A 144,179-nucleotide genomic window follows, 5' to 3' on the forward strand; every position below is an offset into this window, starting at 1 on the left:
AGAGCAATACAAATGTTAATAATGCATGAAGAATAATCCCTGTCCTTTCCTTTCCCTTTTCATTTTGGTGTAGGAGGCATTAAATTGGCTTCTTAGTCTCAGCAAAGCTGCAAAGCAGTCTCAAACATATCATTCACACTTAAGCATACTCTTCTCACTCTTATCCATTGCAACCACAATATTACTAACAATCTTAAATCTATGCCCTATTGTATGCAAGTTCTCTTCTAAGTCCAGCGAAATCCCACCATTTTCTTAGCCAGGAACTACTACCCACAAGATAGCTAAAGGGTCAATCTACACCAGGTAAATATCAATAAAATTGTATTATTATTAAATGTATCCAGAGCGGTGCCATCATCATACAAAACAGTGCCTAAAAGGGTTTATGGATAGACACCAAACCAACGTTTACTAACGGTTTTGAATGCCAGCTTGTATTTAGAGGAATTTTGTATTTTGAATGAAAGCATGTATCAGAGTTAAAGAGGAAAATATCTATAATTAATTAGACATATTTTTATGTGTGTGACTTTATCTTCATAAATCTGGAAATCTACTATTTCCATGAAAGTGAGTAAAAGCAGAGGTGAATTGTGCTATTTTTCTAACAGGGTGAGAGTAAATTACAGGTTCCAAGCATGAACGGATTGACATGCAATATTTTTAATAGATACAAAGTGTTGACATGCAATATTTTTAATAGATACAAAGGGACGGGCAAGAATTCCAACAGTCTTTATCAATGCGAGAGTTCAAATTTGGGCTGGAAGTTTCTAAGAATGTTTTAGATATCCAACATTTAGAATATACAAAACAAGTTTCAGATAATGTAAAGAATATACAAAACAAGTTTAAGATAATGTAAACTGAGTCTGAAGACACTCATAATGTTTCAGATATTGGACAAAATGAGCTGGAAGATGCCAAAAATGTTTATTTTGATGAGAGAAAAAATGGTGGGGTGGGAGAGTTTGACCATGAATTATTTTCATTCCATTCCTCTCGAAGATTTTTATTCATTAACCATCAACCATAGTTTTGAAGTTTTGGGCGGAACCGAGACCAGAGAGGCGGTGGAATGAGGCTAGTAAAGCAAGAAGAGTCTTTGGCATAAATAAGATTGTATCAATCTATGTTGTTTGGTGTGTTCTTAGTTCCACATAAGTATATAAAGAGCGAGATCCAAATAACTTTAGTAGACGTAACCTCGATTAAACACTGCATTCTTATCCAATTTATCGAGTGTTTTATAACAGTCTGTAAAATTTAAAGTTGAGGGTTTCAATTTACCAATAATTTCAAATATAAATCGCTGAATGTTCGAATCTGGATTAATTTATTAATCAAATGCAATTACATATATACAAGAAGCATTGTCTCAAAATAGGGAGACTATTTTCCACACACAATCTATTGGTTAACGAAATCTCTCAACCACACACCAAACTAGGAAGTATATGCTAACTACTAGGAGTAATCATTACTTGTTTCGATATCAGTTTGCAAAGTCTACATCTAGTCCAATCCGGTAATCACACCTTGTACCTTGTTCAATCATTGTAGGTGTCCATATAAAGGAACAACCATCTACCAGAATGCATGAGTTCCCAACCGCTGCAACCACCAGTCTACTAGGAAGTCCTTTACATAGATGGTTCATCCACCTCATAATGAACTTTCTTTGACTTGGTCCATTACACTATGAGATATGTTACATCTCTCAATTTGCCCATTAATCAAAGACTCAATTCTCCGCTTACATATCAAGCTTAGATACGAGTACACCTGCCACCCTCGTACCTACCTAGTGGTTGATTCCACAACTTGACGTCACTAGGGAACACATTACAAAGGGGTATGCATGCCTCTCCAGGTCTTACAATCATATGCCCTTTTAATATACTCCAAGATTAAGAAGATACTAGGTAGACAAAACTTTTTAGGTACCACAATTGTCCAAAAAAAAACAAAATATGAAATGTAAACTTGTTATTATTACAATGTGTGACGCACACTTTATCACAATCATGAGTCTATTTCACAAACTCAGACAAACTACTCAAGAAAATTTGAGTATCCATCATCATTTAATCTCTTATGCTAGATATACCACACCGTTCATATGTTGGACTGCTTTCTCGTTTGAATATTTCCATCATGGACTTTGTACTTTTGAGTCTTAGATATACTGGTCTTGGATCTCTATGTTTTACCTGTCATCAGTTAGAGTAGCGAATTCTAACAACATGATTGCATATTGAGGTCACTAATCTCAATATGTATACAAACTTCCAAGAAATATTCTCCTTCAAAATAATATGGAACAAAAGCACAAGCCATGATCTAAAATTGACTATGTATTAATACAAAATCACCAACACATAATATGAGTGAATAAAAATGGCTTTTCCTAATTTTTCCCGCAGAAGTATCATGCCTTTGAAACTAGATATCCTCTCTAATATAATTGCTGGACTGTATGCCAATCATACCTACGCTTGTTTCACAGAGGTAAGAACCACTAATCATAGGATCCAAACTGGAAACAATCAAACTCTAATGTTGACAGTGAACAACATTTTTCCATAGCATTCAACGCCATTGATGTTCATCTAAAAATATTTTCTGGCATAGGTATCACCATTTCGGAAGTGGTAGTATCAGAGTCCATGCTTAACACCCCACTTAAACTCAATAATAACAAAAGTCAAAACCAGAAGTTCATTTCCAGCTTTGGAGAAATATAAATTTCAAAATAGATGAAATCCAATACACTAACCTTTGCAAAAGTCAAAATAGATGAAATCCAATACACTGACCTTTGCAAAAGTCAAAATAGATGAAATCCAATGCACTAACCTTTACCTTTGCTTCAAAATATTTGGAAATCACAATTCAATTCTAATGGTATGGTCAGTCTTGAATGCATGACCAAACAGAAAATCAATATTCATCACCGTCATCTTCAGCATCAGTGTCCGTAGGATCAGCACCCACCTCTTCATAATCCTTTTCCAGAGCAGCTACATCCTCCTGCGCCTCAAAGAACTCAATTATACACAGAACGAATCAGCACCCACCTCTTCATAATCCTTCTCTAGAGCAGCTAGATGCTCCTGTGCCTCAAAGAACTCAATTATACATAGAAATAAATTCCACAGTCACCGAACTCACTCCACAATTTCACTTAGCAGATTAACTATATTTGAAGGCAGATAATCAATCGTGAAATTAAATTCGCTAATCAACTATGCAACAGGCACATGTTCCTGCTCATCATTTGCCAAATTCTAAAATTCCTTTTGTTATGAAACCAACTTACAAAAAGATAGAAAAGATAGATCAATTCCTTAGAATTCAACCTCTTCGAGGGTGCAACCTCCTTTACATTACACAAATGAATGATTCTTTGATGATTCAAATGACAAAACCTCCTTTCTATATATAGGAGTCTAAGGAGTCACAATATAACCCAACGGACCTAACAATAATAATATAAAGCCACAAAAATAGCAATAGATGGATTCTATGGGGCAGAGTAATAAAAATATGGGGACAAATAGGGGCACAACAATATTAATAAGGAATACAACTACAATAGTAATGGGGTAATGACTAGTATTATAGGGACCTAACATGCCCCTCTCTTGCAAAAAAGTGTTGTCCTCAATGCTTGAGTAGTTCTAGATGCTTCTGTATAAAATTCTCATCCTCCCATGTGGAATCTTCAGCGGATAAGTTCTTCCACTTGATGAGATACTCCGAAATTGATCGATTTTTTAGCTGTCGAGTTCTTGTTTCTATGACTGCTTCCAGTTCCAATATAATTTTTCCTTCCTCATCAAGTTCTGGCAATACTGTTTGAATAGGAATCTTGTCGCCTATAACCTTCTTTAAACATGAAACATGGAAAACTTGGTGCACTCGAGAAGCTGCAGGAAGCTCCAATTTGTATGCCATAGTACCAATATTTTGTAATGCCTTGTATGGACCATAATACTCTGGTGATAATTTATTGTCCTTCTTAGCTTGCTTGGGGGACATTTGTTTATATGGTTGTAGTCGTAGGAATACCCAATCACCTACATCAAAACTTCTTTCGCTGCGATGTTGATCTGCCTGTTGTTTCATTCTATTCTGTGCCAACACGAGGTTATCCTTTAAGAGTTGGAGGACTTGTTGTTGATGTTCGATGTGATCTTCCATTGCTTGAACCTTATAATTTTCTCTTAAATATGATGTGTTGGATGGTGGCTGATATCCATAAAGTGCGATAAATTGGTTCATTTTTGTTGCTGTATGGAAGGAAGTGTTATACCACTATTCAGCCAGAGGCAACCATTTGACCCATTGTGTCTATTTATCAGATACAAAGCAACGAAGATATCCTTCCAAACATTTGTTTACTATCTCAGTTTTCCCATCAGATTGAGGATGATAAGATGAGCTATGAGCTAACTGAGTACCAAGACAAGAAAATAATTATGTCCAAAAATTTCCAGTGAAAATGGGATCTCTTTCACTTACAATAATCTTTGGGTTTCCATGTAGCTTTTGAATTGTTTCCATAAATGCAGTAGAAACTGTACTGGCTTTAAATGGATGTGATAATGCACAAAAGTGTGCATACTTGGTAAGTCTGTCAACTACCACCATGATGACACTCTTTCCCTCAGACTTGGGTAAACCTGTGATAAAATCCATTGAAACCTCCTCCCAACATTAGCTTGGAATGGATAAAGGTTGTAATAAACCCGGGGTCTTAATTGTTTCAACTTTATTTTGTTAGCAAACCAAACATTCCGCCACAAACTTTTGAATATCCGATTTAAGGCCATCCCAAAAAAATTCCTTCTTAACCCTGTGGTAATTTTTTAAAAATCCTGAGTGCCCTCCTAAGGGAGAAGTGTGCAATTCCATAAGAATCTTTTGTTTGATTTAGGAATTCTTACAGAGGTATAAGAGATCTTTGTACCATAACCAATCATTTTGCCAGCTAAATGTATCAAATGTACTGGAATCTTGTTGTAACTTTCGAATAAGTGCCCACACTTCTTCATCATTTTTCCATTCCTCCCTTGCTTCATTTATCCAATTTGGTTGGATAATAGAAATGGCACACAACAATGCTTCGACATCCTCATCCTTTCTTAAGAGTGCATCTGCCACCACATTTTTCTTCCCTTTTTTGTAGATGATTTCAAAGTCATAACCCAACAACTTTGTGACCCACTTTTGTTGCTCTTCAGAGGATAATCTTTGTTCTAAAAAGTATTTAAGGCTATCATGATCCGTTTTTACCTTGAATTGTCTTCCCATTAGGTAGGGTTGCCATTTCTTAAGCGCGTGTAGTATTGCCAACATTTCCTTCTCATAAATAGCTTTGTGTAAAAACTTTCCCTTGATTGGACGACTTTCAAAAGCAATGGGTCTTTCATCTTGCATTAAAACAACACCAATTCCATTTCCTGAAGCATCACATTCCACAATAAAGGTTTTTGTGAAGTTTGGTGTAGCTAAGACCAGTGCATGTCACATTACCTCTTTAAGATGTTCAAAGGCCTTTGTTGCTTCTGGAGTCCATGAAAATGCATCTTTCTTCAATAATGTTGTTAGAGGTGCTATTATTCTCCCATAATCCTTAACAAACTTGCGATAATACCTTGTCAAACTGAGAAATCCTCGCAGATGCTTTATGGATGTGGGGATTTTCCATTCCTTAATGGCTTTAATTTTGCTAGGGTCTACCTTAACTCCTTCATGAGATACAATATGACCCAGATATTCCACCTCTTGTACTCCAAAGAAACATTTGGATCTTTTTGCATATAATTGTTTCTCAACATGATCCTTCCAAGACTTGTTGTAGATTAGTATATCATAAAAAAATACTAACACAAATTTTCTAAGGAAGGGTTTGAAAAAGGAATTCATCAAACCTTGAAAGGTAGAAGGTGCATTGGTAAGGCCAAAAGGCATGACCAAAAATTCATAATGACCCTCATGAGTTCTAAATGTTGTTTTAGGAATGTCTTCAGTCTTCATTCTTATTTGATGATATCCTGAATGAAGATCCAACTTGGTGAAGTAAATTGATCCATGCAATTTATCCAGTAATTCATCAATGACAGGAATGGGAAACTTATCTTTAATAGTGAGCTTGTTGAGCTCCCTATAATCCAGACACATGCATCATGATCCATCCTTCTTGTGCACCAATACTACTGGAGGAGAGAAAGAACTTTGACTAGGTTGAATTATACCAGCCTCTAGCATTTCTGCAACCATACGTTCAATTTCACTCTTTTGGGCATAGGGATATATGTACGGCCTGATGTTTGGAGAAACACTTCTTGGAATTAGATGAATAGCATGATCATGATCATGAATAGGTGGAATACCTTTGGGAGTCTCGAATACCTTGGAATGATTGTCCAAGACTTTTTGGAGATCTGGAGAAATAGATGATTGTGATGTGGAAATATCTAGCGAACATAATTGTGCAATTACACCTCTTTGTTCCTTTTTTAGAAGCTTTGTCATATCGTTAGAGCTGATTATCTTTCCCGGTTTCCCTGCAATACCCCTTAATTCAAATTCCTTTCCTTCCGTAGAAAATTTCATGAAAAGTTCTTGAAAATTAAAAGTTATTGTACCCAAGGATTGTAGCCATTGGACTCCTAGTACAACATCAACACCTCCCATTGGAATGGAAAGCATTGGGCTAGTCAATACATATTCTCCCATGGATAGCTTGATATTATGGAACTTTCCAGAGCAATTTATTGTTCCTCCATTTGCAACCATCACTTGACACTCTGGTGCTGGATATAGGAAGCAATTCAATTCTTTTGCTACCTTACAATGAATAAAATTGTGAGTACTTCCTGAATCAATCAACACTATTACCTTTTTCTTGTTGATTTTTCCTTCTATCTTGATGGTTTGAAGAGTGGTAATTCCAGCCAATGCATTACAAGATATGGTCGGATTCATTTCTTCTTTATCTAGGCTTTGTTCCTGGAGTATATCCTCTTCTTTTGACCTTTCTTGCTCCTTTTCTTCTTCCTCTTCACAATCTATGTAGAATAATTTCTTATCAGCACACTTATGACCTTTAGTGTATTTGCTATCACAACTATAACAAAGCCCTTTTGCTCTTTTTTCTTCCAATTTTTGTGGTGTCAACCTTATAGGTTGTGGAAGACTAGGGGCAACAACACTTCCATCTTTATAGTTGTGAGTGGTATCCTTCCTGGTTGCCATAATTTTGCTTTCCATTTTTCTTGCTAACCGGAATGCCTTCTCTAATGAATCAGGTTCCCAAAGGCGAACATCATGTTGGATATTATCCTTTAAAGTCCCTATGAACACATCAATCCTATGCTCCTCTGGAATATTTTTTACCCTTATGTTCAATTTTTGGAACTCCTCAATGTGCTCCATTATTGAACCCTTTTGTTTGAGACTTATCAATTGGCTAAAAAAAGTGTTGCTTTTTGTATCCTCATAATGTGTTGTTAATTCTTTCGTAAAAATTGCCCAAGTGATAATTTGTTTACGGGAGAAAAGCCATTGATACCATAAAAACTGATTTGGTTCCAAATATAAAGTTGCAATATGTACCTTTTGTGTGTTTTGCACATTATTAAGATCGAAAAATTGCTCCATCTGTAATATCCATGTTGCGGGATCCTTGCCATCAAATTTCCTCTCGATTTTTGGAATATGGTGGGTCTTCGATCCAACATTAGAGTCTATGAAATCATGATTAACATTTCTTTTCTTCACATCATGTGTTTCCTTTACTACCATTTCACCATTAGTGAGTATTTCTTGTAGAAAAATTGTCAAATTTGTCTTCAAATCTGCCATGTCTGTCCTCAAATTTGTCTTCAAATCTATCTTCAAATTGTCCATCTGAGCTTCCACGCCATTCATCTTAGCTTCCATGCCCTTTATCTTAGATTCCACACCATTTATCTTAGCTTTTGTTAGCTTTTATGAGAGTGACATTTGTTGCACTTGGTCTTGTAATTTTGATATATCAAGTAGCATTTCTTCCTCTTTTTCATGAGTCATGCTAGAGCTTTCAGGTTGCTTACTAGGTGTTTGCATTTTCTTTCCTCGGGGCATCAGTTACTGATAATAGTGCTCTATTATGCCCTTTGAATTCCTTCAAAATAATTTTTCGAACCAATCTTAAGCAAAAATTTAAAAAAAATCTACACACCTTTTTTCACTTTGTAGGAGCTCGATATTTCCTCTGATGTATCTCTGTAAATTCGGATCATGCAGTTCTGAAATTTCAATCTACGGTATCCCTCTGTGTCCTCTTTCCAATGCCACTAGTCTTATCCAAATTGGATTCTCCAAGGAAGAGTTATGCCAAATCTCCCACAGTGACCTGATTATAGACTAGTTCAGTAGAGCAAACTTGTATGACGTGCCACGTGTCCCTGTTTTGACCTTTGGCTCTGAAAAATATATACAAGAAACTACAGTCCGTCCTCTTTCTGTACCTTCTTACGAAATTTCAATCTGATGCTCAGAGAGAAAGTTATGACGATTTTCCCCAGGTCACCTATTTGGAATGTAATTCAGGAGTCTGTAAAAAGATCAACTTCCTGAGATCATATCTCCACAAATATAGCGAAAAAAAACTATGAAATTTGGACCTGAGGTTTAGTGAGATTTCATCTCAAATGGTTTTTTTTCCGCTTCTGAAACATTGCAGAAAAGAAGTTATAGCGAAAATGCCACGATGACCTATTTGGAGCAGCGAAACCCTAGAATCAAAGCTCTGATACCAAATGTTATTAAACCAGCTTACAAAAAGATAGAAAAGATAGATCGACACCTTAGAACTCAGCCTCTTCGAGGGGGAAACCTCCTTTACATTAGACAAATTAATGATTATTTGATGATTCAAATGACAAAACCTCCTTTCTATATATAGGAGTCTAAGGAGTCACAATATAACCCAACCGACCTAACAATAATAATATAAAACCACAAAAATAGCAATAGAGGGATTTTATGGGGCACACGTAATAACAATATGGGGACAAATAGGGGAACAACAATATTAATAAGGGATACAACTACAATAGTAATGGGGTAATCACTAGTATTATAGGAACCTAACACCCTTTCATCACAACTCGAGTTAAAGGAAGACCCGAATGCTGAATTGAACACACAATATGGATCCACAACATTACTATGTTTCTAGCACAGTCATCTCTTTACACACTGCTCCATGTTGCTCACCTCGACATGCTACTCTTGGCTCAGACACCAGTGATGTTTTCCACGAAGGGCCACCACTCCAAAAACACAACAACAACGTCCACGGATTGGGCAACAGAGATTCTTTGTCCACGTGCAGACCACAAAAAATAGCCACAGTTTTCGATGACTGATGGACACATAAAAAAAACTAAAACAAAAATATACTTCTCAATTATTTCCCTCAGCCCAAGACGACTAAGCCCACGAGGGGCCAAGCCGTTAGGGCTTTGATACCATGATAAAAACTAAGAATCTAGATTAATTTTTTAATCAAATGCAATTACATATATAGAAGAAGTGTTGTCTCAATATAAGGAGACTATTTTGGACACACAATCTATTAGTTGAGGAAATCTCTCAACCACACACCAAACTAGGAAATATATCCTAACTACTAGAAACAGACTCATTTACTTAGTACGAATCACAACTAGAGACAAGTAGGAATTAGATATTCCAAAAGTCTGTAAAATTTAAAGTTGAGGGTTTCAATTTACCAATAATTTCAAATATAAATCTATGAATGTCCAAAAAATTAGGCTTTGGGTCTTTCTTTACCGCTAATTTTACTGTTATTTTCATTATCTAGTTTTGTATAAATTCACTACATAAGGAATTGAGGGAATTAGAAATGAGAACATGGACACGCTCTGGCCTGAAACAAGATCTTTGTCCACCAAGAAAAACAGTTGAGGCGCCTAAAACAGGATCTTTGTCTGCCAAGAAAAACAACAATGTGACTTGATCCTTGTCATTGTTAGTCTGGATGGCTTCAAAGGTGGTGGAGAAATTTTTAGGAGTTGCATCAATATGATTAAAATCCATGGTTTCTGCCCTATGTACAAATTTCCCACCCAAACATTTCTGGAGGTTTCTATTAGCATGTCGTATTACTTACTCTTATTGATGCGCTAATGATTTGGTTATTTGGTTTATATGGTTTATAACAATGCTTCTAGTAGCTTTATCTAATCTTTTGAAAGGTGGTCATTCATTGTTTAAGCAGGTGATTTTAATAGTTTTACTAATTTGTTTGAAAGGTGGTTTTCCATGCAACAAGGAATGTGGCTTGCATCCAAGCCCATATGTCATCCAAATGTTTCTTGCTTGGGCATATATTTATTGTTTGAAAGGTGGTTTTTCATGAGGGAACGTGTCTTGCATCCAAGCCCACGTGTCATTCAAATGTTTTGGCCATATATTTATTGTTTTAGACAAATAAATTATCTATATAACAATTAAAAATTAAAAAAACAATGCATAGCCAATCTTGATGTTTTATATTTCTACATTGTAACAATGGCTATTATTCATTATGGAGATCTTCTACCTTTGGCATTTTTTCTAAGCATTTCACTTATTTCTTTGTCTTTGCCGGAATCCATCTATACCCAGAGGTAACAAGTTACACAGTAATATCAAAAGAAAATGTCTTGTACCTATATCTGTTTACATGTTCTTTGCATCATTTCCATATCTGTTTACATGTTTCCATCCTTTCTTTTAAATTTAGCACAACCAAGTGAAGTCGTATTTATATTTGTTTACAAGTTGTTTGCATTATTTCTTTTAAATTTAGTGCCAGCAAGTCAACATAAATTGGTGGAAAATTGAGGCACCTATATTTTTGGTTTACCATTTTAGGCTTTTGTTTGCCTCTGAAGCCGAGCTGGACATTTCGGTGGCAAAATATAAAATTTACCACTTCAACAAGCAAGCAAGCTTGCTCTGTTAATAAAGATTCAATATCACTATATCATATTAAATACCAATATCTTTCATTTGACTGATCAGATAAAATCATCATAATATACATACCGATACACTCATGGAATTTAATGCTCATCAGATCCTTTATAAGCTGGATATTATGACATTGGAGATTTAGATTTAACGGTGGTGTTCCAATAACACTAGCAATATGTCTCTCTGATGGTCATATATACAACAATATGTCTCTCTGGCAAGGACTAGCTGCTTCGCAACGGTTCTTGTTTAAATGTCTTTTTAAAGCATTGAAGGAATAGGTTGGTTATTTCAATAGTGGAAATTGTTCATGACTAATTGTATATAAACGCTTAAATGTTTTATTAAGCATTATTAGTTAATCAACAAAAAAAATTATATTTTATGTAAATGTTTGTAAGTATATTATTTGATTAATTATTTTAAGTATATTTTTAATTAATTATTTTATTTTTTTGATTTAGTTTTTAAGTAATATTTTTTCATTTTTACATTTCACTATACAATTAAATCTTATAAAAATCTTTTAATAAGAATAGAAAATATCAACATGTTGATTGTGATAGAAAATATAATAAAGATGTTAATTGGGATGAAGATTATATTAAAAGTTACAATTTAAGTTTAGATAGTCGAGTTAAAAGTTATGAAAGATAAAAAAAGAAAAAGAAAAGAAAGATAACATTATATATTTAAATTAATGTTTTTGAAAACTTAAATATTGTAAACATTTTTCAATGACTATAAAATAAAAACACATAAGGTATGTGATATAAGTAAAAAGTTTTCATAAAAAGATATAAAAGAAACAAATAATTTATTAGTTTCATAAAATAAAAGATTATTTCATCCAAAACCTTTTAAAAAAAAATAATAATAATAACAATAAATCTCCTCAAACACAAAAATTGCATCCCTCACAAAAATCATTAATTCGTAGAACAAAACAAATAATTTGATAATTTGATAAAAAAAATATAGCAACATACAAAAACATTTTAAAAGGAAACCAATAAATAATAGTAATAATTAATCTACTGAAACACATAAATATGTTGTTTTTAATATAATAAAACTCTTTGTGGGTTAGTTAAAGGCCTTCCAAAATGGAACAAAGAAATCATTTTTTTTTACCAAAACGATGAATTTAAACCAGCCAAAATTTTACCACACATAACTATATATTTTAGATTTCTTTGAATTATATTTTAAAAAATTCCAAGGAATATGTTTATGAATAATTGATTTATTTATGATTTTTCTTTATTAATGAAAAAAATTATAAAGTAATAACATAAATTTCTTTAATTTATCAAAACTAATGAAGTTAAATCTATGAAAAACTTGCAAACATGTGAAATTAATTTGAAGATAAATTTCTAAAAACAATATAATTATAATTGTTTAAAAAGTTATTTAAGAAAAAAGATAGTTACATCAAAATTGCATTTTAAAGAAACCCCACAATGTATTATATAAAATGGAGAATAATTTAATATTCAAACTCTAATAGTGTGTAATGAATATAAAATAACATAGGATTCCATAGTTTTTCATGAAAATAAAACAATATAGGTTGTTATAGTTTTTTTCTACTAATGTATTTTGATTTTTTTTGCAAGTGAAAGGTTTCCATTAATTCCTAGAAATATTACAAATATTTGTCTAAAATTTGATATTCTTCTAGCTTCACTTAAATCAGATTTGTTTACCAGAAGAACAAAGCAACAACTAATTACAAAATTCTAAAAAAAATTCAACACTAAAAACTTGAAAGACCAAAATGCCCAAAATATTCCTAAGGTAATAACCCAACCCATAGACATCAAGGGATAGGAGGATGACTTTGACTGTCCAGTGTTCTAAGATGTCCAATTTCCATGCACATAAAATTCAATGTGATCCAACCACCACTCCAACTGCTCTCGTCATTCAAATAGTCTCCTTTGGCCTCGATGAAGTGATGCAAGTCGATCTTGCATATTCCATTGATCATGTTGTAGGTCATTCATGAAATCCATCATTTTGTTATAGTCATCATCCCTATTTTGGCTAAGTTGTTCCAGAAGAGTTCTAATTTGCATCAACTGAATTTTTGGAGTGTCTAAAGTGATAGGGAGAATGACATTACTAGGTGACTATTCAAGAATATGAGCCACCCCTTCACTAGTTATGCATCATGGAACCCTTCTCCCTCTATTGTTTCCACTTCCATTCCTTGTTCGACCTCATGCCCTCATGGACCATTCTCTCTTCTTGATTGACCTCTTTGTTGAAGAATCTTCCCTTCCACTTCAGACTACCAAACCTAGCTCCTAATTGTCATTAATGTACCATGAGTAAAAAAATTCACCACCTGTCGGCGAGAAACTGTAAAATTCCACATCTATGAATTTTGCACCACCTTTGTCAGTGACCACCACCTTCCAAGATCCTCTCAAGGCCTTATTAACTTACTAGGACCTAAAACCCCCCTTGATTGCCTTCTAACAATTGTTTCCCTCACTCCAATGGATTGGATCCCACACAAGGGCTTCACTAGGGGAGAAATACCATACCACATGCATTCATATTAAGGAAAAATGGTATAATATATTGAGCATATAATTAGGGAGAAAGGGTTTTTATATTGGAAAATATAAAAAATGGAGCTCAAAATTAATTGAAAAATATAAAAGGGTATAAAAAATGTTAATGAAAAAATGGATACCTAAAAATCTAGTGAAATTAGCGGCTTTTTAAATTATAAAGGTGTATTGGGTTAAGTGTTGTAGCTCCTACAACCCCCCTTCAAAATTTTGTCCATGCTTTGATTTTGGAAATTGCCTTCTGTCTTCAGGATATTATCATTCAGTGTTGTCAAGTATTCATGCTATGTTAAAGACTTATCATTCCATGCAATGGTTGTGATGTATTGTTTTGATCCTCATATAACACAAGCCATCTCCTTTCTTGACCTTGCAGCATTGTCAATCTTCCCTCTTCAAACTATGCAATCCACTGTCTCTGGAAAGTGTGCTGAGCCTTAAGGATTTGAACTATGCAATCCTAGAAGGAAGACCATCCTTGAGTTTAGAAACTATGCAAAAGTTTCCCTTCCCTTCAAAAACTGCGCAATTCACTAAGGCAAGGAATTTCACAATCCCTTGAGGCTAGAAATTGCACAATCCCCTTTGCTAGTGTGAAAAAATAGTATCCTAAAAACGCAAAGTTAACATCCCTAAAAATAAGGAGTTGCCAAATTAATGTCTAGTGAAGTCCACTAAGCTCCTAATTATGACTTTAAGACAAGTGGCACATTTTCCTTGATTTTAGGCGTATGCGTTAGAAACTCTAACCCACATAGACCTATTTAATAGATTCCCCTAAAACTTATTTTCACACTCTATCTTCGAGCTATGACATTCCCAAGGACATTAAGGAACATTCAGCTAAGTTTGTGGCACTTTTTTAGGTAAGGTTTGCAAGTGTCACTTTTGTCATTTTTTCTTCTATAAGTGTTGTTTTTCTTGTTTCTTTTCATGGTAGCTGGAATTTTAACTTATATTAGCTTGTACAAGTGTTAGCTTGGTTCATCATTCACATTTTCCAAGTGTCCCATTTAGTTCTTACTTCTTTCCCACCAATAGTTGTCACTCCTAGGTCACTTTGTGCATGTTGATTTTTTCCTTTTGCATTCTTGTTTTTGACGCTTAGTTTCACTGATATATCCTTCCCTTAGGCAAATATACTTTCGTTCATACCCCAACAATCAAATATATTACTCTATTCTCTCTTTCAAGGGAATATCTACTCAATCTTGGTCAACATTTACCTTCTCCAACTACACATTTGACAAATCCAAGATATAAGCCTTGAGCTTGGCCAATGAGACTATGCAATGCAAAGTCACTATCTTCCAAACTATGCATTGTGAAGTCACAAGCTTGAACCCTCAGCTCTAGCCACTAGGACTGCAGAATGTGCAGTTACTTCCATCACTCTGCCTTGCTCGGACTATGCATTGCCCAAACTCAAGCCTCTAGCTACCTCATTGACTATTGGGACTCTGCAATGCTGTTACAGGGAAAAGTGCCTATGTAGAGCTGCTAATCCCACTAAGGCTTGTAGCTACCTTAGAAACAAACAAAGTAAAACTACTTTCATTTTCCTTTATGAGAGATATATGAGAGAAGAATAAAGGAGACCAACCTTTATCTTGTGCTTGGTTCCTTCCTCGATTCCTCTCTCTTCCGATAGTCCTTTGCTACTTGCTTTATTATATACCTAGCTTCACAGAGTACCTGTAGAATCAAAGAGGCATAACACTATACGAGAACATGGATCTATTATCATAAAAAATCTAGGGTCAGATGTAAATTGACCATACAAATGCATAAAACATAAATCACACAAGAGTATGGAGGAAAACTTGAATAGCTTTATTGATAATCAAGAAAGAGCCAAGAGAGTTACAACCAATTGTTCCGACCCAGCATCATCCTCTCAGCAAGAAGCCCTTCTTCACCTCATGAAAAGCTTAGATCACCCAACACTATGATAGCGCACCAATAAACTAACAACACTTCTTTACAAGATACAAAATTCCAGCCTCTGGATCTCTGGGATGAGGGATCCATATATAGATGTCTCCAAGGGAGATGGGTTAGATTTTGAGATTTGATTAGTGTCTCCCCTCTGATAGTTCTTGATTCCACTTGGAGATTGATGATCTCTTACTCATCCCTGGTCGAATTCAGAGAGGCAAGTGTCACAGGAGAAGTTTCTGAAAGATTCCATGCCTCTCCACCTTGCGGATTAACCTTGCCATTTGTCTCTTCTCGCCCATCGCACCCCATAGAAGGGCTTTTTGAAATGCAACGCACCTATTGTGTGTATTCAGGTGAGATGCAACGCACTTTGCCTATGGAGCAGGTGAAATGGTCCAGTTTTGACCAGTTCTGAGTAGTCTTTCATGGAGAACTTCTGGGAGTAGCTGTAATCAGTTGACCGTGTTCTTTTAGGGGTTGGAACAACACCTTTAGGGACTTAGGAGCCCTTGGTTTATGGATATTTATGCTTGGGGTTGTAGTACCCAAAAATGTCTATAACAGTTGCCCCCTAAAGCATGAGGTCGTTAATCTTTTTGATGTCGGGCGAAATGCTTTATCATGAGGATCCGAAGTTCTTTCAAGTTGGAAGGAGACCTACAATAAGATACAATACAATAAATTATATTCATAATATTTTCATGATCTAGCTGAGGCGGGCATTCCCATGCTCACCTTTATAGATTCATTTTTCATGTACATGAGACAGACAATCGTCTGAGTGTAGACTGATGATTCTGGTAGAGCCATCATCCCTTAGATTGGATGATTATCTGTGCAACAATGATGTACATTTGATTTCTTTATTTTCCTGAATATATATCGCATCCCGAATGGATGAAACTAGATCTGGGGTCTTCAATCTCGTTTGATCTTCACTCAAAGTACAAGTCGATCCATGTGAGAGATGTTCTGGAGTCGAACATGGAAAGACATCGCCTGATTACCAGCCAATGACGTAAGTCGTTAACAGGCGCGAGAGGAATCACCGATAATGATGATGACCCTCAAGGTACTACAGTACAATTCGTGTGGTGTGAATAAAGGGCTTGGCGTCGAACACCTCGCAAAATCTTTCGGTCGAAGGCCATTGATGTAAGCCTGTCGCCGGAAGTGAGAAACTTGCCATTGAGGCATGCAAGCTTCAAAGTATTGAAAGGGGTATTCCTAGATCGACTTCTTGGATAATGAGTTGATGTCGACAAGAAGTGATCCGTCATAGGAGGGCCTTAATGAATCCCACATCAATGACACGGAATGGAGCAAATGATTTTAATGGAGGTGAAAACGATCTGGTGATATAAGGTTCAGGGTGGCAGTCATGAAAGAATGGAGCATAAATGTATTGCAGCAGGTGAGACACAGGTGAATTCTCTGAGTGACTTCTCTTGAACATATCGGTGACACTGACATGATGGATTGGCAGCATTAACCCCAGATGTGGATGGTGTGATGGAACCATGGTGATGTGACCAGTGAATGGAACAACCCAACCCGACTTGGATGCGGAGTGAAAGTGTCATGTTCAAGAGCGACTTGCTACCAACAAAGTTTCTTCAAGTTTTCTTCCCAATTTTTCCCCAGTCATTGCTGACCAGTACCTCTTTATTTTTGTCAAGTTTGAGGAGGATAACATATGCTTGTTCTATAATTTTCCCTTTGGGCAAACCCATCGCTATGTTTTAACGAGCCTAGCGATAGTGAAACTCGTTCTTGTCTGTTATGGACAAGTTTGTCGCTATTAGGTTTTAACGAGTTTAACGACAAAGATAACTCAGTCCTTTTCAATTTTAGAGAGTCTGAAAAGGGAGGTAAAGGAAACTCCAAAATCTCTTTTTCATCATCTAATCCATTAAGTCCGAAAAAGTATAAGAAAATACAAAAGGGATGAATTTTCGGTACTTTTAACGAGCCGAACAAAACAAGCGCTCAATCGTTTTGTGTAATAATCCTTCAGGTCCAAAAAGATTAAAATCTACAAGAGGGATAGCACTTCTGGTCACTTTAACGAGCTGGAGAGGCCAATGGCTCGGCAATCTTTTCATATTTTACGATTCAGTTGAAAAGAGCTTAAAGGAGACTCGTCTTTGAGGAACGAGTGATAAATTTGGGTAGCAGCTGATTCCAGGTAAGGTTTGGAATTTTCCAATCACGGCAGTGTCACAAGGATGGCTAACAAGATCACTCTTCGCAGCTGTTCCTCGAAAGGGGTAAACAATCAAGTGGAAGTGAATGATTGGCCAATACAAAGTGGAGGTGATGATGGGAACACGACCAAGACTTCAAAGGCTGAAGTACTACATTCACGATGGTTATTTACCGGAAATTGGTTCATCTTTTAATGAGATTAAACGTTGGGGGAAACATTTGCTCATTGCTTATGTTTATCTTTTAACGAGCATGAAGTCCGTGTTAAAACTGCTCGATCCAGTCATATAATAAGAATGTCTCATCTAAAAATGTCATTATTTCAAAGCTTTGCCTTGCATCCTTTCTTTATGCAAGTTAGGAAACGACCAATCCTACGAGTTTAAAGGGTTAGAGGACCTACAAATTTGAAAAAATAAATGGTCGCTCTTCGCTTGCATGCCAAAAGGTTTGCATGCCCCCAGGTATAAAATAGAGTTTCGAGATTACCCCTCAATTTGCAGACAAAACATTTGTTTTATCAGGAAAGGCTTACCTCTTTTAGGTTACTAAAGATTGTTCTATCCGTGTCACAAACAAAACACTTCTTCGGCGATGTCTACTGAGATAGAAAAAGGTGAGTGGCGCAGATGCCTCCACCCACATAACTTTGACGAGGGAATCTTATTCCAGTCTAACCCCCTTTTCCAATTACGGACGGGAGTGTCAGACTAGTCATATATCTCTCGCGGAATCCCACCCTATACCTGAAGTTTTCCTGCCAAAGCAGACTAGGGTGCATGCCCCCTGGGTTTCAGTCATGTCCCCGAATCACTCGCGCTCATCAGGAGGACGGACTGGCGATTGATGAGACATTCCTTGTGTGAAAAGACCATTCAGGGCTGGTGTATGACTATTTTCTATGTGTGAACCAGGAAATGAGAGCTGGTCTATGAGCTTGACCACTCTTCCTTCGTGCGGAAAACACATTACTCTAAAGAGTGATGAGACAATGGCTCCCATGCAATAAATATAGTCTCGTCTAAGGAGTAGATTATAATCCAGGGGTCCTTGGACTACCATTACGTTCAGGTGATTGGTTTCCCCTCTCAATGTTATGGGCACATCGGGAAGGGTCCCTAACGGTCGACTGGTTCCTTTGTCAAAGCTTGTTAGGTTTCTCATCTCAGGCAAAAGTGATGGCGAACCAAGAACTTTCCAAGCAATCGAGGAAAGGATACTCACAGAAGCCCCTTCATCTATGATGGTACCGGCCATGACCATTCTATATATTTGAGTAATGATTCGAAACGCCACACTAGTCGGTAAACGGGGTCTACCTAGTTGATTCCAGTCGAAGGAAAGAACCAGGTTGCTTGGAGGTGGGACCGAATATACGGCCAGATATGACCCTGATGAACTTCCTTCCTGCGGTAAAGGAACGGGTAGACTGCCCCCATGTTCTTCGGAGTCTGTGCTTACGAAAAGAATTTGGACGGTGTCATCCTTGTTCTCTTCGATGAGTGTATCATCTGAAGATGGAACCTCTGAAGGCAAGATCGGGTCAACTACCACCTCGACCTTTTGACTTTCGTCTGGTGTGGATTCAGATGGTTTTTCTTCAATGATAGATACTTCGGCTAACCACAAGGGCATGTCAGCCGGATTTTCAACTAGTGACGGACTCAGCAAGAGTTTTTTATATCCAGGAGGAAGTCGTAACAGTGAAACCGGACGATCGTCCAAAACTCTTTCAGCCTCATCTAAGAAGGGACAACAGTGGACAGCATGATCGCCTTCACATCGTTTACAAGGAAATTTACATTTTCCTTTTTGTCCAGGGGCTTCAGTTTCACTAGTTGACGGTGTACTTTCAACATGATCCTCAGAGGTTGACGACACCAGATTGTGCAAACGAGGAGACCAGTCCCTTAATATTCGATGGATGCAACGACAATCTCGATGAAAGTGGTCTCCCTTGCAAATGACACATGGCGATTTAGGCCTGGTCGGTGCAGTGTGTGGATTTTCACTAGACGATGCTTGGTTGCCCCTTTTTGCCTTTGGCTCCTTCTTCTTCTTTTCTTTCTTCTTCGTTTCCTTCTTCTTCTCAGGTACTTGATTTTTGGCTTTACCAGCTTCATCAAGCGAAGAGGAAGGAGGAGAGGAAGAATTGGACGAAGTAGAGGGTTGGGGGGTGACTCTGGAATCGTTTAGTTGCTGACTTGATTGTTCAAGAATCGCGGTGTTCTGAACGACATAGGTCGAGAAGAGCCATACGGGCCAGCCGATTTTCAATCCTGGAAGTGACAATGTGGCCATATGGGGTGCACCAACATCTCCCCAAGAGGAGAAGGGACTAGGATTTCCTCCAAGGGAAACTCCTTGGTTAGTGGACTCCATTTTCTCAACCTAAGACCAACGTAGGAAAGGTGATAATTATTCCGTTTAAAATAAATTTTAGACGCTTTGACACAACTTGTTTTTTCAATTTTTAAGTCTACAAAAAAAAAAAGATGACTCTAGTTGCCTCTGATTTTTAATGAGCCTGAAGTGACAAGTGCTCAGATGGACCTTTTCCATTAAGGAGTCTGAAAAGGAACGAAAGGGACTGCTCTGGAAATCTAGACAGAGGGATTACCAAACCAATCACAAAACTGCAGAATACGTTTTATGGTACGGCAGTCAATCTTCCCTAATGCTGTGTTCAGTGCATTGCGATCGATAGGGCGGCAGACACGGCTTCCTATGGATAAAGGATAAAGCCTATTGTGGTCTCCCAAAATATACTCGACGGTACGTGGGAGCACAAGTCCGTACTGGCACTTATCGTCTCAAAGTGGAGGAATCACCCAACCAACAGTGAAAACAACAGTTACCAGGCTTTACGACATCGGAATACGTCTCTAGCCTAGACTTCTAGATGTTGTGAGTTAGGTTCCAAAGCGTTGTTAGATTCATTAAATTTATTTTATAGTTGATCTTGCTTAAGAAATTTGCCTTTCAGGTTCACCGCGTGATGTAGATGTACAATTCCTAAAATGCAATCTAAGATGATAAACAGTCATTTTATCTTCTTTGTGCAATGAAAATCCTAGCTACTAAGGAAAGAGAGACAATATTCTTTCAACAAAGAGCAAAGAGCACACACTATGTGCACTGTCCTAAATCAAACCACTCAAACAGTCTAAATGCAAATGCACATGCATGTATTTGTTTTCAGCCTTCTTAATATGTGAATGATAAAAAGGAAGTTAATGTGCAAATCTGAATTATTTTTCAAAGTGAAAATTACTAACAAGTTTCTTTTCAAAATCAAAATGAAGACAATGACAACACTTTGCGATTTGGAAATGAAAACTTGCTTTCGACACTAGAAAAACTACCAATTCAGATCAAATACAAGAGTAACAGGGTAATCGACTATCAAGAACAATCAAGTTCTCTTCTATGACTGAAAACGACACTTGCGACACTTTCAAATCAAGAAACGACATGACCATCACGCTACTTCTTTGTAAAGGAGAACTGAAAATGAATCAAAAAATACATAAAAACATTTACAGTTCTTTGCACAATGGAGGCGGAATAATAGCAAGGAAAGGGGTTTAAAACAGAGGTGTACTGACTACGGGCAACAAAACTCCTAAATAGATCTGAAAAGAGTGATCACAGAAACCAAAATTCAGGAACAAGGCCTTGTCTGATCAGCGCACCTATAACACAGTGAAACTTAAATGCAACGCACCTACTACACTTGGGAAGTGCGCTAAATTTGAGGTTCATAGAACAGAAAGTGTACTGGACCAGGGACGAGACTTTGGTTGGGTTCTGGGTCACAGTTTGCAGTTCAGTTCAGGGATTTTGGCCGAGCAAGTGGTAATCAGTCAATCAATCACAGGGGTAGATCTAAGGAGGTTACTAGAGCCACCACAAGGGCAATTAGAAAGCTTGTAAATCAATTGTTTAAATCATAAACAAAACCCGGAGATTGACTGAAGCAGCGTTGATCTACTTTGCACTTGCATAGCAAATTCAGTTCGAAGGCTAGCTGGCTTGACTTCAGGCTCCGTCTATAAGTTTATAAAGTAAACAAATGTAGATGAACAAACAATCTACTCGCTCCCCAGCGGAGTCACCATTTTGTTACAGGGAAAAGTGTCTATGCAGAGCTGCTAATCCCACTAAGGCTGGTAGCTACCTTAGAAACAAACAAAGTAAAACTACTTTTGTTTTCCTTTATGAGAGATAGATGAGAGAAGAATAAAGGAGACCAACCTCTATCTTGAGCTTGGTTCCTTGCTCAATTCCTCTCTCTTCCGATAGTCCTTTGTTACTTGCTTTCTTGTATACCCAGCTTCACAGAGTACCTGTAGAATCAAAGCAGCATAACACTATACGAGAACATGGATCTATTATCATAAACAATCTAGGATCAGATGTAAATTGACCATACAAATGCATAAAACATAAATCACACAAGAGTATGGAGGAAAACTTGAATAGCTTTATTGATAATCAAGAAAGAGCCAAGAGAGTTACAACCAATTGTTCCGACGCAGCATCATCCTCTCAGCAAGAAGCCCTTCTTCACCTCATGAAAAGCTTAGATCACCCAACACTATGATAGTGCACCAACAAACCATCAACACTTCCTTACAAGATACAAAATTCCAGCCTCTGGATCTCTGGGATGAGGGATCCATATATAGATGTCTGCAAGGGAGATGAGTCAGCTTTTGAGATTTGATTAGTGTCTCCCCTCTGATAGTTCCTGATTCCACTTGGAGATTGATGATCTCTTACTCATCCTTGGTCGAATTCAGAGAGGCAAGTGTCACAGGAGAAGTTTCTGGAAGATTCCATGCCTCTCCACCTTGCGGATTGACACTGCCATTTGTCTCTTCTCGCCCATCGCACCCCATAGAAGTGCTTTTTGAAATGCAACGCACCTACTGTGTGTATTCAGGTGAGATGCAACACACTTTGCCTATGGAGCAGGTGAGATGGTCCAGTTTTGACCAGTTCTGAGTAGTCTTTCATGGAGAACTTCTGGGAGAAGCTGTAATCAGTTGAACTTGTTCTTTTAGGGGTTGGAACAACACCTTTAGGGACTTAGGAGCCCTGCGTTTATGGACATTTATGCTTGGGGTTGCAGTGCCCAAAAATGTCTATAACAAATGCACAGTTCATGAGGTCATTCTCCCACCTCCAGCCCAACAATCATGTAATCATTTCTCTTAGTGTGTGAGTTTCTACCTTGATCTTGGTGAATAGACAAATTTTCTTGAGCTAATTTGTGTTTTCCATGAGTACATTTTCTCACATAGGTATTGCAACTTTTGAGGTTATGTTTCTCCATTAATTATTATCATCATGGAACCTAAGAGATCTGCCTCAAAGGACACCACATAAGGCAACACCGGTGAGATATTTGAGATTTTTCTTGCCACTATGCTAGTGCTTTCAAATACTAAACTATTCATTGAAATTGACTCAAACATTATGTAACAACCTCAATTAAAAAGCCATGTAAAAAAAATATAAGACCAAGCTCATGGGACATGTATTCAAGGTTGAATAATGGGAAAACACCCAGTGGGTGTTCGTTTTTGTTTATTATGGTTAAGGGAAATTGGTAAAGGTGAAATGGCATTAATTGACATTTTATTTATGAAAATAAAGGAAACTAGGAGAAAAGGAAGGTCAGAGGTCACAGGTTGCATGTGAGGATGAAATGAAGGAAAATAATATCAATTGAAGATAATAGAGGCCTCATTCATAAAAATTCTTATGAGGATCATTTCATAGGATTTTTTTAGTTTTATCTTGGAGCTCTCTCTCTCCTCTACTCTCTCTCTTACTCTTGGACACCTAGAGTTTTCTTGGAGCACTCTTGGAGGAGACTGGCATACTTGGGATTTGGATCAAGAAGGGAAAAGGAGGAAAATATCAATCAAGGAAGAGTAGGATCAACGACTACAATGAAATTTCTTTGCAGGTATCAAGTTTGATGTATAGTTTCCTTGCTAGTTTTCGTATGGATGATACATGCATGTGGTTTCTTGGTTATGATCTGTCATTGGCATAACAGATTTCTTGGATTGAGAATGATTTTGTCTAGCTTTTCCATTTCCTAGATAGCCATGGTGTTTTGTGTTTGTTTCCTTTTATTTCTAGTTAGTTCTCACATTCCTTATGGTTGTGGGTTGAGTTACTAGTTCCTTGAGCCTTGGTTGGACAAATGTTGTAGAAGCCCAATAACAACTGTGTTGAGTTACTAGTCCTGGAAGCCTTGGTTGGAAAAATGATTTGGAAGCCCTTGGTGGTCTGAGTTACTAGTCCTAGAAGCCTTGGTTGGATAAATGCTCTTGAATCTCGACAAAATTTGTGGGTTGATTTACTAGTTCTGAAAGCCCTAGTTGGAACAAACGCTCTAGAGCCCTGGACAAATTGGGTAGAGATTGATCTCATGATGGTTAGTGATGTTTGACCATAAGTTGGAATCACTGGTTGAGGGTTGAGGTGGTTTGGCCTCTGGAACCCTTAGTTTGGTTTTTTCTGATTTCTTTCATGAGATCCCATATTCATGCTTGGAATATGGCATGGGGGTGACTGGCTAAAAGAAAGATTTGGTTGAGCCTACTCTATGGTCAGGTAGTATGTGGAAGTCCGTGACTTGGTTAGAACTTTCATATATTAATAAGAGGTATTTTCTATTATGGTCTATGAGCATATGTATTGATTATGATGGTGACATTATGGTTGCGTTTCCATGCTTTATATGTTGGTTATTGCTATTTAATATGTTGATTATATGCTAGTTATATGATGTATATTATTTATCGCTCTTGACATGTTTGATGAATATGTGATTGGTTATTGAATGCATGACCTAATAGATGTTATTACAACTAATATGAGAGGTCGTTAGACCTTCTTGATGATTCTCATATAAGCCTGATACCCATATGTTCATATGTGTATTTATGACCTGTAGATTTCATGCTCATGATATGTTTGATGGAATGTGTGTCATGGATATGACTTGTTAGGTCAAGTTCTTGCCTAATACTTGTATGGAAGGATTTTTCCATATGTCATTCGTGGTTCTAGAAAGTGTCATTAATTTCTCGGTAAAGGTCTAGATCCTAGCCTTAAAAAGTGTCTTCAATCAGGCGATCGTAGGCACGTAACTGGGTGAAAAAGGCTATAGTCACTTGTTTGTAGGCATCATGCATGTGACTGGAGGGTTTCCGTCGAAATCAAGCAGTGTTGTGCAAATTTTTGGGATATTAGGGCACTGAGAAAAGAGGTTAAATTCAAGGTCTAGGCACCTTGAAGGGTGGGTTATCTTTTGGGGGTCTTATAGCACCTAATAGGGAAGTCATCAAGATTTTTGGTTTGTCAATCCCACTTCCTTAAGGTGATCTAGGTGGTTGAATTAGATCATAGTAACTCTTCATCACATTTTTACCCTCATAAGACAGTAACTTGGGTAAATGTGGTAGGAGGGTGTTGCACATTACATGGCACATAGTGTAAGATGTTTATGCAGCATGAAGTTTCAAAGAATATATTGAACATAAGCAAGTTTAAATCAATGTACAAAGGTGAGGATTACACAAGGTTGCACGTAGGTATCCAACCTTTCCATGCACATACATTATCAAATGTATTTTTTGAGATATGGATAGAAAGACCATGATTCTCAACTGTGCCAATAGATGAAGGCTTGCCTCTTTTATGGCACATGATTTTCAAAGCATGTATCATTTTCCATCACCAGAAGCCTGCATGGAATCTCACTTCTATGTAGTCACCAGTTACCTAAGCACAAAATATGTCATCAAAGGTTGGGTGAAAGAGCCATCCAAATTCTGTAAGAGACCCAACAACACTTATAAGACCAAATCTCTCAGGAAGGAATTTCAGTACTTGATAGTTCTATCTTGTCAGATATGTGGTCAAAAGAATACTGAGACCTTTCTCGAAGGCTAGGCATTTTTACTGCATCAAATTGTGACAGAAGGAAAAACATTTAACTGGTCAGACTTGTTGGCTCAATAATTGAGGGCTCTTGTGACTTATGCCAAGAATCCTAGATGTCTGCTTACTCGCTAGATGCAATTTGTGCTCGTAAATCGCTTCATAGCATGAGTTGTACATGGTCACCAAAGGAACCTATTGTGGATATTTATTGTAAGCTCATTTAAGATTGTAGCTATAAAGGATTCATAGAGAAGATGACATATCACTTCCTCATTCCATTTTACAAGATGATCTTTGAGGAAGAGCCACCTTGCATCTCACACGAGGTAACGGAAGCAGTGTCATAATTGAAGGATTGGTTTTCCTCGCTGAATGACACTTACCTAAGAGTGTTTGGTGGTCATAAGTCTCCACATGTGATAGATGCCACTCACAAGCTGGTCATGCAAGAAGTTCCGTATCATATTTCAACAAGGTTATCAATAGTGTTGCAATGGAAGAATAAATCACCTTGGCCCACTCTTCCTTTGAAAATTTAATTGTACAAGAACAATAATCTAAAGGTGGTTGACACCAAAGCTAAAGAGATAGATAAATTTCATTCGATCGAATAGATTAGAATGCATATGACCCCATGAACGTTTTAAGAGAACATTGTGCAAAGATACGTTTCAGTTGGCCAATAAGGACTTATTTTAGGCCTGAGGAGGAAAGGATAAATAATTGTTACAATAAATATAATTATCCCTGCCAACCAATCAACTTTGCAGGTACATGGCAGGTTACTCCTCAGCTAGAAGCAAATCCAGAAGGAGAACCATCATTGAGGTGCAACCCAGTGTTCGAAAAGGGGAAGCAGAATTTTGTGCACAATCCAGCAAAAGAACAAAGTCTCAAATGGAAAGTAAACCCAATCAGCTGAAAAATGGCCATAGCAATAGAAAGAAAGAGAAAATAGAGGAAGCGGGAGGAAAACTTCAAGCAAAAGGAAGAAAAATAACATAAGGAACAAGAAGAAAATCAAAGGCAAGAAGAAGAAGAAAGGAAAAAGAAAGACAATGAAGAATCATCAATAAATAAAGTTGAGGAATAGGAACAAACTTGACTACTTGAATAAGAGAGGAAGAAATTGTAGGATAAGGAACTTGCTTAAGAAATTTAAGATTTGATAGTAATTCAGGATATGGAGATGGAATCGGAGTAGCAAAACCAGGATGTTGATCTTATTTCAAGCACACAATAGATCATTACTCAGTTTCCCCCTCCTCCGACATTAGAGCAAGGTCCAAGAGAAGAAGAGGAATTTTCTCCTCTTAATGATGGTCTGTGAATGGATATGTAAAATCTAACTTATGATGACCATTAGAAGTATATTGTATAAGAAATAAAGAAACACTTTCTGGATGATCTCACATCTCCTATATTCATTAGAGAAAGGGTGATTGTGATGGATCCTAGGAGGAATCCAAAATCCATTTATGCAACCAACTTGGCCTTCACAGGTGCTACCAAGTCAAAGACAGAGTATCTCATGAACAAGAATAGGTAGATGTCAAAGAACTTACAGCCTGCAACACAAAAAGTGGAACAACTTCATGCATAGGTCTAGAGACAATCTCCCATATAGGTGTATCTATAAGAACTTAAGGTAGCCATACTTGGTAAAGTATCGACATTGGGAGAGACCATGAGAATCCTCTACGAGGAGCTTGTCACCATGAAAAAAGAAGTTGTATTCTTGCACGACATAAAACAAAAGTGAAAAGATAATTCAAAATCTCTCAAAGTTGTTCAGATAGACCTCACTACCATGCATGAGTGGGAAATGCAATACAAAGGTGCACCTCCTGAGTTGCTGAAGAAAACAAGGGAACATGTTGATTTGGAGACAGAAGGGGTTCAGATGCTTACCTAGAGTAACAAACATCTCAGCTCATTCATTGTTAGCATTCAAGCCTCGCACGCATGGTTGTACAACATTGTGTATTTCATGGTGAAGTCACACAAGATCCCTTTAGTTTTCTCACTCATCGAAGAGAAAGGCTGGATTAAAATTAGATAGGAGGTTGAAGAATACTTGGACCAACTCAGGAAGATCACTACCAAGGAAGATATAGAGGTAAACATGAATAATATGCAAAAGTACATTAGCGGCCATGTCCAAATCAATACCATGTTTCTCCTGCTGAAGAAGGAAATCCTAACTAATTCCAAGGCAGTGTACCTAGATGTAATGAAGGCTAGATTTGCTTCTAGCTTGATCCCATCACAAAGTTTGGGGAATTCATTGCACAATACAAATCTTAGTACCACTATGTGACTCAACTGGAGTTTCCCCAAACTCAAGCTTGACTTGTTTTTATCTTATTAGGCTTGTCTAGTTGACTCTACCCAATTTTGTCTTATATGAGTATGAGCAATATTGCAATATTCTTTTGTAATTAGTTATAACTGAAATTTCGAGTGTCAATTGTGGAATGTGAAAAGTTATTTTGTAATGAAATCCAAAGGTCATGGTTGAAAGAAGTGAAAGAGTCATGAGGGAAGTCCAAAAGTTTCAAAGGGGAGATGATTAGTCATCTCATTTGTTATAAATATACCCTCATAACTCATGTAGAGGGATTTTGGCCATAATTTTGGCTTAGGATCAAAAGCTTGGGAGTTTCGTTGAGAGGCTTGGCTTCTTCATGGAATAGAGGGAGTATTTTTCTTTGGAGGAGCATGTGTTGGCTTCATTTTACACTATTGGGACTAGTGGTTTGGCGATTGTATATGTATTTTTGGGACTTTCACTTTAATAAAATCTCAGAGCCGACACATTTTCATGCATATGTTGTGAATATAGTAGGACTATTCTTGTTATGTTTGCAATATATGTTATTTCATTTTTGCTAATGCTTATGAACTATTTCATTTGCATTAGTATGAATCATGTTGAATACATGTTGTTGTGTATTTCAATCATAGTTATCTTGTTATTTTTTAACTTATGATATGCTCGTGTGCTTTCAAATTGTGCTATGATTCTGAACATGTTACCTTTCATGCATTGCATCATATCAAGGATCATGAATGTTTATCTTGGTATGGATAAATAATGTGATTTTATAGGTATTTTCCAATATGAAGTCAAATTAAGGGTATTGTTTAGTATGCCATGAATGCACATGATATGTCAAAGTTTCATAAGTGAAGTCCCCATGGCATCTTGCCGCATAAGTGGGGTTCGTGGGACCCTAAAGACACCACCCCATCGCCTACAAATTATAACCAGAAAATAGGAATTTGAACACCAAACCAAGCCATTATGCACCAATTCCCACTAGAGGAATTTTCAGCCTAAAAGTACCTATGAAATTTTCACGTAACTTACATGTCATAATATGTAAACCAATCAAGATCATTTAAATTTAAGAAGAGGTACATGTCCTAAATAATTTTAAATTGTTTAATTTGGGTATCCATGAATTATTTTATTATTAATTTAGATATCAGTGAAATATTTTATTATTATTTGGGTATTCATGAAATACTTTATTAATGTTATTTAACTACCTTCCTCACTTGAATTAGAATATCGAAAAAGTTGTTAATGCAATGTAAATCTTGATATTATTGAAAATATAAAATAAAAAATGGGCCCATTTGACATTAATAACCATGCCCATAAAACACCAAGTTATAGTTAAATAGTTAAATATATAAAAAAACCTATAGTTAAATATAAAATAGCTAAAAAATATATTCCATAAATGACAAATTGACAGATTTTGGCCAAAAATATAGGATATATAGTTAAATATAATTAAATATAAAATAGTTAAAAAAAAGTTAAATATTGAAAAAAAAATGTATTCCAAAAAGTATTCTGGAAAGGACAAAAAGGACAAATTACTGGATTCTGACCAAAAAATATGTTTCGAGCAAAATTGTGGTTTTTTACTAGACAATGTCATTAAAAAAACACCAATACAATTAGTTAAATATAAAATATATACACAGAGTCAAATATAAAATATAAATATAGATAATTAAATTGAAATATAAAATATATATAGACAACTATTTTAATAAAAGTGGTTATATTAAGATATTTTGATAAAAGTTGTAAAGTAGAAATAATATATTAAAAAAGGTTATTAAATATCGTGCTAATAAATATTATAGAACATAGATAGAAAATAATATTAAAAATTATCTACTTGAAATTTTTTATTAATTTTCTCCCTAATTTTTCCTTGGGTGGCCACTTTTAAGCTGAAATTTACTCTAATACAAAAACAAAATATAAACACCCCTCAAAAAACAAAACCACCCTCTACCATTGAATTGAATAGAATACAGAGATGAAGCCAGTCTTGCCCTCCTCCCTCTTTAAATTTACTAACCTCAAAGACCAAATATACAAAATAAGTCCCCCAATGATTGTACAATATGCATGGCCTAAGTGAGAGGCCAGGGTACCCGTGGCTGGGAAAAGATAAAACCAGAGACTAACGCAATTACAATTACAAGAAGCCTCCCCCAAAGATAATGCAAAAACACACTTTTAAGGAAGAAATATCATTTAAGGAACTTACCAAGTTGATTGAAACCAAATACCAGATCTCCGATGATGATCCCAAAGGCCAATTAAGAGAATTCCACTCTTGGATCGCTCTAACCCCTTCACTGCTTAACCTCCAATTTATCTCCTCACGGGGTCATTGGAAACCTCCAACAGAGAAATGCTTGTTTACAGACACCAAACAATAACCCTGGAAGAGACAAACAAAGAGATTTCCATCGGTTGACGACCTGCGCAAATTCTTCATTCTCTATGTCGCTGTCACAAATGTCCATGCCCAAAATTACAAACAATAAGTGCTGGAATATCTTTCCGAGCATATAACCATAATGTCATTCATCACGAAAGTTCCATAAAGTGGCTACATGTATGGCACATGCCAAACGTATGTAGGGATCATCATGAATAGTTATTTGTAATTGGTTAACTTTTATGTTTGTTAGGTATAAAACATCTCTTTTACACTTCACTTTCACTTTAGTTACATATTATATATAATTTTTTTACTTTAATTATTATATGTTTTTCTCTATTTGCATTTGTAATTATGTATGCAAATATATTTGTAAATGGTTTTTGTTTTTTGTATGCAAATATATTTGTAAAAAGGTTGTTGTTTGGAGTTTGATGTTTTAGTGAAGAATGGACCGATTATAATTAGATTATTTTTTGTGCATGACTATTATCATTATTATGTATATATGATTAATAATGACATTAGTGATGTTACATAATAATATTTTTACATTATATATTTACATTACATCATATGAATTAATACTATTAGTAATTAAAAAAAAATCATAAATAATTTTGAATAGTTGAAAAATTTAATTTTTTATTTATTTGTAATTTTTAGCGATGTATATAAACTTTCTACCATTTATATAGGTATATATTTATTAGTGAAATGTTGGTAAAGGGTTGTAATGGTTTTTCAGTCTTAAGGTTTGAAGGATGGCTAGGAGCTCTGCAACTTCTCGATGGCTAGGGGTTATCGATCTGCCTATGAAACTTACTCCCTTTTAGGTCGCACATGACTTAGATGTAGCCACTATCGCCTCGTTTGGGCCTTTTCATTTCAATATGGCTACAAGATTTCGACGAACCTGAGCTTGATGTCACTGCCTCGTTTGGGCCTTTGCATTTCAGTATGGTTACAAGCTTTCGATGAACCTGTGCTTGATGCCACCGCTTTCACCTCATGTTTGTCATTGCTCGTGGTTGTCAAGTTTCAACGTTTTAGTAGGCTTTCTATTGTTGATCTATTGGATTACCACTAACATGTATCTCATGAAAAGTTTTTGAGGCATTTCAAATAGGTTTGATTTTGGTTGTATGGTTCAATGCATGCACAATGAGTGCCCTAAACAAATTTTTGAAGAAGGCAAAATGAATCTCATTCATGGATTTGGGGTTTTCTCTTTGAGTGAAAAAGAATGTGGCAACATTGAAAGACAAATGGTTATTGGGAAAGGTTACTAGCTTGTAGCCAAGTTATGAAATCATTAGACAATGGGTTTCTATCAATTGAGAGAATCATGAACCCTTAGACATTGCTATTATGGAAATGGGTATTACACATTTCATTTTGGAAACGAGAAAGATAGAGACCAAATCTACAAATCGTGTCCTCATTTCATGCGTAGCAGAGGTTTGTTTATCACTCACTGTACTTTGGGATCTAACCCAGTGATGGAAATATCTTCTGCACTTGTGTGGAACAGATTGTCTTATCTCCCACTTATTTGCTGGTGTCTCAAAATTATTAAGAATATAGGATATAAATTAGTTCTATTTATCACCTGTGATAAGGCTCAAGGAAAAATCTTTCATATGCCAGAATTTATGAGGAAGTACATTCTCAAAAGGCCTACCTGAGGCAATTCAACTAAATTTTGGATTGTTGGTCTCACCTTCAGGATTTTGATTATGAACAGGCTCCTTTCAAGTGTCATATGTGTCATGAGTATGGACACTTTGGTTTTTTTCCAAAAGCTACAGTTTCTCGAAACCCATCTCCTCCTCCTGAAAAGGGTCAAGATGAACATAAGCAAGGATTCACTTCATTGAAAAGGAAAGACAAGAAGCAAGGAAATAAGTAGCAATATATATTTATGGTTGAGTCTTAACATCAATCACTTTCCAACAACAATTTTGAAGTCTTGAATGCCCTTGAGGTAGAAGATGAGAATCTTCAAATCCAAAAAGATCTACCAGTGCCAAAAAAGGTCTCTTCAAATCTAGGAAATTAAGGAAACCAAGATCAACACTCTCCAAGGTTCCTTCTGAATGAAAAAAAGGAATAATCAGGTAAGGGGACCAAAAATATGTAGCCAACCTCCTCCTCTTCCCCTCCTTACTCATAAGTGATCGAAATTCAATGTTCTTCCCCCTCAGTAACAAGAAGTAGGAATGTTCACACGTTAAAAAGAAAAAAAAAAACTCCAATCATGAGGATTCTCTTGCACCTTCTGGAGCTTATGATGGGCTATCTATTAGAAATATTGAGAAATTATTTGTTTCCACATTTTCTTATGTAAGAAGTTTGTTACAATTTACTCCTGCTCCCATGAAACGATAGGAAGAAGAATCAGAAGAATTAGTTTTGTAGCTTTTCCCTCCCTTCTTTTATTGAGAATAATTTCATTTCTTAATATTTTTTCGTAAAAATGTCATTAGCCATAGCTACTCGAGAAAAGTTCACAAGAGAAAAAACATAATGTAACTTGTTTGCCAAGTAACTGTTTGTTGTAGTGGCTACAACCACCCTCAAAAATTTTGCTTTAGCTTCATTTTGGAGCCTCCCTACCAACCTTTCATAGCAGCATGTCTTGCTTCGTCTAGTACACAAGCTTCGGTGTTTTTCCTGCAGAAAGGCAGCCTCTCTATTAGAGATTGATGCATCCTCTTCACAGGTTGTTTATTCAGTCTTAGTCCAGTTGCAGACTGAGGATCTCCCTCAAGAAATTACACAATTCTGGACGGAAACCAGCCTGCCCTCCAAAAATTGTACAAGTTAGTCTGGAAGCCTGCTGGGCTCCAAAATTGCGCAATTCTACGAGTGATGCTTCATCCAAAAAATTGTGCAATTCCTCCCAGCAGGGCTGCTCGGCCCAAGAATTGTGCAATCTTGGGCAGCAGTCAGCTGCTATTCCCAAAAATTGTGCAAATCTCCTTGGCAGCCAGCCCAGCTCCCTTCCAGAAATGCACATTTTATCCCAGCAGTTAAGCGGCCTCTTGCATGTATAGTTGAGTTGACCGTTCCCTCAAGGATCGAGAAAAACTGATTTTCATGCATGGGATGTTTCTCCCAAGGCAGCATGCAAAGGCATCCCTTGATTTAGGGATCTACTTTTAGTAGCTGGAGTTTGCATGCAAGGATCATCTCAGAAACCTCCCACCAAGTGTCACTCTTCCTAGATTTGTGGCGTGCGTGTCACATCTTCAATTTTATCAAAACTCATGAATAGGACACTGCAAAACTCATTCCTAACATCAACCTTTCACCTCTGACATCCCACATCGTATCTAGGAGCCGTTGGCACATTCAGCTCAGTTTTTCTGGGGTAAGACGACTTCCCATGTCTTGTGTTGCATTTTTGGCGCTTTTTGTGTTTCTCTTTGTATGAATGTTGTCTGCTTGATTTCAGTGAGCACTTGCTATTGTTTTGATACATACTAGCTTGTACTATCATCATTTCAATTTTTGTTAACTTCTCACTACTATTGCATGCATGAAATTGTTTTCACAAATGGTCAACAACTCGGTGACTCGCCTCACCCACATGTGTATGGTTCCATTTTCTGAATTTGTCATTCACTATTTGCATGCACAATCATTCACTTATGGTTACACTTAGTATCGCCATGCATTTGCATTCACATTTGTTTTAAGTTGCCCATCAGCGAGTCTAGGAAGCGTTGGTCCGGACTCTGCCTCACCAAGACAGCATTGCGCAATCCTCAGAGGCAAGGCTTTGTCTTCCTCTCAAGGCATGCACATTTCTGCCGAGTGACTATACTCTAGTCTTGGATTGTGCAATTCTAAGGGACAATGATTGTTGGCCCAGAAAATTGCACAATGAAGTCACTTAGCTTGTAACCATTGCCAGCTGAGATTGCACATTGCGCAATTCTAGTAGTCAGTAGCCAGACTGGAATGTGAATTGCGTAGTTCTAGCAGTTAGTCTGCCTCTCGGCAGCCCAAGCTGTGCCTTATGCAGTCTTGGCAGTTAATCTCTAGACCTTCCGGCGGAAATTGTGCAACCTTCATGATCAATCACATAGGTATGTTGCAAGTCAGTTCTCAAGTTCATTTTGGTTTTATATTGACAGATTGCTTTGCATGAGTGTTGTCATGCCTCCACGTATCACATGTGTTCATCTGCCTCTCAGCAGTATAGTACAATGGTTTCCAAGAGAGTAGAGTCGAAGACACCGTTCAAAGCATACTTGGGAAGGGAGTTGATCAGGTGTCTATGGAATTGCCTAGCCAGGAAGTGATCCAAGTGGATATTGGTGGCCACCCTTCAATTCCACTTGGACCCCCACCATTGCTTCTTTCAGTTTTTTAGTTTCCTTAATTGTAGTACAATTTACTATTTTTAGCAGTTTTTTGGGTCCTAAACTTCCGGAGCCATTTTGAGGCCCTAAAAGACGTTTCTTTGGAAATCTAACGCCAACGATATTTGTTCAAATCATATTTTTTGTCGTAGTCCTCGGAGAGATATTTTTAATGGGCTATCGTGCGCATCAAATAGAGATAATATGACCAAGTCGAGACCCCAAGAAGTTGGTTGCCCAACTCACCCCAACGGGGCCCATAAGCTCTTGGTGTTACATCTCCTTGGGTTAGGGTTTTGGTTATTTAGGGTTTTCTCTTATTTTTCAATACTAAAAAGGCCCTTGAGCCTAATTGTAAGGCAATTCAAAGGCATGCAGCCACCACATCTCTTTTCAGAGATAAGCTACCATCGCCCTAGCTGGTTTATTTCCATTCCTATTTGTAAGCATATTTCAATATTTTACATTATTGAAATGAAGTATTATTTCCAATGCATCCCTGTGTTTATGGTTATCTCTATAATTTTTTGCGTTCCTTTTTAAATCTGGTTCAGTGGTATCAGAGCGGTTTTCTTTTTTTCTCTATTTTTCTTTTCATGTCCCCAACGAGGTCGGGATATAAGGAGTTAGGGCTTGAACTGGTTGAACCTTTGCAAGACCAGCCTCGCAAATCCCAACGACCTCCCATGGCAGATGAAAAGAAAGACGGGGGGGAAGGAAATCCTATCAAAATATTGCTCGAAGAAGCCCTCGAGCGACTAAGGAACACGATGATGGATGTCTTTGCCCAAATCCTTCAGCGGCTACCCAGGGGCGATGCATCAGCTTCCAACAGCTACTTTGGAAATGCCACACGATTTAAGGTACAAGTTAATTTTGAAATCCCCATATTCGAGGGTCAGATAGACACAGATGTTGTCGATAAATGGTTAAATATGCTAGAGGGTCATTTTTCTGTTCATGATTTTTCTAGTCAGGAAAAGATTATTTTCGCTCTTCTCAAAGCAGCCCCCCGCGTCAAGGATTGGTGGGAAACCTACTGTGAACAGAAGGATGAAAGTACAGGCTCACTATTTTCAACCACACCCACTTGGAATTCATTCCAAGATGCCATCAAGGAGCAGTACTACCCTATCGGAAACTATGAGGATCAATACATAAAGTGGACCACGCTACAACAGTGAAGGGACCAAGACGTTCTAGAGTTTACCAATATTTTCCATACCCTTCGCACAAAGTTGGGTATCAAGGACACGAAGTAGCATTTGGTACTCAAATACCACGGCTCCCTACACAAGTACATCTAGGAAGAAATAGAATTCCTAAACATCTCCTTTCTCAGCACGCCATACCGATATGCCGTCAAGGTCGAGTAAAATTTTAAACAAAAGAAGAAATAATTTGGATTTGCGAATCGAACGTAAGGGAAAGGTGGCCCCAAACCATAGAACAAAGGACAAAGCCAAGGCGGGGTGGCCCAAGACAACCCACCAAAGCTGTAAGCAAAGAAAAGGTCGTGAAGCTGAAAAAGGACACAAGAAAGTTGTGTGAGTTTCATAAAAGCTCCACTCACAACACAAGTGAGTGTCGAGCCAAGCAGTCACTGGTGACCGAGCTAAGGGTTTCACGATCAGATGCATTTTCCAACTCTGAGTTAGAACCCGACAAGGGGAATGACAAAGGGAAGAAGATTATTGATGTGGAACCCAACACCACCGTTGCCACCACAAAGATCTAGAAGGAGGAACCTGAAGATCCAGAGGAGGAGGAGCATATCTTCCATCCCCAGATGTGGGTAAAGGGCTCCCTGCTAGAGTTCATTATCGACAGTAGGAGACAAAATATCCTCCTTTTATAAGAGTTTATGAAGCGGCTGGGATTACCGACCGCAAAACATCCACAACCATACACCATCGAGTGGCTTCACCAATGACAGGATCTTCGCGTGAGCTAGCAGTGTCATCTTCCATACAACATCAAGCCCTTCACGGATGAGGTATTGTGTGACATTGCTCCCCTTGATGTTTGTGATGTATTATTAAGACAACCATACTTGTGGAAGCAACATGATGTGTATGAATCAAGGCCCCATGTTGTTATTGTTACTTTGGGAAATAAGTTGTACAAGATACCAGAGGTAGCACTGCCTACCGCCATCTCTTTGATTACTGCAAAACAATGCAGTAAGCTCATTTCCAAAACTGGGAAATTTGTTTTCCTGATAATACACCCTCAAGGAAAGAAGAAGATGGTGGCCACGACCTCCAGACAAGGCCCCTCCACGCAACAACTATAGATGGAAAAGGTCATGGAGGGGTACGAGGACATCTTCACCTCTCTCGCGGGGGTTCCTCTGCACTGTCAAGTCAAGCACTCCATCGATCTCATCCCAGGTGTGTTGCTGCCCAATGGACCAATCTATCGGTGCTTTGTTTTGGAGAACAATGAAATCAAGAGGCATATTTAGGAGCTGCTGCAAAAAGGTGACATCTGTCCAAGTTCATCTCCCTGTGGAAGCCCAATCATGTTGGTACAAAATAACGATGGGACTTGGAGACTCTATATTGACTATTGGGCACTGAACAAGATCATTGTCCGTAATAGGTACTCGATCCCATGGATTGATGACCTCCTGGACCAACTGAAGTGGGAAAAATATTTCAGCAAGATCAATTTAAATTCAGGATATCACCAGGTACCAATCGAACCCTCCGATGTGTGGAAGACTGCCTTCAAAGCCAAGGAGGGCCTTTTTGAATGGTTGGTTATGCCTTTTGGATTGACAAATGCTCCTGCAACCTTCATGAGGCTAATGGATGACATCTTGCGACCATTCACAAACTCATTTGTAGTGGTATACTTGGATGACATCGTGATCTTCAGCTACAGTTGGGAAGAGCACATCTACCACATCCGATAGGTTCTCCAAGCACTGCGGAAACACAAATTATGTGCCAATTTGGAGAAATGCACTTTTGGCATGACCCAGGTTCAGTATCTGGGATACATTATTGATGAATAGGGGGTGCATGCGGATCCAGCAAAGATCCAAGTCATTCAGGATTGGCCATCTCCTACCACTCTGATAGAGCTTCACAACATTCTAGGGCTTTCCAACTTCTACCGCAGGTTCATGTTGGGATTTTCTCATATCACTTGGTCTTTGAATCAAGTCACGAAGGTAGAAGCAAAAGAAAAATTCTTTTGGTCTGAATCTCAACAGAAGGCATTCGCAGAGTTGAAAGATCGCCTCTGCTTGGCACCAGTGTTCACATTACTAGACTTGCAACAACCATTTGAGTTCGAGATAGATGCCTTTGACTATTTATTGGGGCAGTCCTTACTCAACCCGTGCACCCAGTGGCATATCACAGTGAGACACTTTCATACACAGTCCAAAAGTATCCAACTTATGACAAAGGCATGTATTCCATTACATTTTGGGGAAGGAAACAGTCATCCACACAGACCACCGACCCCTGCAGTTCATATAGACCCAAGGGAAATTCCAAAATGATCATCATCATAGGTGGTCAACATACCTACAACAGTTCCATTTGAATATCAAGTATAAGAAATAGAGCACCAATAATGTTGCAAATTGCCTCAGTCGACCACCGATCATGGCCTTAACCATCGTGCTCAAGTCTTGTGGGCACGAGACTTCTGAGTGGCCACTTCTCTACAAAAGTGACCCAAAATTCAGCCAGACATACCAGACACTCTTGGAGGGTTAGCATGTTCCAAATTTTCACCTCTAGGATGCCCTATTATGACACCTGAGTCACCTTTGTGTTCCTTCTAAGGATGGAAATGACTGTGCTTTTGTGGTCGTCGACAGGTTCTCGAAGATGGCCATTATGGTGGCCTGCAAGAAGAATATCACAACAAAAGCCACTGCTAAAATCTTCTTTGAATGAGTGTGGGTACACTTTTGGATCCCACAGTCTATCATCTCATATCGAAATAGCAGGTTCCTCAGTACATTTTGGTCTAGTCTCTGGTCAATGCTGGACACCAAACTCACTAAGTCCAAAACCTTCCATATTCAAACTGATGGCCAGACAGAGATTGTCAACATGATGATCGTATGCATTTTGGGCATGTAAAACTCAAAGCATCGACGCACATGGGACGAGAGCCTCCCCTATGTTCAGCATAGCTACAATGAGGCTCTCTATAACTCGATTGGCCACATCCATTTTCAAGTGGACTTGGGATTCCAGCCACTATGTCCTATTGATGTGGCCATGCCATTTGCAACTACTCACGTAGATTCGACTCATGTCCAGTCCGAAACAGATAAGGAAAACAACTTCATTGAGCACATCCAACATATTCACCAGTGGGTCCATGACATTATGGAGAAATCAAATGCCAAGTACAGGCAGCAACATGATCAACATCAGGCACCACACAAGTTTTAGGTGGGCGACAAAATATGGTTGCATTTTCAAAAGGAACACCTTATCAGAGCTTATCGGAAACTCAAACCCCTCTGATATGGTCCTTACACCATTACCAAGGCTGTGGGAGACAATGCATTTAAGCTCAGCATTCCCTCATTCCTTGGCCTCCACCCAGTGTTCAATGTGGACCGCCTTTGGCCATACATTCCCCCTTTACTAAACACATCCGAGATTGCAAAACAGCTCACACCCATAGAGTTAAATCCATATTGCATGGAACAAGCTGAAACTGATCAGATCATGGACACATAGATCAAGCACACTCGCCAGTAGAATATCCAACTATATCAAGTAGTCAAAGTAGGCCAACTCCTTCACCAGGGCAAGTGGCTCACCAGCGACCAAGTTCAGCAGAAGTTCCCTCATCTCATGGAGGAACTCAAAGTAATGTGGACCACTGCTTCCTAAGGGGGGGAGAATGATGCAAGTGGATATTGGTGGGCACTCACCAATTCCACTAGGACCCCAACCATTGCTTCTTTTAGCTTTTCAGTTTCCTTAACTGTAGCACAGTTTACTATTTTTAGCAGCTTTTCAGGTCCTAAACTTCTGGAGCTATTTTGAGGCCCTAAACGACATTTTTTTTGGAAATCTACTGCCAACGGGTTTTTTTTGTAAAATTGTCTTCTTCGCCGTAGTCCTTAAAGAGATCTTTCCAACAGTCTATCATGCACATCAAATGGAGATAATATGACCAAGTCATGACCCTGGGAAGTTGGCTGTCCAACTCACCCCAACGGGGCCCATAAACTCTTGGAGTTACATCTCCTCGGGTTAGGGTTTTGGTTTTTTAGGTTTTTCTCTTATTATTCAATAATAAAAAGGCCCTTGAGCCTCGTTGTAAGGCAGTTCAGAGGCATGTAGACACCACATCTTTTCTCAAGGATAAGTTACCATTGCCCTAGCTGGTTTATTTCCATTCCTATTTGTAAGCATATTTCAATATTTTACATTAATGAAATGAAGTATTATTTCCACTGCATCTCTGTGTTTATGGCTATCTCTGTAATTTGTTGCGTTCCTATTTAAATTCATATCACGAAGACATCAAGTTTTTTGTAGATAAGGACATCAAGATATGACGGTAGAAACATCACAGCGAGCAACGTCATGAACAACAACTGAAGGCAACATACCAGATGTAATGGATGCAAGAGGAAGGTTGTTGACAACACAGAGGCAGAACAAAGTTGCAAGCTCAAGCAGATCCACTTGTGGTGAAAGAAACTTTGGAGACTCAAGCTATGACATGACAACGTGACATGAAGATCATGTGAAGGCAGGGAACAAAAGAGAGAAGGAGTTGCATGTGCTCAAGCAACAACTCAAGGAAGAACAGGAGCCGCATAGACAAGAGAATGAGTTTCAATAGGAACAGGTACAACAGCGGGTGCACCATGCACTCACGGATGAAACTACGCCCATACAAGTTAAAGATCCATCCCAACAACTGGCATGGAGGAGACATGGTGAGCAGTTTTGTTGATCACATGGGAGGGAATACAACAACACACATGTAATTATGTGCACGCATGTGATCCCACACATTTGGTACACTCACCAAGGAGAAAACAAGAAGCAAGTCCAACTCGAGTTGAACATGTAGTTGACAATTGATGTGCATGACCACTAACACACAACGGAATATCAACATAGACACTATGCATCAGTATGTTATCAGTTCGTCTGCACCCAAGAAGAGAATGCACATGCTAACAGATGAGTTGGATAGAGGAGCCATACCAATGCACCCATATGAAATAGAGGAAAGAGTTCTCTTCAGCAAGATGTCACCATGGAGCACATGGACACCATCATGGACAACCAATCTTGGCATCAACTCATCACCTTCACCATCACAAGCATGTCAAAGAGTTTGTCCCACCACAATGAACCGAGTGTCAGTGATGTCTTGTATGACTTGCTCAAACCGTTTTGTCTCACATGTGCATTCATTAGGGAATATTTGAGGTCTGGAATGGGCCTCCTAAGGAAATTATAAAATAATAGTGGAAATAAATAAGATTAGATGACATCATCAAATTTTAGAGAGGAAAAAAGAAAAATCTATTTTTTCAACTCGTATTTTGAAATTATTTCCCTATGAGTTTACTCAATTTCCAGTGGAAACACTCTTTCGATGCATAATCTGATTCCTCATCCAAGTAGTACCCATGTTGCTGGCTTTTGATGGACCCTACTACACGAAAACTGAGAAATGCATGAAAAATGTGACTACAATCACATTTTTTCATGTATTTCTCATTTTTCGTGTAGCAGGGTCCATTGAAAGTATGCAACATGGATACTCTTTGGATGAGGAAATAAATTTTTCATCCAAGGAGTACTCCCACTCAAAATTTGTGTAAAACCTTAGAGAGATAAGTTTAAAATACGAGTTTAAAAAGTAGTTTTATTATTTTAATATTTTTGGTTTTTTACTCCAAAAATGGTTAATCATCCCCTATGGTTGACACCATCCTCTTGAATCCTATTGGTTCTTATAAAGTTTATTTTGGTTGTACATTTTTCTTAGGAGGACCAATTTGCTTAATATTTTTTAATATTTTTGTTTTTAACTCCAAAAATAGTGAATCATCCCCCATGGTTGACACCATCATCTTGAATCCTATTAGTTCTTATAAAGTTTATTTTGGTTGTACATTTTTCTTAGGAGGCCCATTTTAGATCTCAAGATTCGGTAGTCGGATGTAACAATCATAGAGTAGATGATGAGTCATGAGGGTAGATGAACTATCACAAAGGGGAATGTCACGGGTCACTCTACCCTTTGCTATAAATAGAACCTCATAACTCATTATAAAGGCTTTTGGTCAGCGAAGCTTTCGATAATACTACCTTGGATAGAGCTTCGACAATATTGTAACGAGCCTTGGATTCTCCACTGCATAGAGCTAGTTAATCTCTTTGGAGGAGCAGGCAATTGTGGCTGTAACATTCCACTGTCGGAACTAGTGGTTAGACATGGATGTACTATATGACAGGAACTTACACTTCTCAGTATAACATAGTCAACAAGATACATGCAAATGTTGTATTGTATTCTATGCTATCTGGTTTACTTTAAATGATATATGCATTTGTTAGCTCACGCATGCGTGTATGGACTATTTTGTACAAGTATGTATGAATCTTTCTGAAATGTGTTGTTGGTTTAACCATCACTTTGGATTTCTCGCTAACTTGCTTTCCTGCTTGTGATGCATCTTCGTTCGTGTGTTCCCTTCCAAGATGCGCACTATTATAGGTTTCCAAGGGGTGCACTCATCTCACTCTCAGTGTATTAGAACCTGTCATGCACCTTCCTTGACTTACTGCAATTATCACACCCTTGCTACCAACAGGGACATCTTACTTGCCTCTGTGCAAAACCACGATCAAGGCATTACCGTACGACCCACTTTTAGGACTCCTACACCAAATGATCTGAGGTCTAATTAGGACTTCTTACTGGGGAGATCCCCTTAAAGTTGGCGAGTCTAGCACTATCAAAATTTTGGTGCTAGAAGGAGGAAAGATGATAAGATGAGTCCTCACATTTGTTTTGAATCTATACATCTCTATCATGACTAACTACCAAGTTTCTCCTCCAAAGTGTACGTCTTATGGAAACAATTTCATTATCTCAGAAAATCTCTCAGATAAGTTGTCTCATAAAACATATGATGGTGGATACCATGTAGCCTTGGTTAGGAATGCGGTCGATGTTGTAGGCTCATGCGAAAGGTGTGGAATCTTTTAAGAATACATGAACTACGTGTTGTTTGTCTAGCTTAGAGGGCACCCAATGCACTGGTGTGCCACACTACCTAAAAAATCTATTTATTCTCTTGCTCATCTACTTGCAAATATAGATCATTCTTTCAATCACTTTGACCATAAAGCACTCAACAAAGAAATTCTGAAATTACATAAGGCACTTGATGAATTCGTTGATCAGTTTTACAAACGCCTTTGTAATCTCGCATATCGATTCCCCAAATATGATATTGATTGGGAATTCCTCGATGGAAGATTTGAGTATCCTCTTCACATACCTGAACTCTTCTCAGCACACTTCGTTGATGGAGTTGCACAATCACAGGCAAGCACGTTGCTGTCACAAGTTACTATTCGCCTTCACCTCATCAAATAGCTCAACCATTGCAGAGTGATGTGGGAGAACATGCACACACATCTGTTAAAATCACATCTTCCAACCCAGCTTGATCTTGATATCTGCAAAGATCTAGCTTGAAAACTTGTTGGTCGTCACGTGGATTCGTTCCCTCAACCTCCGTCCCCATGTTCTGTTGATCCATCAGATTTGTCTTGTTCTCTTCCATTCTGGACTCCTCACCTACTGTGAATGAGGATCAAGTTGTAGATAGATTGGGTGTTGTGTAGCCAACCCATGCCATCATTCATGATGAGTGTGTGTGGGAATGTAAAGAAGAACCCATGGTGAAGGATGACTCCCTTCCATCCATGCCTGATCCGCTTTATCCTAACATCCCTTGTGATTCAACCACTGCTGGGTTCCCCTGTGAAAACTCATTTTCAGATGTTTCTACTTCTGATCATTCATAGGACACGTCGGATGTTAGTTTGTCATCACGTTGGGGAGATGACATATCTTCCTCCAAAAATATATCTGATCTATCATCTGCAATTTCTAAAAACATAGAGGGTGAACATCTTTGCTTCTCATCTACCCCTTTGCCCAATTCATCAAATCATGAGGATGCCGAAAAACGTCCTGAATTTTCTAATCTTGGTTTTCGTGATCTCACTACTTCCTCATTCGATCACGATGTTGATTCAGCCATTGTTAATTTGTCTGAGGCACTGGTCTATGATGATCTATCTGTCGACAAATTCAAAACCCTGCACGCTATCGAGGCACATCAGCCCGAGCTAATGGTTATGTCAGGCCTTCACTATCCTGAGGTTGGTTTCAATTCCGATCAGGAAATTGTTGAAACACTCAAGGCTCCTCATCACTCTCTGCTTTGCATTGAAGATCAACGAAACACCCATACTTTTCTTCCTCCACTCGAACTACATGATCCCATAGCTCATGCATTGGAGGAATCTTACACAGGAAGAAAACATGCACAATGTAAGTGGTCTATGTTTCTCATGTTTTCTTGCTTGTCACAGTCAAGAGAATGCATACACTCGACATCCACACGTAGTGTAGCACAACACCATGGCAAGTCCACAAAGTGCATGTCATGCACTTTCATGCATTTTCGTTCTGTGGATGGTTTTAAACTCAGAGTGTGTTTATCTTCACTGTTACATCTTCCTTGTTTGCTGGTTCGTACAGCTGTCTTGTTCGTGAACCATGCCTTCACCGACATGGGTCAACCAATGCACCGGTGGTTGCATTGGAAGTATCACTTCACATGAGATGGCCCATGCACCGAGTAGGAGTAGTGTTTGCTTTTAGTCTGTTTGCTTGCATGCTTGTTTTCTTACTTGCTTTGTTGGTTTGTTTCTCTGTTTGCTTGTTTTCTTACTCGCTTTTCTTTCACTTTTTCTCTTGCTTCTGCTTTGCTTTGTTGTTTTTTTTCTTGTTTTGTTGGTAGGTTAGTTTCACATGAAACCATGTATGAATCTTGAAACAAGATGGGTAAACTACAAGAGGACTTGTACAAGTATAAACATTTGGTTATCTATTAACCACTCTCTTATGTAAGAACTTGTTGTCTTCAGTCCATGATACATCAATGGAAAATATGTACTTTTCTAAGTAAACCTTGGTGAAAACACAACGCTTTCACCTTAACTAGTATCACCTACTCTAGTCGGTTTTTTTGGGTTAACCCTTGTCCGCTCAGTCAAGTAGATTAAGGTGAGGGGAAAAACCTTAACAAGCACGTCAGAGGTATATAATAAGATACTTCTCTACAAGAAACACCTCTTCTATTCTCAATAAGTTGGGATCCCTCTTTTGCCTCTGAAATGAATAAGTGTTATGCAAAGTTACAAGGATGAAAAATGAAAAAATGAAAAAGTGAAAAAAGTTTGAAAAAAATGAAAATGAACAAGGACAAAGAAGAGAAAGGCTTCCTGCACAGAGAGGTGATGCAAGTAACTGCACCAAGGTAGTGGAGCCATGCTTGTGTTCCTATGTGATTCTGCTGGGGTACTGTCCATGCCGGCTGGCAACAGAGCAACACCAGATATGAAATGAAGACTCTGACGACTATACTGCTTGTGCACCAATATACCCCTCAACCCCAATCGAAACAACTATGTTGACCTGGCTTGGAATGTGTGTCAATCAACCAAGAGCTTGGAAGATTCTACATCTTGCAATCAAGAAAGTGTGGAAACCAATATGAACTGAGAACTGAACAATACTTACGAAGGTGTTAGACTTGCTTTTCATGAACAACGTCCATTGAGAGAGTTGGATTTCTACTAGTGTGTCCCCAATTTTTCTAGCGGCTACAACAACCCTCCAAAATTTTTCCTTAGCTTCATTCTGGAGCCTTCCTACAAACCTTTCACAATAGCATGTCTTGCTTCACTAACTCTCTAATAATCAATTTCTTTACCTATCAAATAATTCAACAACAGCTAGTTTTTAACAACTATTTTTGGACAATGTTACATCTTTACTATTTATTCCTTCTGATCGATGGATTTCTCACCTAGTCCTGAGGATGGACCACATTAGCTGGTTCGAAACGTTGACCAAATCCTATCCATGTGATTAATCCAAAAGACTTTCTTTTACATTATGGATCACAAAAGTCTTAGATCTAACATGTCTTGCTTTATCAAATACACAAGCTTCAGTGTTTTTCTTGCAGAATGGTAGCCTATCTATCAGATCTTGATGCATCTCCCTAATAGTTTGTGGTGAGCTCCAGTATTACAGCAATGCTGCTAAACCTCGTTGGATTCCCTACATTAATTTTATCAACCCGGTAGTTCCGAACAAACTTAGAAGCGACGGTGCTATATGCACACGTACTAGCTCTTAGGCAGGTTGTACTTGATCAACTGGCACAAGTTCGCTAGGAGCATAAGCCAGCTTCTATGAGTTCTCATAAGAAGCTTTTAACTATGATGGAAGAAAGCTAACTCAAAACAATCTATTCTGCTTGTAGAAAGATAATGAAAACTGAAAGGAAACACAAACCCTACAAACCCTAGTTTCACCCACTAACCCTACATTTGTAAGAAAAGAGATGGAAACTATTGAAATGGATTCCATTAACTATTGAAAAGGTAAAATGCATGTATTCAAGCTACTTATGAAGGAAAATGAGAAGAAATCATGTTTTTGTACTTTTGAGCAATTTTATGCAGAATTATTATGCTTGTGCTTTAACTAGTTGTGACTGTGAAAAGTTTTGGTGGTGAAAGGAGATGGATTTGGCATTTTAGGAGGTGAGGAGGTGAGGTACTAAGAGGCCCCTAGTACTCTTTTGGAGACTTCCATTGCAATCAGACTTCGAAAAATCACTCACATGAACTTCTACAGGAGGTTGCAAGGGATCGGCAGGATGTTCTACAGGAGGAACTACAGGAGGAGGCTGAAAGTGGTTTTTGGAGGTTTGAAGGTGGAAAATCAATGGAATAAGGAAAATGAAGGCTAGATGGAGATGTTAAGGGGTCTAGGACTTTGTAAATGAAGATCAAAGAATGAAGGAGATGGTTGGATTTTTTCAAAGGTCAAGAAAGCAATATGAACAAAAACACAGAAATTAGGGCAGCTTGGGAAAATATGGCGAATATGTGGGGGAATCTTGGGAGATGAACTGGAGAAAGTTGTGTGTTGGAAGAACGATAAGTTGGAGTGTTCCACAAGTGAGCTACAAACTTACTTTTCAAAACTAACCCAAACAAGAACGGAAAAACAGAGTTTTGCCTATTTTGACCTAAAATCTAACCTAAAACTAGAAAAGTGTTGAACAAAACTTTATGGATAGGAAGTTATGCAAGAAAGCCATGGAAAAAGAGCAAGAACAGATCTAAGAATCTAAATACAATTGATATCAACTTCTCAAACTCGAAATCTCACACTAGCAGTTGCATTGGAAAGAAAAAACAGTGTTTTTGGTGGCAGCAATAGTGCCTTGATCTCAAATCATGGTCCCAAGGAGGGAGAGAGGAGATCAAGGCCTGCTTGGTTGCCTTTTTGGATCTCTTTCTGTTACTGCAACAACTGTCTAATCAACCTAAAGCAAGAACAATTATTTTAACCATTAAAAGAAACCTAATTAACAAAGCAAGGTTTAACCTAAACAACACAAGTTATCTCATGAATGCAAGAAGAAGAATATAAATACACAAAGGAGGTGTTGGGTATTTGGGCTGGGCCCAAACCAAGAGCTGTAGCCCTCTAGGAAAGATCAATTCTGGTTCAAAGCTAGATTCATCCTCATTGATCAAAAAAATAATAGTTACATCACCAAACTGTCTGCAAAAAGAGCTCGAAAATGAGCTGAGTACAAGGCTGCACTAAAGTGAAAAAATAGACTATCAAATGGCTAACCTACTAAGGCTTGAAGCCTTATTTTTTATACAAGTGAGGACTCCCAACAGTTCTCCTAATGTTTAGGAACTCGGCTACCTAAAACTACAGATAATACCAACTTCACTAGACCTACTCGGCTGCCCCTTGGAATCATCATTTGTGGGATTTTGTACTCCGAGTCGTTGATGGAGAACTTGAGGAAGCGGTCATTAATGAAGGAGACACCCCTTCTATAACTCCTTAGCCCTGTTTCCTCAAGTTTGGCTGCCAATCTGCTCATAAATGCCTGGTCTTTGTCCAAAAATGTCCAAAAATATGCAATAAACACTCATTAGACTATGTGGCAAAGTGACTATCCCCATTCACTCTATTGACATAAATATATTAAAAAAAATGCAAAAAAATATGGAGAATGGTGGATTAAATGAAAATAATACACAGAATGAGCCCATATAGTTACCCATTTCTGGGGCTCATCATCACCCTACTACTAAATGGGTTGGTCATCCTCTGAGCAACTAATCCAGTTCTTCATCTTTAACGTCTTAAACAACTTCCCTGACATCCAAGGCCTCTGAGGTGATGTCCTCTTCTCTGTCATGAAAACCTGCTTTCTTGTCCACTTCCTCCCATTGTTTCTGTTCTTCCTCGTGCTTAACCCCTTCCAACAGTCCTAGTAGTAGTGGAGGACTGAACTTAAGACCAATCTAGTTAGATTTCAAGTTTTGCATTGATTGTTTGTATAGGGGTACTCTCCTCATAGCTTCCCTCATTCTAGTTGGGGAGTGATACTCCCTTATCTTTAGGCTATGGGACAATGTATTCCATCTTATTGTGCAAGCATGAAGGCAACTATCGCCAAATAATCTCTCCATATCTTCAAAGTGAGCGATAGCCTGTGCTTTCCTTTCAACATAGTCAGGGAGGACTTGAGGGTTGCTTGAAAAGTGTTGATGAGCATAGATGAGAGTTGAGGGATATTCTGTTTCAGCCCTTATCAGGAGGGGTTCACTTAACTCCTTTGTCATGATCTTCTGAATGTCCACTGCTCTCTTTTCCTCATGGCTCAACCAAGAAGCCATAGCCATGAGCTCTAGATCTCCCGATGCCACATTCGGATCCCAAAAATTCATATCAGGGAGTGCCATATTGTGTAGGTAAAATTCTACTAATTTGGATTTATCCTCTACTGAACTACCATCACATAAATGCATAAACTGATTATAATTTTGGAATGGGATTGTGCCCCTTTGTGCCAATGTTTTAATCTGGAATTGGAGCCATTGGTATTTAAGATATAGTGCATAAGATCTAGCTGCTTATCTGCATTGTAAGGCCTCCATTGTCTGGCTAGCCATGTAGGCCATTTGGGCTTCCTTTCCTTGCAACTTTTGTTTCAAAATCTACACTTCAGCTACTGTCTGAGACTCTTTTTCTTGTAGCTTTTTCATTAGCATTTCAACATTAGTCTGTGGCTCCTCCTTTTGTTGTTGTTTCTCTGCTACTTCATTGTCTGCTAGGGGACCTTCTTGTTGTTGCTGCCTTCCCAAGATTGGCAACCTGTCTCCCTTTTTAATTTCATGTTCCTGTAACTTCTTTTTCAGCAGTTCATTTTCTTCCTATAGTTGGGCTCTTTTACTGCTCTCTATGTGCTTTACCATGGCCAAATCCCCTCTCAATTCTTTCAACTTGTCCTCCATGTGCCCTATATCTTCAACTCCTTTAGAAATTTGCATCCAGGTTTGGGTTCTGACCCTTTCTTTTTCTAATTCAAAGAAAAGCGGCACAGTGAATTATTGTGGGGATGATCTTCCCACCTTATAGCAGATTGTAATAGGAGCCTAAATTAGGTTGAGGGCTTGGTTCAAGTATTTCTTTGGCCTTGTCTTCCCCTTCTGACTGTTCTGCTACCCTCTCTTCTAAATTTTTAGTTTCTTTCAGCTTGGCTAGTGTTTCCTATAGAGAAGATTGTGCCTCCTGTAAAACTACCTTGGAGTCCATCAATTTAATTCTTTCCTGCCAGGTGGAGGTTTTGGGACTTCCTCTCTCATAGGTGATAGAGATCTTGAAGGGATATTTTGCCTTCTCTTTAGTAGGTGTATCCTCAATGACAATTGGTTCCTTTGATGGTGGCTGGGGCTTGCCCACCTTAATCTGGTGCTCCTTCTAGCTTTGAAATACATAGAGGTTATCCTTTTTCTTTTTCCCTTTTGTTTTGCTGGAGTGCTTAATGCAACAAGCACAGTTGCTGCTTCCCTTGCCAATGTTTCAGGGGATGTTTCTCCCTGCTATTTTTTCCTTCATCTCCTATAGTCTTTCTTGTGTCTACTGTTTTTTCTTGTGTCTGTTCTATCTCTGGTGGTGTCTTCTCCTTTTCTTGTTGTGCCCCTATCTTGCCTATGGTAGTCTTCTCTTGGGCTTTGTTGGGATTTTTCTTCTTAGCCTTTCTCCTTTTTCTCTTCTCTGTTTTCGAGGCTGTCTTCTTTTCTGCCTTAGGCTCAACGATAGTTTTGTCAAATTTCTCCTCTTCTTTCTATTTCTCCTCTAACTTTCCTTCTGTTTGAATGTCTTGTGCTTCCTCAATACTGTTCTTCTCAAGTTCCTCAGTTTGTTACTCCTCTTCACTGCTAGATGGGTTAATGTCCTCAGTCAAAGTTTTGATGTCATCTTCTATGGACATATTCCTGAAAATTTCCCAAGTTATAGGGATGGTATATGTGTGTAGGGCATATTTTACCAATAGTTTGATGAGCCCATGGTGGGCCAGCTGGTTTGGGACCCCTGCATTTAGCTTGGTTCCACATTCTATCAAAGACTGGAGGAGGAAATATGGGAGACTGAGTTTTCTCGCTGGAGGTAGGTCCATCCCATATCTCAATTCATGCAATAACCTGAAGTGATAACCATAAATTATGCTAAACCTCCCTTCACAAGTGATATATTTCATTATCTGGTAGCTAACTTCACTCCATGGAGAAGGTAAGCTTGTCCTTCTGACCTCATTTTTATCCTCTACAAGATGCTCCTCAGGCTGAAAAAATGTCTTCTTAGCAGCTGTCCCAATGTTTTTTCCTCCTTACTCCAAGGGAGCCCAAGTGGAAGACCTGTGATTCTACTGATAAAATCACATGTAAGCTCTATGGTCAGACCCCTAAAACTGACTGTAGCATGTGCTTTTGAATGGGGTCTTAAGGACATAAAAAATTCTTCAATCACCTCCTCATCATGTCCATGAATTCTCTCAAAGAAGGGCATCCAATTTTCCCTGGTGAAGAGGGCCACCACCTCAGGGTGCTCATGTAATTTGTTGGAGTTCAAAGGTTCTTTTCTCATGAAACCTCCTGGCATGGTGTTTAGTGACCTCTGAAAATGCTCAGGTGAGAAAGAAGGAAAAACTAAAAACAGAGGGATAGCTGAATTTTGTCTTTTTCTGAAACCAGATAGAGAATTTTCCCATGTGTTTTCTCCTTACAACATCAAATTACAATATTTCCCCTATTTCAAACTGCTTTTACCCTGAATTTGATTCTCGGATTTTGGAAAGAAATTTTTTTTGATAGACCAGAGGATAAATAACACAGGGTTTTTTCAGAGAGTAGACAAACATGCAAATTCGCTTTTTTTCACAGGCTAGTTTCTATAGTTGCATGTGTTTTATTTATAGTAGAATGTGAGGAAGAAGAAGACATACTTTGAATGCAGAAAAGAAAATAGAGAACCGTGTAGAACTTAGAGAAAATATGCAGGCAAACTTTTAAGCTTCACTTTCCTTTCTTTCAACCCAATACTGTGTTTTTAATCCACCACCTTATACAAATAGGTCATATGTAGAGAGGTTTCCTGAGCCTACCTCGTTTCAAACTCGAATTTTGACAAAAATCTCAGATTTTTCTTCTACAAAGCTACTTTCTTCCCTTCCTGTAGAAATCTTCCTGTAGACGGTTTTCCTGCTCCTGTAGAACGCAGTAGTGCTCCTATAGAGCCCGATAGGCAGGAGGGTTTTGAAAAACTGGCATAAAAATGGCAGAGGACGACTGGTTTATTGTTTTGAAGGTGGTAGGTAAGTACTGTAGTTGAGAACTTCGTGAATGAAGAATGAAAAAAGGGTGGTGGAGGCTTAAACCATGTTGTACTTAACTAATGGCGTAATCTGCGGTGAGGAGATGAGGTGGCCAGATGGGTACGTTATCCCCATCTGGACCATTGTTCCTACGCTAGTTTCATAATTGTTCTTCACGTCACCTGACCGCCATCACCTCCCTTACTCCCATTATACACCGCCACCACTACTATTTCCGAATGTTTCCTTCCTGAGTTGACATGCCACACGTGCTGACTGCGTATCTAATTGGCAGTTTTGAATTTGACGGGGCTCATTCGAATTCCACGAGGGTGTGTAACTGAATGAGGGTGGCTAGTTAGCTAGCCACTGATTCCGTTTAATCGTGACCATTCCCACAGTTCATGAAGTTTTGAAATAATATTCATGCAATTGAGGAATAGGTTTAGGCACTTACCTACTCAATCGTTGTTGTGTTATGCATGCTTTAGACTTTGGCACTTCATTTCCTCATTGCTATTGCTGCTGGTGCTCCGCATGCTCGGACTTTGGCTTATGCTAATGATCTCTCATTCAAACATTGCTCCTTGCATGTTTCATATATCTTACTACGCTGACCCTGTCTCTTCAGTATGTTTTTCAAAGGGATCAACTGCTGCAGGAATCCTGTAGGATTTACTGTAGCTTCTTCTCCTTCTGAAATTCAGGCTAATGGTTGAGTAGGCCTAACAAAACTGCTGAAGAAGGTCTCGACTGAAAAGAAATAGCAGCTGGAAGTTATCAGGTAGGAATGAGTAAGAACGTTGCTGCTTTTATTTGTCATAATTTTTTTTGGGTTTACAGAATGAAAGAAACAAAAATTTCTATATGTGGCTGTGTAAGGAAAAAAAAACGAGTGGATATGTGGGTGTACAAGGATGGAATGCGAAATAGGAAGATGGATGGTGGCAGGGAGGTTCATAGGCCTCATAGACAAATTTCTAACCCTCAGGTCCTTCTCTGAGATTGATTTTGGCCTTTCTGTAGTTTCTAGAAGATCCTCTTGTAGAATACACAAAGTTTCCTGTAGGATGCGAAATTGTTAGACCAAAAGAAACCAAGGCCTGGGAAATAATAACGACAATGGAGGGATGGACTATGAAGGATGTATGCAGCCTGGCCATGTTTTTTTCTCCTTGCGTGACCCTCCTGCAGCCTGCAATGATCCTCCTGCAACCTGCGATTTATTCAAAAGAAGTTAGGTTTTTCTTTTTCTTTTTTCTCTCTTTTTTTCTTTGAGACAGCTGGGGTGCCTCCAGTAGGTTTTCACCCTCACTGCCTACCCTAGGCGCCTCCAAGAGGTTTTCACCCAGGGATCTTTTATTCCATTTTATTTTTTTCTCTGTTTTTTCTTCTTTTTTTTTTTTTTCTGTTTTTCTGTTTTTTTTTTGTTTGCTCAGGATGTGGGTGGAGTGGAGACAGGGACCCACTCCACTACCAACACTTATTTACCCACATTCTCAATGAACTCCTACTTGGAAAGGGGCTTCCTATAGATCTTTAATCTATGCCCATTGACGAGCATGGGGATGGCTTCTTCATCAGTGGTCCGGATAAGGACTGAACCATTGTCATTGCATTTTTCCACTACATATGGTCCCAGCCATCTTGTCCTCAACTTGCTGTTGAAATCCTTGTATCTTGAATCATACAACAACACCTAATCTCCTTGCTGGAATTTTTTTTCTTTGAGGTGTCGGTCATGCCATATTTTTCTTTGAAGCTGGACTACCTCTAAGTGGAGAAGGGCTTGCATTCTCTGTTCATCTAATCCATTTAGCTGAAGCAATCTTTCCTTTTGTGCATGGCTGAGATCTAGGTCCAGCTGAGCTGCCACCCTTAATGTGTTATATTCAAATTCTATGGACAGCAAAGCCTTCTTTCCATAGACCAGCTCATAGGGTGTGAAACCTGTGGTGGTTTTCCAAGTAGTGTTATATGCCTAGTTGGCCTCAACCAATCAGTCTGCCCAATATTTTCTACTGTTGCTCACTACCTTAGTCAGAATCCCTTCCAAAGCTCTATTAGTGACTTCCACCTGTCCTTTTGTTTGCGGATGATAAGGGGTGGAAGTTCTGTGCTTAATCTTGTGATGTGTGAGCAGGTCTTCAACCAAATTGGAGGTAAACTGACTTCCTTTATCTGTGACTAATTCTCTTGGATAACCAAACTTGTAGAAGATATTTTCCCTCAAAAACTCAGCTACTTTTTCTTCTATTGCTACTTTGATTGTCTTTGTTTCTGCCCATTTTGTCAGGTAATCCGTGCACACAATGATGTAAGACTTCTGTTTTGAAGGAGGGTTGATAGGACCCACAAAGTCCATGCCCCACTTATCAAATGGCTCGAAAGTAACTTGAGGCTGCAAGGGCATCTCATCCCTTGGAGTAGGTTTCCCCATCCTTTGACATCGGTCACATTGGCTGATGTATCTCTTGACATCTTGATGAAAAGTGAGCCAACAGTAACCTGCTTGCAGAATTTTGAAGGCAGTTCTCTTTGTTGCAAAGTGTCCCCCACAGGGCCCATCATGACAGGTTAGGAAGATGTCAAAAACTTCCTCCTCCCTGATACATTACCTCAAAATTTGATGTGGGCCAAGTTTAAAAATATTGCCCCCAATCCAAGTGAATGGGGCACTTTTTCTCACGATCTTGCTTTTCTCTTTTGAGGACAGGTGTGGCAGAAACTGTGATGAAACCAAATAATTTTTAATATCAACAGAGAATGGAGAGAGTAATGAAATAGAAAATAGGTATTCATCCGGAATTTGATCATCCACCATTCCTTCCTCACCTACGGGCAGATCTACTCTGGATAGAAAATCAGCAACAACATTTTCCTTACCTGGCTTATCAACAATGGTCAAATCAAATTGCTGCAATAAAAGTAACCATCTAATGGTACGAGAATTTACATCAGGTTTGTTCATCAAGTACCTAATTGCAGCATGATCAGTGTGTACGCATGTTTGATAGCCAGTGATGTAGTGTCTGAACTTGTTTAGGGAATGGACTACAGCCAGGAGCTCTTTTTCGGTTCAAGTGTAGTTTAATTATGCTTGGCAGGTTTTTACTGACAAAATATATGGCATACGGTAGCTTCTCTTCAACTTGCCATAAGGTTGCTCCTATAGCTTTGTTTGAGGCATCTGTGTGAATTTGGAAAGGTAGGGCCCTGTTTGGACCTCTCAAGATTAGGGTTGTTATCAACTTACCTTTCAAGGCATCCAGAGCCTCTTGACAGTTGTCAGTCCATATGAACTCAACATTTGTTCCCAAAAGACCAAACAATGAAGAAGCTAGCTTACTAAAATCCTTAATGAATATTTTATAATACCTTGCTAAGCCTAGAAAACTCCGAAAATATCTTACCTTTTGAGGAGGTGGAACCCTTTGGATGATATCAATCTTGTTGGGATCCACCTGTAATCCTTGTTGAGAAATTGTATGACCTAGCATGGTCCCTTCAGTCATTAGGAATTCACATTTATCAGGACCGAGGGAAAGGTTCATTTCAATAAACTTGGCTAAAAATTTCCTCATGTTAGTCAAAGTTTCTTAGAAGTTAGAACCATAAGGGGTAAAGTCATCCATATAGATTTCCACCGAATCATGAACTAATTTAGCAAATATGCTTAGTACAGCTCTTTGGAAAGTGGCAAGAGCATTGCACAACCCAAAGGGAAGGACCCGGTAGGCAAAGGTACCCCATGGAAAAGTGTAAGTGGTTTTATCTTGGTCTTCCGGGCTGATTTGGATCTAGTTGTACCCGCTAAACCCATCTAAGAAGGAAATGAACTTCTTCCCTGCCAGACCATCTAACACTTGATCTATGAAAGACAAAGGGAAATGGTCCTTCTTGGTGGCCTCATTGAGTTCTCGATAATCTACACAGATTCTCCACTTCCTGTTTTTCTTTGGCACTAGCACCAAAGGAGAAACCCATTCGCTGTCAGAGATGGGGTAGATGAATCCTGCATCCAGCAACTTTTGTAGTTCTTCTTTCACAATGTCCTTAAAGTATGGATTCCTCATCCTTTGAGGTTGCCTGACTGGTTTACAATCTTTGTTAATGTAAATGTGATGAGTACAGACTAAAGGGTGGACTCCCTTCATCTCCTTATAGCTGCAAGCAAAAGCATCCAAATGGTTGTTCAATAAGCTACACAGTTCTTTCTCCTGAGAGGTGGATAGGGATGAGTTGATCTTCAAGGTTCTTTCTGGGCCAAATTCCACATTCTTAACTCATAGAGAGGTCGAGTCAGCCACATAGAGATCAACTAAAGCATTGGCTTGGGTTTCTTCCACCAACTCTTCTAATGGAAATACACTGGGGGGTGGATTTTGAATCAAGTTCTCAATAAGACCATCGTCGATTTGAGGAGCCCCCTTGGTAGTTTCCACTGTGCACAATGGTGTAGAGTAGACTTCATCCTCATCTTCCTCCTCCAACCAAAGAGGTAAGTCATGTTCTAGCAGAGGTTGGGCAGGAGGATATAGGACTAGCTGTTTGGACATATGCCCATTCTTGATGGTCATGCTCCCAGCTCGACAACTTATGTAAGCATCTGGAGTAGCTAGCCAAGGTCTTCCTAGGATAAGAGGCTACCCAGTGAGCTTTGTCTTTGGCTAAAGTACCAAGAAGTCAACAGGGTACTCCTAGGAATCAATGCAGACCATGACATCTTCCACAATCCCTTCAGGGGTCACGGTGGAGCGGTCTGCCAACTGCAGTACTATTGAGGTCTTTCTTAGGGAACCCTGAAGGTTGATTTTGAGCATAGTGTCCCTGGTCATTACGCTAATGGTAGCCCCTAGATCAATCAAGGTGTGGGGAATTATGGTGCCATTGATGTCGACATCGACTACAAGACCCCTAGGATCCAAATATTTTTGACAAATTACCTGCCCCAACATCAAGTTAGACAATTGTACTATGACATTGATAGTTGGGGCATCTCTCTTGCGCTTGCCTAGGTGCCTAAAGCACTTCTCTTTGATCAACTTGTTGTAGATTGGTACATATTTTATAGCTTGGAGAAGTGGTATTTTTACACATAACTGTTTTAATTCTCCCAAAAGTTCAGTTTCTTCTGGGGTTGATTGAGTGTTCCAATTAATCTCTCAAGAAAGGGTGGAATGACTTTTGGTTCACTATCTAGTTTCTCTTCCTCCTCCTCCTTAGGAGGAGGTTGGCTATCTAGGAGGACCTTCCCAGATCATAGGTTGATCTTCTGAATCTCCATAGCATAGGTAGGGCATGTTGTTTCTATATTCCTGTTGGGCCTGTCTGTTATTGGGGTTCAGGTTCGGTTGAGCAGGTATTTGGGGTTTTCTTGGAAGAGCAGGAGGTAATGGTTGTGGTTGAGTAGATGGTGGAGGAAAAAGAGTGGGAGGAGAGTTGTATTAGGGACTCCACCCATGATGAGGTGCATTCCATTGAGGTGGTGGCTGAGCATAAGAGTGAAACGAATGAGCAACTGGTTGAGTATGATATTGAGATGGATATGACCAAGGAGGGGATGTGGACGAGGAATAATGAGTAGGGGGACCCCAAGAAGGCATGGAAGTGGCTTGATTGGGGTTGTAATGAGTCTGGGATGTCCCTTGCATTCCTTGCTAGTAAGGTGTGGGTCCATGTGGCCTCCTTTGGTTCATAAAATACAGTGGTTTAGTGGCTCCTTCAGCCTCTTGGTACATAGCTTTGAATCCGGGGAAGGAAGGGCACTGATTCGTAGGATGGTCTTCTTCACAAACAAAACACACTGCTACATAGTGCAATGGACATTCGTTCTTAGGATGTTTTCTAGTGCACCTGGGACAAAATATGGCCAAGGCCCTCTCGACTTTTTCTTGATTCCTTTGGATTCGCAAGGTATCCATTTGAATAGCAATAGTCTGCCCCATCTCACTTTTGAAATCTTCCATCTGATTTGCAAGTTCTTTTTTAAGGGATGAACTAGATAAGGGGGTACTGGCTAAAGGTTGACTTCCCCTACCTCTCTTTTTGGTTGCCCTAGAATGGTTTCTAAACACAGTCTTTATGTCATCATAAGGTAATTGTTAGATGTCTCCCCCAACCTGTAAATGGAGGGTATCTAGAAGGTCTTCACGGATTCCTCTGAGTAGAAACAACTTCAAAGATTTGGGGTCAAGTGTGCACATGGCCATTTTATAACTGAATTGAAACCTCTCTTCATAGTCTTCCAAAGATTCATCACTTCACATGGTCATTCGGAAGATTTCTTCCTCTGTAGCCTTTACCTACAGTAGTCCCGGTATTTGTTGTTAAAGGCTTGTTGCATCTGAATTCAAGTTGTGATACTATTTCCAAGTAACCCCATGAACTAGTGTAATAATACATCCTTGAGGGTAGAGGGAAAGAGCTTCAAATTTTGCAGGTCCTCTGCATAGTCATAGGTTCGACAAAGAACAACAAACTCAAACAAGAAGGTATCAAGGTCTTCAGTAGTCAATCCATGGAAGTGAGGTAAGGCTAAGGGAATTATGTTTTTCATCTTTGTGTCCCCATTGGTCTCTCAGATAGGAAAGGAACCTTCTATTCTTTCCCCATTTCCTCTAACATTTCTGTTTTCAGCCATGGTCTCAGGAGGAATGGTTTCTTGCTCTTCTTCTGTTATAGGATCTTCGTATATCTCTGGAGGTTCGCCTATAGGTTCTTTTGGATCACTACCACCAAAGAAGAGGGAAGGGTGACTTAGTGATGTGGTGGGGGTGTTGGGTAGGAATTTTCTTGAATTGTCTTTGTTCCTGTGAAGCATGAAAGAAAATCTCTTTTTGGATAATTTTTGTGTTTTTTTCTTCTTGTACCTGCAAAAACTGAAATGGATTGAACAAAAAATTGCAACTAACTAAAATAAACCTTGCTAAAATGAAAATTGCAAAATTGAAATGAAAGCATGAAATGACTAATCTATTTTGCTGAAATGAAATTGTAGAATTGAAATGAAAGCAAGAAATGTCTACTCTACGCTTGCTGAAATGAAATTACAGAATTGAAATGAAAGCAGGAAATGCTAATTCTACGCTTGCTGAAATGAAATTGTGGAATTGAAATTAAAGCAGGAAATTTCTAATCTACTTTTCTAGAATTGAAATGAAACAACTACTTTACTTTTGCTGAAATAAACTACTTAGCAGAAGGTTGCAGTAGAAAATAGAAGAAAAACAGTAATCACAAAATACTCTGACGCTTCCCGGCAACGGCGCCAAATAGATGGTGAGCTCTATTATTGCAGCAATGATGCTCCAACTCCTGGGACTCCCTATTTTACTTTTATCAACCCGGTAGTTCGTAACAAACTTGGAAGAGATGGTGCTATATGCACAAGTACTGGCTCTTACTGCAGACTGTGACTTGATTAACTGGCACAAGTTTGCTAGGAGATTAAGCCAACTTATATGAGTTCTCAGAAGAATATTTTAACTGTGATGGAAGAAAGCTAACTCAAAAGAGGCTATTCTACTTGCTGAAAGATAATGAAAATTGAAAGGAAACGCAAACCCTAGCAAACCCTAGTTTCACCCACTAACCCTACTTTTTCAAGAAAAGAGATGGAAACTAATGAAATGGATGCCATTAACTATTGAAAAGGTAAAATGCATGTATTCAAGCTACTTCTGAAGGAAAATGAGAAGAAATCATCTTTCTTTACTTTTGAGCAATTTTATGCAGAATTATTATGCTTGTGTTTTAACTAGTTGTGACTGTGCAGAGGTTTGGTGGCGAAGGGAGATGGAATTGGTGTTTGTAGGAGGTGAGGAAGGTGTAGAGAGGTCCTACGAGGTCCCTAGTACCCTTCTAGAGACTTCCATTGCGATCAGACTTCAAAAAATCACTCGCATGAACTTCTACAGGAGGTTGCAGGGGATCTACAAGATGTTCTACAGGAGGAGGCCGAAAGTGGTTTTTGGAGGTTTGAAGGTGGAAAATCGGTGGGAGAAGGGCAATGAAGGCTAGATGGAGATGTTAAGGGGTGTAGAACTTTGTAAATTAAGATCAGGAATGAAGGAGATGGTTGGATTTGTTCAAAGGTCAAGAAAGCAATTTGCACAAAAACGCAGAAATTGGGGCAGTTTTGGAAAGTATGGTGAATGAGTGGGGGAATCTTGGGAGGTGAATTGGAGCAGGTTGTGTGTTGGAAGAATGATAAGCTAGAGTGTTCTACAAGTGAGCTGCACACTTACTTTTCAAAACTGACCCAAGTAAGAACCGAAAAAGAGAGTTTTGCCTATTTTGACCTAAAATCTGACCTAAAACTAGAAAAGTGCTTAACAAAACTTTATGGACAGGAACTTATTTAAGAAATCCATGGTAAATGAGAAAGAAAGGATGTAAGCATGTAAATACAACTGATATCAACTTCTCCAACTCGAAATCTCACACTAACTATTAGATTGGAAAGCAAAAACAGTGTTTCTAGTGGCAGCAATAGTGCCTTGATTTCAAATCATGGTCCCAAGGATGGAGAAAGGAGATCAAGGGCTGCTTGGTAGCCTTTTTGGATCTTTTTCTGTTACTGCAGCAATTGTCTAATCAACCTGAAGCAAGAAAAATTATTTTAACCATCAAAAACAACCTAATTAACAAAGCAAGGTTTAACCTAAACAACAGAAATTGTCTCATGAATGCAAGACTAAGCATATAAATACAAAAAGGAGGTGTTGGGCACTTGGGTTAGGCCAAAACCCAAGAGTTGCAGCCCTCTAAGAAAGATTAGTGCTGGTTCAAAGCTAGATTCATCCTCATTGATCAAAAAAATAATAGTTACATCACCAAACTGTCTGCAAAAAGAGCTCGAAAATGAGCTGAGTACAAGGCTGCACTAAAGTTCAAAAATACACTATCAAATAGCTAACCTACTAAGGCTTGAAGCCTTCTTATTTATACAAGCGAGGACTCCCAACAATCCTCGTAAACTTTAGGAACTCAGCTACCTAAAACCATAGATAACAACAACTTCACTAGACCTACTCGGCTGCCCCTTGGAATCATCATTTATGGGCTTTTGTATTCCAAGTTGTTGATAGAGAACTCGAGGAAGGATTAATTAGTGAAGGAGACACCCCTCCTATAAGTCCTTAGCTTTGTTTCCTCGAGTTTGGCTGCTAATCTGCTCATAAATTCCTGGTCTTTGTCCAGAAATGTCCAAAAATCTGCAATAAACACTCATTAGACTATGTGGCAAAGTGACTATCCCCATTCACTCCATTGACATAAATATATTCAAAAACATGCAAAAAACTATGGAGAATGGTGGATTAAAAGAAAATAATAGGCAGAATGAGCCCATATAGTTACCCATTTCTAGGGCTCATCGGGTTGTTTGTTCGGACTTGGTCCAGCTACAGGTTGAGCGGCTCCCTCAAGAAATTGTACAATTCTGGACCGCAACCAACCTTCCATCCAAAAATTTCCAAATTCAATCTGGCAGCCTACTAGGCTCCATAATTCTGCAATTATGCGAGTCGGGCTTCATCCATAAAATTGCACGATTCCTCCCAGTAGGGCTGCTCAGCCTAGGAATTAAGCAATCCTGGGAAACAATCAGCTGCTCTACCCATAAATTGCACAAATCTCCTAGCTAGCCAGCCCAAATCCCTTCTAGAAATGAGCATTTTATCCTAGAAGTTGAGTAGCCTCTTGCATGTGTGGTTGAGTTGACCAGTTCCCTCTGCGATTGAGAAAAATGGATTTACATGCACGGGTTGTTTCTCCGAAGGCAACATGCGAAGGCATCCCTTGATTCATGGATCTACTTTTAGTAGCTGGAGGTTGCATGCAAGGATCATCTCGGAAACCTCCCACCAAGTGTTTCTCTTCCAAGATTTGTGGCATGCATGTCACATCTTCGATTTTATCAAAGCTCATGAATCAGATGCTACAGAGCTCATTCCATCTATCAACCTTGTAGATCTGACATCCCACGTCACATCTAGGAGCCGTCAGCACATTCAACTCAGTTTTTTTGGGGTAATACAGCTTCCCATGTCTTGTGTTGCATTTATGGCACTTTTTGTGTTTCACTTCGTATGTATGTTGTCTGTTTGATTTCATTGAGCACTTGCTGTTGTTTTGATACATACCAGCTTGTACTAGCACCGTTTCAATTTTCGTTAACATCTCACTGTTGTTGCATGCATGAAACTGTTTTTCACAAATGGTCACCGATTCGATGACTCACCTCACCCACATGTATGTTGTTCCATTTTTTGAATCTTTCATTCACCATTTTCATGCATGATATTCACTTATGCTTACACTCAGTGTGGCCATGCACTCGCATTCACATTCATTTACAGTTTCTCGTCAGTGAGTCTCGGCAGCCTTGGCCTGGACTCTGCCTCACCAAGACAACATTGCATAATCTTGAGAGGAAAGGCTTTCTCTTCCTCTTAGGAAATGCATATTTCTTCCCAGTGACTATCCTCCATTAATGCATTGTGCAATTCTGAGGGACATTGACTCTTGGCCCAGAAAATTGCTTAATGCAGTCACTGAGCCTGCAACCATTGCTAGCTGAGATTGCGCATTACTGAATTCCAATAGTCAATAGCCAGAATGGAATGTGCATTGTGTAGTTCTAGCAGTTAGTCAATGTCCTAGTAGCCGAGACAGTGCCTTGCGCAGTCTTCGTAGACAGTCTCACGACCTCCCGCGGAAATTGCACATCCTTCATGATGAGTCACACAAGTATGTTGCAAGTCAGTTCTCAAGTTCATTTTGGTTTTCAACTGATGGATTCCTTTACCATGAGTGTTGTCATGTCTCCAGGTATTGCAGGCGTTCATATACCTTCGAGCAGTAAAGGTACAATGGTTTCCAAGAGAGAAGAGTCTATGACAACATTCAGAGCATACTTGGGGATGCAGTCGATCAGGTTTCTATGGACTTGCCTACCCACGAAGACATCAAGTTGTTCGTAGAATAGGACATCAAGATATGATGGCAGCAACATCACAGCGAGAAACATCATGAACAATAGCTGAAGGCAGCATACCGGATGCAACGAATGCAAGAGGAAGGTTGTTAACAACACAGAGGCGAAACAAAGTTGCAAGCTCAAGAAAATCCACTTGTGGTGAAAGCAACTTTGGAGACTCAGGCTAGGAGGTGATGGTACGACATGAAGATCACGCGAATGCAGAGAACAGAAGAGATAAGGAGTTGCATGTGCTCAAGCAACAACTCAAGGAAGAATAGGAGCTACATAGGCAAGAGAATGAGTTGCAGCATGAACAGGTACAGCAGCAGGCACAACATGCGCTCACAGATGAAATTCTGCCCGTACAAGTTAAAGCTCCATCGTAGCAGCTGTCACGGAGCAGAGATGGTGAGCAATGTTGTTGATCGCATGCAAGGGAACACAACAACAGTCATTTCATTATGCGAATGCATGTGATCCCACCCATTTGGCACACTCATCGAGGTGAAAAAAGGAAGCAAGTCCAACTGGAGGTGAACATGTAGTTGACAGTTGATTCAGATAATCACCATCACACACTAGAAGATCAACACAAACACTATGCATCAGTGTGTTTCTGGTTCATCCGCACCCAAGAATGCCATGTGCATGCTAATAGATAAGTTGGATGGAGGAGCCATACCAATGTACCTGGATGCAACAGAAGCAAGAATTCGCTTCAACAATATTTCACCATGCCGCACATGCACACCATCATGAACGACCAAGATTGGCATCAACTCATCATCTTCACCATCACAAGCATGTCAATGAGTTGGTCTTACCACAACGGACCGAGTGTCAGTGATTCCTTGCATGGCTTTCTCAAGCCATTTTTTCTCACATGAGCACGTGCCCATTGTAATGTAATATCTTGTCACGTGAAAGTTCAAGTGTCGATAATCAGATGTAACAGTCATAGAGTAGATGAAGAGTCATGAGGGTAGATGAACTGTCATAAAGGGGAATGACAAGGGTCACCCCACCCTTTGCTATAAATAGAACCTTATAACTCATTGTAAAGTCTTTTGGTCAGCCAAGCATCTGATAATACTATCTTGGAGAGAGCTTGGATAGAATTTTAACGAGCCTTGGCTTGTCCATTGCGCAGAGCTAGTATATCTCTCTGGAGGAGCAGGTAGTTGTGGCTGTAACGTTCCATTGTCAGAACTAGTGGTTAGACATGGATGTATTGTATGAATGGAACTTACACTTCTAATATAACATAGTCAGCACGTTTCATCCATATGTTGTATTGTATTCTATGCTATCTGTTTCACTCTAAATGATATATGTATTTGTTTGCTCAAGCATGCATGTATGGACCATTATGTATAAGTGTGTATTAATCTTTCTGAAATGAGTTGTTGGTTTAACCATCACTTTGGATTACTCGCCGACTTTCTTTCCAGCTTGTGATGCATCTTCGCTCGTGTGTTCCCTTCCAAGTCGCGTACTATTATAGGTTTCCAAGGGGCGCACATACCTCACGCTTAGTGTGTTAGAACCTCTCATGCACCTTCCTTGACTTACTACAGCTATCACACCATTGCTACCAACATAGACATCTTACTTGCCTCTGTGCGAAACCACATTCAAGGCATTGCCGTACGACCCACTGCTAGGATTCCTACACTAAACAGTTTGAGATCTAATTAGAACTTCTTAATGAGGAGATCCCTTACATATTGATGGGTCAAACACCGTTAACACTATTGCATATGAATTCAAATTTTAATATAAATCTTATTCGTTTAAAAATAAAATCACTCGCAAAGTCTCTATGATAAATGACCAACAAAATATATTTACCTAATACTGAAATAGATTTAACAAATCAAATATAACTGATTTATAAATAAATATTAATACAATTAAAATTGTAGTAAGAAGGAAAGTGCTCCGACGGTTCTATATGATAATATCACTTCTGACATCAACTAACAATTAAAAGATGATGCCCACGGCAGGTAGCAACAAGTGGAATAACATATTAGATCCATTAAGGGACAAAATTAAAGGAAAACTTTTCACTTAAAAATGGCTTCAAAATAATAAGTAGCCTAAATTGCCATTTCAAGAGTATTTCTTGTAATCAAGGTTACGATAATGCGATGACGTGTGGATCTTTGAGTTATAAACCACGTGAGAAATATAAAGTTTATATATGTTGTGCTCATTTTCAGAGATTTTTTTTTTTTTTTTTTAATGGTAGTCTTACTCATTCTTATCTTATATTAAAATTCAATCTAATAACAAGTGTAATAATGCTAAGTAGTTGTCTTTATACAAAGTAATTGAAATTAAAAGTTATTGTAAGTAAGATAGAAGGAATATTACGATATTTCAAAGAACATTTAGGCTATTTAGGCTATAAATCCAAAAAAAAAATATTGTTATTTTTTAACTTATTGATATGATAAAGATAATGAATTGAGCAGAGGAAGGATTGAAATTATTTCTAGTTTGCTGATTATTTTTAGGAATTTTTTTATTTTCTTTAAAGTTTTATTTATATATTTATTTTTATTTTTTTTTAAATGGTTTCATAAATTATGATTTCTTATGAGTTCAAAGGTTAATAAGTTGGTATTATACAAATTATTTTTAAATTACGATTTAATATGGGTGTATATGGGATATCTATAATCCATAAATAGATAAAGCTTAGTCAAATTATTGGACGTTTTCGCCGTGATATTTAGCAAGTAATTGTTGGAACAGGAAGTTTGAGTTGTATAATTTGCACAATCCAAGTGCCCCAAAGGCTTTTTAACGCACTAAATATATTTATGCATTAAAAAATTCTTTTAAACAATGAAAATCACAATCTTGCCCAAAATTCAATTGTGATATTCGGATAATAAAAACCAAAATATCAAATAAGTAGAACGAAAATCACAATCTTACTGAGAAATCTAAAAATCAAATAAGTAGAGTACACCAAAAAACAATAAATAAATAAATAACTTAGTTGTGAAAATAGCCATAAAAATAATCATTAATAACCATAAAAGTAAGCTTGCTCATTATCTTTGTTTGAGAAAGACTCCATTACATAAAATAACCTAATGATAATTTACAACCATGCAAACTTCCACCCTTTCAAATACCTCAACTAGATTTAGAAAAAATGAAATATATTATTATATTTATAATGTTTTTAAATTTATAAACAAATAGTAATCGCCCGATAGCTAAGTCCTCGCGCTTCGAGTGGGAATGCTCCACAACTTCTATTTCCTAAATACAATTATTCAACTCCACTCCAATTTTGTAAAGAGAATTTAGATCCATGTATTTAGCTCCACTCCAATTTTGTAAAGAGAATTTAGATCCATGACAAGATGCATGTGAAAAAACTATTTCCCTTGACTTCTCACTAGCTTATACGTGAGGCAATAATATTAAAACCAAAAAAATAAAAATATTCGCAATGTTAATATGGTTTAAAAAATAACACATAACACGTTTAACTAATATTAAATTTAAAAATATATGTCAAGTTACAATAATATATGTCAAGTTACAATAGTACAATTTGTTGAGGACCGGTCTTGTGAGCAAAGCGACCCATGATCAAATTTTACGGGGTGGTTCCATCTTGTGGTAGGGGGAAGAGACATGCTAAAAAATCTAGTCAACTAAGGGCCCAGGCCAAGTGGGATCCGTGGGTGACTTTGGCGGATTAGATGTTAGGCTTCCCTTGGTGATTTTGGCAAGTTAGATGCCAGGCTCCCCTGGGTGACTTTGACGAATTAGATGACCCTAGGTCGCGGATCCCCAAACCAAAAGTCAAACCTAGAGGATCACAAACAATTTGACAAAAAAAATTAAAAAGACATAAAATTTGAATGGCTAAATTAAAAAAAATGAATGAAGATATTTAGAATTACATTTCCCAATAAAACATCATCGTATATACAAATGTTCATGACAACTGTGTTATGAAAAATATAAATTTTGAAACAATCGTGCATGAGATATAATCTAAGCCACTTAGTTCGAATTGAAGTTTAAATGCGGCGACATTGATAAAAAAAAAATTGATAATAAAAATTTAGGTGTTAAAATTCAACAATATGTTCAATTTGTTATCTTATTAGTGCTTGCCTTTGGCAGACTAATAGTGATTGATAGGCATTGGCCAGCATTAACATGATTTGAAAAACTTTCTTCTTCAATGTTTTAACATAAATATCCAATCAACCAAAATTTTATCTAGTGTTCCAGTTTCGACCTCTTATTGCAGAGAAAACTGTATGCTTTTATTAAAAGTCAGGATAATAAGTTTTAAACTTTAGTTAAATGCTAGTTTAATGCTAGCTTCGATTTAGGATTACTTGGAAAACATTTAATGTTTTATTCTGTCCCCTGCAATGCATAATCCAAGTTACGGATTATCTAAATCCACTGCCAACCACATCACCAACACACAAATTTATGCGTGTGCAATTGATGCCACATGTCTGACACTTGATAGGTTAAAAATTGCTTTGCATGTAGCTGGGTGCCTTTCAAACATTATTTTTATTCTTCTATTCATCACCTTGTCATTCTATGATATCCCTCTACCTACAGACAACGATGAAGAACCTGTTGCAAAACCTATTCAAGTGTAAATTTAGTGCAATGGCCAGGGAAAATTTTAAGAACCCCCCCTAAATTTATATGTATAATAAATGGGCAAATCTCCCTGGTATATAGGAAAAAAGGAAGGCGATTTTATCAATAATATAATATGTATATATAATTTTTTGGCGAATCTCTCACCAGGCATGGCGAATATTTTACTCAATTATAAAATCTTGTAAGATCTTGGCAAGTCTTTCACTAAATAATAAAACTTTTTAAGGTCCTAGTGAATCTTAGCATTGTTAACTCTTAGATAATTTTTTGAAAATGTATAAAACCATATATGACAAGAGCCACATGGTGGCAATATCACTATTTTTTTTCACATTTCCACGACATGGAACTTGTTTATAAAATTATAAAAAAGCCAACCAAGTCCCTTATAATATGCAGGTAAGCTTATAACAGAGTCTGATACATCTACTATGCTTGTCTTCATTCAAGTGTCATAGCTCCTGTACTTAACACTGTGAATCACAACTCAATCAGAGCTCAACTCTATAGTGTAATTAAAACCTTTGGAAATTGAATCTGAAAACTCTATAAAAAATATTAGTGAAATAGAAGCTTTTGTGAATGAGCCCACTAATTATCACTGCTAAACAATCAATCTAGACTATGAAGTCTTCCATCTTGATCACAATCTTGCTCACGATCAAGGGAGTGCGACCACCTAGCCTGACATAATGGCCATTATAGCTTCCAATAATCATCAACCACCTTGCAAGGACATCCTAGCTCATGTCTCATGAATTTTATTCATCAATCTTAACTGATACAAATCTTATAAAGATAATATTAGAATCCTCTCCGGATCCACTATTAATACAAGGGTAAAGGAAATTTTCTAGCTCAAGGCACTAGCCAATACCAACTTTGGTATTTGTGACCCCTTTGTGGGGATGCACCTACCCTGCCCCGTTGGGTTTCTGCCTTGTAACATAGTTCAAGGATCACAAGAGTTTCCAATCTTCCTACTCCATTAGACACACTTTATATGCTATACATAATGAATGGAAAAGAAGCATTATAGAACACACAATTTCACAGAAGGAAGAAAAATCTTAGCCAGTTCAATATCAAAATCTTAACCACTAATTAATAAAGAATAACAAGTAGTGTAATGAATTGTTTCGAGTTATTTATTTACAAGTTGTAAAGAATGTAGTGGAATGGAAAATATTACTTAGGCAACCCTTCAATATTTTCTACTAGTATGTCTATGCATGTACATATGAAATTAAGAACATTGTTGAATACAGAGTTTCCTTTTCTCTTGCCTCCATTTTGACAAATCAGTGTGAAATCAGTGTCACATTGAATCTCCTTTCCTGTGTGGATGTTTTGACAAATCAATGTGAAATCAAAGTCACTTTGAATTTCCTTTCCTCGAGGGATCACATCCAAAGTTGATTAGTAAAATATAATCTACTATATATTATGTTCAAGAAACTGACTGCAATCTACAGTGGAAATGAGACCTCAATTCTTATTCTGAATTTGAATATCTTAGGACAACATAAGAGATAAAAATGCATATGGCCTTAGTAGCTAGAAAACAATCACTCCATCATTACAAGACCACCTAGATTTCGGCACTTAATCTAAATAATGGCACTAGTTGTAGTGCTTATTTGCAGTAGCACCATGGAAAAGCAACAACAATGTTTCAAAGCACACTTACTAGAAAAGTTGTAATGTTCTGAGAATATTTAATGATAGCATCTGAACCTCATAGCTATGGTGGGGAAACTAGGGATCCCAAATATTGGAAGATATCTCATACCAAATCTGAGAAAAAAATAAAAAAGGGAAAAAATCAAAATCTATAAATCAAGCAATGAATTGTTTACAAATCAAATACAATTCCTTTAACTAACAATGAAATTGTGGTGATATATTTAAATATTTAGTAAGAGGGTAACTTCAAACCATGGACTATTACCTTTGTCATTACTGTCATCCCTCAATGACTGAGATTACAAATCAATACTTATGGAAAGATTGTAAGAAATTATGTGAAATAGTAAAGCGTAACCTCTATTTTCAAGCAACAAAATCAAGACATTGTTACATCAAGAGCCATAATTGATACATAATCAATGAATCAAGTCCTTGTACGTCACAAGCTTGTTTCACAACCTCTATTTTCTCAATAACAAAGTCAAGACATTGTATTTGGTTATTGCCAAAAGGAAACTGCGTTTTAATTCGGAAGAGGATCTTATCAAAAGACATGGATTTATTCAAAGCTACAAAGCCTAATGGGTTACTGAAAAATAAGTTGGAATATGGGATCATGATACTTAAATTAAAAAATATGCTTTCCTTTTAGAAACATTACAATTATACAATGCTTTTTGAAAGCGTTAGAATTTGAAATTGGGCCTTTCTATCAAGACAAATTTTCATTAACAGAATGTACTTTCCTACCTGAAACGTTGTAGATATCCAAGAAAAGCCTGAAAAGCATAAGAGAACTTAGCATAATGTACTTTCTTTCCTTCCTTAACATTCGTAAAGAGTTGAGGTTCTCCAAGTCATCAGGTAACTTTCGAAGGAAATGACAGTTAGTAGTAGTCCAATTCACAGCTGAAGATGTGTCACAAATACAAGGGGGCATCTCCTCCAAATCCCAAAAGTGCTCCAGGTTAAAATCTAGCATTATTGGAAGCTTAATGCTCAACTGGTTGTTATTGAACCCAGACATTTTTCCATTCTCCACTAAAAGCTTAAAGATAGCTTCTCTAAGTTCTACATGACTTCACTATGCTCTTGAAGTGGGGGCACATGTAGGTTCTCCAAGTGAATAGTCTTAAACTAAGTGAAGATAAGGCCGATAAATCATTCAATGTGGATCTCTTTAACCCATAATTGAATACTATGTCTCTCTTGAACCCATAATTGAATACTATTAGGACTTTCAAATTTTTCATGGAACTCAAAAATGTTAGAAGAAAGTACTTGCTTCCAAAAAGAGTAAAAATAAAGCCTCTGCTTGAGGACAATTGATGTCACACCACTAACACTTCTCTATGGAATCTATATAGGTAAACCACAAATCCAGAATTCCATTAGAATATTGTGTTTATTGAATACACAAATGAAATCATTGCATTTCCTTATAATATCTTTTGAAATCAAAATTACCGAAATTACATATCGATAACCTAGTGGGTGTAGGATGAAATTCACCCGTGTCATTCACAGAAAGCATGAGAAAAAATCTAATACTATATATAAAACCAAGAAAAATTCAAATTCATCACTTCTAGGGACCTCGTAACAACCCTGCCAATACACAAGTATGTTCCTGTTTGCAGTTAGAAAAATTACCCAAATTACAATCTTTTTACTCCAACATATGTTGGAAAGTTATAGAAGGATGACTAGTACAATCAATCCATTCGTTTTAGCCCTGGATTTGTTTCAGTTTAAAATAGAAGTATACAAATATACTTGTCCAATGTTTATTTAATATCTTCATTATCATAAAAGCCAACCTATATCCATCTTAACTCCACATCTACCACTCTTAGGGGGATTAAATCTATTTATCCCTCTGAGCACTTGGTAGACCCATAATTAAGATGGATCTATGATGATAGAATTTCCCCTTTAAATAGTCTATGCTCACATGAATACCATGGTATTACCATAGGTCAATACCATGGGTTATCATAAACCTGGAGTTTAAAAATTACTATTAGTAATTTATAAAAATATATAAAATTAATAGTTGAGTTTTATTTTATTTTTTATTTTAACCAAGCTAAAATGTTTAGCATACATTAAATTACAACATCCATTTTTACTCTTGATCCACCAAGCCCCGAGAGGGATAAAATAATTTTTCACTCTATGCTAGTTTGCATATCACGATATTTGATACCTCTCGGGGGTTAGCAGATCCAGAGTAAAGATGGATCTATGCTGGTTTAATTCCCCCATTTAAATAGGCTACATTCCAGGTGAATACCATGGGTCAATACCATGTGCCATTTTGGTGAATATCATGGGTCAATACCATGTGTCATTTTTATTTTTATTAATACTAATATTAGGGTTAATAATGTTTTTTTACATGGTATTACTAACACTCAAGTCCATGGTATTTGTCCCATAGTATTTTTCCCATAGGTTTCACCTAAATATAATGCATTTTTTGAGTGTTCGTAAATATAAGGTGACTTATGGAGTAAATATAAAAAAAATGTTTTATTTGTTTATCATACCTCTCGTTTATTTATATTTTTATTAATTTCCCATACCTCTCGTTTATTTATATTTTTATTAATTCACCATACCTCTTTCACAAATATGGTATTTGGCCCATAAGATTCACTTAAATAAAACCTCTTTCTTGAGCCTTCATAAATAGAATGAGGGTTATGGACTAAATATAAAAGGAGGTTTTATTTATTTACCATACGTCTAGTTTATTTATATTTTTATTTATTTACCATACCTTTTGAGTAAGTATAAAAAGACGTTTTATTTATTTACCATACCTCCACTTTACACCCTTGCATGTATATAAGGTGACTTATGGAGTAAATATAAAAAATGTTTTATTTATTTACCATACCTCTCATTTATTTATATTTTTATTAATTTACCATACCTCTTTTATAAATATGGCATTTGGCCCATAGGATTCACTTAAATAAAATCTATTCTTGAAAATGGGCGAATGGATTCACTTAAATAAAACATATTCTTGAAAATGGGCGAATGGAAGGTTGTAACTCCTAGTTTCAAGGGCTAAATTTACCTTTTTTACCCTCTCCCTTAAAATAAGGTGGGCTATTTGAGGATATTTGTAAAAATGTGCTATGATACAAAATATTCGCCCACTAAAAATTTAAAAACCCCTTAATTTCGCCAAAGGGTGAACATTCGCCCCTAAAATTTTCTATGGCTATGGCTTCAAGGTGAATTTACCAAACGCTTACTCAAAAACACAACAGAAAATGCATCTAGTTCATTCTATAATTTCTTGTGCTTTAAATGCATCATGTACTTTAACTGTGTCTGTTCTTTAACTTTGTCTATTTACTGTCGACGATATTAATGATGTTGAACATGAAGACCTTACTAAAAAAATCAATGGAAAATGCATCCATTTTTTTCTTTAATTTACTGTGATTTAAATGCAGCCATTTCATTTTTTAATTTCCTGAGCTTTAAATGAATCCATTTTCTGTGGTTTAACTGTGTTTATTTATTGTAGACGATATAAATGATATTAAATGATATTGACTAGGAAGAGGAGAAGGCTCAAGAGGCAAGAATTCATCCACCATTTCTTATGCAATAATTTTTGGAAGATTTTAATATGTTTTATAGTAATATTGAATTTGACAGAGATTGATATATGAGAGGCCAGCTCTAGTAAATTTTCCATGTAGGGAATGTACCTATGAATTTGAAAGCTTACGAATGTGACTCAGGTTTTACGGATGAAATTCTATATTAAAAAATACATTTTATAGAGCTAAGAGAGGAGTTCCTTCACAGATAATGCTCTGCTTTCTTTGATAATGTACTTACCAACTGGAATAAGATCCATACATTACCCATCAGAAAGCCATACCCATAAGAGTTTGTTGACGACCCTCGAAAAAGGAATAATTACTAATCTTTTATTTCATAGGATCTCTTATTTCTATTTTCTGTGTTGCAAGTGTATATTTTCCATGGGTTAGGTTATTTGTCAGAACTTGTTCCTTTCCCATCTATCGAATCAATTCACTACAAATTTATGCAAACACATCTGATTATAGGTACCTTGTCTACATATATCCCTTCAGTACTTCATTCTTGCCTTTAATTGTCTCACCTTTTTCGTCTTGCCTGACAGACAAGAGTTTGAGACTAGATTAGCAAAGGCTTGTTGAATATATGAAGTCGTTACTAATTGAAGTATCCTTCGATAAAACCTCAAATGATTTGGATTCGCTGGCAGAATCAACACATGTTGAAGGATCAAAGAATTGTCCTCATGTACTGGGGGCGACCATGATGAATCAAGGATGAATTTTATGTTGATGAATTTTATGTTGAGATCTATGTGTAATATTTGCAGCTCCCAAGTGGAAAATAAATGAAATATCAAAGTGCCTCTTATATGTGTTGTCCAAATTGCATCCATCTAGTAATTTGGGGGGATGAATTTTCTATTGAGATCTATGTGTAATCTTTGTAGCTTCCAAATGGAAAATAAATGAAATATGAAAGTGCCTCTTCTTTGTGTTGTCCAAACCACATCCATCTTGTAGTTTCGGCTATCGCATGCGAGACAAATTTTAGGGTAGTAGGACCAAAGAGTTAGACAAATGGTAAAATTGTGGGTCAACGACATAAAACTTGGTGATTTATTTCTACTTTGTATGTTGGTCATATATTTCTACTTTTTATTTGACATCTCTGCTTGGCTTACATGTGTCTTTTGCAAAGGTACATCTCTGAATCCATTACAGCTTTTGCAAAGGTTCCAAGAGATGTTGCAAGTACATCTATGAATCCATTACACGTTTTGCAAAGGTTCCAAGATATGTTGCAGGTTTTATAGAGGACATTCAAAATGATCCCTTCAAAGATATTTGTTTATCAAACATTCAATTTAGTATAAACTCAGAGCCTTTCTAGAATTGTTCATTCGTGGGAGGATTCTTAGAGTCACTCTATCCTTAACCATGTACACATCTTACATAGGTTCTGCCTCAAATGGCATTTCCTTATCAAACGTCTAGTTCAATGTTATGTCCGAGCCATTCTGGAACTGTTCATTCATGGGAGGATTCTCAGAGTCAGTGTATCATGAACCATGTACACATTTTCAGCCTCAAATGCCTCATGACTAGCATGTAAGTTATTTTTCTTATGTTAGCAACACAAGTAAGGACATTTACAATAAAGGTAATTTATAATCTAACTATATTCAGGAATCCCAATATTTATGCATTTTGCAAATTGTACATGTTGTATGTAGGTTTTTTGTTAGCTAATTTCATTTTATCATGGAATCTTGAAGAATTTTGATATATCAATTTTTGTGTGTATGATAGATGAGTAAAGCGATTAACAGTGTTCTCAAAAGGAATCCTTTCTTTTGATGCATTTCTCTAGGAGATATATCCTCATTAATTCTCATCAAAGGTCTTTCCCATAACTTTACATACCATAAGTCATGAAACATAGCATCATACATGATGTTGAAATTTCCATGACTATAAACAATATTCATTGGGTTGGCTCAGAATAATTCCCTTTCTTCAGGCCTGCCATAGAATTCTCATGATTTCAAACTCAGGTTTTACATTGGATCTCATTGGATCTGATTGTTATATGTGAATTTAGAATGTCCATGTTCATTTGGCCAATGTTTGCACAAAAGTTCATGTACTTTTAAAAACACAGATAATTGTTCGAGAGACCTAATTCCATCAGAAATGTTTGTGTGTTTATTTCCCTTTGCAGAATTTGAAGGCACATCCACACATTTCTGCCATGAATCTCACATGTCTGGCCGATCAAAACTTACTAAGAATTGATTCTTGCTAGAGTTACTCCTATAGGTCTGATGAGAAACAACAACATAAGTGATCTTCAGCGGGTTATTTCTCTAATAAGAAGAACCCACAACAAACTCTGGCCACAAAGAGTACATTGAGGACAAGAGTAGCTCTAGTTCCACTTCCTAGTGGGGAAAGCAACAATAATATCGATGTCAATAACAGTATCTAGGCTCCTAAGAGCAACCCAAGATTAATGAGGTGCCATGTTGTTCACAGAGACATCTCCAGAGATTGGAATTTTGAGGACTTTCTAGATGGAAACAGGGGCCTATGATTAACTTAGTCCATCAGATATCAGTTATATATAATTCAATGTTGAATATAATTAACTATATAATTCAATAATGAATATAGTTAATATAAATCAACTAATTCCTATGTATTTATCATATTTCTTGTCTAGTTAAAACTATTTTGAAGAAATTTCGACATACTCATTCCAACCATATTGTAAGTTTTGAATTACTAGCATCTTCCTTCAAACTTGGATCTCTTGCAACCATATCGTAAGTTTTGAATTACCATCATCTGCGTTTAAACTTGGATCTCTTGCATGCAAATAAACAAAACATTTTTACTACTTGTGAGACCTCTAGCAAATAATTGATGACAATAATGCAAATTGGGAGCTTCTTTATCAAACACATCCCTGGAAAGGACTATTGCATGCAAATTAGGAACATCTTTATCAATCATTCCAAGCAGCAACTACCGCTGCATGCGGCTCTTATTAAGTTTTATGATGTGACTGAAAGAGAGTGTGAGGCATTGTAGAAGCGACCATGAATTCAAAAATGAAAAAACAAATTTAAATTACAATAATAGTTTAAAAATATAATTCCATAACCATTACTATAATTCGAATGATTGGACCTTGTGATTGGATAGATGTCAGCGTATCGATTTCCCTCTGCTCAATATCAATGAATATTAACTTTACAAACGTGTAGATTTAACATCGAGTGTGTGAAGAGAGAACCCCAATGAAACCACTCCAAATTGATTCCGAATACTAAAACTCGTAGATTTAACATCGAGTGTGTGAAGAGAGAACCCCAATGAAACCACTCCAAATTGATTCCGAATACTAAAACTCTAAAGGGAAAAACACAATTGTATTTCTCTAACCCTAAAAGAAATGCTCACTCCAAAAAAATGATATAGAGCGGTTAATATTTTTAGTTAAACTTACATTGAATTAGGGAAATTTGGTTCCTATTATATTTGAATAAAATTTGACTTTAAACATGTCTTTAAAGTGGTGGCATCTAATTAATAATCTAATTAATTTTATTAGACCTAGTTAGCAGTTCCACGAATTTCGATTTTCATCATAAAAATTCGTGGAACCTAGTGACTATGGATACGGTATTGTTGATAATAATAGTCAACGCTGGTGAGTTAATGGAACCATGTCATTGGTTATTCCGATGTCAAAAATAATATAGAACCGTGTCGGCCTTTTTGAATTTCAGGGTGTTTAGTTATTATTGCCATAGTTTAATTAGTCGGGGAAATTGCTTGGAAAGTTATGGAATTTTTGGGTATATTTAGAAAAAATCTAGTAAGGATTTTTGTAAATCCAAGTTATAGCTCTTAAAATTCAAAATTGTAAGTGTTTTAGAAGTTTTTGATGGTGCTGAATCCATTTCCATCATCAAAAAAATGATTCAAATACTGTCTCTACAAGATCTTTTGAATCTTTTTTGCCCGGATTACGACCACTTTTGGCCGTCCCGGCAATTCCTCCGCCTCGTTAGATGACTCCGTTATGGAATCATTATGAATATTCCAGTCATAGTTAGAGAAAGTCGAGCAAAGATTTTTGTAAATCCAAGTTATAGTTGTTAAACTTCAATTTCTCAGGTGTCTTAGACGTTTTTGATGGTGTTGAATCCATTTCAACCATCAAAAACACGATTCAAACACTGTGTCTACAAGATTTTTTGAATTCTTTTTCCGGGATTCCGACCACTTTTTGCTATACGGACAATTCCTCCGCTTGGTTAGACGATTCCATTGCAAATTCGTGGAACCTAGTGACTATGGATACGGTATTGTTGATAATAATAGTCAACGCTGGTGAGTTAATGGAACCATGTGATTGGTTAGATATAGAACCATGTTAGCCTTTCTGAATTTCAAGTTGTTTAGTTATTATTAATTATGAGTTGAAAAATCAACCTACAAAAAATAAAAATAACATAACGAGAATTAATGACTGGTACACCGTGCATCAATCAAAGCAAAGATTGCAAATTCGTGGAACCTAGTGACTATGGATACGGTATTGTTGATAGAAATAGTCAACTCTGGTGAGTTAGTGGAACCATATGATTGGTTATTCCGATGTCAAAAATAGATATAGAACCATGTCAGCCTTTCTGAATTTCAAGTTGTTGAGTTATTATTAGTTATGAGTTGAAAAATAAATAACATAACGAGAATGAATGACTGGAACACCATACATCAATCAAAGCAAAGATTGCAATTAATTTTTTGGACAGGTGTAACATTAGGTTGTTTTCTTAAGTTTATTATTTTGATTTTTTTATAAACGTTATGTAACCATCATAAAAATGATCAATTCTATGTTATTAACTAATTAAAAAACAAAATTTTTGTTTTTTAAAAGTTTAAAAATAATTTTAAATTTTTACTTCGATCAACTCATTACAATATAACTTAACTATTAAAAAAATAGAAATTATTCAAATTTATAATAACAAAATAAATAAATAATTTATTTAAATTTATATTAAAAATAAAAAATTATTTTTCTTTTTAAACTTATATATATAATACTATTACTAAATATATAATTAAAATGAATTGAAAAACAAATAAATTAATTTTTAAATTAACATTTTAAATTTGTAATAAAACAACCAACTACTTAAATCTCATTCGAAATTTATTTTATTTAATACTGAAGGGAGTGACAATGGAAACAAGAATTTAATTTATTTAATACCAAAAGCCGTGACCATTACGATGGGATGTTGTTTATTTATGCCAATAAATACGACAACAGCTATGACTCTTAATAGATTCCACAACAGCTGACTTTTCATCAAATTATAGATTTATTTATTCTATGTTGTGAAACTGAAAGAAGCCCATTGTGATGTACAACAACATTCAAAGTCAAAGTAGAGATGGGTGGGTGGATCTAGAAAATCCAAAACTGTAGAGGATAGAAGTTGGGCTAGGCAAGCCTTCTTCAGATGATGTTACTATTATTATTTTTTTTAATTAATTATTTATTTTATCAAGTGGCATCTCATCCGGAAAGGCACATAACTATTTTTTTTATATCCAATATTCTTGCGCATCGACTTTAACGATTATTAATGTTGGAGATTGAGTCAACCCTTAACATTTATATCTAACCTAACTATTTTTTTATATCCAATATTCTTGCACATCGACTTTAACGATTATTAATGTTGGAGATTGAGTCAACCCTTAACATTTATATCTAGCCTTTAACAACTAATAATGTAAAAGATTTAATATCTAATCTTTAACATATAAGGAGATTAACCAAATTTTAATATTGGGTATCTAATAAGTTTAATTTATTTTAAATTTAAATTTTTGTGATTCATATGGTTTTAACATATAAGGAGATTAACCAAATTTTAATATTGGGTATCTAATAAGTTTAATTTATTTTAAATTTAAATTTTTGTGATTCATATGGTTTTGAGATTAGTATTTTAGATTAATCATATTATTAATATTTTTATTATTATTTTGAACTAATCACTATGGTTTATATATATATATATATATATATATATTAAAAATTAATTAAAAATTATTTATTTTTTTAAAATGTATATAAATTTGATGATAATGATTAATCTGTATCAGCCAATATAATTTATCCTACATTCAAAAATAGAACAATAATTGAATTTTTAATATTTTATTTTTATGATAAAAAAATGCTCCGTCCAATATAATTTTACTAACTTTACCAGTCAGAAAAATTAAAATACCTAAATTCTATAATTAAAATTCATAATTTTATTAAATCTCTATTAAATTTTAAGCAAATCAATGCAAAAATATAACCTATATAAAATCTCTAATTTTAAATAAACTTTAAAATAAACATATGGTTGGAAATTTCAAACAAGATTGAACTAAAAATAGCAATTGTCTATAATGCGATTTTTTGGAAGCTTTTTTGGTGAGTTTTTCTAGTTAAAATCCCGCAGCAATTTATTGGAATCGCAAGTTTGATAGCTAGTTTCTGCACAATCAAAGCATCCAAGGGATTTTCCAGAGTGCTGAATCCAAATATGCAGTTAAAAAACCATTTTAAATAATACAAATCCAGATTTAACCTCAATTTTTCCGCCGTTCCATCACTGATATCTCCAAAAAATGACATTATAGACAACTCCCTAAAAATATAACCTAGGTAATATCATTGCACTATTCAAAGTATTGAAGAACGAGCGGGCTATGTCCAGTCAACCGCGAATATCTGTCACTCCTGTCACGATTGTGTAGTCTACGTTCTCTGTGCTACTTTCTAATGAAATCATTGACTAAACCTTGAGACTTTGCATATCCACGTATGCATTACATAGGCTTTGTTAGGTCGTAATCTATTAAACCTTGAGACTTTGCATATCGACGTATGCATTTCATAGGCTTTGTTAGGTCGTAATTTATTAAACCTTGAGACTTTGCATACCGACGTATGCATTTCATAGTCTTCGTTAGGTGTAATCTATTTGTTATATGTTTGTGAAGTTTTTAAAGTCATGTTTTCTTGGCCCATATATGAATAGAGTTTGTTTTAAATCTTGTGAAAAATTATTAGAATCATGAGTTTTAGTTATGGAGTTTTTGAAATTTGAATATTTAAGGGGTTTTTTAAGTGTTGAATTTAATTTAAATATTTTAAGAGCTTTTCAAGCATTGAATTTAAATAGTAAATATATATATCTATATATTAAATAATAATAAACTAAAATTTGATCAAAATTGTTTTACTAAATAAAATAAAAAATGACGATTTAACTCAAAAAAAAAAAAAAAAAAAATTATTTAAACAACCAGAAATATTAAAATATCTTTAACTAACGAAAAAGTTGTTAATCCGACAGTAACCTTTGTTACGCCCTAGTATTGTTTTCAAAGTTTTTTTTTTTTTATTTTTTTTATTTTTTTTAATTAGTTTCATTATTAAAGCGCGAGGGTGCTATATACTTTCGTGGTCTAGATTCTCTGTGCTCACTTTCTGCTTAAATCGTTGACTAAACTTACATTACTTTGCAGATGGATGCAGGTATTTAACCGGTTTTGTTTGTCCTTGATTGTTGTCTTTAAGTTGCTAATCAGCTCTATATTCCAGCAATGTATTTAACAGGTTTTGTTTATCCTGGATTATTGTCTTTATGTTCTTAGTCACCGGTATATTCCAAGCAATTTATGATTTTTATTTCTTTAATTTAAATTTATTATTATTCTATGATCAAATATATAGCAAATAATAAATTATATTTTTTATTTTCAAACAATTAGAGTTTTTCCCACTCTGGGAAAGAAAAAACTAATGTATAATTGTGATGAAGTTATTGACTTATCTAATAAAAATGATATGCGGCTTTTAAATTAGGCTTTTAATATATAATTTGAAAAGGATGATACATATTAATATAATTGCATTTGGGAAACTCTATCGCATATCATTGAATTTATATGCTAAAATAATAATTAGCAATAATAATTGAATACGAAGTATTTTATTTTATTCACAAATTTTGAAGTTTAAAATAAGACTATTTTAAAATTCATATTGACATTTTAAAAACTCGTGCAATATACTTTTATAAAATTATAGATTCGTTCAATATACTTTTAGAAAATTATAAATTATTTGTCTACGTTTATTTTAATATAAAGCTCATTTTGTGGTGTAGGTAACTATGTTTAAGAAATGAATTATATATATTAAACGGTAATTATTTGTGTTAGTAAAAAAGTCTTATTATTTTAGTGAAATATTATTACATTGTGTTGGGTTTAGGGTTTATCTTTATGTTGTTATTGGCCTTATTTTTATTGGATTTATTGACAAGGTAGTATATACAAGGCTGGAGCTAACCAGCCATATATTCGGTATTTAATGCCCTCAGAACAGCACGCCACTTAGCCCGATAACACGGGAGCGGGCAAATATTATTTAATACCGAATTTGCCCGCTCCCGTGTTATCGCGTTAAGTCGCGTGCTGCTCAGAAAGTATTAAATACCCAATATATCACTGGTTAGCTCTTTCTGTATATACAATGACTACTCACAAAAATAACAAAAAAGTGTATGACTTGACACACATTGTCCACATAGACCAAAGGTATCAAGTATCTAAATACACTTAATCGTTATTCTCAATTTTCCATGTTTCTCGGAACGTGGTCCTCCATACTATTGCCATGTTGCTGACAGAATGCCTCATGTACATGAGCTTCCTTGTGAGCCATTCATCCTTTAAGACGATCGAGACTTTCTTGAAGTCTCTTCTGCCCACGGTGGAGGGAAGCCATTTGGTCTAACATCTGCGGGCAATGGTTGTTTTAGAAGTTGTTCACGAAATCAATGACCTCATTTGTGTCATTGACCGGTGGGGGCGCCAAAATTCCCTTCGTCTCATTCTGCCCATCACCCTCTGGTCTCTCTGGAGGTGGCAGAATCTAATAATTTTTGAAGACTCTCCTCTTTCTGCTAAATTTGTCCTGCAATCAGTCTCTGCTCTGTACACCCCGATCTGCTGAACATGGGGTTTGATATTCTTCTCAAATTCTGTTAATAGGTTCATGTCATATGATGGTTATCTGACACATGGTTTTTCCAGATGCTGCTTACTAGAACTATAAGCTGTTTTGAGCTATAAGGTTTCAGGTCCACCTGAACTTTTGTCTATATATCTCCTCAATATAATATCAAGATTTTCTTTCTAGAAAAAAAAACTTTAACCTGCTGAAGTTGAGCCTTCAGGGAATCGAAAGGAGGTTATAAGACCACTCGCCTTGGTGAAGGGGCTCGCGATTGCTCCCGTTCTTCCCCAAAGTCTTGTTGTTCCCCATATTAAATGACATTTTTATTTAATAATAGAATAGTAAAGTATAAATAAATTATTTATAATTTAATTTATTTAATAATTAAAATAAAATTGATTAATAGTATTTATTATATAATTGTTTAAATTGTGTTTTATTATTTATATAGAATAATATAGAAATGTACATAGTAATTTCAAAATTATTTAGTTTTATAATTAATATATAATTTTAAAGATAAATTTAATCTTTAAGAGGAAGAATTATCATTTCAACTATTTGAATTTAATGTTTAATTTAGTAACAATAACTCACTCTTATAGTCTCTACCTCACCAAAGACTATAACACTCACCTTGTCCTCAAATTGCATTGAATCTCGATTATTTTTCTCTCTTTTTGCAATTTTGACCAAAGTTTCCTCCAAATGTTGAATTTTTCTATTTTCCCTTAAATTCAAAAATAAATTTCTAATTTCTGGAAATATTGTTTCTAATCTTCTATTAATTGGGCGAGCTGTGATGGGACATAATTCCCCTTCTGGAGGGCAATTTATTTTTGATAACTGTTAGTGCCCGACAAATCATTTTAAAATAAAAAGGCTAATTTTTCGAGTGGATATTCGATCGGTGAGTGCTTTGACACTATTATGCCTAACATTGTTATTGATCTGCTCAATGATGCAAGAACTGACAAGCTTCCATGTTTCTTACATAAGCAAGAGGGTGGGGGGTTGAACATATATGCAAAAGAAGGAGAAAGGGTGTGTGGGAAGTGCAGGAGAAGAGGCATGCAAAGAAATTAGGTGTGGGGGAGTTTGTTAAAGAGCAAGGATTATATCTACTGAAACTTTATTCATCTTGACAAGGCTAATTTATTATGCAGAGTCGAGGCATGGACCAAAAAGGATAATTCCATTAGTAAGTGATTTGCCAAATGATACCAAAATTGACAAGAAATATGCAACCAAAGATGTTATATATTAATTTGACATGAAGTTGCTACAATTTTGTTGAGAGGATAAAGGGCGTGCAAGAAAGGTCACTTATGTAAGTGGGGGACCGAGGGATGAATAAATATGCAGAGGAAGGAAAAAGAGTGTGTGGGACGTGTGCGAAAAAGGTCGTGCATGGAAATTGTGTGTGTGGGAGTTTTTGAAAGAGTAGGTACTATATTGAGTGAAGTTCTGTTCCTATGTGCAAGGCTAATTTAATATGCTTAAGGATAATTCATTGATTAAGGTAGTGTACAAGGAAAGCTCCACATTCTATTGAATTAAACTTTTCTCCATTATCATTTTACCTGCCTCCTTATGCAGGGTGGACATTCTCGTTTATGTAATTGTTTTCACAATTTGTCGCCTCTTTTGGTAGCTATTTATTCTGCAGTTTGTCACCTCTTTTGGTAGCTATTGATATGATAACATAATTAAGGCATTGTGGATCCTTTGTTTCCACAATTAGCGAGTGGCGAGAATGTGAAGCATTTGCTGAGAAAAGAAGGTTTTTAACTTACTCTTTAAACCTTGAAAATTACAATACCTCTGTAGTGCTATCTTATTTAGATGAAATCTCTTTGAACTTTAAATTGGTCTCAATGATTAAAATTTAGTCTCTTCTTCATTTAAGATCATAGTGAAAAGGTGCGAAGGAAGCACAATGAAAACTTCCTCCGCACTCTGCATATATGACACTCTCCTTTAGACACAAAATATGAATTCTAAATATTGATGTAATACTAAAACATTTTTTTAAACTAAATTTCCCCTATATCTCAAGATGATTCTAGAACTGCTCGTAAGAAACAGATGCGACGAACAGAATATTGAATCATGTTTTCCTTCTTTGCACTCGACATAATATATATTTTAAAATTTAAAATTGAGGTGGATGGGAGGAAGAGGCATAAAATGGGAAGGATGATGAGAGGAGAGGGAGAGATCCTTGGTCTTGATTTTGTTTTGGAGGATTGTGTTTTAAGGGAGGAATGTGGAGAAAGAGAAGGGAGAGAACAAACTTGGATCTCGAGAGTGTTTGGTAAACCTGGACACATTACACCTGGTTGCACTTGGGCTCGAGGGCTAGGGAACCTGTGTAGGTTCTCTGGGCTAGGAAATACTTCCTAGTTGGATGGGAGGCAAATCCAATCGGGTAGTCAAGAGGAGCATCCCAACAGAGTCAGGAGCTCAGGAGCATCTCAAATAAGCTATTGGAATAGGTATTCCTCCATTTAATGATTACTTATGTATATGGTTGCAATGGAATTCTTACTTATTTAATTTGTGGTAAATAAATTTTAATGGTATATTATCATCAAATAAATGTTTAAATATAAATAAGTTATTTCCCATCTTATTATGTTTAAAATTAGAGAAATTTAGTTTTTAGTTAGAAGACCCTAGGAGGGAGCCCCATAGCAAAGAATAAAAATTATTTAAAAGGACTGGAGACAAACCTGCAACTACATCCAGTGACCAAATTTTTTCATGATGACCTAATGGAATGATAAAAATTTGACTGCGGCACCCTAACAAGAGATGATAAGAGCCCATTTGATCATTGGTGACAGGATGCAAAGACTGACATTATCAACAGCTACAGGCCTCTGAATTGTGTTACAATGAGGGTCAAAGGCCTATTTATTATTAAGAAACAATGGAAAACCCTAAACATCCAAAAACCTAACCCTAGGAGATAAAGCGCCAAACTATGGGCCCCATTTGGTTAAATTGGTACATCAATTTCCCGGGGTCATAACATTGGCATACAATCTTCGTTTGACACGCATAATACCTCGTTAGAAAGATCTATACCTTGAATAAAACTTTTGAATGGTTAACAATGATATATAACCCATATTGGCCCAAGATTTCCCAAAAAACATCGTTTAGGGCCTAAAATTGGCTCTGGAAGTTTAGGACCCGAAAAAACTACAAAAAATAGTAAATTGTGCTACAAATAAGGAAACTGGAAAAATGAAAGAAAAAATGGTGGGGTTCCAAGTGGAATAGGTGGGTGGCCACAAATATCCACCTACATCACACAGACTATTGGGGATGTTGGCCAGACTATTCCTCGTATTTATGCAGTAGTGGAAAACAAACAGGCAAAACACTAGGCATCTATCATTGAGATGGACGGTAAGCTTTGTGATCAAGTTATTTATATTTTGATTGACCCTGGATATGATTATAGCTATGTTAGTCCTAACTTGGTGGATAAATGTCTTTTGAGTAAGGAATTGCATGTAGAATCTTGGTCAGTGCAGTTTGCTACATGTACCAAGAAGCGAATGCATCATTCTGTAAGAGCTTGTGCATTTGATTTCAATGGTATGCCTATTGCAGTACATTTGAAGGTATTAATGTTGGGTTCATACAATATGTTATTGGGCATGGAGTGGTTGTATAGTCATAGAACCAAGGTAGATTGTTATGGAAAATCTATTGAGTGTGTTGATGAAAATGGGGAACCAAGAGTCTTGCAGGGTAAGAAGAAAGCCACATCAGTTAGGATGGCGATAACTATGCAAGAAAAGTGTAGCCGCAAGAAAGGGTGTATGCTATTTGTAGGACACATTTCTAGTGACAATGGTAAGGAGGTTGAGGATGGACATGTGTTGAGAAGGTACCGATTTTTGCAACAGTTTCAAGATCGATTTCCTGAGGACATCACAGATTTGCCACCTCATAGGGAGGTAGAATTTTCTATTGAGTTAGTCTTAGGGGAAACTCTAGCATAAAAATCACCTTACAATATGAACACACCTGAGTTGGTTGAGCTAAAGTTACAGTTGAAGGAAATTTTGGACAAGGGATACATTAGGACAAGTGTATAACCATGGGGTGCACCAGTATGGTTTGCGAGGAAGAAATATGGTTCCCTCAGATTACGCATTGATTACAGACAATTAAGCAAAGTGACTATCAATAACATGTACCCTTTGCCGAGGATTGGTGACTTGTTTAATGAGTTGAAGGAAGCAGTAGTGTTCTTAAAGGTTGATTTGAGATCCGGATACCATCAAGTACACATCAAAGAGGACATTTACAAGACTACGTTTAGGACCAGGTGTGGGAATTATGAGTTTGTTGTAGTTCCATTTGGATTAACTAATGCTCTATGTATGTTGTGTGCATATTTGGATAAGTTTATTATTTTATTCATTGATGATATGTTGGTATATTCTAAAAATGAGGAAGAACATGTTGAGCATTTAGGAGTAGTGTTGAGGTTGTTGAAAAAGCATCGGTTGTATCCTAAGCTCAACAAATGTAGTTTCTTTCATACTAAGATACACTACTTGGGACATGTTGTCTCCAAGGAGGGCATTGGAGTTGATCCAGAGAAAGGGCCATCATGGAGTGGGTAGCTCCTAAGAGTGTGGATGAGGTGAGATATTTCATGGGTTTGGCAGGATATTATTGGAGGTTCATCAAGAACTTCTTGTAGATTTATTATCCTATCACATCATTGCAAAGGAAAGGTAATAATTTCAAATGGACAAAGGAGTGTGCGGATAGTTTTGATCATCTTAAGCAGTTGTTGACAAATGCACCAGTGCTACAGATTGTAGATCTAGAAAAAGAGTTTGTGGTATGCATGTATGCTTGCAAGAGAGGACTTGGTGGAGTCCTTATGCAAAATGGATAGGTGGTATGCTATGAGTCCTTAAAACTAAACAAGGACAAGAAAAAATACCCAACTTATGATATTGAGTTAGCAGTGATCATACATGCATTAAAAATGTGGAGGCACTATTTTCTTGGTAGGAGGTTTATACTTATGAGTGATCATATTGGGTTGACGTATTTACCTGACCAGTCGAATCTGAACTCTAGTTAGGGTAGATGGTTGGCCACAGTCAATGGGTTTGATTTTGAGATTAGGTACATCAAAGGTAAAGAGAACACGGTGGTAGATCCTCTCAGCAGTCGGGTACATGAAAATAACTTGGTAGCTATGAGCTCCTATGGGAGAGATCTACAGGATAGGCTCTTGCAGGTAGGTCAGCAGTATGTCAGGTATATGGAGAATGTGCACAGGTTGCAACAAGGTGATGGTACAGGTACATGTGGTAGTACATGTATAGATACATGTGTAGGTATATAGGTACATGTAGTGGTCCAGGTAGTGGTGGAAGTGCAGGTACAAGCACATGTATGGGTAGAGGTGCAGGTGCACAGGGTATGGATAATTGTGTTACAACGGATGGATTGGTTAGATTCAAAGATAGGAGATATGTACCAGATAAAAATGAGCTCAAGAAGGTTGCCTTGAGGGAGTTTCATGCGAAACCTTATTCAGGTCACCTAGGTTATCAAAAGACACTGACAACATTGAAGAGATTTTACCATTGGTTGAATTTGAAGAGGGATGTAGAATAGTTTGCGGCGAGGTGTTTTGACTGTCAGTAAGTGAAAGCAGAGTGTAAACATCCAGGTGGACTACTACAACCGATTGTGATTCTAGAATGGAAATGGGAGGTTATTTCCATGGATTTTATCACAGGGTTGTCAAAGATAATGAAGCAACATGATACCATCATGGTTGCTGTGGACAAGTTGACAAAAGTTGGACATTTCATTCTAGTGAAGTTTACATTCTTAGCTAGCAATGTGGCACAGATATTCATCAGAGATGTGGTTAAATTGCATGGTGTTCCAAAGAAGATTTTGTCAGAGAGGGATGCGAAGTACACTTCCAAGTTTTGGAAGGAGTTGTTTGCAAGTTTGGGCATAAAGTCGACCTTCAGCATGACTTATCATTCGAAGACATAGTGTCATACATAGAGGGTCAACAAGATATTAGAGGACATGTTGAGAATGTATGTGATGCATTAGCAATGGAAATGGGAAGAGTATCTCCCCTTGTTAGAGTTTGTGTACAACAATGTGTATCAGGAATCATTGAGAAGGAGTCCTTTTGAGGCATTTTATGGGTGAAGTTGCAACACTCCCATTAGTTGGAGTGATCCAGTTAGTAGGGTGTTCATTGGACCAAATATGTTGGCAAACATGGAACAAGGAATACAAGTTATAAAGAGGAATATAAAGCCAACACAAGATAGGCATAATATCTATGTAGATCGAAACATATTTTTCAAGGATTTATAGGTTAGGGAATAGGTGTACTTGTGCATCAAACCAAAGAAGAGCTCCTTGCAGATTGGACCATGTGCCAAGATGGCACCATGGTTTTGTGGACCCTTTAGTATCATTGAGAGGATTGGGCCACTAGCCTATCGACTTGCACTACCTCCGAAAATGAAATTCTATGATGTTTTCAATTTATCTTTGCTTAATAAGTATGTTAAGGATGTTGATCATGTGATTGACTCATCTGTATTGCAGGCAGAACTAGCTAGAAAATTCTAGCTGGAGTCTCAGTGTATATTTCATAAAAAAGTGCTCATGCTCCAGAACGAAGAAATCGAGAAAGTTAAAGTGAAATGGAAGCACTTTGGGCCTGATGAAGCTACATGGGAGATGGTGGATCAGATGCAGGATATGTATCGTTCCTTGTTTGTCGGTTGAGGCAAAGGAGCTTCGACATGGTGGTTTGGTATATGCTTTGATATGGTGGTTTGGTATATGATTTGATATGATGTTTTTGTATATGCTTTGGTATGGTGTTTTGGTATATACTTTGATATGGTGTTTTGGTATAAGCTTATATATGGTGTTTGGTATATGTTTTGATATATTTTTTGGTCTATGCTTTGGTATATGTTTTTGGTATATAGTTTTGGTGATATTGCTATATGTATATGGATGTAAATACCACAAGAGATATGTTATAAATCTCCACTATGTAGTATGGGTGTCATGTCATTATGATTATGTTGTCATGTTACTATGCTATCATGTGGTTATGTTATCATGATGTTATGATGTCATGTGTTTTGGAACTTAGCAGGATGATCATTGTAAATAGCATAATGAGCTATGTTATAAAGCTCTAGTATGCAGTATGTTGTCATGATATTTTTTTTTTGAGTAGGTCCTTCATTGTCAATACTGCATTGAGCTATGATATAAAGTTCCATGAGAAATATGTCTTCTTTTAGTAGGTTGTTGAGGTATATGTGTGATTGAAAACTGAGGACGGTTTCGCCCAAGGGGGAGGGTTATGTAACAACTATGGTAAAAATTCCATGTAATATAAGCTAAAAACAATAACCACGGTTGATGAAACACTTATTCCAAGCTCAATGTTGGGAGAGGAATTCTAGGGGGTGTTTATTTGGTTGTTTATGTCTAAGGAAATTCGCAAAGGCAATGGCTAAGACCTTGGAAAGGAAAAATGGCACTTTTGGCACAATTATTTATGAAAATAATGGAAAATAGGATAAAAAGGAGGTGAAAGGTCACAAATTCCATGTGAGGAGGAAAATGAAGGAAAGTAATGGGAAATGAAGAAAATAGAGCCCTAATTCATAAAAAGGCTTATGAGGATCAGTTGCTAACATTTTGTTAGTTGAGTTTTGAAGCTCTCTCATTATTCTGTCTCTCTCTCTCTCTCTCTCACTCTTGGACACTTGGAGTTTTATTTGTGAACTTTGGCATTGGAGCAAGAGGAAAAGAAGGCAAGAGGAAGAAAATATCAAGCGGGGCACAACATGATCAAGCAACTATAGCAGGGTTCATTTCAGGTATTGACTTTCATGTGTATTTTCCTTGCTAGATCTGGCATGCATGTGATTGCATGTTGTTCTTTTCTATCATGGCATGGGTTTTTCTAGGTGTGACAATGTTCTTCGGCTTAGCCTTTCCATTTCCTAATAGATTTTATGAGATGGGTTTCTCATATTTGGTTAACGTGGGATGGCTGGATGGATTCAAAGCTAAGTGGGGTGGATCTTCGAACTGGAGAAACACATGGATGATATGTTTATGATATTACTTGTTTTTACTTGTAAATGAATGAATAATGTGTATATGAACTAATAAATGATAATTCAACAAATGACATGAGTGAGGAATGGTTCATAGTGATTCTCAAATAAGTACGAGATCCCTACACCTAATTTTGTTTTTTACATATGTAGGTTACATGTTGATGATATGTTTGAAAAAATGTCTATCATGGGTAGTAGGTGTCTAGTTAAGGTCTTTTTCAACTTGTTTCTTTTGTATCATTGTTTCCCTGTAATTTTACTAGTTTTAAGCTATTACTCCATTCTGGGCAGTGACATGGGCTCTGGGCCTAAAAAAGTGGCTTAAATCCTAGGGTCTCTGGTAGAGAACGGTCAATTTTTGCCTCTGGTCACTGGTAGGGAAGCTTGCGAGAGAGACTTTGGGTTTCTGGTCACTGCCTTGCCTGTAGTGTGAGAGAAAATAAGACCTAATATTTCCAGAACATCAGTGGGACCTAGGGACAGGCTCTCTGAGTGGATGGCATGTCACCTAAGGATTCCAAAGCTGATGTTGGATGTCTGTGTGTGTTGTTTTTGTTGATTTCACTTCCTTAAGGTCACATAGGAGGTTGAATCCAATCATAGTGGCCCTTCATCTCATGTTTACCCAAGTTGGCTAGTTACTTGGGTAGATGTGGAAGGACGGTGTTACACTGGAGGGGTCTCTATCAGAAGGAAACTGCTCCAAAAGGATTCAAACCATGGTACAAAATCAAAAAATGCCTATGAGTTCCACACAAATAGAAAAATGGTATGAGAAAGAGGCTAGCTGGCACTCTTCTAACCAATAAAACAAAAAGAATAGAAAAAGGAAAGAAAGAAATGCTCAACGATGACACCATGACTGTGTAAGACGTTACGAGCCTATTCTTGTTCTAGGGGTCTCCGAGCTGGTTTTAGTACAAAATTATGAAGCGCGCTTAGAGCCAAAATCAAAGAATAACTACTCAATATCAGAAATTGGTAGAATTGAGCCTAACACCAAGAGTAAATATTGTGAAATGAAATCTATCCTTACCAAACATAGTGTGAAATGCTAGGAAAGGTGTGGTGTTGTAGAATAAATTCCTCTGTCATGGAATCTTGGTAAAAGACAGATGACTCTGCAATCACACAACAACGCATAGATGCTAGTATAAACAAAAAATCCCTCACGATGGTGTCCAGTGTTTTGAGACCCTTCTAAACTTGACAAGGAGAGAATGAGCAAGGGATAATGGATGGAGGTAAGGTTAGGGTTGGAAGAAATTTTTCCACCCTTAGATTGCGAAAATAGATATTCACTGTTCATACAACCCCACACCCTAATAGTCATTTGAAGGCCAGGTGGAGTAATATGGCATGGCTTACCCTGAGTCAAAGACAAAAATTAGAATTCCCATGCTGCAAATTTTACCATAGAATTTTTATATGGATGCTACCATTTTCAAGACCTTGGTGATGATTATGACACCTAAGAATAAATCATAACGTGATGCGTTAAAATAGGGAACTTAGGGAAGGTGGATATCAACATTATGCAACCCAAGGAATTATAAGCCTACTTTGGAAGCACCTAACAAATACCTTGTAAATATTGAATCTGAGTATCACCAAGGTTTGAGTCAACAAGATATAGCTCATAGAGTAAGAGAATATCCATTGAAGCTACCTTAAGTTCGTTCTATGGTTACTAAAATTACCTAGGATACTAGAAACTTGAATGAGTTAAAAGGGATGAATGTCAAAGGTCGCTTTGGTCCTTAAGAGACTAGGGGAACCAAAAAAAAAACCTAATAAGGAGTCTTGATTAATTTCATTAATAAAACTTTATAGTAGTCTTTAAATCATTATGGATGTTAAATAAATACATAAGAACAACATAACTGATGTGGTCGATATATATATATATATATATATATATATATATATATATATATATATATATATATATATATATATAGATATATATATATATATATATCTATAGATATATATATTAGAAAAGAAAAAAAGCTCATGTGTTAATTAGATATGTGTCTTTAAATCATTATGGATGTGAAATAAATACATAAGAACAACATAACTGATGTGGTCGATGTATATATATATATATATATATATATATATATATATATATATATATATATATAGATATTAGAAAAGAAAAAAAGCTCATGTGTTAATTAGATATGTGACAAGTACGCTCCAAAATTTGAATGTACTAAAATTTTGGAGGGTGTTGTAGTAACGATAACACTTGGAAACACTTTGGGCAAGATTCAACTTCTTTCTATAGGAATAACTTTTAGTTAAAGGATAATACCCTAAGGAACTGTTCATTCTCCAATTGGATTGCCTTGACTCCCCCCCTTTCAATCTAGCTATAAACATAGTACCTCATTTTATTCTACTTGGTTGAACACACAAGGATACACCATATCGCAATTCTTTAAGTCTAGGAAAGGGTAATGTGTGTCATCATTTTATGATATTTAGAGCATGATTTTTCATCTTTGGTGTTTCTTCACTTCTAGTAGGTCTGGATAGTACACTGTGAGAGTCACTATAGGAGCACAAATGTTGCTTTGCTGCCAAAAGGCCTGGACAGTACCGTGGCGGAGTCGCTTTCTTCACCTCCTTGCACAAGAATCCTTTCTCTTATTTCAACATTTATTTATTTATTTAATAGGATTATGTAAAAAAACTTATTATTTTCAATGGGCGGAAGAGGCATCCCAACTTAGTGAGAGTGGATGAGGTTTCCCCTTTAGAGAAGTAATTTAATATCCTAGATATGGTTTGCTCGCTTTAGATTTTCCCCTTATCCTTTCTCTACTAGATTGGAAATGATTTAACACAAAAGTAAATTTACACCAATTTGAGTAGTTTAGACACTAGCATAGGTGTGGATCTAATAGGTTCCCTCAAGGATCTCCTTTTGGACGTATATATTTCCATTCTTGACTTATCTCAACCTATGACATTTTCCCAAACGAAGAACAATAACAAATATAAAGCCAAGAATTGTGGATGCCACACATCTCTTTTATTCCACGACAAAGTCCTTTTGAGCAATGCACTTTTTCGACAATGTCTTTTTTATGTATAATGACTAAGACACCATAAGACATGACACAAATAACACAACACACATATCACCGACACTAATGAAAAAGAAAAGAAAAAGGAAAAATTATACACGAAGGACAACTTGTAACTTCTATTGAAAATAACACTTCAAATCTTGGTGATTTACGAGAAAGCGATCAATCCTCCATTCTAAGGATTTCAACTTGAGGGTATTATGATCGAGCTTTTCATTGATGGTGAATGGACCAATCCATAAAGGATGGAAATTCTTGGGTTTTCCTTTCGCTTCACGGGGTTTATCCCACTTCAGAACTAGGTCACCCACATAAAAGCTCATTCCCTCTGTAGATTTCTTAGCAAACCAATGCTTTACACGATTTTGGTGAACGAAAAATCTCTCTTTGGATTTGAGCCTTTCCTTCGCGAGCATGAGTAAACTATCTATCTTGCTCTAAACTAGAAGGAAAGGTCTACCTTTGTACTCTTGGGAAAGTTGCAATTCTCGGAGATATAGGTTTAGGGGTATGATAACTTATTTACCATAAACCAGAAAGTACAATGAGGTCTTAAGGGAAGGCTTAGGAGTTACACCATCAACCCATACTACATTGGTCAAAGTGTTGTGCTAGTTCCTTTTCTATGAGAATATGGTTTTCTTGATTATACGAATAATATTTTTATTTGTTGATTCAACCAAACCATTTACCTACGGGTAATAATTAGATGCATGTTTTAATATAATCCCATTTTCTAATGTGAATTCATAAAGTTTCAATGAAAAAATAAGTCGCATTATCAAAGACAAATGATGTTGCAACATCAAACCCCATTATAATATTTCTTTGCAAAAAGTGGATAACTTCCTAGTAATTTACGTGTCTCATGGGAACTCCTTGTAACCACTGAGTGAAATAATTTGTTTCTCTTGAAACATATCGATGTTTCTTTGACGTGTGAGGGAAAATTTCTCTCATAACATCTATGCCCCATTTTTGGAAAGGTTCCTCAACTGGTATTGGTAGCAGTGGGGTGGTTGACCTCTGATCACAATCATTGCATCTCTCACACGTTCGGCACTTGCGTACATAAGCCTGAGCATATTTGAATAGAGTGGGACAATAATAACCAGCTCTCATGACTGTAGCATCCATATGGTTCTTGTTTTTAAACATTTATTATTTTTAGACATTGGACTTTATTGGATTTAATTGTGATGGTAGCCATGATGAGACTTATGTGATGATGTAATTATTTTATTATTATCTGAGTTAATAAATAAATCTCTTGGAAATATTCAGGAATGAGCGCTAGAGTTTAAAATGCTTCTTTCCATCTTATGAAAATTTGTTGGTGGTTAAGTCCACATGATGGACCTTCCCTAAAAGTCTCATAAAAATCCCTAGGACAAAATAATTAAAATAAATTAAATTAACATAATCACAGAGAAACATTATGTCAATCACTTAGTTGGAGAGAAATTCTAAGTGCAATGGAATAAATCACCATGGGAGCGAAAAACATGCTTTAAATAAAAATAAAAGAATATTTTTTTGAAAAAAATACTAATGCAAAAGGATCTAGGCAAAAAGCTAGCAGGCCTTAAAGCAAGATATTGCTAAAATCTATTGGGAAGAAATCTATAAAAAGACCACCTAGGAATAAGAGGGATGGATTCCTGAGGGAAAGATAATTTTACCTTGTGAGGGAACTAGAAGAAATAGTTCATGGTTGGGTGGAATGTGTTGAGTTCATCAATATTTCCTTAGAAATACTGATAAATGAAATTCTATTTACTTCTCATTTTAATATTTAATTATTTAATATATGTGTAAATATAATAACAATATATAGGGAGGCCTATTTTTTTTTATATGTGAAATGATTAAACTCGCATGTAAGAGTATATGTCTTAGCTATACTATTATTCCCTAGCTATTAATACTATACGCATACATGTGGATGTAATAGGTTGAAATAAAATGTCGTTAATGATACGAGAATTTTGAAGTAGTTTCACACTAAAATTAAATATATTTGAATGCATGAATAGATGGAATTCGAGAGTTAAGGAATTATTTAATGTTAGGCATCCATGCATGATGATAGTTTAGGAAAATTGTGATAAAAGTCAAAAAGTTTCTCTTACTTTCCAAACATATTGTAATATCCTTTTGTTTTTTATAATAATGTCTTATTATGGTTAGACTTGACTATTTTTTTAGATTTGGTGGTTAGAAAGCCATGTTGGATTTTGATATGAATGTGGACAATAAAGTTAATGCAATGTAATAAATAGATTTTTATGACTATAAAAAAATTGGAATTTACTTGGGAAAAAATCACTAGAGTTTAGAGATTCTTGCCAAGATCTTGAAACCATTATTAGTAGACCTGATCAAAATAAACATTCCCTAAAACAATTCTAAAAAATTCCCTAGAAGACTATAAATAATATTTAATTAGATGAGAGAGAAATATATATTAAATCACTTAGTTGGAGAAAAAAGCTAAATATAATTAGAATAAAGCCTCAGGGACAGAAACACATGCTTTAAAGAAAAAGGAGAAAAAAAAATAGAAAGAGAAAAGAAAGAAAAGCTAAACAATTGGGTTGGGATACTAAAAAGCCAAGACACTACAAAGAAATCTATTGGAAATGAAGGTTATTAAATATACCATTCACGAGAAAATGAAATTGTTGATTCCATTGGAAAGCATATCTCAATTAGGGGGAACTAGTGAATTCAATTCATGATACGAGGAAAGTGTCAATTGCCAAGTAGATTCCAATAACAGCCTCGGTTAGAGATTTTGGACTCAATCAATTTAGTTTTATATGGATTGTGTATATAAACTTTGTATAATCTATTACATGTGAGTGGCTTTTGAATAAGCCTAAGTTATTGCTCTAGTTGAATATAGTATATAATGTAATTAAGATTATGATGAGCATAGTCAATTATCGAATTAATTATATAGATTGAACTTGAAGTAGGTTATAAGTGTGTGCGCTTAGAAATTATTATTTTAAAAATATGTTATATATTCTGGTGAGGATATATGGTAATGAACATTAGACGTTTCAGAAGGATAGATTATGGAGACATTGATATAGAATAGTTTTTTTGCTAAGCACGTAGGGTTGTAATTTTCGGAAAAAGAAATAGGCTACAAGTTAAAACGCCTATCTAGTGATAGCGTGCTATATTGATGATCTCTGACCATTAAATTTTAGCATGGTAGATAGAGAGTACTCTCTTATATCAGGTTAGTGAGGATATGTTACCATCACTTCACCTAGAAATCATAAATTAAGATGAGAAGGAAAAATATCATCTAACTATAATTATTGGCACTCGAGAAAAAAGTTTTACGTCAATGATAGGCAACTAAGATGGGTGCTCTTTCTTTAAGGCTACAATACAAGAATGAATCCCCTCCACGGTCTATCATCATAATTGAAAAGGATCAAGGGAGTGAGTATACGTAGAATTACAGCCGGATGGTAGCACATCTCTATCGTGCTAATTAGGAGGGTATGAAAATATTCATCTAGAGACCATTCCAGATTTAACAAAGAAACATCATAATTACAACAGAGCATGCACTATCATAAAATTTTCTACAACACATATATTCTGTGAAATCTTGGAAGAAACCAATTATATACTTATAATATCTACTAATGGAAGTATACAAAATAGAAAATAGCATTATGCAGAGTCAAGTCTAAAGCCATTCAACAAACATGGTGAGCAAACTGAACTTCCAGTGAATCAATTTAAATTGGAAGATCTTGCAAAATAGTAAATTATTGAGAATTTTTATTATTATCCGTATGGATTAACGCTCCCATAGTTTCTTCCAACTCATAAGTCGAATATCGGCCTGGAGTATCCCGTAAAACTGCTTCTGCTTGGCTAAGAGCTCGTCTTCCTTGGACGTAAGGAAACAGGTTAACGGCCCAAGACCCAGAGGCATCTAGCAGGAGTGAAAGCCTGCTCCCTTACGGACCACCAGCGGGTTATTACAGGTGGCGTGGTTTTCCTTGATAACGGTGATGAGTCAAACCGACATTCGCGGATAGCAGCCAGAGATGGCTGTCCTCACTGTTGGTTTGACACCTGAGTTTGATAGGTTTTGCCACCTTCGGAAAAAAAAAAAAAAAACTCATAAGTCGAATAAATTAATTAATATTCCTTACAACTAAATTATGTAACAGTCATTCCACCCAGAAATCATAACTCTTGAAATCGTGAAAGAAAACAATAGCAGTAGTGCTAGAATCAGTCGACAAAAGACATACATCTTCCAAATGAAAGAAGTAGAGGAAATTATAAAACAGACAGTAGAAAAGAGGCATTTCTAAGAACGATTTGGACCAATACGCACATAGGAAATTGGAATAAGAAGTAAAACAAGATGGATTCAACCTTCAGAAGGTTCCAATACAAATAAAAAGAAATAATAATTAATTTCATAGTTTTTTTCATTTCATAAGAAAATGCCATGATCAAACATAGTTAACTTCTGTACAGTTCAATTATACATCAGAAGCCGCCCGATGCCGTGAATACTACCAGGCGATATCTCAAAACTAATAAAAGTAAATAGAGAAGAAAACTCCTCTATTGAATCTTCCTTTTTTTCTCCACAAAGGGACTGCCCTATATTGAATAATCAGAGGAAGAACTTGAGTTCCATTGATCCCTACTCCAGAATCATCCAGTGAGGATTCTAGGGGGAGGATCTGACAGAAAAACTGCCAGTAGGCATAGAGGAGAGATTGTTCGAGATGAAGCATCTTGTTCATGAAGTTAAACAATCATGACAACAATATACATATAGCGATAAAGTCAAAGGAAAAAGGAATGAGCCCTGGAACTATATATTTATGAAAAAAATAAATGAAAAAAAAAAGGAAATTTCGTAGGGCAAGATAATTTTTAGTTGTACATTATAACACTACAGCATCCTGCTCCTGCAAAAAACCCAAAACACCAATGCTATAAAAAAAGCCTATGCATTGGTATGTAAAAAAATAAAAGACCCAACATTCAAAAAAGGGTAGCGGAATGCATAGTCGTACCCTCTCGGGTTTGAGACCCACAATAATTATAGGAATTTCGGGGTTACAATGGCTATGATGCCCCGACCATGTTGGAATGACTCAAAAAACCTTTTCAGTAACTAGTGGCCATATGTTTGGGAGGTTGAGCTACACTTACCATTATCGGGGAATAGGCGGGAAGGACACCGAAGAATGGCAACTAGTCGTGACCAACAGAGAAGAATAGTACGCAATCCATCCCATGTAACATAGAGCAGGGATAGTAACCACAAAATGTGAAGCGGCATTGCAACTTAAAATGATAACGTTGAGGAAATCATTTTTAGAAAATTAGCTAAGAAACCAGGAGGAATTATGAATCCATTACTCAGGCATTAACCATTACAAGGAGGAAGGATGAAATTACCTGTCGTAATTGAGTAGTAATCACTCAAGGAAATTGCAGAGGTGTTTCTGAATGACACCGAATGAGTTTCAGTACGAAATTTTAAGAACACTTGTAAGTAACAAAGAAACCTGTGAGTGGATTAGAATAGCGCAAAGAAAAACAAAATACCAAAATATATTAGGGCGAAAATGACCATACCAAACATTTATTGCCTTACCTCTGTTCAGAAGAGTGATGAAGTCGTCATTTTACGAAGAAACTTACCTCCATGCACCCAGGAAGCGAACCTTACGAAGAAACTTACCTCCATGCACCCAGGAAGCGAACCACATCTGCCCTATTACCTTATTTCCACAACAACCCTTTGGAAAAGGATGAACTATTCACTCGGCGGCTAATAAAGCCAAATGAGCAGGGAACAAGATAAGGCTTGTGATTAGGGTTTAATGAGTGAATCATCCATCTTCGATTTTGGGGTTGGGCTGATCTTGTGCTTCCACGCAAATTCAGCATGAAACCAATGTGAAGATCACATGGACCAAGGCAAAGTGGCATCCGTTATTTTGGTTCACCATTAGCAATAAGCCATCAACTCTATATGGTCAAATTCATTTAGAACCCATAATACTATAACGCCTTATGTAGGTTAAACCTTATGCGCAAGGGTTGAAATAATCTGACCCCTCTAAGTGCATGAGGGGACTATGTTAACTTATCAATATTCTATCAAATATGTAATGTATACTAACCCTTATAACCATGGGATAAGGATAATAGAGGTCATGGTGGAACTCTAATGAAAGAGGACAAGAATTATATTAAAAATATCTGGAGTTAATCGAGTTGAAGCATATTTTGGAAGCAAAAGTACAGGTTTACCACATTTATAAATAAATAAATAAATTAAAAAAAAAAGAAATTAGGTAAAATAAAAACAAATAAAGCCAGGTATATGACAAAGATCGTCTTCGCTATTGAAATGTTTATGGAATAAATTTAAAAAAAAAAATTAGGTAAAATAAAAACAAATAAAGCCAGGTATATGACAAAGATCGTCTTGGGTATTGAAATGTTTATTGAATTCTTATTTTATTAGTAGCTCGATGCATGGACGTCTGAAGAAGAAGAAGAATCTGAATAGTTTAGAAAAAGTATTGAAATATGGTAACAAAGAATCTATTTTCTTTATTTAAGCTGGGTAGGACATATTCTTTGGGTGAAAAAGTAAAGTAGAAGTATATAGGGTGGTCAAGTTTCCCTTGTGAGAAGAATTCTAATAATTACTAAGAAGAATAGAAATTCTTATTATATGGTTACCTCTTGGATTAAAACCGATTAAGAGATAGCTTATGTTTGATATATGTGTTTATGTAATCAATTAGAAATCCCTTAAAATTGGATTGACTATACACCCTAAAATGTATAGGAGTATACTAAAAGAAGTTTTATTAAATGTATCAAATTCACAATGAGTGATTAAAAGACTGCAAAGGATAATTCCAGTGAGAATAATATTTCCAATTTATTATTATAATAAATGAATAATGACACTCGATTTTTTGAAAGAAGCACAAAGGATTTTATAAGACAATTTCATATTAACTTCGTTGAATACATATACGGTCACCATTAACTGCGCGGTATAAATAGAAGAGTTAAGGTTCAGTTAATATAGATTATCTATAAATTTCAAGTGAAGAGAAATGCATACGAATGTCTATAGGCATGAATAATAATGATGAAGTCGAAGATTGTGAGATAGAGTTGAAGCTAATTATCTACACAATTCATAATCAAATTATTTTTAGTACTCATATGACTACATAAAAACTCAGTTGTGATTATACATAGAAAAAGTACATATATACCAGAGTTGGACACCGAGCATATAGAGAATATCGGGCTCAGATAGAAATACATAGCGCTTATATAAACGATGGTAGATACCACTTGCATCCAAGTTTGATACAAAGAAAAATATCATAGACCATCTAGGCCAAACAGTTCCTTTGTATGTATTTAGAGGCGAAACGAATTTGAACCCTAGGAAGCTCCAACTTCACCAAGAAGGACAAAGTAAAGAAAAAATGAATGCGACTCTTAGATTGCTGTTGACGTCCACATACAATGCATTGAGCATAACCCTAGTATAGGTAAGTGCCAGAAAATGCCAAACTGTAACATACAAAGATGGGGTCAAGCATGGAAAGTAATCGAACACTAACCATTATGACTTTTCAACTTCACCCCTCAAGAAACCTCCCTCGAAAGTTACTTAGGGAAAAGGACATTGCAACTAATGTTATTGCTTTGGAAAAACAATTTAAAAGATATCGCATAAGGATAGAAGAATGAAAGAGAGTTTTACTAAGCTCATTCCTACCTGTTAGAGTATAGGTCGCATGACTATCTCTCCCTCTAGAGAGTGAATTAGTAGAGGTAACAAAAAATTCTTTAAGGGCCAGAAACCTCAATATTGGAACAAGGAACCCTCAAAAAAAGTATAATGACCCTAGTAGTAGTATTACCTTTCTAATAATAAGTTTCAGCAAGAACCCAATCCATTGTCTCAACTTTTCCTAGAAAATGAACTAAACCCTAGAATCGATATGATATTCACACTCATGCCTAGTTGGGGTAGGAAACCAACAATGAAAGCGAGTGCATTATCACCATTTCTCCTAAATGGGGTAAGGACAACATTAGATAAAATTTCCAAATCTATATCTATATAAAAAAAATGGGGTTAATTTTAACTAAGGCAACTATTATGAGGAATCAAAATAATAAAGAGAGAAATTGGCATTACCTATCCATCTGGCTAAAAGAATGGTTAATGAAACCAGAAACAAAAAATTGAGTTCTACCAAAACGTACAGGTGGAATCCTTAATATGTCCCTTTTTCTCATTCAGAATGAAGTCTGAGAGCGTATTACGTTTGCATCTTCAACTTCTCTATAACCAACACCGAAGATAAGTGAGAATAAGACTAATAAAGTAGAAATTTAAATAGATATCAGAGAATTTATCAAAGTGTATATGTTAGCTCAGGTGGATAACCTTCGTATTGAAGCCTTGATTTTAATTTATGATAGAGAATATGATATAATGTATCTAAATAAGTGCAATGGATTCTTGGGAAACATGGAAAAAAGAAGTAAGGGAAACATCTGCCAAAACTTGCTGAGGGGTGAAAAGTTTAAGGATCGACATTCCATATTATTAGCAAGGAAAATTGTGACTGAAATACATCATCATGGTGAGTTAGGGACAAGCACTCCTGCTCATAACCAATTTCACGATTAAAGGTTCCCGGCATAGATAGTAGAAAAAGGATAAAGACGCATTGCATATTTGCAAAGTGACGACCTAGTAATGACAACCAAATGAAGAAGTGAAATGAGGCCCAAATTAGGGGTTAGGGGTCTTCAATAACATTAACAAAATTCCCTACATTAGATCAGAATATTCAACCTGAGTTGTTAATGGTGCATTGGTCCCCAACCATGTGAATACGACGTGGATGAGGTAACATGGCATTCACCGATGCTGCCATGTATTATACGAGCATCTACAAAGAAGTGGAGTTTTACAAACTGATGAAAAGTTTTAGCAACATGTTAAGGTTGCTATTATAAAGGTTCAAAAGGATATTATAGAAACAATGTTGGAGTGAACATTATCCAGGTGTAATATATGGAATACGAGAATATTGTATTTGAAGATAACAAAAGTTTTGTATGCTGACAGGTTGAGTAATTAATAATGATTTCTAAGGTCTATGTAGGTCGTAACCTGGAAAATAAATAAATCTCGTGCGTAAAGACACGGTACATAACCCACTCTTTAGGAGAGAGTAACCATAAAGAAACAAAATAAAAGGGAAAATGAGAATTTAAGCCAGGTTGTATGGCACAAAGAAATTTAATGAGCTGAATTGTAACTATATCAAATTAAGCTAAGGTACCAACATACCTTCAACTAGTGCACTATAAGTAGAATAACTATACTCAAGGAGATCTAAACATTCATAAAAGTGGATTAGATGATAATAGTACTCGACATGAACTATGTATGTAAGCATCAGAACGTGGTGAGTAGTTTCAAGTGATCACACACAAATGTATACTCATTACTTGTCCAAATACCTAATCATATATATTTGTAGGTTGTCATCTTTATATAACCAAAAATGCCCAAAGCCTTAGTAACTTGAAATAAATGATGTATTGAAGGAAGCAGGTTAAGATAAATTTATAAACTCATCTTAAATATATTCTCGTAGACTAAGAGAGTTACTCCTAAATATAGTATTAAAAAAAAATTGGTATATGTGGATGAGGCGTGTTACAATGACTTTATTATGCATTGTTGAGAAATCCACATAGTGACCACCTGTTGGTCCATCATACAAATCTCTAAGAACCTTTTCTCTATCTTGTGGCTAAAGGCACCTCAGTGAGACATTGTTGTGCTGCTTTCCAAAAAGGACTCCATGAACTCACTGGTACGATAGAGCTTTTAAATGAATTTCCCTCTTTTTTTATTCGATAGGTGTGAAGGTAAGGTGTCATTCTCTATAAATTTTGATATATGAAAATACCATAGCGCTGTAGACATGGACTGAGGAACATGTTCAACATTGTACATTTCAATCTCTTTCTCCCAACTTGAAATATCTTGCTCGGGAACATCTTTTGATTCAGTTTGTAGCTTACAACAGCCATGACACTTTATGGTATGAACTTGTTTTAACACCACATCATATTCTTGTATGCGGGTCATCCATTTTTCCCTCATCTCACCTAGCTCCTATTGCACAAAGAGTGTTCTTACCGTTGGATGAGGAAGAAATATGATCATCTAAGCTTTTAGAAGACAGGGGCTAAAATATTTAAATACCTTTTATATAAAATATACTTATTTGTCAAAGGCATTATAATTTAATTCTAACCCTTGTAGGATGGCGCTCATAAAAGAGATAGGTTGCTCATTTCCTTCATAATCCTTTTGAGTCAATATGGCCTTAATAGAGTAATCCAAAGAGAAGATATAAGGCAATAAATCTTTGCCATAATATGGACTGAATAACATGGGAGCATCAGTAATAACATGCTTGATTCAAATGAAACAATTCTTTTCCAATTTGTACCATTTATATGTTGCATATTTCTTAATCATCTCATGTATAGGTGTAAGTATTTGAGCGTAATCAAAGATAATTTTTCTCAAGAAATTGATCTGTACTATGAAATACTGCATAGCCTTCTTATTTGTTGGGAACAATGTTTGTGTAATGGATTTGACCCTCTCGGGATCATTTTTAATTCTTCTCTTTTCAATGATGTGCCCTAAGAGAGTCCCTTGTAACTGACCAAAGATGATTTTATTGGGATTGAGAGAAATCCCATATTTTTGACACTGCTCAAATATTTGTTTTAGATGACTTACATGATTTGATCTTCTCTTAGAAAACATAGTATCATCTTCCAAATAAACAACTATGCACTGACCGATAAGGCCTCGGAAAGCGATGTCCATCTATCTTTGAAATGTAGCACCGACATTGATAAGCCCAAACGAAATTCTCTTGAAATAAAATGTTCGCCATTTGGTCCTAAAGTTAGTTTCCAATCGATCTGATTCTGCTACTAGAAACTGATTGTAACTAGAGAGACCATCTTGTAGTGAGAACATCTCAGGCCTAGATATTGTCTAGAGGAACTATTCCATGGATGGCACTAGATAATTATCTTTATCATATGCCGAATTGAGTTTGCAGAAATATATGCATAACCTTATCTCGTTGTACTTTTTTCTGACTTGGGCCAAAGTTGAAACCCAAGTGGAGTGTCTAACTTTGAAAATGATTTGGGCATCTATGATCTTTTTTAATTCCTTTTGGATTAGGGGCTCCAACGTCCGATGAATTTTCCTTAAATGGAATGGTTTTATCCCTTCCTTAATGGGAACTACATGCTGGATAATAGGAGTGTCATATGTCTTTAAATTGTCATGTGTCCATGCAAAACCATCATGATATTGTTTGAATAAGTGGATAAACTCCTATCATTCTTATGATCAACAACAAAATGTAATGAGGGTTACATACATAGGATCTTATTGATATCCTAGATTGACTTCTCCAAACGATAACTTTGACCTTTGATTCTTTGTATTGAACAATCCCCTAAATAGGTTTTGCAGGTCATATAACTTCTCCATGGAGAACACACCTTTAGGTGTAATTTTTCCTTTCATTACGTTAGATGCTTCCAGTAAAGCATTTTCATGCTCATCCTCTTCTATGGCAGTATCCTTGAATACGTTTGCATTAGCCATAAAGTGCATTATATGTTTGTCATCATTAAAAACATGAAAAATTAGTGATGTTGTTAGGCACATATGATTTACCTATAATTTCAGTAAGGAAACCATTTCTCAATGGAGACATTCTAGCGGCTGTGTTTGTTAATGCATCCGCTGCAATATTTCTAACCTTAGGAACATAAATGATATTAAAAGCTTTAAAATAATTAATTAAACCCCATAATTATTGCTAGTGATTTTTAATATTCGATGAAACACAGTGGATAGTATCTTATAACGGACGAGTCACCACCTCTGAGTCACGAATTACCCTAAGAATCTCTACCTTCAGATATATGGTTTTCTTCAATCCAAGTATGAGTGTTTCATATTCAGAAGTATTATTGGTACACTCAAACTCCAAACAACAAGAAAGGATATTCTTCTTATTACATGGGTCTATAAGTACGCAAGAAGTTCCAAAGCCATCCTACATCTTTGTACCAACAAAATACAGAGTCAAAATATTATTATCTACTCAGTTACTTCCTATACTATTATTACTATTACTATGTACATCTATATTACAATATTCATTTGCATCGGCTGCAAAACAATGAAGGAGCTCTAGCTGTGTATCTAGCCAGACAGGTGATGGTTGCGCTTGGTAACACATGTGGTCCATTTCAAGAAAACAATTTTGAAATATTACATCGGAAAAGGAAAGAGGCTCATTTTTGCCCTCATGTGGTGTCTCGGCGTGTTTGTTGTGGGGAAAAATGCCTATACAGGACGATCCTATCCACCTAAGGTGTGACAGTGCCTTAGCAACAAACGAATACAGCTACACTAGTTTCTTCCTTTATGAAATGTGAAAGAAGAGAGATCAATAGACTTACCGGTGTCTTCCGTTTGTCCCTCGATCAGATCTCCCTTCTCTTTGGGTGTCCACAGCTACTTGCCTTCTTGCTCGTCCAGCTTCAACGGGTACCTGCAAGATCACAAGAGAACAACTACTTGCGACAAGAGAACAGCTACTTGAGACAAGAGAAGAACACTGCACAAAGACAGATGTTCACACTCATAACTAGTTTAGGATTAGAAATAAACCAAATGCACTAATATATTCATACATCAAAATACAACAGCATATAGGAGAAACCAAGATAACTTTATTGATGAATAACAAGGTTCAGGAAGAGATACAACCCAGAGGGCTCCAATCCAGCATCTCCTTCCCAACAAATGGAATTCCTATCTTCAGCCCCTTCAAAGCATTAAACACCCAATGATTCCAGTCTCAAACCAACATCAATTCTTTGCAATAATAAAATTCCAGCCCCTAGATCTCATGGAGGAGAGATCCATATATAGATGTTTGGAGAGAGGATGAGTCAGCTTGAGATCTGACTAGTGTCCTCTCCCTCTATCAGTTCTTGAGTCCACTTGGAGGTTCTTGCTTCCACTTGGAGATTTGGAACCTCTTACTCATCACCAGTCGAATTCCCTGAGGCAAGTGTCATTTTGGAAGCTTCCTGGGTCTTAACACCTTGAGAAATGAGCCTGCCACTTGTCCACTCTTGTTCAGCGCAGGTAGCCTTTGTTCCAGTTGACATTCAACGCAGGTAGCCAGTGTTGGCTTTGACATTCAGCGCAGACAGCTAGTGTAGCCACTGAAATGATCCTGAATTGACTTGTTTCTGAGCATTTTCAGGTGGAGAACTTTTGTGAATTTCTGTGGTTTGTTAGCCTTGTTCCTCTAGGGGCAGGAACAACATGTTTAGGGACTTTGGATCCCTTAGATTATGGAAATTTCATGCTCAATGCTGTAAGGCACAAAAATGTCTATAGTGTTCCATGTATGTCTCACTTTCCACTCAAATTTAGTTATTTTTTCCATGATAGGGAAGCCGTAAATGTTACCAGTTTTTAGCAAAATATCCTTGTAAGTTACTAGACTAGACTCTTCTCAGGAGCACGTAGTAGGCTTTAGGGATGTCCATAATTACAATATTTATACATTGGTGAACTCGTTGATCGATGATAATCGAATAAGAACATTATTAATTTCACCAATAGCTTGGAAAAGAGACTTGTCCAACTCAATGATTTGTGCATTAGGTTTATGACATTTAGCTTTCATTTTCTTGGCTATAGATAATGGAATTACATTCACAGATGCACTGGAAATGTCTAAATAATTATGTACGTTGTAATTAAAAATTCAAACGTTAGCAAAAATGAAGGGCATAGAGTGGTAGCTTCTAATGTTACAACATTAACTACAAATTTAAGGGAACCAAAAGAGTTACCAGACACCTTATTAGAGGTAGAAGAATTTTCACCTGGCGAAGGTTGTGAAAAGGCTTGGACTAGTAGTTCATGTTGGCCTGCTATCTTCACAAGCTCAAAGACGGAAATATTGGCTCATGCTCTCTTCAAATCTTCAACTATGCTATACTCAATTGTCTCACCTTTAGCATGCAGTGCTTAAGTTTCTAGAGTAGCTTTATTTGACACTTCTGGACTGGACTTAATTTTGTTATTGAAGGAAGTGTTCTTAGAAGTAGTTTAATTTCCATAATTACTCTGTGCATTATGAGTAGGGTTGACTGGTGGTGAGATCATTCCTAACAATTGTTCCTTCAATTTATGTCTCGTCACGTCCTTTTCATAAATGGGACCTTGGCTCCTCAAGCTATATCAACAATTTTTCTTGTCAGGAGGGGTTTCACTTTTTGGGGGCGCTTCAACACTTTTCTTGTCATCATTAAAGATACAATCAAAAGAATTCATTGCATGTCTGATACTCATAATATCTTCAACCTCTCTAAGTTATTTTGTTTCTTTTGTTTGTTCCAACTGGTCGTCTATTAATCAGGAATCCACAATGTGTGCGGACAGAGCGTTGATGTTGTGGTTCCACTCTAGGAATGTCTTTCGGGAATGATATTCGTGATGAAGAGATGAATAATTGTCCATACCCATACTTTCTATATTCAACACAACATTTAAACTTTGGGCCCACTTAGCGGGTTAATTATTTTTATTATTATTATTACCTCATAATGGGAAGCACTTGGGAGTATTTCAACTAGTGGAAAGCTCACTTGACCTTCTCTTTAATTCTGAAATTTCATTGGTAAGGGATTTTACTGCCTTATTCAAGCTTTTAATATATTACAAGTACTTTTATTTAGCCTTGGTTGAAGAGGTTGGAGATATCCTACTAGTCTCATTGGAGTATTTTGATTCATCATCATCGATAATAACTCCAATAGCATGTAAGTATTTCTCGATAGTGATTGCTTCTGCATAGTTTAGTACCAACGTGCCCTTCGCAGCTCTTTTAATAAATGAGGAAACGTTTGGTGGCAAGGTAGTTGTGTAGAAATGAATACTAATCAAATAATGTTGTTGTGTGTCCAAGGGAAAGTTGTTCAATATGTGATTGAAATTTTGATTAAAATATTTCACTTTCTCCTTTTCCCGCATATTACTGTTTCCGATCTCTTTCAATAACATAGCGGGAGTCTTGTCATAAAAAATTTTCTCCAGAAATAACTTCTTAAACTCCCTCCAACTATGGATTGAATTGACAAGAAAACTATGTTACCATGCTGCTACTCTATACTCTAATGCAAAAAGAAAAATCCTACAATAAACATCATCGTACCTTAGTTCCAATATCTGTAGATACATGTATAAATCGCCGATGTGATCTTCTACCTTTCACTTCTTATCTGGATCAAATTTTGATAACAACTTTTCCCGGTGTCTGGGCATCTTATGAATATTATAGGGAAGAGTGAGAGGCCCTTGGTCCATCCAATCCAGTTCTTGGTTGGCCATGTCTTCATCTGAAGGGTCCCCCTCCTTTTCAAAATTCAAAGAGCCTGCTCCTTAATTGTCTAAAACGTTGTTGAACTCAAAAACTTCTTCAGAAGCAACAATGTCTTCCTCATAGCATTCATTAATGGGAAGAAGTGGCTCTTACTACACTGTGTACTCAGGGGATTCCGCTAAATCTTCAAGAGTGACAAAAACCAAATCTTCCACAGTCATAACTAATCCACTAGTGTGAGTCAATTCTTTATTCTTTAGATGATGTAGGATATTCTGAGCAATATGGAGTAAACATATAGCTTTTGGAAACCAATAGGTTATAGGTCGATGTTCCTATAGTTGTTCGTAGGTAACCTCATATGACAACTCTATACCAAAGTTAATAAGACCCTCCTACTTCAAGAATAGGAGTTGGAATGGTGCTTAGAATGCTACTACCCTGTCTAGAAGATGAATGATTAGGGTGTACAGAGTTATCAGCCATAAACACATTTCTTCCCTCCTAGAACCAGAATATTGACGGTCTTGGATGTCACCAACATACAAGGGATCTACCCAACATGAGGTCCCAATTAGAACTCACATTGTTTGGTGTAGGATTCCCATCATGTCTATGTAAATATATGCCTTGGATTTACCTATTAGCATGCAAGAGAACCACACATGTTCATTTGAATGAGAAAGCGAGTGTGCCTTGTGACTATTCAATTACAAATGTATCAAGGTTCTTTCACTGTGTAGGGGGGTGAAGTGAGCCTTTAAGAGATAAGTAACAGTGCTACCCTAATGGAGACACAAATAAATAAGAAATGTTCATATAACATCAAGCAAAATACTTCACATAGATGTGATGATTATTATGAACGTTACAACACATTTCCAATAATTTATGCACCCAAGTCACCCAAATAGTTCAATTACTCCAATACATCCGAAAACAAACATTAATCATAAAAATTCAAATAGTAATATTAGAAACATCCATAATCCATGCATAAAAATGTGTTTATTTGAAAAGTTTTGATAGTAAGCAAAAGTTCCAAGATACATAAATGTAATGAACATAATTATCTCCAATAGTGGAGTGTTAGAGCCACTACTTGCTCCCCAAATGTACTAACTTTGTCTCTCTAATTCCTTGTGGGGGAAGCTAAGGTTAAAAGTCCTTTACATGAGTAATGAGGAAACTTTTAAAACTTGAGGCTTCACCTTTCACATCCCCATGAATCTTGATTTTCCATGTCCTAATGAGATTTGGACTTCCAAAGGACTTTAGGAATTACATATGAATCTTGTTATTACATGTCTTTTTGACATCCATGACTCTTTTGTCTATACATGACTCTTGGACTTTCACGTATTTGTCTTTAAAATGATTACATCATTACATGATAATTTCCACATCATCATATGATGAAGACATGAGCTGTATCTATCCTTTATGACTTGTACTAATAGTGACTAATGACATGAAATTTCATCAGTGGTGACATGGCTGCCACTCATGTCTTCATTCTTCATCCATCTTCTGATCATTGATTCCTTAACCCTTTCAGTCTTTGATCTAATGGAGTCTTCAGGGTGCTTCGATAAACAATATTTCAATTTGTTCTTTGTTCTTCAATCCTACCTTTAATTTACTTCTTTGAATTATCTTCCTCATGCATGTTCACCATGCTATTCTTAGAATACATGTATCTGCAATCACTCATGACAAGAAACACTCAGCCTGAAAATATCATATTCTAACATGTTTTATGTGTATTTTCTATTCATGCCTTATGAGTGAGCGTGAAAAGGAAATTGAGAGCTTTTGAGCACAAGGGTGCACTTTGAAAGGTTGAAGGATTTAAAGACAGAGGCTTCAGGGCTTTGGCATGCACTCATGTGCTCAAGAGGAAGAGACAATCAAGGTAGGGTGCATGGTACAAGTTCAAAGGACAAAGGGAAAGGGTTTAGGCTTCCCAAGTGTGTTGTGCACTCAAGGGAGAGAAGGAGGGCGTAGATCACACCCTTGAAAGCTGAAGGAGGAGGCTTTGGGCCTTCATGGTGTGCTCATTCACTAAAGAGGCCCAAGGGGCCGCTTGGCACAAATATGAAGAGTGAAGGATGAAGCTTGATGCATTCAATGTTGGCTCATGTGCTCAAAGGAAAAAGAGGGTGCATGCCACATTTTGGAAGGATGAAGGGCTGAGCTTAAGGCCTTTGGGGTTTGATCATGCACTCAAGGAGGGGATATTCCTTTGGGTCAAAGGAGTGTGCTCAAAGGAATACTTGGTTTTCGGAAGGGTGCAATTCAGAACAAGGAGGGGAAAAGGGCTTCATGGGTGCACTTTGTGCTCTTGGATGGTGGATGGCATACTTCTGAACAATGAAGGATTACTTATCAAGGCTTTAGAGTTCACTCACATGTTGTTGGCCTTAGTGGCTTCACTTCGAAATGAAAAGTTGTCTAAGTCTAGAAGATAGCAAAAGGGGAAAACATGATGAGTTTAGACATAAAACCATGTGTGCAAAATACCAAATCATTGAGAAAACTTACAAAATCTTGAAGTGTGTGCAACTCTCACTAAAATGTGTCATTTTTCAACAACAAAGACGTTATGACCATGAAATGCACCAAAGGTGTTCTAATCAATGAAGCAACACTTGAGAACACTCAAGAACACTTGAAATGTATATAATGACATGTAATGACACTTGACTGCAAAGGTGAGACTAGTTAAGATGGTAGAGTGGGCTCCTGAATTTGAATGTAGTTATATTTTGGAGTGTGTTGTAGTAGCAAAAACACCTCCTTAACTATTTCAAATCAAAATCTCAACTCTTGTACATGTATACCACTCAATAGTATATATATCTTTTGATCTCCACATTGAAAGCCCAATTTCAGGTGAAGATTTTAACATGTTTAGGATCTCATGTCATATATATATATTTCTACTTCCGTCATGAGTTCCATTAGTTCAAATTATACATGGGGAGAAAAAAGACTTATTTTATGGGGTCTTGGAGTCATAGGGTGCAGTCTGTCCCAATGAAGTCAAAAGAGAGAAATAGGAGACTACATTGATATGGAAAATGATTTAGCCATCAACTTCAATGCTTCCACAAAATCTCTTTTGTAGAATCTTGGCTTTGTGAATCTACCCAAACTCAAATATGCTATTTTTAATACATATAGCCTCATGTCAAGCTACATTCACAACCCTGCTTTATATAATATTTATGGCTCCAGAACCTCACTTGTCTTACTTGCATTGCAATGGTAATTAAATTGAATATACTGATGTTAATAACTATTGTAAATTTGCAAGATTCAAAGACGTGAAGAATGTATCTTGCAGTGCGTGAAATCTGAATGCTTACATTTTGTGCATAACAATGGTTAAATATTTTTCCAACAAGAGTGAGTATGTATTCTGAGATGTGTACCATCCCATCGAGATCGTACCCTAAATAGTTACTGACACCATCATTAATGGATCTCCCAATAAAATTAGACTCATCAATGTGAGATAACTGATAGCCTTATGGCATGAATTAGAGGATGAGGCAGTGTTGGTATTTTCTTGCAAAAGAGAAAATATGTATTAAAAGAAAATTTTCAAATGATATTATGTGAGTTTCATCTTTTGAGAAATTAATGTATTGAATGAGAAAATTTGAATTGAAAGGCCAAAATTTGAAAAATTTAAGTATCATTATGAAATTCAAGTTGAATAGAAATCCTAGATGTGATATATTTATACTAAAGGTGTTCCTTTGTAGTTTTTGGTTGGGCAGATCTAGCCAAAAAAATTCTTTGATTTTCACTATTCAAATCTCTCTGTGCATCTCAAAGGGAAGCTCTCTTCTTGACAATATTTGAGGTGTATTGTAGGATGGATCTATCCAAGTCATTCAAAAAAATAGCTGGAAGCAAGGTCACCATTAAGTGATACAGGTCATCCATCCTCTCCTTCTTATTCTTCTTCTCCCTGCTCTCATTCTTCTTTGTTTAACTATGAACTTGACTTAACTTGTCCATTATACTTCTTATCTTCCAAATCCATATTTAAGGATAAAGGCATTGAATCAAAATTAACTTAAGCTAAGCTAAATAATTCATAGTAGTGATGTGTCAATTGTTGTCCTCTCTTTCTTGAGGAGGAAAAAATGTTGGTTTTGATATCCTTCATAACCTAAATGCCACATTCTTCCATCCTACTCTCAAACAAAAGTTTCTTCCCTTTAACTTGACAACAAAAAAGTTTGTTTCAATTTGACGTTCTTATGATGGAAATTGATTGGCATGGGAACATCATATTAGAGAAGTAATTTCGATATGTTTCCTAAATTCATATAATTTAATGTTTCATAAGTTACAATTATACTTGCAATTTACAAAATTATATAACTTTTTATTTAGTTCTCATTACATTAACAATTAGGAAATGAAAAGATACATTGGATAAATAACTTCAAAGAGAATTTATGCAAGCTTCACATCTGCCTCGGTAAAACTAAAGAATACAGAAAATCATGAAAACGATCAAAGTATACTATGCTCACTTACTTTTAAATGTAGTAAACAACTTTTACAAAAAGAATAAAAAATTGAATACGCTCAATATTTATTTTTATATAATATTTATTCTATTACAAATAAAATTTTTTATATTCAGTGATTTAATTTTGCAAGATGATTTTCCCAAATCTTCTATTCCTTTGGTGTACCTTTGTGCCTTTAATGATTATTTACATGATATCACCATTTCATTCCACAATTCACACTTTACATATAAATATAGTGGTTTTCACCCCACTTTTCAGTACCAAATTTATTCTTGGAAAAATATAATCATAAATTCAAACATACATCATACTTGGAAGTCCTTACAAATGAACAACAACTTTCACTTTTGAAGAAAATAATAACTAATAAAGATATGAGGTTTCCTCAAGACTTATATATTCCTTCTTCCAAATAACCATAAAATCACATGGAAAGGAATGTTCCTCCCAACATATGGGAACCAGTAAAGCTAGTGGAACTCCCTTTGAGCCAACATCATATCCAAAACAATTTTAGGTTGAGAACCGTCATGGATTCACCCAAGACCACCTCATCCCAACCAACTCAATATAGGGTTTTAAATAAAGTTCCACTAGCCAACCATCTCAAGAGATCTATGTCTCACAATGTCCTACACCCCTCTCCAATGTCCTATCATAGGTTTAGGTTTGTTATAGTCTCACTCCTCCAAGTTTTCATCAGAAAATTCTCACCTCGGATTTATTTTCCCAATTGAGGTGTTTTGTATCAAGAGAAGTAGTTTGGGAAGGTGACTGTCCCTTCCCATATCTGTCTTCAACTGTTATGGAATATGAAACACACTTTTACATAGATTTTCCCTATAATTGTATGGTCGACTTCTAAATTATTTTCTAATTAGATTTAAACATTCATGTTCGTAATTTATTCAGTTAGACATTTTAAAATTGTTAACATTATACCATGTAAATAAATAAATAAATGTAATTCAATGTTACCATATCCATGAAAGGGTATTACATCTCACGCCCCCCTGAGTGAAACATTATCCTTGGTGTTTTCTAGTCTCTGGAATAGGTTGGGATATGTTTCATGCATAAATTTTTCATTCTCCCAGGTATCCTCTTCATGACTAAAGTGATTCCACTTGACTTTAGTATGGGTGCTAAATCACTTTCGTATCATTGTTTCTCTCTGATCGAGAATACATAGAGGTTTGTTAAGTAATTCTCCATCTGTTTCAACCTACAATCACACATCAAAACCATTATTATATTTTAGTAATCATCAATCAAAATATTTTCATGAAATTCATTTACTTAACCATGTTACATGCAGATCCTAGCAATGTATAATATGTTTAGGGTCATGTATGTACTTCTTTATCAAGGATACATGAAACACATTATGCATACATATATGACTAGGTAAGCCCAACTAATAGGCTACTAGACAAATCACAACAAGGACTTGGAAACGGCCACAATATCGAGGGGTTAACCGAGCACAACGAACACACCTCAAGGTGCTTTTTTTGGGCTCAAACCTCGCCTAGACATGCTCCCTTACCTGAAATTCGCAATAGGATCTTCGCTGATCAACATAAATTTTCTAGTGATCATGAGTAGCCTTTAAATTTGATTGAACCTTATTCACCATACATTCCATTTCCTTCAACATTTCTGATCCTAATATCAACTTATCTTCAAGACTCTTCCAGTTGATATGCATTTTACATTAATTTCCATATAACACTTCAAATGGAATCATCTTTAAAGAAGCATGATAATTATTATTATATAAAAAATTGTAACATCCCTATGACTCTTCTTTCTACTATTTTTAGACATTTAACTATTATTGGATTTAATGGCGATGGAAGCCGTGATGAGACTTATGCAATGATGTAATTAATTTATTATTATTGAGTTAACAAATGAATTGTTTGGAGATATTCGTTAAATATCACTAGAGATAGAAGAATTCTTTCTAGCTCATAAAATTTGTTTCTGGACAAGTCCACATGATGGAGCTTCCCCAAAAGTCTCCTAAAAATTCCTAGGAGAAAATAATTAAAAAAATAATTAAATTAACATAATGGGAGAGAAAGATTGTGTTAATTACTTAGTTTGATATAAATACTAAGTGGGGTGGAATAAAGAATTGTGAGAGATAAAAGTGTGCTTTAAAGAAGAATAAAAGAATATTTTTCAAAAAAAAAAAAATGAAAACAAAAGGACCTAGACAAAAGACTCGTAGACCTTAAAGCAGGATGCTGCTAAAAATCTTCTAGAAAGAAAGTTATAAAAGAAGAACCTAGGAATACAAGGAGGAATTCAAGATGGAAAGAAAGTCTTAGCTTGGAGGGAGCTATTGGACATAACTCATGGATGGGTGGAAGGTACTCTTCTTCTAAATATTCCCCAAGCAGTAACTTCAATTATGCATAATTTTTGTTCTATTTAAATGTTGGTATTGAAATAGACTAATGTTGAATGTCAAGTGATGATGGAAGGTATACAATAAAGTCCATATGTATTGGTTTCTTGCATGTACTAAATTTTAACCTGCATATGTAATTAGCGAAATTTCTAACTGAGGTTATGATGCAAACTTGGTATTACATGCCTATTCTAGCTTTGCAGGTATGCGAGCACCATAGTTATTAGATTAATACAGATATAATTCCATTTGAAATAAGTTTAGTAAATTAGTATAGATATGATTCCATTTGAAATACATAATTATTGTAACCTAGGTGAGTAGGTGGCTATAAAGGAAATAGGTGGGTGGTATGTAAGGAAAGGGATGTACGCATACAGGTGGAAAAGAGTGATTAGTTACATTTATTTAGTTATCAAACCTCATAGCTTCTGGTTACTTTGAGATGACTGTTATTTGAAATTTTACTACATGGTGAAAAAGATTAGAATGCATTCTTGAATTATGTGTTGACTCATGTGGAATATATTATACTTCATTTAGGAATAAGTAATGAAATATTCATTAGTAAAAATATTTTTCCAAAAAATAAAACATGTAATACTAATGTTGTATTAAAATTGGAGTGATTAGTTACATTTATTTAGTTATCAAACCTCATAGCTTCTGGTTACTTTGAGATGACTGTTATTTGAAATTTTACTACATGTTGAAAAAGATTAGAATGCATTCTTGAATTATGTGTTGACTCATGTGGAATATATTATACTTCATTTAAGAATAAGTAATGAAATATTCATTAGTAAAAATATTTTTCCAAAAAATAAAACATGTAATACTAATGTTGTATTAAAATTGGAGTATATTGCGTAGGGAAAAAAATGAACTAACATAAATTCTCATGAACATACATTGGGTTATCAAGCTATGCAAGTTCATGAAGTATAAATAAATGATTATAGCCAAATAAATGCCTTCGCAGGGAAAGAACAAGGTAATACAATTATACTCAAATAGACTAAACTTCTTACCGTTCAAGTTTGGGGTTATATATATATATATATATATATATAAACCATATGTTTTTAGTTAGTTCATATGGGTTGATGCTGGTATTGAATATCATGTACCGTGACTTAAATAGAAATTACAAAAAGCAAAATGTGTATACGTAAGCAAGTAAAGTAGTCACAAGGGTTGAGTTACCTGATAATATGACCAAGATGTTATAGACCGTTTCGTAGTAAAAATGAATAGGACCAATGGGAATAAGATTTCGTAGTAAAAATGAATAGGACCAATGGGAATAAGAAGGAAGGATATCCATCTTCATTATACTTGGAAGGATTAACTTACTATAGTTAACCTGTTAACCAACAATATTAACCGTGAGGTCTATATGTCATACGAAAGGAGCAGATATTATATTTGATGATTGTAATAGTGAATACCTTACCAGTAAGGCATTCGTAGCTACTAGAAAACAAAAAATTATCATGGATAAAAACGTGGAATACTCTTACCTTGAATGAGCAATCTAGTCCTGATCAAGTAGGAATAATGGCCAAAAGAAGAGTGGTATAGATATTTTAATTAGAATAAACAAAAAATTATAACATAGAGGGAAAATATAAAGAGGAAGAAGTAAAGGTGTGAACCTTGCACGATCCAAGATCCACGTAGTTTGCGGACGGTGGGTAAGTGTGCCCACACTATGAGTTATACAAATAGGTCAGAAGTAGAGAGGGTTATCCTACTTTACTCTATCTTACTATAAATACAATTGTAGTATGTGAGTTCTAGAAAACAAAACAACAAGAACCACTGGAGGAAACATACTGAGTCGATGGCATAGTGTGGAATCTAGTTACAATACAGAATGGTTGCAAAAGTGGTAGAATGTTACTTATAAAACCAAAATTAGCCATAGGCATAAAGGATATCATAACGTAAAATAAAAAAAACAAGCCAATTTTAGTTACATGGAGACAAATTTACTTTCCATAATACAAGTTCAACGAAATTTCTAAATAAAAAAATTCAAAACAGAAGGTGTACGCAAACAGGCACGACCAAAATCATTATTCTAAAAGGAGTTAATAAAATTTCATTATAAAAAGATCAATGGTTTGATATGGATTCCATAAGGCCAATGCTTCATGAATTCTAGTTACGAATGATAATATTGAGACATTACACTACAAAGTTTATTAACCATCAGGGTTCAGTAGTTAGTATAAGATAACTTAGCGCCATCAACAATTTATAGATCCCATTTCCAAAGTAATTTTCATAAGTAAAAAAACAATATATGGGAAAAAGACTGACCATAAGCTGAATACATCTGCAACGAGTGAAAACAAAATAAAATCATGATATAAGCATGATAACATTCCCTTAACCCCATTTCTAATCTTGAGTGCATCTAAGTTGACAGAACCCTATGCAACGCTAAGGGAACGTGGTAATCACATACTTGTAAGATAACGACGACCAAGGCTCAAATCTAATGGTGGTGCTCATAACTAGAAACCTTAAGCCAAAGAAAGTAGTCATTCTTTTCAAAGGGATACTAGAAGGAAGTTAGAGGCTAGTGGAATCTATTTGACACATTTAAGGAAATAATTTCCATATGTTACTTGACTGAGATATTTATATGCTATTAGAAAGGGTGAAAGCCACTCCATGCACAAATTATGGATGCAACCCTTTATTAATGACCAAAAAATGATGCATAAGAAAAATGCATGTATCAATAAGGGAAAAAGAAATCCGGAAAAAAGAAACCAGGAAAATGGAGAAGCTCTGGTTTCCCCAAATAGATACTCAAACAAAAAAAATGAGCTCAAAGGGCTGGAAGTAACCAAGATGTATAGATTCAGTTACAAAGAAAATTTTATCATTCTATGCTAGTAGAGAAAGAAGAACCCTCCAACCAATAACTTCATGGGGCTACAAATCTGAGCTAAACACTACTAGAAAAGGGGTTAGTGGAAACAAATGAGAATTCAGTAGAGAAGTGGCAACCATTATCTCAGAGCAAGTAAATTTTAAAAATAACCGAAGACCTACAAATTTACCAAAAAGGGTTTACCTGAAGGGGTTTAGTTGTGTAAGAGGCCAGGGAATTAATAGTGTCATATGCATTCCACCAAAAAGTAAGAGTGTTTACTCAAGAAAACATGAACATTAACCACAACATGCTCAGAGGCCTGGAAATTTTTGGAGTTGGTTCAACAAACACTACACTGCTAAAGATGGATTCATATGTCGTTAGAGCGGGTATTAGTTTCCAGGTGCTAGGAATCCATACCATGCTTAAGGCAGTGTTACGAGTGCAAGACACTAGGTAAAAAGATAAAACCATGATAAAGAACATGTTTCACTCCAAATCGAATGATAGGGTTTGCAAAATGAAATTGTGGACATTAGATCACTTGTATAGATCTAAACCGTCCATCTGAACAACACGTGGTGGGAACATGACCATCACATGGGTCAGGATTATGTGGCAATAATAAATTCGGTACCCGCCTTTCCATGACTCCTATGAAAATACACAAATTTCATGGGAATTTGAGTTATTGGAGTTTTCAAAGGAGCCATAATTCCTTGCAGTAGTTAAATATTTACCAAGTTAAGGATGCCATATGCATATATCGACCTAGGGCCATACAAAGGGTGCTTAAGGCAGCAACACATGATTACACAAATTTTATCTACACAACTCTACATGTCAAATTGTTGGTATTATTATCACATAAATTAGATAGAGGAAATACAGCACCATACAACATCCCATTACCTAGTTCATGGTGATCATAATGTACTTACCATGAATGTAAAAACATGAGGTAATATCCAGAGGTGTGGCCAAACCAAATTCTAATATATCTGGGTGACCTAGAGAGTATTCAAAGATGCAAGAGCGATCTTCAAAAGAGCTTATGTAATTCTTGAAAACATCGAAGTAGATGCAGTAAGACAAATGTATAGAATTTATATTTGGTAAAATATAGTAAAGGTAACCCTATTGAAAAGTTATTCTCATGAGCCCATGATGTTGATCTAATATATGATGGATCAATTGTAGTTAAAATACTATTGAATGTATTCTAGTCCTGGAACAAATCAAAGAAATTCATTTTGTGGAAATTCTAACAATTAAATTTAGAGACCAAGATCAACTCTTTAAAGAAAAATAGACTGTTACTACGAAGAAAATTTGACAAAGCTAGTATTCCGAAGTCATACCCTAATTAGTAAATCTATTGAAAAAGAAAATAATAAAAAAATTGGTATGTAATTGGGATATGTTACATATGTTATTGGAATTGTAGGTTCAACATTGAGGCCTATGGCCCCAACCCATAGTTGTAATAAAGGAATCCAAGTATCAGTAATTTGGTACTAATTATCACTACAACTAAAATGGGAGGCAAAAAGGAAAGAAAAACGATAAAATATGTCTTCGTGAAAACACTACTCAATTAAACAAATTAAAAAATGGGATGAGACCAATGAATGTGGCATGTGAAGGTGATTTCTATGACCAAATGAGCAATACCTCTTGTTAAGTTGACAACTATATTAATGAAAAGTGTGAAAACAAGTATATATATATATATATATATATATATATATATATATATATATATATATTTTCGAGAGAAATTCACTATCATGTAATATGTAAGGAGTGTACTAAGTTTGTTAAAATATTTGACAGTTATCTTTAGTGTCGAATACTATAAGATTAAAGTATTAAAATTTAGTAATAAAATCCATTGTTACAAACAAAAGCATCTATTAGTGTATAAGTAGGATCTATTTTAAGGTATACTATTATATACAAAAATTGCTACTGTAGTAATTGCTCTATCTAGAGTAAAACTGAGACATGATGCTTTATAGGTGAGGAATTCATCTCAGAAAGATGATCTCTTATTGGAAAATTAGTTAAGATAAAGCGAGATGGGAAAAGAAACTTAAGAATAGTTGGTAGTAAATATTACACACGAAACAATGTGAAGTATTATTAGTTGGCAAAAAAAAAACATGCTGTACAAGATGTAAAACTTGTGCAGAGTAGGTACTTATTCAATACAATAGGGTGATCATAAAGATCAACTATTTTGCATTCTTTGCTGGGCAGAAAAACCTTAAGATATAGAGGATGGAAAAAGAATGAAAGTGTAACAGGAGTAAGAATAAAGTAAATAGTGAAGAATTAGTTGTGATAGACTATAAGAAGTAATGAATATTCAAGCATAACATGTAAGGAATGCAATTCTTTGATATTAAAATCAGTGAGTTCAAGGATATAATTAAGTACATAACTATGAATAAATAACAAAAATAAGTGAAATAACTAAGCATGTATTTATAAAATTAAGATGCCAAATTGCTGGAAATCATGTACGCTTGTTTGAGCCAAGGAAGAGATATAGTGGAATAATATAAGAAGGTAAGAAATTTAATTAGGAACTGAGAATACCAAGTATTCTTATGAACAATTTGTCTAAAAAAGGTTTTTGGCTGTAGGAACAAGGATCATGTGATGCATCAACAAGATACAAGACATTGTAAGCCTAGAAATAGAAATATGGTGTAGCATAATATAACAAGTACAGAAAAAGCAGTTTTCTTGAGCATGTTAGTATTCATATTGGTACAAATGAAACACTACTATGAATAAAATAGATGCTCATATCATAACTAAAGAACAAGTATTTTATATATTATACCTTTATGGTTGAGAATTAAACTACCAAGGGTGCTCTAAACATGCTTGTTTTGTACAATTGATAGGTTTGGGCAGGAACTGATAATATGTTACCAAGGAAGTAGATATATTATTTAGTGACCTACTTGATTGGGGAAACTTGGGAAAAAATTTCCATATATATATATATATATATGGAAATCCTGAAGAAGAAATTACAATGGCGTTGAAAAGGGATAACAAATTCTTGATTGGTAAACGTGAAGGACGAAATGGTCCTCAGACATATATGGAATATAAGGTAAGGAAATCGTAACCAAGAGAATTGGTTGATAAGAGGATACTTTAAGGAAAACGAGGATAGTCACACTGAGAAATAACAAAGTGGGTATAATAATTTGAGAATACCACAACGAAAATAATAGTAATAATGGCATTCTAACTACTCAAGGAACTAGAAAAACATAAAGGCCTTCGGAAACAGTGTTAAAAGGATTTGAAAACCATCAACCTTATACATAAATGTATAAGAGTAAAATAGACCAAAGCTAAAATTAAGCATGAAACATGTATTCCCTCGATGAGAATTACAATAGACCCTAACAAGGGAAAAGAAAATCCTTGATTGGCATCCATATAGGAATCAAATGGTCTCAAAATGGTATGGGATTAGGGATAAGTACTATTTTTTTATTATAAAATTTCACAAAGTCGGTTTTTATTCAACTAGAAATTATCATAAAAGTAGTTAATTAGAATGATTTCAACGGATAACTCAGAATAAAAACAAATAAACAAAACATTTGTGGAATAGGTCATCCATAACTATGTTAAAAAATCCCTAAACTTGAGTTCTGCTAGAGATGAATTGCTTTATCTATATATATATATATATATCTATATATATATATATATATATATATATATATATATATATACACACACACACAAACTTGAAAATGTGTGGAATCCATGGAAACCATTAAATTAACATATTGTGTATTAAAACAACTAGTGTGCATAGAAATGCAAAAGTAAAAGACTCCATGGTAGTATACAAAAGAAAGGCGTACAAAATCTTAAAAAATAACCTACAATGGGGTCCAAACTAAAATAACTCAAGGGAGTGAGAAAAGGAAAGTAGTGGATCAGGTGAAAAGAAAAAAAGGAAAAGTTGTGTTGTAGATCTATAAGGTTCTATTGGTTAATTGGTCACACCCTCATTATACATGTAGTAGTAGGAAAATCCTCGTACATTTGTGGTTTTATGAAAATAAACATAAGTGGCGGGAATATAAGAATGTACTTGAATATGCCCATCTTGGAATGAAGTTGGCATAATATAACAAACATGAAAAGTATTCCCTATACCTAAATATGCATGATATATACATATTCGATATGATGGTACCAAAATAACAATTATAAAATAGAATGATACAAGTATTCTATTTATTGATTGCATTTCTGTTAAGTAATATGAGACGAAAAATGACAATTCTATATTTTGAATTTTACATTACATGATGACCATGTCACTTCGTATAGAGGTCACGATATGTACAAATTAAACCAAAAAAAAATGGAGAGACTTATGATACTTATTGTGATGTTGTGTCGAGGGTGCTGACCTTGTTGGGTGCATGTGGATAGTTGTTGGGTGCAGGTGGTATACATGAATTAAAATAGGAGCTACTTGGTTAGCATGTATGAAAACATGTTAAGTAGCACAAAATGAATGTACGAGTATGTGTACCACAAAATTTAACCATCACCTAAAGTAAAGTAAAGTGGAAGCACTTAGTATTGAAGAGACAATAGGAATGAAAGGAGAAATGTAGAAGGAATTTCCTTTCCATATTGAGAAAATATGGCAATGTGGGAACACTGAGGATGATGTTTTATTAAAAGGGGGGTAAGATGTAACACCCCTATGACTCTCCTTTTTAAACAATCACTATGTTTAGAAACTAAACGCTTATTTCATTTAATGGCGATGGAAGGTATAGAACCAACTACATATGTATTGGTTTCTTGCATGTAGTAAATTTTAACATGTAGTTTTAATTAAAGAAATATATAACTAAGGTTGTTAGATAAACATGGTATTACATGCCTATTACAATTCTTCAGGTATATGAGCACTATAGTTAGTAAATTAGTACATATATAATTCCATTTGAAATTAGATTAGTAAATTAGTGCACATATAATTCCATTTGAAATACATAATTATTGTAACCTAGGCGAGTAAGTGACTATAAAGAAAAGAATTTGGCCGCAAGTAAGGAAAGAGATGTACGCATAGGGGTGGAAAAGAGTGGTTAATTATGTTTATTTAGTTATCAAATGTCGTAACTTGTGGTTACTTTGAGATGAATGTTACTTAAAAGTTTACTACATGATGAAAGAGATGAGGATGTACTCTCAAATTTTGTGTTGACTTGTGTGGACTATATTATACTTCTTTCAGGAATAAATAATGAAATATTCAATCGTACAAATATTTTTCCAAGAAATGAAACATGAAATATTAATGTTGTATTAAAATTGGAGGTATTTTGTGTAGGGAAATAAATGAACTAACCGAAATTCTCATGAACATACTTTGGGTTGTCAAGCTATGTAAGCTCATGAAGGAATTACATATAAACGATTATCAGCAAATAAATACTTTTGCAGGGAAAGAACAAGGTTATACAATTATACTCCAATAGACTAAACTTCCTTCTAGTGCAAGCTTGGGGTTAATATATATATATATATATATATATATATATATATATATATATATATATATATATATATATATATATAGATGAAAAAAATTAAAACATACATTTAGTTTTGGCATTATGATACAAGTGTTGTCCTTGATGGCAAGATGACAGATTATAGTGCAGCAGGTCAGTAGCAAAGAATTGATGATCTGACTACAAAAATGAAGAAAGAAGAGTATATACGGAGGTTCACTATACACCAAGTCACGTACATATGCATGTTATACGCAGGTTCACTATGTACCAAGTCGCGTATATACGCAGGTTCGCTATATACCAAGTAGGGTATACATGCAAGTTATACACACAGGTTCACTATATACAAATGCATGTATACACGCGGGATTGCAGATCAAAAGTCACGTATGTGTATGCACACACTTTCATGCACGGAAAAGCACGTACATGTGGGAAAGCTTTTTTTGGGTTCGCGGTATTTAGACCTATGGTTTTGGTCCTTGGTATTGCGTTCGAAGTGTTGAATCCAGGTATTGGGTCCCTAGTATTGGTTCTAAATGGTTTTTGACCATGGTATTGAGTAAGGGCTAAGACTATAAAAGGAGAAGAAGATCATTAGGCAAAGGAAATTTTGAGAAGTGACGAATATCTGATGAAGTGTGAGATCTAGTATGCTGGTTATGGGTTTGTGATGTTGTGATTGATCTGAACCAAGGATGAACCCATGTGAATGATGATGAACAATGGATCAAGATCTTAAGGCTTGGAATGTTTTATCATTATATGGTTTGATTATGGATAGACTATATCTGAAGTATTGACGTATGTTTTATTGTATGAATGTTATGATCTGGGTATGACTGATGTCTAGAAGAGCTGCAAAGCTATGAGTAAATATTTGCAGATCTGTACGTGGGTTGGCTTTGGTGAAAGTGCGTATGTACGCTGGTTTGATTCATCATAGTAGCATATACATTATGAGACATGATATTTGAAGTTGCAGTTGGATCTAGTTATTGTTGCAGAGTTCTGTTGTCTGTTCTGTGTTCTGGTGATTGTGTTGTTGACAGGATTTCAGTGTTTTAGTATTGGGTGATTCAGAGATTGATGATGCAGGTGTAGTTGATGGGTGTTTTGCAATGGTGATTGAATTTGTGCTTCAATGTTGTTGATGGGTCTAGTATGAAAATTGGATGAAACGTGGCCTTCAGATTATGGTGTTGTGCTTCAGGAGTATCAAGACTGAAAATTTATGAAACATGGTACCTGGAGGAATAAAGAGAAGGTTTTAGCCTTCTGTAGGTTGGCACCTACGTACTAGTACATCAGCTAGTACAAGAGCTAAGGGGGTGGTAGCTCCCTTCCAGTAGCAGTTGGAAAACAAGTGAAGGTTGGAGCATTCAGTAGGCTGGCACTTACGTACTAGTAAATGGATCGGCTAGTACAAGAGCTAAGGGGGTTGTAGCTCCATTCCATGAGAGTCTGGAGAACGAGAGAAGGTTATAGCCTTCTGCAGGTAGAATCCTGTGTACTGGTATAAGACTGCACCAGTATAGAACTATTATATAAAGAAGTTTCTTATTAAAAGGAAGTGAGACGACTTGCAACAGGTGGTTTTCACCCACATTGGGTTTCCACCTTACATCATGGTGTTCATGTGTGCTTCTTGTGTGTGATGATCTGTTCTATTTTACTGCTCCTGTTTACTGTTCATATGGTTAATAATGTTCTGATGCACTCATTAAGAATCAACTAACTGAATCATAAGTTTACTGGATATACGCTTATTGCATTACACACAGTTGTGTATACACGCGGTTTGCCTTAACTGAAGTAGTGTATATGAATCTTAATATGGAAATGCAAAAGTTTTATTGATTTAATAATACTGATTCACCCCCCCCCCCCCCTCTCAGTATTATTTCCAACAATTGGAATCAGAGTAGGTCCTTTGGTAGAAGCTTGATCGCTTGAAGGAGATCCGTAGATCAATGGGAAAGAAGCTTAAGAAGAAAGCTTCTAAGAAGAAGAAGACATCTTAGAAGAGCTATGACAGTGGGAGAATTGATTAGGGAATATGTGGAAGAAGCACTTCAGATTCAGAATCACTTCAGAATGAAGATGAACAAGCAAAAGAACTAGCAGGTATGAATTTGTTATACTCTGGTGATACATTTATCCATCCTTTTGAAAATGATGAAAGTGATAGCGAAACAACTGAATTTGCTCTTATGGGTGAGCAAGAAACATATCAAATAGAGGCAGAATTTAAAAGGCTTACAGACAAAATTAGAGATCAACAAGATCTATTGAACAAAAGGGAATGTGCCTTCAAAGAAGAAGCTACCAAACTAAAATCTCAACTAGAGGAAGGAAACAAGGTAAGGAAGTTATTCAAGGACAAGGAAGATCAATGTCAAAAGTTGCAAGATGAAGTGACATCATTAAGAAATGAAGTCAATGAAAGGAGCACAACAATCAAGAAACTCAGAGACAGATCCAGTTACTATGAAAGTCTTGAAGCTACGATCCTCTCGCTAAAAGAAGATCTTGAAGAATAAAAAGGCAGAATAAAGAACTACTCCAAGCTCTTGAAAAACAAGAAAACAAAGTTCTTGAACTAAGACATCAGTTGGAAGAAGGAAGAAAAGATGAAGAAAACATGAAGAAGCAGTATCATGAAAAGGAGGAGCAACATCAAGTTGAGGTAAATATTCTTAAAGATAACTTAGAAGAAAAGGATAAGCTCTTACGATTTCAAGATAGTACTAAGATCTTGGATGATATTCTTAGTAGTCAAAGGTCTCCTGCTATCAAAACGGGTCTTGGTTTTCATGAATCTATTGAAGGAGAATCTAGTTCACAAAGTAAGACAAGGGACTCTAATGTAAAATCTGAAATGCTCAACAAGGAGATGAGAGGTCAATCCCATCAACAACCAAGGAAAGAAATTCTTCAAAGAAAATCTTTTATTCCTAACTATGGAAATAATAGTTGGTCAATTCCTCAAATGAATAATGTTGAATTTTATGTATGTCATAATCTTGGACATGTTGCAGCCAGATGCAGAAGAAGAATGGTTCAAGACTATCACTCAGAAAGATCATCACGTTCCAGGTACTTTAAGGGATATTGCTTTGCTTGCAATATGTTTGGTCACAGAGCTGTTGATTGCTATAGAAGGAATATGAAACATGTAAGATGTTATGCATGTAACAAGCTTGGACATACAGCAAAGGAATGCAGGAACAAAGTATGGGCACCATACCAAAAGGAGAAAACATCATCACACTTGAAGATATGGAAGAAGAAGGAAGTACAGTCAGAAAGATGTGGCACAACACAATATACAGACATAACAGACTCAGAGGGACCTGAAAGTGAAAAACTTCAGTGTCCTAAATCTCATACGCAAGTTTCATAAAGGGAAGTCGCGTATATACGCAAGTTGGTTACTGCACAATCGCGTATATGTTAGTTTGAGGAAAAGCAGTGGGACAAGCTTAGGAAAAGGGGTCTGATATGATTCAGTCCATTATTTGCTCTGTTTCATAATGGTTACAATCTGTTGATGTTGTGTGGAAATGTCTTGATACCTGTAAGATGTTTAGGAATGATTTTATTTTACCTTGTGGATGATGATACTTCTTGCTAATATATGCATGATTAGATCTGACAGTAAGCAAGATGGCACAGGTTTAGGGGGTCCATATTCTTTTGATAATACATTGTTGGTATTATGGTTAGTAGTCCTTAGTGATGATGCTTATATGGCTAAATGATACATCTTGCTATGATATGGTTATGAGTTGTCCATGACAAAATCTCATATGATTCTTGGGTTTACATAATTGGTGTTCTGATCAGATTTTTGGATGCATATATGGTGCTTACATGGTGATCTTCATAAGGATAAGGAGAATTACAAAGCTTGAATACACTTGATGACGAGTCACTCATATGTTGTTGTCGTCATATGCATAAAGATCATATAACATAATTATGATGCACGATTCCTATAGTTCTTGGCGCTCATGTGGATGAGGATTGTTGCTGTTGATGATATTAAGAAGTCTTGACAAATGATCTTGAGCTCAAGATACATCGTGCTAGATACATGAATGTTTACTCAAAGTTGCATTGTTGGAGACATGATGATGGTAAGTGCTTACCTATATGATGATAAGTTGATACTTGCATATGTCGATTGATGCAAATGTTCCCATGTGATGATACCTGGATCATGCAGATCTTGATGTTGATGAGATTGCTATGGTGTTTTTCACATATGTTATAATGTGAATGATTATGTATGTCATATGCAGAATTCTGTTCAAAAGGATGAGTTGATGCAGACATACCTTGTTGCTGGTCTAGATGCTGTTGTCAGATGATTATGCAGCAGATCATACATTGTGTATGATAGTTGCTGATGACTATCATGATCTTATTTAGATGTTTGGTCTCTGTTATAAATGTCATGTAAAGGTCATATCAAGACTTATGATGTAATAATTTGTCTCTATCTATTGCAGTCATTTGATGAATCCCTTTTGGTCATATGATGTAATTTGTACCCCCTCTATGCATGGGAAGGATGATGTAATAGTTCAATCATGTATAAACATTTGGTATCTGGCATATCCCCACTTGGTTGGGTGGATCAGTCAATATTGGTATATCCCCACTGGGTTGGGAGTTGGATGTATGTATGAGTCCTTGGTGATAGGAAGGTCATTTATGATAGAGTCATGTTCTTCTTGTAGAACATATTTTTTCAGACCTTGCTTATAGTCAGGGGGAGCATGAACGGCACACTTCAGCAGAGCAGAGACTTCAGCATGTACTCAGAGGGAGCATGGTCAGATTGGTACACCTTGGTATATACAAAGGGGGAGCTCATTCAGAGATTTCAGCAGGTACTTAGGGGGAGTATGGACAGCGGAATGTTTATCAAGGAAAGAGAATATCTTGGTCCGCCCTTTGCCCTTGATGTCAAAGGGGGAGAGTGATTTGGTGTTGTTGCCATCAAGTCAAAAGGGGGAGATTGTTGGCATTACGATGCATGTGTTGTGCTTGATGGCAACCCACTCATAGAAGAACAACTCACTTATATATATCTAGATGAATCTACAAAAGAGATATCAAATGTGACAGAATACATGGGATGCAGGACAACTCAAAGGAATCAGATGACAGTTCTCAGTATGACAAGTTAGCTTTGCCATCAAGTCCAAAGGGGGAGATTGTTGGCATTATGATACAAGTGTTGTCCTTGATGGCAAGATGACAGATTATAGTGCAGCAGGTCAGTAGCAAAGAATTGATGATCAGACTACAAAAATGAAGAAAGAAGAGTATATACGCAGGTTCACTATATACCAAGTCGCGTACATATGCATGTTATACGCAGGTTCACTATGTACCAAGTCGCATATATACGCAGGTTCACTATATACCAAGTAGGGTATACACGTAGGTTCACTATATACAAAGGCGCGTATACACGCGGGATTGCTGATCAAAAGTCGCGTATGCGTATGCACGCACTTTCATGCACAGAAAAGCGCGTACATGTGGGAAAGCTTATTTTTGGGTCTGTGGTATTTAGACCTATGGTTTTGGTCCTTGGTATTGCGTTCGAAGTGTTGAACCCAGATATTGGGTCACTAGTATTGGTTCTAAATGGTTTTTGACCATGGTATTGAGTAAGGCCTAAGACTATAAAAGGAGAAAAAGATCATTAGGCAAAGGCAATTCTGAGAAGTGATGAATATCTGATGAAGTGTGAGATCTAGTATGTTGGTTATGGGTTTGTGATGCTATGCTTGATATGAACCAAGGATGCACCCATGTGAATGATGATGAACAATGGATCGAGATCTTAAGGTTTGGAATGTTTTATCATTATATGTTTTGATTATGGATAGAATAGATCTGAATTATTGACGCATGTTTTATTGTATGAATGTTATGATTTGGGTATGACTAATGTCTAGAACAGCTGCAAAGTTATGAGTAAATATTTGCAGATCTGTACGTGGGTTGGCTTTGGTGAAAGCACGTATGTACGCTGGTTTGATTCATCATAGTAGCGTATACATTATGAGACATGATATTTGAAGTTGCAGTTGGATCTGGTTATTGTTGCAGAGTTCTGTTGTCTGTTCTGTGTTCTGGTGATTGTGTTGTTGACAGGGTTTTAGTGTTTCAGTATTGGGTGATTCAGAGATTGATGATGCAGGTGTAGTTGATGGGTGTTTTGCAGTGGTGATTGATTTTGTGCTTCAATGTTGTTGATGGGTCTAGTATGAAAATTGGATGAAACGTGGCCTTCAGATTATGGTGTTGTGCTTCAGGAGTATCTAGTCTGAAAATTTATGAAACATGGTACTTGGAGGAAGAAAGAGAAGATTGCAGCCTTCTGTAGGTCGGCACGTACGTACTAGTACATCAGCTAGTACAAGAGCTAAGGGGGTGGTATCTCCCTTCCAGTAGCAGCTAGAAAACGAGTGAAGGTTGGAGCATTCAGTAGGTCGGCACCTATGTACTAGTAAATGGATCGGCTAGTACAAGAGATAAGGGGGTTGTAGCTCCCTTCCATGAGAGTCTGGAGAACAAGAGAAGGTTGTAGCCTTCTGCAGGTAGAAGCCTGTGTACTGGCATAAGACTACACCAGTATATAACTATTGTATAAAGAAGTTTCTTATTAAAAGGAAGATTGAGATGACTTGGAGCAGGTGGTTTTCACCCACATTGGGTTTCCACCTTACATCATGGTGTTCATGTGTGCTTCCTTTGTGTGATGATCTATTCTATTTTACTGCTCCTATTTACTGTTCATATGGTTAATAATGTTCTGATGCACTCATTAAGAATCAACTAACTGAATCATAAATTTACTGGATATACACTTGTTGCATTACACACAGTTCTGTATACACGCGGTTTGCCTTAACTGAAGTAGTGTATATGAATCTTAATATGGAAATGAAAAAGTTTTATTGATTTAATAATACTGATTCACCCCCCCCCTCAGTATTATTTCCAACATTTAGGTAGTTGGTATGGGCTGATGTTGGTATTGAATATCATGTAACGAGGCTTAAATATAAATTACAACAAACAAAATGTATGTAATAAAGTAAAGTAGTTGAAAGGGTTGAGTTACCTCATAATATAGCCAGGATGATATAGACCCTTTCCTAGTCAAAATGAATAGGACCAATGGGAGTAAGAAGGAAGGATATCCATCTTCACTATACTTAGAAGGATTACCTTACTATAGTTAACCTGTTAACCAACAATATTTTAACTAGGTGTTGAATAATAACTGTGAGGTCTATATCTCATACCAAAGGATTGTATATTATATTCTACGACTATAATAGTCAATACCTTACGGGTAAGGAATTCTTAGTTACTGTAAATCAAAATATCATCATGAGAAAAAAATGCGGAATACTCTTATATTGAATGAGAAATCTAGTCCTGAGTGAGTAGGAATAATGATCGAACTAAGAGTAGTCTAGATATTTTAATTAGAATAAAGAAAAAAAATAACAAAGAGAGAAAATATAAATGAGGAAGAAGTAAAGGTGTGGGCCTTGCATGATCCAGGATTTTCATACTTCGCAGACAGTGGGTATGCGCCGACGATGTAAGTCATAAAAATATCTCAGAAGTAGAGAGCGTTATCCTACTATATTGTATCTTACTAAAAATACAATCGTACTATGTCAATTGTAGAAAACAATAAGAAGAACAACTAGAGGAAACAAGCTAAGTCAATGGAATAGTGTGTAGTACATAGTTGCAATACATAGTGGTTGCAAAACTAGCAAATCTTACTTATAAACCCCAACTTAGCTAGACACATAAAGGAAATCAGAATTTAAAATAAGAAAATCAAACCAATTTCAGTTATATGGAAATAAATACTTTCCAGAATACAAGCTCAACGAAATTTTTGAATAACAAAATTAAGAACGAAAGATGTACGCACGCAAGAACAATGAAAATCATTATTCTAAAAGGATTTAATAAAATTTCATTATAAACATCTCAAAACTTTGATATGGATCCCATAATACTAGCTCTTCACGAATTATAATTGTGAATGATAATATTCAGACTTTACACTACATAAATTATTAGTCCTCAGGGTTCAGTAGTTAGTATAAGATAACTTAGCACCATTAATGGGTTATATATCACATTTTTAAAGTAATTTTCATAAGTACAAAAACATTATATGAAAAAAAGGTTGTACATAAGCTGAATACATCCGCAATGATTGCAAACAAAATAAAATCATGACAACAACGCGATAACATTTCCTTAACCCAATTTCTAATCTAGAATGCATCTAAGTTTCCATAACCCTCTACAATGGTAAGGGAACACAATGACAATAGATCTGCAAGATAACGACTAAGGATCAAGGATATGACTCAATGGTTGTGCTTGCAACTAGAAACCCAAAGCTAGAGAAAGGAGTCATACCTATCAAAGGGATACTAGAAGGATGTTAGAGGCTAGCAAAATCTTTTTCACACATTTAAGGAAATAATTTTTGCATGTTACTCGAGTGCAAGATTTACCTGATATTAGAAAGGGTGAAAACCACCCCCTACACAAAGTATGGATACAACCCCTTAATAATGAAAGAAAAAAACGAGGCACACACAAAATGCATATACCAATAGGGGAAAAAGAAGCCCCCAAAAAATAAATTACGCAAATGGAGAAACCCCTATTTCCCCAAATTGATGTTGAAGGAAAAAAATTAGATTTTGAAGGTCCTGAAGTGATTAATATGTATAAATTGAGCTACTAAGGAAATTTTATCATTCTATGGCAGTAGAGAACGTACCCTCCAACCAATCCCTTCATGGGGCTGCGAATATGTGCCATGAACCTTGCCAGAAAAGTGGTTAGTGGAAACAAATGAGAATTCAGTCTAGAAACGGAAACACTTATCTCGGAGCGAGTAAATTTTAAAAATAAAAAGATACTTATGAGTTTACCTAAAGGGGTTTAGTTGTGTAAGAGGTCAGGTAAGTAACAATGCCATATGTAGTAAAATAATTCCACCAAAAAGTAAGAGTATTTACTCAAGGAGTAAAAAGAACATGAACATTAACCCTATCATGGACAAATGCTTGGAAATTTCTAGAATTGGTTGACCAAGAACTACACTGCTTTACCTAACCCATAATGTCATCTAAATGCATAAGTGAAGGTGTATGTATATGTCACTATATTGGGTATTATATTCTAGGTTGCAAGAATCTCTACCATGCTTAAGGCGATGCTCCAAGTGCAAGACACCAGGTTACAAAATGAAACTGTGATAGAGAATAGGTGTCACCCCAAGTCGGAGGATAGAGTTTTCAAAGTGGAATTTTAGCCATTAGATCACTTGAACATATCCAAACTATCCATCTAAACAGTGTATTGTGGGCACCTGACCATCACAAGGGTCAGAATTATGTGGCAATAAACAATTCGATACCCACCTTTCCATGACTCCTATAAAAATACACAAATTTCATGGGAATTCGAGTTATTAGAGTTTTCAAAGGAGTCATAATTCCTTGCAGTACTTAAATATTGACCAAGATAAGGATTTCGTATGCATGTGTCAACCTAGGATCATACCAAGGGTCCTTAAGGCGTCAACACACAATTACCAAAATTTTATTTACACAATTTTACATGTCAAAAGTTTTGGTAGTATTATCACATAAACTAGAGAGAGGAAATTTAACACCATACAACATCCTATTACCTAGTTCATGGTGATTATAACGTAATTACCATGAATATAAAAATTCAAGGTAAAATCTTGGGGTATTTCCATAACCAAATTGTAATATATCCATGTAACCTAGAGAGTATTCAAAGATGCAAGAATGAGCTCCAAAAGAACTTATGTAATTCTTGAAAACATCAAAGTAGATGAAGTAAGATAAATGTATAAAATTTATATTTGGTAAAATATAGTAAAGGTAACCCTATTGAAAACTTAATTTTATGAGGCCATGGTGTTGATTTGATATATAATGGACCAATTGTAGTTAAAATACTACTAAATGTATTCTAGTCTTGGTAGAAATCAAAGAAATGAATTTTGTGGAAACTTTAGAAGCCAAGATAATCTCTTTAAAAAAAATAGACTCGTTACTGGAAAGAAAAACTGAAAATCCCAATATTCTGAAGTCATACCGTAATTAGTAAGTTTGTGCAAAAGAAAAAATCGGTATGCAATTGGGGTATGTCACAAAGCTCTATGAGGGGAGGGTAATCCACCCACTTAGTAGGTTGTTACATCACATACATTCTCAGCATATCTTCTAGTACCTATTTCATTCATTCAGTTTTCCTATCCATATGTTGATGGTAAGCAGTATTGAACTACTCTTGGGTACCTAAATTAGTGAATTGAGCCTTCCAAAAAGTGGACGTAAACTTTACGTCCCTATCAAGAATTACTATTTTGGGTATTCCATGTAACATAAAGATCTCTGTCATAAAAATATCAGTAATTTTCACAACCTTATAAGTTGGTTTCACAAGAATGAAACAAGAAGTTTTACTTATTTTGTCTACCACCACTGTTATAGAGTAATTTTTCTTTTTCGACCTTCATATACATGTAATAAAATCTACCGTTAATATTTCTGATTTCCATTCAGGCATGGGAAGTGGGTGGAGTAGACCTATTGGGTGTTGATGTTCAACTTTTAGTTGGTTGCCCTCCAAGCATTTCACCAAGTATTGGGTCACTTCTTTCTTCATTCCACAAAAAAAGTAATATTTTCTTATAGATGTAATTAATTTTTGGTCACCGTAATGTGCAACATAAGGATTTCTATGATATTTTTCAAGACTAAATTACTTAACAGTTTGCTGATCACGAACATAGATTCGATTTTTATAAATGAACAAATTGTCATTGTTAAAATCATATCACATCCTCCTTTCATGATTACTTTCTTTTTTATCATGTTCCCTTAGGAAATGGTATTCAAGATCTTTTTAGGTAGCATCTCTAATCTAATTAGAAAAAAAAAAATAGTTGACTGTAAGTGATTTTATATACACAATTCAATCTTCTACTTAGAGCATCCATAACCCATTTCTCCTTAGATTTCAGGTACTTTATATCAAAGTCAAATTCACTCAAAAAATAATTCCACCACACTTCTCGAGTGTTTAGAATTGGTTTCTTAAAAAAACTAGTAAAATTTTATGGTTAGTCATTAAGATAAATTTCTTCCCCAGTAAATAATGTTGCCATACCCTGAGAGCATGGACTACTTTAGCTATGTCTAGATGATAAGAAGAATAAGTTTATTCATGTTCTTTCAATTTTTTAGATTCATAGTCCATGACTCAACTATCTTTCATTATCATGCCTCCCACCCCTTCTTGACATGCATCAGTATAGACAATAAACTCCATATCCAGTTTTTTTGTCCTTAGAATATGTGTTCTGGTCAACAAGTGTTTTAGATGATCAAAAAATTGTTGATATTTTGTTATCCACTTAAAATCTTTTCCTCTTCTCTACAATGATGTTAGGGGTTATGCTACTCTAGAAAATACTTCTTTGATGTTGTGATAATAGACGACTAACACAATATAGAATCGAATGTCTGCAACATTTTTGGGGACAAGCCATTCCATTTGGTTTCAATCTTCTTAGGGTCTCCTCCTGTCCCATATTAAATGATATTATGTCCAAGGTATTGTACCTGATCTTTATAGAATTCACATTTACTATATTTGACATACAATTGACTCTCCCGCAATGTTTCTAATACTATACGTGGACGATTCTCATATTCCTCCATACTCTTAGAATAAATCAGGATACCGTCAATAAAAATCGCACAAATTTATCAAAATAGGAATGAAATATACTATTCATAAGACACATGAATGTGGTTAGGGCGTGAGTGAGCCCGAAAGGGAAAACAAGAAATTCATAATCTTTGTAACAATTTTTTATTGCAGTCTTACACATATGCTCATCCCTTATCCTTATTTGATGGTACCAAGAATGCAAGACAATTTTTTGAAAATATAGTAGAACCTTTGACTTGATCAAATAGGTCGTCAATCCTTAGTAGTGGATATTTGTTTTTGAGAGTCAATTTTTTTAACTAACGATAATTGATATAAACTCTCATAGTGCCATCCTACTTCTTAACAAAGAGGACGACGTCTCCACAAGGTTACACGTTGGGACGCATGTATTTTTTGTCCAATAATTCTTGTAATTTAATTTTCAATTCTATCAACTCTAGTATGCTCATCGAGTAGGGTCCCTTGGACACCAAAAAAACTCTTGGAATTAATTCAATGGTGAAATATATATCTTGTTTAGGTGGTAGTCCATGTATTTCGTCTAGAAATACATCATCAAAGTCCTGATGATTCGGCAGGTTTTCTAAGGTTTTTGTTTTCTCCTTAGAATTGGTGTATCCCACCTAAAGTGCATAGATTTGGAAGTCTTCCCTAATATACCCTAATATAGTTCCCTATTTGTGAGGTTCTAATTGGTCTTAATCTTTGAGGCCTCTTAATTCCTTGAATTTCTTATCTAATAACTTCCCCATTCAAGAAATTGGTTGTCTTTTCCTTACAGTTTACAGGAGACCAATGAGCTTCTAGCCAATCCATACCAATTAAGACATTGTAGGACCCTAAAGGTAAAACATTTAAATTTACTCTTATAGCTTGGTCCACCAATTCAGCTAAATAGTTTTCTACTTTAGCCACTACTCTCCTTTTTCCCTTGTGGTTAATTCAACCAACGACGTGTTCTTAAATTTATTGACTTGTAAATGACATAATTCCACCATCCTAGGACTTATGTAACTCAAACTTGCTCCAAGGTCTATTAGACTAGAGATCATGTGCTTGAAGATCTTACCTTCAAATTCAATCATGGTAGGTTGATATTCTACTTCATGATATTCTAGTGCAACATTAATTTTAGGTATTCCTTTTGCCACTTCACCCATAGTTCAAGCCTACTAGATGTTTGTTACTTTCTCAAATATTCCTCGATAGGGACAGTTCTTTATATAATATGGTCCTTCACAACCCCAACACTATAATGGTATTTTTTTTTGTTGGTTGGCTTCAAGTCTGGTTGACTATTCTACAATTTTTTATTCATTCTACAATTGAGGTTTTTGCTGACCCTTCTCCATTAGGGGTGATTTTAGGGGCGAATGTTCGCCCTTTGGCGAAATTAAGGGGTTTTAAATTTTTAGTGGGCGATTATTTTGTATCATAGTACACTTTTACAAATCACCTCAAATAGCCCACCTTATTTTAAGGGAGAGGGTAAAAAAGGTAAATTTAGCCATTGAAATTAGGAGTTACAACCTTCCATTCGCCCATTTTCAAGAATAGGTTTTATTTAAGTGAATCCATTCGCCCATTTTCAAGAATAGGTTTTATTTAAGTGAATCCTATGGGCCAAAGGCCCAAATACCATATTTATAAAAGAGGTATGGTAAATTAATAAAAATATAAATAAATGAGAAGTATGGTAAATAAATAAAGAATTTTTTATATTTACTCCATAAGTCACCTTATATACATGCAAGGGTGTAAACAAATAAAAATATAAGTGAAGTGGAAGTATGGTAAATAAATAAAAATATAAATAAACTAGACGCATGGTAAATAAATAAAACATTTTTTTATATTTAGTCCATAACCCTCGTTCTATTTATGAAGGCTCAAGAAAGAGGTTTTATTTAAGTGAATCCTATGGGCCAAATACCATATTTGTAAAAGAGGTATGGTAAATTAATAAAAATATAAATAAACATTTTTTTATATTTAGTCCATAACCCTCGTTCTATTTATGAAGGCTCAAGAAAGAGGTTTTATTTAAGTGAATCCTATGGGCCAAATACCATATTTGTAAAAGAGGTATGGTAAATTAATAAAAATATAAATAAACGAGAGGTATGGTAAACAAATAATTTTTTTTTTTTTATATTTACTCCATAAGTCACCTTATATTTACGAACACTAAAAAAATGTGTTATATTTAGGTGAAACCTATGGGCAAAATACTATGGGACAAATACCATGGACTAGATTGTTATTAATACCATGCAAAAAAACATTATTAACCCTAATATTAGTATTAATAAAAATAAAAATGGCACATGGTATTGACCCATGGTATTCACCTGGAATGTAGCCTATTTAAATGGGGGAATTAAACTAGCATAGATCCATCTTTACTATGGATCTACTAACCCCTGAAAGGTATCAAATATTGGTAATTTTGATTTCAAAAGATATTTTAAAGAAATACAATGATTTCATTTGTGTATTCAATAAACACAAGATTTTATAATTGAGTAAAATATTCGCCATGCCTGGTGAGAGATTCGCCAAAACATTATATATACATATCATATTATTGATAAAATCACCTTCCATTTTTCCTATATACCATGGAGATTCGCCCATTTATTATACATGTAAATTTAGGGGGGCTTCTTAAAATTTTCCCTGTTCTCCATGGATTTTCCTTGTTGATTTCTATGGGAATTTGTAAAATTTACAGTTCCATTATTTTTGGTATTTTGTGCATTCTCGTGTCCTTTCTTAGCTTCACCGGTCTCATTATTATCTTTCTGCTACATTTGTTGATAAAAATTTCACTGTTTCCTTACAATGTTATCCATAGTTTTAGGATTATTGAGTTCTAGTCATTCCTTCATGTGTGCTAGAAAACTATTTATAAATCCTTACACCTTGGCCTTTCCTTCCCGTATATAAGGAACATACTGTAATAAGGAGGTAAAATTTTTCATGAATTCATCCATGGTTAGTTGTCTAAGATGAAGATCATGGAAATATTTGTCCTTGTCATCATAGAATCATCCAGTCAAATACTTTCCCTTAAAATATTTTTGGAAAGCTTCCAAGGTGATTACTTATTTGTCAACTCCATGTACTCGCTTCACTTCTTCCCATCATAGGATTGTTTTTCCCCGTAGTTGGTAAATTGCTAAGGGAGCTTTCAAATTATCATCATATTCGTAAATTGGAAGTACTCATTCATATTAGCTAAACATGAATGTGTTGCCTCTTCTACCTCTCCATCAAAGCTTGGGGGTTTTATCTTTTTGAATTCTCCATGTAATTGCAATTTCAATCTCTTAGCAACTCTCCACATATTACTCCTAGAAACATTTATTGACTCTTCCTCATTTGTCTCTCTATCACCCTATGATTCTTGCATCTATCTCCTTTCAAGTATATTTTCCTCCCTCCTCTAGTGGGAGTTGCTCTGTTTCCATTATGAGGGCTCGGGATGGAATTTTTATGATTTTGTGTGTCCATTAAAATTTTCATTATCCATTCCTATTCATGCATTATACATTCATTATATACCCTTAAATTTTCCATTTTAACCTTTAGTTATTGCACGTTTTCTAGTAGCACGATGATTGTATTATAAGGCTCGTCCCCTAATCCTATCCACATTTCTGAGTTGGGTCCCACAAAAGGTATTGACTAGATCCTACAAAAAGTCTTGCTCGTAGGGTAAAGTTGCATGAGTCCCCCTCCAGATTTGTTTCCACTCTCTCTGAACCATACAATACAATTTTGTAGTATCGTGTCCAATTATGTCATAATGTACAAAGCTCGACTCTCATACCACCTCTAACCTACCCTAACAATTTACCATATATCTAATATCTTTACCATGCTATATATGTTGTAATTAATCTCATAATATCTATATGTATGAGTTGATCTGGATTGTATTAAAGGATGTTTGATTTGATTTATGTATCCATGTTATATGCAACACTAACTACATGATTATTGTCTCAGACCTCGAGCTTAAATTGATTGTATGACATGAATGAAATTTGTGACTCCTTGTGTCAATCTTGTAGTGCCCATATGATGTATTAAGAGACATTAACTTTTGATCTATCTAGAACCTGGTCCCATCACATGCCATATAGCATTCTTAGCTTTAGGGATTTGCAATAGATCTACGACTCTTCAAGATTGGGTTCCGATCAATAGTGTAAATCAAAGGGGGTGGTTGGAGGGTCCCCAACATCGTATGTGGTTCATTTACCTGATTTCCCACTGTCATAATATAGCTCCGCAACTTGGAAACTAATGTTCATTTTTATGCGGACACCCTCATCTCTCTATGTCGACTCGCTTAGTTATCCCTATGACTTAAACCCTGAGGGCCAAGTGTTTGCAAATTACTCCTATTAGTACTCATCCTACAGGATTGGTGAGAATCAAGGGATTTCCAGAATGTCTGACAATGTGTTTTTTTATATATGTAAGTTCCAATTGCATCCTCTCCCATCTTAACATGCAATTGAACTAAATTCTTTCATGATTTCCTCCAAATAAATTTGTTTTATTTCTTGATTCTTGCAGGTGCTAATGGAATCTCGTCATGAGACGGGTAATTGCACAAGATGAGGGTATTTTAACTGGTAAATTTTATCATTGACATTTTACTATTTCCTAAATTTGTCTTTTGTCATTCTAGCTTGGTCTTGTAATGCCGACATTCTCTCCTAGGGTTATTGTTGGAGCTCGTTGAAGAGCAGTGAATTGTTGAGCTCAACACTTTTATGATTCTTTACTTATTGATGAGCTTCTTTTCTTTTACTGTAATGTCAAGGTGCACTATATTAATATTTTGTTTACTGGGTTGGTCTCTTACAAGTAATGACTCCATGGTGCCTTCATCACTTTTCTTGCAAATTCATGACTCCCTTCCCTAGATTCTTCTTTGACAGTTTATTTCTATGTTGAATTTCCAGGTGTGGTCGCATGCCCCTCTAGGGTTTTCTGGTTGTTAAATGTTAAGAAAATTTTGTGTAGTGAGGATCAAGAGTGAGCTAGGGTTTTCAAAATCTTATTATTATTATTTAGGTACAATCTACCATTTAAATGAAAGAAAAGTCCATGACCATACCATTGTTACTCTATAGGAAATCTATCCACCGTTATCATGATGGGCCTTTCAACTATGAGTAATTTTGGTGTGGTTATTTATGAGTTTAGTCTCTAGGAAAGAACACTTGTTTGCTAATGTAAAACTATGTTTCTCTTTTAATATTTATAATTGACTCAGGGCCACAGGAAACCTTCCCAATTCTTGGGTTGTTCATTTACAATTTTACTACATTTTTTCAGTTCAAGTATATGTGTATATATGTTCAATACCCTTAGTACAATTGTTTGGAAAATTTTCTCTCTTTAGAATTTGTTTTAGTGAATAAATTGTTTTGGGCCTCACCCACGTGGTCAACATTTCTTTTAATGGAATGCTTTCAAGGAATGTAGGTTTGGTAGACTTACGTATATTCGATTCTTTTATATAATTATCTATGTTCCACAATTACAAATCTATCAATTGTTGCGATATTATATTATAGAAGTTTTGGTTCAATGGCTCATTTTCAGATGCCTTATAAAAGGTCAACTAACTATTTTCATTATGAGATCTTCATCTGAATAGTATTACCGAGTTCTTTCCTTTTTAAATATGTTAGTTGGTTCCACAGTGCATTAGAATTTGCTAAAAAGTGTAGTTTTCCTTCTTTCTGTTTGGTCAATATATTTGGATGCAATTTATAGTATTAGTATAGTTCACAATTTTCTTAAATCAGAGTAGTCCCTTTCTAAGGTGCTGGTAACCTGGTCTGGCCCAGGAACTAAATCAGACCTCCTAAAGGGATGTTGTTCTAGTCTAGTGGTCATTGTTAGTATTGTTCTCTGTTAGAGATTCTTTACATGATATATCTATTACATTCCATAATTGACACTTTACATATAAATACAGTGGTTTTCACCCCACTTTTCATTACCAGATTTATTCTTGGAACAATATAATAATAAATTCAAACATACATCACAATTGAAGACCTTACAAACAAGCAACAACTTTCACCTCTGACCAAAACAATAACAAATAAGGATAATAGATTTCTCAAGACTTATCTTTCTTTCTTCTAGCCATCCACAAAACCACAAGAAAATGAATGTTCCTAGTGACATATGAGATGAACTCTCCTTGAGCAGTTTCATATCCAAAAAAAATTCAGATTGAGAACCATCGTGGATTCACCCAAGACCACTTGATCCCAACCAGATTCAGTCTAGGGTTTCAAATAGAGTTCCACTCCCCAAACAGCTCAAGAACTCTATGAGTGGAAGTGTCTTGCTTCCCTAGGTGTCCTCTCAAAGGTACAATTTTGTTATAGTCACACTCCCCCAAACTTGAATCGGGTATTTCCCATCTGAGATGTCTTGTCTCAAGAGAAGGAGGTTGGGAGGGAAAATGTCCTTCCCCATAAGTGTCTTATGTTCTAGAATATGAAACTTACTTTTAGGTTACTTTTGAGTGTAATTTTATGACTAATTTTAAATTTTTTTATGATTACATTTAAACATTCATATTTTAGCAAGTCTATAATTTGATTACATTTAAACATTCATGTTTTAGCAAGTCTATAATATGGCACTTAAAGAAATAAAATAAAATAAAGTAATTCAATGTTACCGGTATTACAGAAGTTCTCAACCATATTAAAAAAAAAAAAATTATTAACATAAAAATTAATGGAAAAATATCTAATTTTAAAATTAAATTGATGTTAACCACTGCTATGTGCTTGACATGTATATCATAAATAATTTTAAAACTAAATGTTCCATGTTTAGCTCTGTGATGTGTTAACCACTTTGATGTCTTTGAGATGTATATCCTAAATCAAGAGATTAGCTGGGCAAGGAAATAGTTGCATCCATTTTTTAAATATATTTAGTTTAAAAAAAAAAATTGTATTTTTTAAAATCATTAATACCATCCAACCATTTTACAATATGGATTATTTATTTTTCTAATTTCTAACATTAGAATGATAGAAACATTAGTTTTAATTTTCCTCGGGAAAGGCATCATCCTTTTCTACTCTTATGTTCAAGGAAGGCATCATCCTTTTCAACTCTAATATCGTGAAAATCTTCCGTGGATGGATGTGTTAGATGGTTGATAGTCTGTAAACATTGGTAATAATCAGAGCTATGGAAACGTGAGCTATACTTGCAGATGAAATATTTGAGATAATCATCGTTATGTTGACGTGATTTATTGTTGAGTTGTAGTTAAAGATGAAATATTTGATGCATACATAGTACATACAACGCAATGCATTACTGACATGGAGGGAGATATGTATTTATATACATACAGAGAGGGCGAGGAGCGGAGGACGGCCCTGAATTGTTGAATAGAATTCAAATTAAATAGAGGATGGACCAAGGACAGATTCTTCGTTCGTAGAGCAGACGGGAGATAACCTGAGCGATTGTTTAACGTTCAAAGTCCTCAACTTTAACGAGTGGTTTCAATTTTGTGGGTTGAATGTGTGACTGTGCGGAGGGAGCGCGGAATAGTAATGTGTTGGGATGTTTCACTTTGTCGTTTGATTCATCTCCGGTGTTGAATTGACTTCCCACGATAGTAAGCAGAAGAAGAAGGTGCAACATAGTTAGAAATTGGAGGAAGGTAATTGAGATGTATCTGATTTTAATCCGCAGGGGCAGACTTGATGTGTATATCATTCTGGGAATGTATATAATCTTTGGTCAATCCGTGACTTTCCATTCAGACTTGATGTGTATATCATTCTGGGAAGGTATATAATCTTTGGTCAATCCGTGATTTTGGCAAAGTAGATTTGAGAATACAGCAATTTCGAAGAGATTGCGGCTTAATAAATTCCATAGATGATAAATTTCTAATCTGGAGTCCTGCTTTACTTACTCTGTCACACTCGGGACTGAGCATTGACA

Source organism: Pinus tabuliformis, chromosome 3_1, assembly GCF_031772625.1.
Source record: "Pinus tabuliformis cultivar Carrire ecotype Pingquan chromosome 3_1, CPIR1, whole genome shotgun sequence".
NCBI lineage: Eukaryota > Viridiplantae > Streptophyta > Pinopsida > Pinales > Pinaceae > Pinus > Pinus tabuliformis.